The 141237-nt window shown below is 48.6% G+C and overlaps 4 protein-coding genes and 1 long non-coding RNA gene across 10 annotated transcripts in view; 2 read left to right on the forward strand and 3 right to left on the reverse strand.

Annotated features, from left to right (window-relative positions):
- Positions 1 to 6032: 6032 nt before the first annotated feature.
- Positions 6033 to 63473, reverse strand: RYK (receptor like tyrosine kinase). 3 transcript variants are annotated; one of them, XM_080604094.1, is made up of 15 exons: positions 63047 to 63473; positions 46501 to 46622; positions 43444 to 43543; positions 42065 to 42199; positions 39730 to 39786; positions 38242 to 38386; positions 35114 to 35214; positions 32178 to 32303; positions 30158 to 30244; positions 17237 to 17306; positions 15265 to 15397; positions 13891 to 14000; positions 11543 to 11702; positions 7937 to 8073; positions 6033 to 7098 (listed from the first exon to the last, which is right to left on the reverse strand). In XM_080604094.1, exons 1-15 carry the CDS (start codon positions 63345 to 63347, stop codon positions 6987 to 6989), a joined length of 1896 nt encoding a protein of 631 aa, XP_080460220.1. In that variant the 5' UTR covers positions 63348 to 63473; the 3' UTR covers positions 6033 to 6986. The 3 variants fall into 3 exon arrangements, with proteins under 3 accessions (XP_080460220.1, XP_080460219.1, XP_080460221.1); XM_080604093.1 differs by having other exon boundaries at positions 32178 to 32311; positions 35113 to 35214; XM_080604095.1 differs by lacking the exon at positions 63047 to 63473 and adding an exon at positions 49675 to 50039 and having other exon boundaries at positions 32178 to 32311; positions 35113 to 35214.
- An 8694-nt stretch (positions 63474 to 72167) lies between these two features.
- Positions 72168 to 79531, forward strand: LOC308199699. The gene is made up of 2 exons (XR_013954876.1): positions 72168 to 72518; positions 73685 to 79531. It is a non-coding gene; the product is annotated as an uncharacterized lncRNA (long non-coding RNA).
- On the reverse strand, positions 79148 to 86875 carry AMOTL2 (angiomotin like 2). Of its 2 annotated transcripts, none has more exons than XM_080604207.1 (10): positions 86733 to 86875; positions 85437 to 86188; positions 83850 to 84078; positions 82841 to 82985; positions 82501 to 82593; positions 81470 to 81765; positions 81080 to 81372; positions 80732 to 80904; positions 80414 to 80563; positions 79148 to 80234 (listed from the first exon to the last, which is right to left on the reverse strand). In XM_080604207.1, exons 2-10 carry the CDS (start codon positions 86120 to 86122, stop codon positions 80176 to 80178), a joined length of 2124 nt encoding a protein of 707 aa, XP_080460333.1. In that variant the 5' UTR covers positions 86123 to 86188; positions 86733 to 86875; the 3' UTR covers positions 79148 to 80175. The 2 variants fall into 2 exon arrangements, with proteins under 2 accessions (XP_080460333.1, XP_080460332.1); XM_080604206.1 differs by having other exon boundaries at positions 83850 to 84081.
- Positions 86876 to 98788: 11913 nt separating this feature from the next.
- On the forward strand, positions 98789 to 118901 carry SENP2 (SUMO specific peptidase 2). 3 transcript variants are annotated; one of them, XM_080604209.1, is made up of 17 exons: positions 98789 to 98953; positions 101697 to 101752; positions 103165 to 103298; positions 104170 to 104245; positions 104783 to 104861; positions 106011 to 106155; positions 106974 to 107077; positions 108930 to 109024; positions 110026 to 110083; positions 111753 to 111816; positions 112534 to 112683; positions 114094 to 114225; positions 114639 to 114842; positions 114986 to 115065; positions 116602 to 116686; positions 117422 to 117517; positions 118187 to 118901. In XM_080604209.1, exons 1-17 carry the CDS (start codon positions 98832 to 98834, stop codon positions 118247 to 118249), a joined length of 1743 nt encoding a protein of 580 aa, XP_080460335.1. In that variant the 5' UTR covers positions 98789 to 98831; the 3' UTR covers positions 118250 to 118901. The 3 variants fall into 3 exon arrangements, with proteins under 3 accessions (XP_080460335.1, XP_080460337.1, XP_080460336.1); XM_080604210.1 differs by lacking the exon at positions 98789 to 98953 and adding an exon at positions 99072 to 99251 and having other exon boundaries at positions 99315 to 101752; XM_080604211.1 differs by lacking the exon at positions 118187 to 118901 and having other exon boundaries at positions 116602 to 116740.
- A 2585-nt stretch (positions 118902 to 121486) lies between these two features.
- Positions 121487 to 141237, reverse strand: part of IGF2BP2 (insulin like growth factor 2 mRNA binding protein 2) — a 21161-nt gene continuing 1410 nt past the window's right edge. Inside the window, 14 exon segments of the mRNA XM_080604208.1 lie at positions 121487 to 123194; positions 123792 to 123905; positions 123986 to 124117; positions 124284 to 124358; positions 124693 to 124809; positions 124988 to 125056; positions 127374 to 127502; positions 127683 to 127818; positions 128060 to 128182; positions 128412 to 128546; positions 132329 to 132601; positions 134030 to 134093; positions 134520 to 134571; positions 135049 to 135097. Coding sequence (XP_080460334.1) covers positions 123099 to 123194; positions 123792 to 123905; positions 123986 to 124117; positions 124284 to 124358; positions 124693 to 124809; positions 124988 to 125056; positions 127374 to 127502; positions 127683 to 127818; positions 128060 to 128182; positions 128412 to 128546; positions 132329 to 132601; positions 134030 to 134093; positions 134520 to 134571; positions 135049 to 135097 — 1564 coding nt within the window. The 3' untranslated portion in view covers positions 121487 to 123098.

A 141237-nucleotide genomic window follows, 5' to 3' on the forward strand; every position in this document is an offset into this window, starting at 1 on the left:
TTCCTTCTAGAGAATGAATCATCCCCAACATAGCACTTTCCCGTATCTGCGGGCTTCTCTTAGCTCCAAATCAAGACTTAGAGGACAGTTGCATTTAAAGTTTCACCAACTTGGCTCCATCTGGGTTTAGGGGAAGGCCATCTCTGGGGAGCGTTCTGCAGCTTGGGACACAAAGGAAAATGTAAAGGGCTTGAAGAACCAAGAAGTGCTCACAGCAACGATGGCAAGCATTAGACTGAGGGGTTTGGACAGAGGTAGGGAAAAAAACGGAGCTGAGCAGCCCCAAGCAGGACCACCAGGGCCAGGTAAGCTCGACGAGTTATTACACGCTAGCTACATCTGACTTGCGTTCTACACAGGTATTGCATCTCAAGCATGTACAGAAGAGATTCCTGCTTGCTTTCACCCAAGCCTCACAGCAGAAAAGCTCTCAGCACCCAGGCCTTCAGCTACCAGCCTTCCCTGAGTCTGTTCCAGAAGCATCACAAACCCATTGGAGCCACTTTCCTTAGCTACCCCTACCCCTCATCCTTAGAGGGCGATCAGCTTTTGTTGAGCAAGCAAGCCCAGGATATGCACAGAACTTGGTTCAAAGAATAAAAATGCTGAAAATCTTTTTTTTTTTTTGGCAGCTGTTGGACAGCTCCCCAAGGGGAGCCTCAGGCGGCCAGACCTGGCTTTGGGTCTCTCCGACACAAGCTGCGCCACGCCGCGCTCCTGCAGTTCTTCCTGCCAGATCGGGGCAAGTCCCTGTGCCGAGGGGCTGCCCAAATCTAAGGGGGCTCTCGCTGCAGTCTAAAGAAGGTATCTGAGGAGGAAGGGGAATCAAGGAGCTGAGAGAAACGGCACTGATGGCCTCTCCCCACTTGCTAATCAGAGAGGATGGAGCCCACGACAGCTTAGCTCAAACGGAGTGGGCAGAAGTGGCGCATTGAGCCAGAAGCCAACCACCCCTTCACTGCAGAGCTCCCTGGCCAGGAGGTATGCTCCTCCCGGGACACGGGTCTGAGCCACGGTAATTGTCAGCTGCAGGATGAAATGAACCACACCACAGAGGTGCCTCTCTTCCCAGTTACAGTTTCAGCAAGATTAATCTTGTCTCACTAATGAGCCCACGTCTGCAGACTGGGGGATTGCTTGCAGCCAGCGCCAGGGTTCCTGGCTGCAACGTCTTTTGGCTCTGCATGGACTTATGTATGGCACGGGAAGAGTTCCCGAAGGGTTACTCCCCAAGACAACCCAGCTCATCACGTCAAAAGCTGTGGGGATGGCAACACAACAGCAGACAGCGGAAGAGGCTGAGCTGAAACTTAGTAAGGAAAAAAGGGAAGAAGAAAGTACAAGGAAGCGCATCTTGCTTGAGCAGGAGAAAACAAGGTGGAAGCTGAGGCTAGAGATGAGCCTTGTGAGCTGCAAAGGAGGCTGGGAGGGCAGGAGGGGAGGGGACGGGGTTATTTGATGCATCCAGCCTCTCCCACCCCAGGAATGCACGGAAACAGATAGCTGAATCAGAAATACACTTGGGGTAGCTATTTTGTTTAACTTTACATATTTCTTGGGTTTCTCAGTGGAAAATGTTTTGTTTTGGAGCTTTTATAAACCTGACGTGCCTGACTGCCTCGGCTGCCATGCAGCCCTGACTTGCTATCTGGAGCATCAGACTCGGAGGGAAAGCAAGCCTGGAGTCAGGGAGCCACGCGCACTTCTTTACATGACTGGGAACAGTTTCTGTGCCATGAAAGGAAGGAGACCGAACTAACATTATGGCCCTTTCCAGCTTAATGGCAGATGGCTTAAAAGTGAGAGCGCAAGCCAAGGAGCATCCAGCTGGTGCTGTCCCAGTGGGCCTGAACACCACCATTACAAGCCTGGATGTGAGAGCACATAGCGAGCTCTCCCGAGTCCTAGGCCCAGCACACACAGCACCAATCAGGCCCAAAACTGACCAAAACCACCCTGAGTCTTACAATCAAAACTTGCCTTCTACTACAGAGGTACTGCATGGTAATACAAGCCCCTTCGTTGTATCAACAAGCAACATTCAGCAAGTGCTTATCAGCATTAGACACAAGATGCAGCTCTCGAAGCCACTACAAATAAAGCACATTCTCTCCACCCCCAAAATATACCCTCCCTGCAATGCTGCTTCGTTCTGGTATTTGCATGGAGGCACTCCAGAGAGGAGATATGTTCTCTGCATCCTTACCAGGGCAGAGGCAGCAATTACAGAGAGCATCTCCACGTGGAACACACAAGGAGTGGAGGAATGTCCTTATCTGGTCATAACAACACATGCAAGGGCATAAAAGTCTCACTTACCAGCAGCACTGCAGATTTCAGCTGCCTGATTGCTCCTTATCAGGAGCTCTGTGTCTCAGGTGAGCTATCTGGTCTAAACCTCAGGGAGCCTGTCCTTTTCCTTATTTTGATCGATTTCTTCTACTTCTTCCAATGGATTCTCACCGAGATAAAGGCTGGGCTGAACTCACCTTGCATCCTGCAACTCTGAAAGGAGTTCACCTGACAGATTTCTTAACCTGAGTTAACACCACCTTGAATGTGCACACAGATCGCTTGTGCTACAAGTCATGTACAATACTGAAAAAAATACACCATGATTTAGCTAGAAAATACACCAGTTCCCAGAGCACTCACAGCAACGCTTCCATACACATCCTTTACACACATTCACTTTCATTTGTGTCGAGTGAGATTTTTAACACCAGCATTGGTCTTTCTGTGCGGCACAGAGATTTGCCTGCTTTCGAAGGTTAGCATTTCAGAGCTGTCTTTCTTTAGGACCAAATTCCAGATTTGCACCTGGGGCCAAGTATGCAGATTTACCCATGAGGAAAATATGCAGTATAAGATTGCTGCACTCTTTTCATGGACGTCCCCCCTTTTTTTAATCCTGCTTTTCTTCAGAATGATTCATACCCATCAGCTACTGCAGAATTGCTCAAAACTCAGTGCCCTTCTACAGTATCCACAGTCCCAGCAATTTGTCTGCTGAAAAGCACCAGCTGACTCAAGCCCTTTTCCTTGCACGCAGCTTAGAGTACACCACATGTGCGTCTTTTCCAGAGCAAATAGTTGAAAACCTACTCACAAATCCTAGGACAAAGGCTGTCAAGACAAACACTTTGGGGTGGGGTGCTGATTCTGAGTGCCAAACTCAAATAAAAAATAAAATAAACTTCAATAAAACAAGGTCATATCTGGTAGAAACAAGTGGCAACATCTTCACATGCATCTTCTCCCTCTTCTCTTCTGCCATGTCAGCCTCACCCTTCTCTGAAAACCTGCAAACAGTTGTAGTGAGAAAGAGAGGACAATGTGAACATGAAGGCTGGCCAAAACAGACAAGAAGAGTGCTTTGATCCTCTGACGCCCCTCGTTTGAGTTGCATGGAGCAGCCATTCCCTTGGCATTGCTTTCCAGGTCCCTTTCGTATCCCTTCTTTATCACCTCCACAGAGCTCAAATCATTACTGCTGATGAATTGTCTGCTCTCAGCCTTCTCTCCCCATTGTTTTTCCTCCTTACGACTCGATCCCCTCCTTCACTCTGCAGCCCTACTCCATGTGATGTTGCCCCAGCCAGCCCTGTCCCCTGCCCCTGGAGGGAGCCCTGCGATGCCCAGTTCTTCAGGCACCTTCTCCTCTAAGTCACCCAACTTCAAGCTCACCACCTCCTGCCTTTTATCACTCCTTGCCTACTTTCTCTCCCAGCACTGTCCTTATGCCCCAAAAACCTGGAAGTGACCACGTTCCCCCTTTCCTGTAACCACAGCTCCTTTACCTCTCTGACTTACCCACCAGTTGTGTTCCATCTAGCTCCTCCAAGCATCACTCTCATGCCGTTTCCTTTCTGTTCTCCTTAGCCTCTCCTTCAGCTTTTTTCCAAGACAGGAGCGCTACAGATTCTGAAGCTCACCCATCCCACCTGGTTTGCTTATTTTTTGTCCCTAAGCCCACCAAGAGAGCTACTGACAGGTGTCTCTCCCCAGCCCTATAACACCTCCCATACAGTTCCAACATCGGCACTTTGAAATTGCTCTTGCAGAAGTCTCCAGTGACATTATTTCACAAAGAAGCCACAGCAAGCAACTACCATGCTCCAAAGCGTTAGGTAGAGAGAACTCCAAGGCCATCCTGCTCTTTTCCCCAGAAATTCGATTAGCGTTTTCACAGCTGTTCCCTTCTCCTTTAGCTCTTATCTTCTGTCTCTCCCGCACACAAAACATCACCTTCACACTTTGAGTCCAAAGTAGTAGAAGCTACTGACAATATCCTCCTTCGAAGAAGTCTGTATTTTCATCTTCTACCTTAATGCCTTGCTCCTCAGAGCCTGCCTACATGGTCACGTAGCTAAGATGTAACGCATGCAGCAGCAAAGAAAAATGCAACCATGAAAGCTATCTGCAATCTTGGATGCAATAAATGCCTTCACAGCATCTCCTCAAGGTAAAGCAGCTGTGCTATCAGTAAAATGCATACCTTAGCCTTAACTCCTGCAGCAAAGCATGTTTAAATGAAAGGAGAGATTCCAAAAGCGGTAATTGTATCTATACCCTAACACACTGAACACTTTTTGCCTCTGTTGATGTGCACACTCATCAGAGAGAAGCTAAGAAACAGCCTGTTGATGTAGTTTGCCATTCCCCCAGCCAGTGCCAACTGAAGCTCAGCACATCCACAGCCCACCTTGAGACCGCAGCAGGTAGACATCACTTTGGGTACCTGTCAGAGACGAACCAACCCCACACATCTTGTGTGCAACCACTGCAGTGTGCTTAGCAAAGCGTATGCTACCCTATGAAATACAGCGTGCATATCGTCTTCACTTTGAGCTTTTTTCTAATCTCAAAAATAATATTAGATCCATCATAACACAGATCTTAATTCCAGTAATTCTGCCACTGACAGCTTTAACCAAGTCTTCATAAACAAGTATTGACATTGGGTAGCTTTCCTGGATTAGAAATGAACAAGGTCACAGAAAGCCACACAAACAAAACCTCTCTGCTACCCCCAAACCCAGAGAGTCCAAAGCCAACCAAATATAAGCAGTTTCGGTTCACTCAAGCAAACAGAGCCCATCATAACGTGCCCAGACTTGAGTTATATTAAAGCCAGCAGGAAATTTTCCTTCTAGGATAAAGCAAGCCTTGGCTCCAAAGCCGGAGATAAGTAGCACTGGAGCTCAGGCAGAAAAGGTCCTGCATGTTGGGGGACACTCCGTTTCAGTTCAGCAAGGCAAAGGGGAAGCCTGTGAGAATGACAACTGACTGCCCAGAGTTCTGCCTCACGCAATACTAATTAGAAAGGATTAATTGCCTTCAACTAGGTTCAGCTTTCAGAACTCTGGAAAGAACAAAAGCTGCACAACTGCACAACACAGCCAAATCCAGCTGCTCGTACTTGCAGACCAGAGTCTCCTAAAATGCTGCGATCACTATGGAGCCTGTCAGGGCAATGCTCCCCAACATGCAGTTGCACAAACACTCTAGGTGATGGATGCTTTATTCTGACGATGGCATGAGAAAAAGCCAAATTCTTCATGCTTTACATTATGCTAAGGTGCAACCTCATGGTGCAGCCTACAATCACTGTAGAGGATGCATTCTACAATGAATTTGGAGAACTGAAGGTTATTTCATACATAGTTTTATGTGGAATCTGAAAGTTACTGAGGCTCAGCCTAGAGTTGGCAGTGCTAGTTTAACAGATGGACTTGATCTTGGAGGTCTTTTCCAACCTAAATGATTCTGTGATTCAGTCAGTGGATCATTTTCCTGAAAAACCTTCTTCAGTACTCTCAATGTTCAAACTCAAAATAATCTGGGGTGGAATGGATGTTTGGGTTAACGAAGGCAGCAAGACAATATATAAAGTCTCAGGGACTAGTTCTGCAGGGAGGGTGGAAAGCAACGCATCGTGTCTTCAAACCAACTCTACCCCCAATGACAATCGCCAACCTGTACGTTCAATACAGGCAATGTGAGGGACCAAACTTTCACATTAGATGTAATAGAAAAACATTCTTTACTCTGCAAGTGTCTTTACAAATATATATTTATATATTTAAGCCCGTTTCAGGCCATAAAAGCCCATAAAAAAACAACCAGTACCTTTTCAACAAGAGAAACTGTGATCCAGAAGTCTGAGGTGAAAGACTCCCAAGCAAGGGCTGCTTTGGCACTTCTCTGAAGGCCTCTATTTAGCACATAAAACCATCTTAAAAATCACATCAGCCTTTTATCTGCAAGGAGGGGTACCATTTTCAAGCCACACCCCCCCTTTACTACTCTCTGTGTGAGGTAAACTGGAATCACTTTTACATAATCACTTACTGCTTTAAAAAGGGGATATTGCATCCTGAAGACCAGCTTTTCCAAAAAAAACATTCATGAATGGGTTAAAAAAAAGTAAGATGCCGCTTGTGGATCCAACCACAATGTGCTGTTGTCTCAAAATAGAAGAAGTTGATACTAAAAAGCTATTCCAGATACATACAAGTACAAACACTAGAGCTGGTCAGAAAGATTCAGTTTCAACATTTTTAAAAAGCAGGGAGTTTTTTCTGCAATGTGTTTTTTGCATTAATTCCCCCTATCCTCACTTTTCTACCAGTTCCATATACCCTTCAAAAAAAAATCACTTGTCTGTTGTAAGAGTGCAAAGTCCATCCAAACCTTGTGTTCAAGTTCACTATCACTACACTTTAAAAATCCTGCTGGCAAATAAAAAGGTCTCGATTTAACTTAGCAAAAGTGATAATCTAGAAAATATTCAACATCAAGAGGTCTTACAAAAAACTTCAGACTACTAAAGCATTCTAAGGCACAGTGTTTTGGAAGAAGTGCTTTCTCCCTTTAGTGTTGCTTTATACACATCACGTGTGCGAGTCCGAGTGATGCATGGAGCTGCAAATGTATGCCATGCCTTCTTCCCAGTCAGTGAATTGAATCTTTTCCCCGCAGTTTCAGACGTAGGCTCCCAATGCTGCATGGAATTCAGTTAAACATTGCACCAGCTGCTGAAACTTGGGTCTTTCTTCAGGATCTAGGGCCCAACAGCAGGCCATCACAGCAAACCTGGAAGACAAACAGAAGACATGAGAACACACACTTGGCAACCACAGTCCCAAGCCTGAAAATGAAAAACAACACAACATTTGGCACAAGAAAGCCTGCCAACCAGAGGAAGAGAAAAGGAACCCCGCATTTTCTGATACACTGTGCTGAATCACTCCTGCTGCAGACAGACACCTGGAACGATCAATAAACACGCCATGACTAGAGGCACTGTTTTGATTCAGGACACAAGTCAGAGGCAATCCAGGAGGAAGTAATACATAATTCATCGGAAATTGCTGAAGTATTGTAAAAGCATAGCTCAAAGCGCTTCTGTGGTAGGTTTACGGGAAGGGGATTTGGAAGAACATGTGAGGCAGGAGGTGGTGCCTGTGTTCTTGCCTTCTCCCATCCCATTAAGATTATGATTAAACACTGCGAGTGCTGCTATTTGAGCACCACTACACAGAGTGCTTCTCTCTTTAGTCTTGCTGAGAGAACTGAAACTCCCCACAAACCCAGCAGCTCCTTACACTGCAGCCCCACAAATACCAAGTGGAAAACCTCCACCCCCCTTTGGCTCCCTCTTCTCAGCCTGACGATTAACCCCGTCTCACCCACATATCAGAATAAGGAAGAGAGGTGGGTCATGATTAAATGAAACTCAACAACAAAAAATGTTAGCTTGCATTCCTCGAGGCAGATAATTGTGAAGCCACACAAATACTTACACAAGGGTCAGCAAAAACAAACAAACAGGAAAGGGAGAGGCAGACCTGGCTCTTTCATTGATAAGGTTGGCTTAATATGCTGGTTCCAAAAGACACATTTTACCCTTTCTCCAAAGATGCACACTTACAGTTCATCAGGACAGTTGATCGGCTGAGCTATTCTATAGCCATCCTTTAAATAAGCAGCCATCTCAAAGGGGTCAATGTCGACATACGGAGTCTGTCCCAAAGTCATCAGCTCCCACAGTGTTACTCCAAAGGCCCACTGAAAAGAAAAAGCATGCAGCCCACTTAACAAGTCTAAGGAACATTAAAATTTATTTTTATTTATTTTAATAAAAATTGGTTTAATGATTTCATAATATGTTTACCCCTTCAAAAACACTACCCAAAATTTCTCAAAGTCGTCCTATGAAATTCAAAGGTTCAGAAGAATAGAGTGAATGAAACCATTTTTCTAAATCAAAATTCTCTGTATATTTTGAGTATACGCCCAGAAGTAGGACTTCTGAGAAAAACAAAGATTTTATCTAAGTAAACCTGGCAGCTGGATCAGCCTTCAACACATCATTCATCTGACACTCCTTCTAAAAGGAGCTTAAAAAGATGAAAACTCAATTAATCAATACAAGCACAAGCACTGTACAGGTAAAGTGGTTTAACTAGCTGGTATCCGGAGACCAAAGAGACAAAACCAAAAGAGGATGCTGATACTGCACAATGAAGATTCACAGCAGAAGTTACAAGTGCTGCAATCATCATGATTTATTTTAAAAGGGGCAGAACTGCCTTTTCTCTCAGCCTTGAAAGCTTCTTGGTTTTAATCAAAGGTGGCTTTGATTAGGAGCGTTTAAATTAAGGGATGCTGCCAGTGTACATTGAGAAGCTCAGAGCCAGAGAATGGCAGGCACACGGACCTGGCCGGTCTCTGAACAGCTATCTATTAACAGTGCGTGGAGGCAAGGGAGGCAAGGAAAAGGCAGGTAAGAAAAATGCCAATGAACAGGTGGTAGAGCACCTAGAGCATTAGAATAAAAAGCAATTCAAGCAAAACTACTTTGAGAATATAGCTACTTCTAATTCTATAAGGACCTGCATACAGACAGCATAAAAAGATAGAGCTTCATGTCCACCAGAGAGGGGAAAAAACAATTAAAAGTCATCAGGAGTAGTTTTTATATGCTTTAGCTGACTGGTATAACTGTTGGCAGAGGAGGAATACATTAGAAATGTTTCAAGCCAGGAAAACTGTTTTAAAGAAATGCATCCAAAAAGCAAGTTTAGAACACATGCTAATTGCATCTTAGCAGACAACACCTAAATCTCTTGTAACAGATTTCATCGCCGATAAAGCTGCATGCAGTTGGTATTTAGATTTGTTCCAAGTGAACAGACAAAAACATATTACAACATATTTATGAAAAGTATCCAGGTAATTGCAAAAATTATAGTTAGGGCACATATCCCATACCCAGAAAGATCTCCCATTTTGCATGCTACAAAACTCAAACAGCTACGCATATGAAGTACAGAACTACATAGTAGAAGCTGACTTTATGTAATACAAAAGGGAGATGTGTTAAAATACTGTAAGCTGAATTGCACTGAAGTTTTCTAAAATGGTTATGAGACCAAGGTGCCTTCTTCCTAATAAAATTCTATTGGCAGTGCTATATAAACATTCATTTCCAGTCCAGTCTTCATGACCAGCAAATACGTTCGCGTTCCAGATTTCAGAAAGTGAGTAAGAAGAAATCAATGTTTTTATTGATCCCATTTAGTATCATAAAAACATGCCTTTACAGGCAATTTCTATTTCCTGGTCTGTCTTCAAGTTTGGTATAACAAAACCCCACGAGTATAATGAGAACAGAAATATTTCTGGGGCAGAGCTGACTCCTTCCCTTTCTTTCCTTTTTCTTGTTTTTTTTTTTTTTTTTATTTCTATGGCTTGATGTACAAAGACTGTGGCAATGAGGAAAATGCAACCAGATCTTTTCAAAAATTTCCTAAACTAGCACATTTTAAGAAATAGATTACAATCTCTGGATGTAGCCACGCTAAGGAAAGCATCGTTACCAAAGAAAATACCCCCTTAGCAGGAAGAGACAGATCATAAGGGGAAGCGGTTTATCTAATTAGTACTCAAATTACCAAAGGTTGTTCTTCAAGGACATCCTCCTGTGAGCACAAGAACAGCCTGTTTGGATGTGCAGGAAGCTGAGCAAGCACAGTACAAGGCCACCATGGATGCACTGACTGAGCCCAGGCACCGAGGAAGGAAAGAAAGGTGGATGCAGGAGAAGGCTGCCTGAGGAACGCAGCGAGACTGCATGAGCATGCAGGGATGGAGTCTGGAGAACCAAAGCTCATCACGTGTGTGAACACAAGACCACTGGACCAGACGAGATGCATCCAAGGGTGCTGAGGGTGCAGGCTGAAGTCACTGCAATGCTGCTCTCCTCATCTCTGAAAGGCCACGAGAACTGGCGAAGAGGCAACTGGACAAAAGACACCCTCCTCAAGAGGCAGGGCCCAGGGAACTACAGGCCAGGAGCTGGGCGAGCAGCAGCTCCTGTGACAGTCAGGGAGCACAAGACACTAGAAGCCATTTCCACGCACGTGAAGCATAAAGGTGACTGGGAACAGCCAGCACGGCCTTATTGAGGGCAAACTGCCAAACTAAGCTGTCTGCTACTCTGCTGAGAACATAGTGAGAACAGAGAGAGCAACGGACGGATGTTCACCTTGGCTTTAGCAAGGTCACTGACATCATCTTCCATAGCATCCCTACAACCCAAGTGGCAAGATGTTTTCAGTAAAGCAACCGGACTGCTGGACTCAAACTGCTGTGATCAGCAACACGAGTCCAACTAGCAGCTGGTTATAGTGACAGTGCTCAGCAATCAGCACCGTTTCATCTCCAGTAACAACCTGGACTCTGAGGATGCTTCTGGATGATACCAAACTCAGCAGAGTAGCTGGCAGGCTGGAGGTCAGAAGGAAGAACTGGAGAAGTGAACTGAATGTCAACATTCAGGAAAAGCAAATGCAAAGTCCTACCTCTGGGATGGAATAACCCCCTGCAACAGGACAGGCTGGGGCTGGCTGCCTAGGAAGCAGCTTTGCAGGAAAGGATCTTGGGGTCCTCATGAACAAGTTGAATGCATCAGCAGTGTGTCTTTGAAGCAAAAAGCCAGCTGTATTCTGGGCTCTGTTACCATGAATATAGCCAGTAGGTCAAGGGAAACAATTCTTCCCACCTTTTCCCTACCTGCAAAGTACTCTGTTCAACTTGGAGCTTCCACATACAAGAGAAAAACACTGACAATTTCACCTGTTGATCCCAAATTCAAAGCCAACCTCCCAGAGGGGAAAGAGTTTAAGAACCATCGCTATTTCTTAGATCTTCAGTGGACTACAGATCATGTTCATTCAAACAGCAAACGTGCTGATACAGGTTGCTCCCTGAATGTAACCGTCTTTTCTGCTAACACTACCAAGTAGGACAAGGAGCAACGGACAATTCCGCCAGGCGAGAAGTGCCTGCTTGACCTTTAAACTATCTACCCTAAGCAGCAAATGCAGGAAACAGGAGTGCAGTTCTGGATAAATCACTGATCTCTGTTCAGTGCCATAATTCTGTAATTACTGAGAAAGGTTTGGTGGGGGAAAAAAAGTTATCAAAATACATTTACAAAATGTAAGGGGGAAAAAAAACCAACAAAACTTACCACATCACTAGCACTGGAAAATTCATTGTTAACCAGGCTTTCGAGAGCCATCCATCGAACTGGTCTATTTTCGTTATCCCCCAGGCAATGGTAGTCCATAGGAAACAGGTCTCGAGATAGCGCATTGTCTGTAATCTTAACCTGAAGTGCATCGTCAATGCTAATTTAAAAGAACAGAAGTATTTAGCAACCTCAGCACTACAGTTTTACAGAAAATATTTACACTCCACTTTAAGTTTCCAACTCAGGGTTTCATTGGGGAATACTGATCACACTATCAACACAAAGTGTTAGCATTCTTCTTGATCAAGACACTTAATCTGTGGTTATCAAATACTAATTAAAGTATTTATTCTGTGTTAACGGATAAGCACTACAAAATCAGAAATCTTAGATTAAATAAAATACAACATTTACAAATGCAGAAAAGTACAGTTAAAGCAAAGAACTCCCTTAATTATTATTGCTCCCTTGGAGATACACTTTCAGTTGAATTATTTTAGCTATAGTACCTTCGTGGCATTTATGAGCTAAAGACTTCAGCAAAACAAGGTCTAACAGTATCTTGATAAAGCAACTGGTATCATTTGTGACTTAAAACCTCGTCCCTAATCAATATTATTTGCTCTAATAAAATATTTATTTCCACAAACACTGCCTCAGCAAAAGATACTCACTCTGATTGTTGGGCAATAAGAAATTGGAAGCTGGCTAAGGAAAACTTACTTGTAATCAACAAAAAAAAAAGCCTCAAAGTAGCACAGAGGAACCTTTAGTGGGTGTATGTGGAATAAATTTGTCTACTGATTTTTTCCCCCCTCTGGGATATTAATTCATGCTCTTTTAAACTTAAAAGTCAAAATTCAGTGTTCTCAAACATCTGACTTCAGAATATGGGGAAAATGTTAGCTTAAATATTTTGTGACAAGAATAAGAAAATAACATTGCAGTTTTGGTTGTCTTTTTTTAATGGTGTTTGCCATCTTCATTTTTTCAAGTACTTCTTTATTTTGATGAGAAAAAAAATATAAATGCTCAATTTGTGTGCTTGCTGCTTTATTATTCCAGGTACCTTCATATTTTTCCCCATTCCTATGTGCTTTCAGGTCTGTTCATTGACCTCAAAATTTATACCAAGACATTTCCGTATCTTGTCACTCTTAATAGGCACAAATGAAGTTCAGAGAAATTCCTAGAGGATCTGCCTGTGAACAAGTACAAAGGGTACTTTCCAGTGACTACAGAGCCCTGACTTGGGTCATGGACTATGCCCATTCCAACTGGGCCCAAGACACTTCAGTATTTCCCCCCCTTCACAAACCTGCTAAGAACACTGCAATCCTGGCTCCCTTTCCCAAATTAACACAGACCTGATACACTTCATACCAACTCCTCCTTGTCTTTCCCACACAGAGGTACTCCCAGGAATAAACCTTGGAAAAAAGGGAGTAGCAGATGAACAAAGCCCTTCAAGGAATCCTGGCTACTGACCACCTCTTTTTCTGTGTAAAAACCCAAGGCTAGTCCAGTAGTTCTTGTACTGCAGCAGAGATCAGTAGATGTTCAGCTCCTGCCTGCATTTGCCATGGAGAAGAAGCATCAGATGCACTACAAATTGAGTACTATTGCCAGCGCTCAGGATCACAAGTATGGCAACTAAAACGAAGCTGGAATTTGCCCCAGGAGGGCAGCGAGTAAAGTTGGCTAGACTGCTGACCCTTTGCACGGGAATGGCACGAGGCAATTAATCCTCTGCACTGAAATGAGACATTGTCACCAGGTAGTTTCCCTGGAGCACTGCTTATGATTTTTGCTTTCTGTGGTATCACTTTTTCAATACATCTACCAGAGAAAAAAACAATAAGAATTAAGAGTGTCTAAGGAACTGTTTCAAACTGAGCATCCTTACACTGCGTGAAAGATTTTGCTGAGGTGGCATTGTAGCATTGGTTCAAAAGCATGAGGGGTGGCTAGAGGGTAGATGTTCCTGCGTCCTCTGTCCAACAGTACCTGGTAGAAAACCTGTCCACTAGTAAACTGCCAAGATATTCCAAGTTCCTATTAACATTAATGGCTTCCTTTAAGGGACCATTTGAAAAAATAAGGAAAGACAAAAAGCTACTACCGGTCTTTCAGAATTGGATGCTCTGCTCTTTTAAAAAAGAAGCATTCTGGCTCACCCTATATTTAAAAGAAAATTTTTTACTGACAAGAGCACTTGCACAAAACTTAGGAAAAAAAAGTGGTATGTTTTGAAGTAGAGATTGGGTCAGTTAAGGAAAACCTATCTTTGCCCTAGTTAGTGAGGTAACACTGTTTGCAACGACTCTACCCCATCTAGTACTTACACGCAGTTTCTAGCAGCCAGGTCTTTGTGAATGACCTCCCGTCTGGCCAAATAACTCATTCCACAGGCAATCTGAATAGCCATATGTACAAGATCCTGCTGGGAAATTGCCTGCAAGAGCAAAGAAGAGCAATCAATGCAGAACTGCAAGCCCAGTGCCTACTAGGTTAGTATTTTATTTGCATTCTAGTACCCTTTCCCTCTCCCCTAACCTTTAGTAGCTGGTAATTTCTCATTTTCTAGCTGTTTACAGACACTACTATCTGTTCTTTATTTTTTTTTTTTTTAAGAAAAAAACTTTTTCCTCCCGTTTTTTCCTTGACATGGCAGGGGCAAACATTTCCAATTTGCAACTTTCTCACTGTTACACAGCCTTTTCCTGGATTAGTGGTGAACGTAGGCAGATTTTACCTTCTTACCACAGTATTTTCACTTTGTTTCTCTAGAAACCAAATTGTTTTCAAGCAGCAGACACAATTCTCATTGCTGCCTATGGCTGAAAGCTACTATTAAAGGCTGTTGCTCCTTCTACTTTTACAATTTACAGTTCCATGTAAATCAAACCCTTGCATACATCTATAACGCACTTCCTCTTTCATTTCTACAGTATTCCTGAAGCTCCAGTATGTAGGTAGACACTGAAGCTGCAAGACTGTGGTTAAACTAAATACTAAATTAAAAAAATAAGATGCTGACTTCTTTGTTAACTGCTTGTTAATAAGAATAAGAACCACGTATTATTTCAGAAAATTCAAGAGTTTGCTTTAGGTATTTGTATAAAAGTTCCATCTTCAATTAAGCATCTTCAACACCAAACATCCCAGTTTTTGCTAGGTGGGAAGTATGGTCATACCAACTAAGAGGCAACTCCTGTTTGAAATAATATAAACACAGTTTGTCTAAATTCTCGGAAAGGGGTATTAGTGTGCTGCACAGAGATTTATAACCCAGATTAAGCAGCAAAACAAGTGAATCAAAGTTGAAAGATCGTAGCAGCTTATCACAATTTATTGGTTTTGTAAATTAACAGAGGCAGGTAGCCCTTGCCAGTTTCCCCTGTGTAACTTAAATCCACAACCATATACCATTTCCGCTTTTTTTTTTTTTCAGATATGTTGATATACCAGCTACTACCCTGACCAAGAGTTTAACTCAGCTTCATTAGTCTCTGAATAGCTGTGATAAATGCAGCCAAGAATGTTTTCCTTGTATGAATCAAAATAAATACACGCTAAGGAACCTGCCTGTCAATTCTTTCATTGTCAGGACAGGTAAATAACACAACTATTTCTTTTAAGGCACAAACACAGATGACAAACCAAGGCTTCTGAGTAAAAGCTGAACATGCAGGAAGTGACAGATTTTCTGAGTTTACCTGAGGATTGTTGGCCTCCACCAGCTTGCACTGTCGCAAGAATAGTTTAAGGTTCCCCCAGTTCATGTACGGCAGCAGCACCATTGGTTTCTCTCCCTCTTCTATACAGACGTGAGTGATAGGTAGCAGATTCCTGGAAGAGAGCGAAATTCCTAGTTTTATGAAGTTGAAATTTGACAAAGATCTTCTCAATCCCTAAACACGCTAAATGAAAGTAATTCAATGCTAAAGAAAAGCATTAACCTTTGATACAGATCGCAGAGCAAAAGGCCTCCAAATAACTGAGGCAGCAGACATTTGGGGGAGGCAGAGGGTAGAGAACTATTTGAGTATCTTCCCATTAGGAAGGAACCCCCAGACTTTTCACTTATCCAAGAGGGTTGAATTAAGATTTGGTGAATACAGGTTATCATTTGCATGAAGACAAAAAACATTGTGCCTGATCCATTTCAAAATGCCAGAACTGCAACTTTTAGTTTCGAATTAGCTTAACATTAAATTGCACCATAAATGCAGAAGTAATTCAGAGCTTCTACCAGGGGCGTTTCACTCTTCCTGACAGCTCAGATAACCCTCATGCTGCAATGTTTACGAACATCCTCCTGTAGCATCAACATAAAAATTTATAGAAACTTGAAACAACCTCTAGAGTTTCATTTTTCCCTGAAACATTTTCAGATGACTGTATTTTCTATCAGAAACATTTCAATGAGTTCTGATTATTTTTAGAGGGGAACTTTGAAATTCCATGTCCTTGTAAGAAGTGGTCTGGTAGTCAGCTGTTACACCCATGAACTCTGCGTGCCCATTTAAGCTCTACCTTCAACAAACAAACACCCCAGCTTGATAGGTATCATAAAGAAAAGCTTTGGGGACTTTTTTTTAAGAAGTTTGATTTGTAAAAGCAAGGATAACAGCTGATTTTGAATGATGGGAGAAAGGCTGTTTCATTTAGTTTCAGTTTTAATTGTATTTCCTCAAGAAGCTGCTATTGCTCTTTACACAATCCTGTCTTTTAGACAAGGTCTTCACCATAACAATTCTTAGAAAAGCAACTTTTAAATCCACTGTAGAACTAACTGTTCTGCTTGAACTTCCCTTCCCTTATGTTACCAGTGAAAACGATGAACTACCAGCCATGGAACCTGACAGTGACCGTGGGTTTCTTCTTACCAGCATCCTTGCTAGTAACAAAGGTCTTTAAGGGCAATTTCAGCCTTCAATTTAAGCTGCAAAACTGCAAGTAACACAAGCTGTCTGGGGTATTAATTTAAACATATAAGCCATCACCCCCAAAATCATGCCAGTAATTCTCAGGAATAAATCCCATCAGTGACATTACGATGCCATACCAGGGCAACACATGCATGCAAGAGTCCTAAAGAGCAGTGTCCTACATGGATACACAGAAATATCTAGTCACAGGACTCCTCTGTGCCACGTAGAAAATTACAAATAGTACAAGGCAGACTAGTAGATTACCTAAAATGATAATCAACCTGTATATAGACTTCTTCTCCTCATCATTACTAAGATCTCACCACATTTAACAATAGCCTGTGCAAGAAGCAGTACAAGCCAACAGCACCTTTTTCTGTAATAATTGAGAATGAAAGGAATACCTAGCCATGTATTAAAGGAATATCTAACCATCTCTCACTGCTTGGCCTGGAACACCAAACCAAAGACTTTCTCCATTTCCCCCATATACTGGCTACCCTCTGATTTCACTGACTGTGCAGCTCTAAAAGCGTGTCAGGCACTCTTTGCAATAGGAAGCACGCCTGGAACTCTGCATTTTAAAGTCATGCAGAAATCTTTTCAGCTCTTTATGGCTTGAAAAATTTCAAATATATATAAAACGTTGCTCAATTCGTAAACAATTGTTTGGCCTCCTCCCAAAGAGCTTTAAGCACAAGTATTTTTCATCTTGCACAGATACAGTTCAGCTTATAAACACTGAGTAGCTCACCTGTGATGAAGTCCTCTGAGTTTACAGCTTTCAGTCAGCATCATTGTCACCTGCACCTCTGAAGCTTGATCTAATGAAAAAAATAAAAGCTACAGATATAACGTTGGCAACAAACCAATGTATTAATTGAAATTTGGTCCAGATTTGCAAGTCAGCTAAGGTCACTCGAGCACAAACAGAATTTGTTTACCTACATTTTTTAAATGGAGTTTAAAAAAAACACACAAGTAAGCCAAGTTCTAGGGTATATTTCTGCTTAAACAAATGGGGTGAAGCCGAAAAAGGAAAAAAAAACTGCAGGTGCTGACAGAATGTACTCTTGCCACTTCCTGACAGCTTTTGGGCACACACGAACCTCTTGCACCAGGCAGCATGGGTCAAATCCTGTGCCCAGGACCAACACTGCTGGAAACAGGGGAGCTTGCCAGGTGTTTCCCAAAAGCACAGAGGTGCGCAGAGGGCACCAGTTTGCTGCTGAATCACAACACAGGCTTCTGCAGTTTACTTTCATGTTGATAGAGACCATTTATTCCTAGATTCACATATTTAGTGCTCCCTACTTGAAACACTTGACTCTTGGTAACCTCAGAAATGTTTGCAGTTCTCCTCCCAGCCTTTAAAAAACCAAAAGAAATCCCTGCTGCCAGCTGGAACTCGAGCTTCTCTGATAACTCCAGCAACCCACAGCAAGCAGAACATCTTCTGGACAGAAGCACTGGCTGCACCCCTCTTCCCCACAAACATTTTTGTGTTGATTTTTTTGTTTTTGTTTTGTTTTTTCCTGGTGGCAAGAAGCAATAGGCAAGCTTAAGGCAATGTGACTCAGGGCTCACACAAACCCTCCCTCTTCATAGCTGGGTGCACTCTTCTGTCCCTCCTTCATGTTACAACCAGCACTCCTGCAGCAAGCTAGCACAGGAGAGAACCCATCTGAGGCCAATCAGTTCTCCTTGCTGCATTAGAATGAATTTACATACCTCATCTGAGTCAAATAAACATTTTACTGCCCTAGGAGGGGAAATGGAGGTGAGGAGGATAGGGAACAGAACACGCATCCACTCTTCTCCCTTCTTCATGGTCTTGCCCTCCTCCTCATACCAGCTCTGGCACCTTGCTGCACCCTTTCCTAACTGAACTGTAATCTTGCAAAAGAAAAAGCAACTTTTGGCTGAAGGAGAGGTGCACGTGGTCAGTGCAGAAGAGCACAAGGTAGGGAAGGAATGCACAAGGCCCAGAGAGGGAGCGTGGCCTCCCCCTCATGGCAATGGCAAGCTACTAGATGGGCTCTACCTACAACACGCTCGCCTCCAGCTTTTTAGACCTGCTGGAAGCACGGGCAGCTCCAGGCACACCGCAGTCCTTCTGATGAACCTAGGAAGGGTTCATCAAAAGAGAAATCATGTAACTCAAGAACGTGGGAACTGCTGAACATCAGCTGATTGAGAAACTTCACCAGGGGAAGAAAGGATATCCCAAGGCAAACTGCTGCAGAGGCTCTTTTACTACCTCAGCTGGGGAGAAAACAAAAAGGAGGCATGCCTTCCTAAAGGCATCCAGATGCTAAAAAACAAAGAGACTGGGGAATCAACGTTACAAATTCAGATGTAAGTCCTGGGCAGAGGCACTGAACTCTGAGTATGCTTGGAAACCCCTAGGGAGCATCACTGCCCAGCCCCTGCACAGGCTGAAGGACTAAGACCACCAAACCCTGAAACAGCACTCCAAATGCCATGACATTCATGGCTCTGGTGTCTTACGTGATGCATCAAAATGGTGCATCTCCTTTTGTTTGATAACAAATATGCACGGGGGGTAGGGTACGAATAGGTTCTTGCAATAACAGAGGCCTCATGCGAGCATCAAATGTCTCCAGTTTGAACTCCATCAATGCCATGAGAAAGAGAAGGCCCTACGTAGTAGGCAGTGATAGCACCCAGATATATTTGACTTTTATACATGACAAACTTCATCTAAAGGAGACAGACCTCAGGTTTGTAAATGAACAAGAAAAAACAAGACACTTCATTAAAATCAGTTCGTATAGGCACGAATGGCTGAACCATCCAGCTGTTCCACAGGGCAAGAAGCACTGAAAATAAGGCACAAAAGCACGTTACAAGAAGCCAGAGGAACTGCCAGGAGGTTACTAGTATAAAGCTTCAATTTTAAATGCATTAACCACTCACATTCAAACAGACCACAGCTTCTTCATCCCAATGTACAATGAAGTGCTGAAAGATTACCAGGTGCGAGTTTGGGTTGATGAACTTGCTCACACACTCTTTGGCACTGTGCTTGCTTAACTGGTTTGCTTTTAATTACAAGATTCACCACGCAATGATCTGGAGTGCTAAATCAGAGTTTATTTAAAACTGGATTTAAAATCTACAGAACAAGTTAATCTGGTCCAGACAACACACCCATCATCTCTTCATGCTCACACTGTTACAGATGAGCTGTTGTGTCAATGCCTTTCCCTTTCTATCACACAGGGTGTTTGTCACAAGGTCATTGTTACGCTTCAGTGTTTTCTTTCAGCTCAGATAGACTATGCTAGAACTCCCAGCACCCAAAGGATGATTGACTTACATTCAAGTATATACGGAAATCTAAATCTTATCTGGTGAAACAGTCTCAGCATCCACATTGTGTTTTCTTATCAATATTATTTCCTTGTTTTCTGCATGGAAAAAAACTTACACAAAAATCAACCAAAACAACACACGCAGAACAAACAATAGCAGTGCAAGGCTAATCCTCCTCCAACTTAGACCTGTGCCAATTTAGAAGAATACAATTTGATTATTGTGGTTTTACTAGATATAATTCAAAACAGAACATAAGTTATCACTTTGAAAATTGAGCGATTCCAGCCAAAAGGGGTCAAAAATATAAAAATCAGGGTATTGCTATTCCAACAGTTCCCATTGCAATTAAACCTAATTTTATGACCATTTTCTTTAGTTACATGATAAAGAGTGCAATTAAACTCATTTATTTTCATAAAGTAATATTTATTAGATTATAGCCAGATAAGTCTTCATAGATCACGAAGGTGATTTTGGCAATAAAACATCTTGCTGTAGAGGACATCATCATCTGGGCAACCTGACCATCCTGCATTGCAAACCCACGTAAGCAGTCAAGAAACCCCACAGCCTTTCTGGCTTTGATATGAGAAATTCGCAGTCCCTGGGCAGTGCAGGGGCAGCCCTGACCTGTCAGCTCCAGCTCAGTGAGACACAAGTGAGAACACACTAAGGAAAATTCCATAGGTTTCATCTTCCTCCCTGAGCCAAACATTCTGCTGAAACCATACTTCAAATCTCTAAGTGTCACGAACTGTAAGCACACACATTTAAGTATTTTGTTTTTCAATGGTTTTATTTAGTATTTTCTTGTTTCTGTAGCCACGCAAAATAAGACTTGTAGAATGATCTTGTCAAACACACAAGAATGCCCACAAGCTTTTGCGGCTTGTTTTCTTTTTGTATGGGATCTGTGAGGTTATTTGATCTGAATATGGCCACTCATACAGGTAAACAGGAGAGAATGGGGGGAAAAGAAAGGGGAAAACCTCCCACAGGGCCATAAACCTCTCAAATCAGAATAGCCACGACAGGAGGCCGCAGTCTCGCATGCATTAGATTCGTCATCAGGAAACAGTGTTGAGTTGAAGCTGAACAATCCTGGGCAAGGCTTGTTGCACATCATCTTCAAAGCCCTAAAAAAAGCTAAACTTCCCTTTGAGATATTAATGCTATTTGTGATTGGGAATACCTCTGTACTCAGCAATCCATGGAGCTGCGGCCTGATGATAGTGAGCTGAGGTACAGTCAGGACACTGCTGCTCAGCCCTGAGAAAGCATCATCTATTTTCACAAAGCTGTCACACATCAACAGCTGAGTACTTGAATTGCAAACAAAATGGAGATGACATGAGTTAGGACAAATATCTGGGAGACAGCAGTGATTCTAGATGTTCAGTTAGGACAAGAAGGGCCCAATTTTTGTAAGGTGCTCAAAAGCAAGACCAGAAGCGATTTAAGACAGATGATGTAGGTGCCTCCCAGAACTGTGAAGATGATCTTACCCTTGCTGTTACAAGGCAATGACTGGGAAAGTCTACCTTGGGGCACGGAGCAAGAACAGGCTAGGATTTCTGGAAGCTTTGATATGGCTACAAGTTTATCTCACACTATTACGTTATTTGTATACAGCCAGGCACAATGGGGCTCTTGGCACTGCCACTTTCATGTATGAGGCTAATCTCCCCACACAATTCTGGCAAGCGTTTTATGTGCTGAGGCCCCTCCTGGTTCCTGGGGACAGAGCACCTACTTGCTTTTTACCCACTTCCAGGATCCCATCTGCAAAACTGTGCTTTAAATCCTCATTTACCAGCACTGTCAGTCACATGAATCATCATGACACAGCTGACATGTTTACAGGGAGTTTTGCGATGACACAAATTGCACCTATTTGCTTGCTACGAGACTGGGTGCTCCAGCAATGGCAGAGCATCATGCCGTGCGTTCACTGGGTGGTTGTACGTCAGGAAGAGTCGCTCCACACCTCAAATTACCCACCAGAGATGAAAAGCAGCAATTACTTGAATATTGCGCTGGGTTATCTGATTAGCTGGATGGCTTTCAAGAACAACATTTTAGGTCAGATCTTCCAGAATCACAAATTAGCAAATGCTGTATTACAGCTTCAGACTTCAGATCGCACCTCGGTCATTAAAATAAATTACTTCAGAGAGCAGGAAGGTAAAGAAAAAGCACAACGTAACCAAAGGTTTCAAAATTCAAACAAGATATTCCAGAGCCTTTCCATAGCCTACTACAGACAGCAACACACAGCAATTTCTTTCAGCATTCCTATCAGAAGTAGCTCCACAAAGCACAGCAGCTAGGCAATCAAGGCTTCCAGTAAACACGACTCCTGACAGCAGCATCTGAAAAGATACTTTACCTAAAGCTTTTCTCACTTTTGGACCCATCTGTGGTGTCTTATTCCTATGCCAACTTCCATCTGTCTCATTACAAGCTTGCACAGCAGACTTTCCCTAACATCAATGTATTTATACAATCCACTTTATATATGGCTGTTTTCACACGGGTTGTACTACTTCAATTATCTTTCAAATTTGCAGGCTTTGCCAAACATACTGTGACAAAGTCCACTAGCTCAAGTTACTGAAGGGAGAAAAGCACGTGGGCAGGCACAGCGGTCCCACACTGTGTCCATAGAAACTGAGACTAGGAAATTGAAATCCTGACTGTAAATATTCAGCTTGAGGTGAGAAATACTCCTACTATCAACACGTTCTTTTTAATTACTGCTGCTTCTGCAGAACAATTCATCACATAAAATTTCTCCCAAGGCAGAATTCAATCACAGTTCAAAGATTACACACATCTGAATACTGCTTTAACCCTTCTCAGCAAGTCTTTGGTTTTTGAAGAAATTGAACAATCAAAGACTATCCTGAGTTCACCTCTGTTGCGTTGGTAGACATTTTTAGAACTTGCCTTCAATAGGAGAATGAGCTGTTAAAGGAAGTTAGGAGCTATAAATCAAATCAAAATGAATGCAAGTAGTCACAATCCAATCTACTTTTTATAGGGGGAAGAGGACATACACGCACAAACACTGATGCTTTAAAACTTCAGGAGGTCCCAGCAGTGAGTGACAAGTTAAGGTAGATGCCAGCAACATCTGATCTGCCCACCACTGAAGTGAAGGGGTTAAAAAAACCTTTGCTCCTCTTCACAGTTCTCTTACAGGTGCAAGTCTGAGAGAGCTACAGAGCCGTTCAGGTAAGGGCTGTACTTTCACACATCAGCTCTCTGCTTTACAAGGCAACCACTCATCGTACAGACCTCAAATACTCGATGTTAAAACAAACATCCATCCAACAACCCAAGGAGGCCACGGAGTAGGTCACCATGCTTAGTGTTGCTAGAATTCCAACACAGCAGGATTTCTCCTCCGATCTTAATAACAAAGCTATTTCTAATGTTTGTTTCCATGCCACAACCACACATTTATTTTCCAAAGCAAGGCAGTTTACATTTTCAAATTCAAGCCCAATTTTAATGCATTCTGGAAGTGATTCAACACAACGCCACTAAAGTGGGGAATGCTGTTCTGGTTTTCTTACATTACAAATGTACACACAGATTTAAACCATAGAAAAGAGCGGAGCGAAGCATGATTTGGGAGTAGTGTTATTTGCCTACTTAACAGTGGAGGAACCTGGAGGCACAGCAGCATACAGCAACAAGTCAAAGGCTCTTTGCTCAGCAATCCGTTCAAATTAAATCAGAAAGTAAAAAATGAACCTGAAGTAGAACTGGGGAAGGAAGATAACTGCTTTAACGTTTCAGTGTCTGCTGAAAGGGCAGCAGCTAACAAAAGTGAAATACAAATTTACAAAGAGTTAAAACTAGTACTTAAGTGTACTTCGGATTATGAAAGGGCAATCTTTTCCTGCAGAAACATACAAAATAGCAAATATTTAAATTAAGACATTTAAGTGCAGCACTTTTTTTTAAATGTAGATTGTACTCTTTAAGGTCTCTCAGTATACTTTCTTAATGAACTAGGACTGAATAACATACAGTACATTTTTATTTTTTAGTCAACTTCCATGAATTTATTACTTTTCCGTAATTATTTAAATTCATGTATCCTCCCTCTATGATGAAATTTAAGAGAACTTCAAGAAGAAGCAGAACTCCTTTCTTAATTTTTTTTTGTTGTAAACTGTCTTTTAAAGAAGCAGGATCATGCACTCTGATTTTGGGACATTAAGTACTTTTTATTTATTTTCAGAAGATGTTTGTATGTGTGGTAAGGCATTTACAGAATGAACTTAAACTTGTAAATTTTAACAATGTACTGCTTCCGAATGTAAAGTCAATGCAATTTTAAAATGGTACCTTGGGAACCACTGTGTACACTCGAGGTCGTGGTATACAGTACGCCCAATATGACGAAGCAGCTCTTCAACTTTGTTAAGGCAAAGCTTATTAAACATACAACTCATCTAATTATGCCTCTTGCTTTCCCCTGCTTTGCATGGTGTAAATTCTCAGGATCTTTCTTCTGACACTACCTAAATGTACAGAAGTAGTCCTAAAGGTCACCAAGCCAGGCCATAAATAGGCCCCAACAGGCATCACATGAATGAGGGCAGTAAAAGGTCTGTAAGCTATGGACAGTTAAGTCAGACTGGCTTCAACATACAACTTCACAGCTAGGGGGTTCCCCTTGTCTACACCACAGCACAAGCATGCACTGCTGACCTGTTGGACTCATCCTAAAGAAGCCTTGCATCCTACAAACACACTGAAGCCAGCAGTGGTCCTGGGATATACCAGCTGAATACCACTAGGCTCCTCCAAGGCTTCCACTGCAGAATCAAGATCCATACTGAGGATGTGTAGTACACTTTGAGTATCCACTCTTAACTAGTTAACAACACATAAAAACAAAAAACAAACAATAGCATAACATTGGAATTGGCCAGTGCTGCTGAAAAAGTCCTTTAGTGATCTACACTGACATGAACAAAACTCAAAGCTTTGCTGAAGTTAGTAAAATGATGGAGCCTGAAGAGTTAATCTTCACTTATGCTGTGACTTTGTTTCCAGTGCTTTTCATGGGTGGATTGTTTTCAAGCACTCCTTTCTTGTACAAAAGAAAAATTTTAAGTGGTTAGAAAAATGACACAGACGCAGTCAGGTTATCTTGAATAGCAAGATTGGTTGTTTTTAATAAAAATGTACCTTGGCCAGAATGTACTAAATGAGTCAAGGCTCTGCACAGCTCAAATTCACTGCGTGCGTTCCTGGAATAATACAATTCCATTTGTTCCTGAAATATTTTCTCCTTTGAACGAAAAGCACCATTAAACAATGTACTCTTTAAACCAAAATGCAAAACTGTGTGTTTCTATTCTGAGGTACAAGGGTCTAAAGATGCACAAGAAAGGCTATTTTGCACCATTATAAAGGCAAAAGGCAAAAGAGATCTCACAATCGCTGGCAAGAGATGCAATTCCAGCTCTGATAAACTGAGTTGAGTCCAACTGAGACAATTCCCAAAGTTTAGAGTGGTTGGAAACCACCTATCAGAAAGGAAACAAACATTACAACTACGTGAAATAATTCTACTGCAGAGGAAAAAAACACAGTGAGGAAACTAGGTGGCAGTTAAGTCTCTCGTCTCCTCACCAAGAACCTATTCAGGTCCTGTTGATCCATGGATTCTGACATCCCAAATATAGTACAAGCACATGTTCTTGCTCTTACTGCTGACAACACATCCTTAATCTTCATGAATGACCATTTAAAGCAAAAAAGGAAGCGAGTTATCCATAGAGAAAGTCTGAACATGAAAGCAGCTGAAGCTTTCACAATGACGACCAGAAAATTAATGCAGTTAAACCATAAACTAACTAGAAAAGAACAACTAAGTGCAAGGCCAACATGAAGGATCTAGAGAAGGTATGAACAAATGACTTTTTGCCCTGGGCATGCAGTCTTCGTACTCCCAAAGTTATTAGAGCTTCCAGAAAGCTGCCTCTAGTTTTGCCAACCGATACTCATTTTTTCTTTTAAGCTCTCCTTTTTGGCACAGAGCACTCCACATAAGGGAAGACTGCGGCATCCAGACACGCTCTCAAATGTTAGATGATATAGCATTAAAAAAAACACATTATAAATTAGAGTATTTCATGAACATGCAGGTAGAAAGCTTTGTCACTATCCAGGGCATGTTACAACTTTTCTCTGGAGTGTACTACAGTTAAGCGAAAAAGAAATATTTTCTAAAGGATCTGGAGTGAACTTCTGGCACTCAGGGATGAATTTTGCCTTCAGACAATATCCTAGACACAGTGTTGAGATTTCAACAAGTGTCACCAAATCTGTAGTCCTATTACCTTTCAAGCCATGTAACAAGAAGTCACTGAATTACTCAAAAAGCAATTCAATCACTTCACAAATGCTTCAGATGAAAGACCCAAGACACACAAGAGTCCAATTCCAGTGACAAATTCTGTGACGTAAAAGAAATTAGTCAAATAATGCTGAACAAGCAAACACCTACCTATTTGCCTCCTGCACTGATGTTGCAGTACTAAGATCAAACTTGGCCTTTGAAAGTCTGACCTAATAGGTAATTCCCCACTTGAGAACATGGTGAACAACACATTCCTGGAAACTAATCACAGGCACTCTTTGAATGGCCTCTTTCACTTGAAGAGTATCTCAGAACAAAGGTAGGCAGGTCCAGACTTTCTTACTTTTTCTGTATTACCAATTTTCTTAACAGATAGTACTTGTTTTCTTGTCTGAAGCTAAGCTTAGAAAGATCAAGGTTTCTCAACTTCAGGTAGCACTGTTCTGTTTTACAGCAATCCACACCACAAGGCTAGAAGGTGAAAGAAAGGGGAAAAGGCTGCTGCTCTCACTGCCATAACCAGCATTTCTTTGCTTTTTGATCCTTTGGGTAACAGAATCAACGCTGGGGAGAGGTAAGAAAATAGGAAAGATGCAAACTCACAAGGCTGCAAAGATACTCTTTTCTGAACTGAAAACACTCACAGATCTGTTGTCAGATGAGCATGTCTGTCAGAATATTCATCTTCTCCTGGATATGAAATGAGAAAACCAACAGCACATTCTCCTGTCCACATTACTAGGATGTAACCCATCTTGAATGGTTATGGATTTTATAAAGCATTATTAATTGAAGAAGGAATGCAAGAAAGATACTCACTACGACATGCAGCTGCTGTCACATCTGTGGCATGAGCTTTCTTCACAGGTTTTCCCAATGAGAAGTATTCAGAAACCATTACCCAAGTGGCAAAATAACCCCTCGACAACTCCCTTAGTACAGCGGAGGTCTTCTCCTACAAGCCAACATACATTACCACGGCTCAAAGAGGCCTTCCAGGCACCCGTATACTGCTGGTTGGACATTCCTGGACACATCCAGAGGATAAATCACTTAATCCACTAGCTTTCCTACCCTGCACAATGCAAAGTTGCTGCAATTAATACAGCTTGCATTGGTGTCACCTGGTCACAAAGCTACTTGTGTGCCAATATGCTGGTCTTTCACTGGGGTCTGAAGGAACGTATCCAGTGACACAGCAGACAGCTACACCAACTAAGGTCATGTCCACACGAAGTTTGAATACATTAAAGCTTTTTTTTGTAAATTAGACTTACATCATTTCTACTGTTCCTCTATAAGCATTAAGATGAGTCAGTGGGGCAACTTTTAAGCCTTTCCTTGCTGCCAATGCCAAAGAACCCAGCATGAAAATAGGAGACAAAGCTCCATCAGTTTCAGATGTTTCTTAAGGAGAATAGCATAAGAATATTGTAGACGCTAGCCTAGCCATGCTAACAAAATCTTTTCCACTTAACTGGAAGCTCTCTATTATTTTTTCTAAGAATATAAAATTCTAGTTTGGAAGCAAATTTACTTACTCTATTTGCCCTGTTCTGGTGTTCTCCTACCAAAGGGTCGTTGGCAATTCCTGATGTAAAGCTGCAGCAACTACCTTGATGCCTTAAGGTCCGACCCTGATGAGAAGAAAGATCTTTCCTCTCAGGAAGGGTATGGAACTGTTTACTCTTTGTACTTTCTTCACCACAGCACCAGCTAAAAGAATTTCAGTTCGCATTTTTCAGAAAGTCTGACACCCTCCCATACCATTTTTTGGTAATTGAGGGCATTACTGGACTTTATCAACCTGAGAGTGTACTGCTGGGAAGAACAAGATAGCAGTTCCTGCTTTTTGTTCAGATGACTTGGTTCCACAGACAAAGCCTTTTTTCCTTGTTTCTTTTCCATAACCCTCAGGCTCCTTTTTTTGCCTTCAGCAAATGAAGTACTTAAGTTAGTTTAATAGCTCTCATACCCATCTCACTTTTGTGGTCCTGCCTTACTCCTGCGTTTGTGCCAAAACAGAAGTGTGTGTGTGGCCACAGAATGAACTAGATCAAGGAAAAATCAGGTTAATAGAGAATTTGTGCAGTTTTTTTTCCCCTCAAGCAGATCAAATTCCTAACTTAGTACATGACCCAGCTGCACACACAGCTATCACGGCCAGAGTACGAAGAGGAAGCTGCTTAATATTAGCACTGCAAATGCAATGCAGTAAGGAGAAGGGATGTTTATAGTTATTTTCCTAGCAACGTTCTGCTGCCCAAACCAGTATTATTTCACAGGCAAGCATCAGCAGAATCTATTATAAACTTGTCCCTATAGATCCTTTTTAAAGCTGAGAAATTCGCTAACAATTACGTGAATACCGTTAGTCCCTTAAGACCATTCTCCAGTTCACTGCAGCCAGCAAGCAAAAAGGTTAAGGAAAAGCAGGCTATGTACTGTGTCAAAAACACAAGCCATTGCAATAGAGAAACGTGTTTAAGACTAGACCGGAAAGCCCATTTTGGTAAAGCAACTGGACAAGTGGTGATGGAAGGCAGCTAAATTAAGATGTGTTCTTGCAGATGATGTCTTGTCATTTAATTCTATGCCATAGAGAGTAAGCATGCTTGGTAGTGCTGTACAGATGTCACACTGCCCCAGCCCACAACAATTTTAGGTGTCACAGGAGTAGCGTTTGTTGATTCTGCATCTGCGCAGAGAAGAACCAAAGTAACACAGCAAAGGAGATCACAAGTTAAGGTAGTAATTGTGAACGATGCTGCAATTTAGACAGTCTTGTTCTTCACAGAGGAACACGAGACTCATGTGACAAGGGATATATTTTTTTTGAAACTATATAAAAAAAAGCAAAACAACAGCCAGAACTGTTTGGTAGGGAAGGGCACACAGAAAAACAAGAAGAAATTAGCAAAAGTTCCCAAGATACTGGAAAGAAGCATAATTTTCTTTTAATTGAGGATGTTACATTGCTTCTTGCTAAAAATCATTTAAAATGCTTGCCTTTTACAAGGGGAACATTATTTTTGTTATGCCAAAAACAAAGCCAAAGACAACTTCAGTAGTCAGGAGTAGTCAGCTACCACAATCCTGCTAAGCAGTAAGTTCCAAGATCCTCCAAAGGGTGGCATATCTACTTCTGCAGAAGTCCTATCTGGCTTCAGCAGGTAAGAAAAATGCTACAGAATGAAAGTGTACCACCTCAGAGGCACTCCCAAAGAAATAACAGAAATATCTTGTAATTATGAGAGTAACTGGCACTCCAAATCTTAAAATAAAGAATTAAAGACTTTGTGAAATGAAAAACCAACAGCAGTAATATACCCAATGTAAATAACAAACATCCCAGATTAATAGACGGAGAAGACGCTGGACACAATACACAGAACGTAGGTAATACACTTTCCATCTATACTTACCTCATTTCCAAAGCCTACCAATCATGATTTAAATCACTGAACATATTTCTTGAACAAAAATGCTGTATTTGTAAAAATTCCATTCTAAATGATAATTCTCATGCTTTAGCTGCAAAGTTTAAGGCTGACAGAAACCATGCCTTATCTTCTGTACAGCCATCCATGTTCATAAGAGATGTTAGGATGCATAAGGAGTGCCTTTTCAGCAATTGGGAGGCGAGGGGAAGGCTGTAGGTGGAAATAACTGTAAAAATCTTTTTTCCCCTGGCATGGAACAAAGAGAATTACTAAACTAAAGTATCCAAGATGCAGTAACCAAAGGCAGTGGTGAACACACACATTCTTCTTCCATATAAGATTTCTGTTCTCTGTCTGACAACAACATCCAAATTGATTTTGATTTTTAAGCAGCTTCCTTTTGAATTCTTTTTCTTAATTTTTTTTTAAAGATGGATTTGTTACACTCAGCATGTACCACAGTCCAAACAACTGGACACACACACCCTTTATGTAAACATACCTTTAACAGTTTTGACAAAAACTTGTTTCTCTTTACTAGGGTCTTTCTCCTCTATTAGAATTCCATGGAAAATGCGCCCAAATGTGCCTATGAAGAAAAGAAAGTAGTAAGTACTATGCAGTTAAAACACTTTGATAACATTGACAGAATTTAATACTTATTCAGAAAACACTGCCTTAAAACATATCAGCTGTAGCAGATACTTTTGAATAATGGAAGGTAAACCACAATACTTGAATGCCCTATTAAATCAATAGAACTACTGACAATAAATAACCCAACCACAGCTACACCAGCAAGAGTTGGATCCAGAACTGTATGTAGTAGATGCTGAAAGCTTTAGATAATTTGTGAGGAAAATATAAAAAGAAAAGCCAGGAGTGAACCAATGACAGCAACAGAATCCATTTAATTTAAGCATCAGTATTGATGATGGGTCTATTTGTCGCAATTCACAGTCCCCATAAACTGCCTGCACTAAAACTTCCAGCTCCATCCTTCTCTCACACAACTAGTTAGGAATTCTCTGGTCAAAACATTCCTCAGAGACACCATTTTTATTTTATTTTTTTTAAATGTTCACAGAGAAGTACTGGATTCAAACAAACCAGTACACATGGAACAGACTGAAAAAACAGTATCACATTATTCAAATGTTTCACCTCCGCTGGAAGGTTTTTTTTGTTTGTTTTATTTTGGTTTTTCCAGTCTCTAACATTTTTCCATTCACATATTTTAACAAAGACATTGCAGGAAGAAAAGCTACGTTAAACAGCTGGAGTAAGAACAATCCCAGTGTGGTAACACACACAGAATTAATGCTTTATACAGACCGGGTTAGTGACACTTTCTGATCATGTTATTATGATGGCACCAATGTGTGCATCACCTTCAGGCCTCCGTTACATCCCTTTCCCATTAATTTGCCCTGTTTGATTAGGCTGAAAGATCTTCCGTAGGGATTGCCTTAGCCTGGCTGTACATCTCCCAGAATAAAGTATGGCTATCTTCTGGATCCTAAATAGTTTTCAGGGACAGTGCAGTAATTTCTATCATCTACCATGTGACTGCAAACCAACTCTGCGAGATAGCTGTGACACCAACTCAGCTTGTGATTACACTTCCAGTCATCAGATAGCTCCGAACATTACAGCTACAGGCAAGAAACAATATACAGAAGCACAAGACACATCCTTCACCTGCACAAAGCTTACTGCAGAACCATTGGATTGAGAACAACGCTACTTCCTAAAAATGGAAAAGCATTCTCCTGTTGTTTTTCAGAGGGGGATGCAAAGCACTTAGCAGTTCTGCCTATAAGGGATCAGTATCTCAGATCTCTAGCTTTGGAAAATTTGGTTTCTCATCAGGTTACAGGGACACAGACTTGGAAGTTGCAGTGGCAACAACTAGTGGCAAAACCCCTAAATATTGAAGTCTATTTCCTAAATGCAACATCAACAAGAACCTATTATTGCTGCATATGAACACTTCTGATACGAACATTAAACAAGATCAAAAAAGGGTCATCAAATTTTTCATAATATAGCTGTTATATTTGCCTCTGTAGATTAGATGTCCATAGTAGAAGCTGTTAAGTGGAGACTGACTGAATTTAGATGACAGTGGCATTTTTTTCCCCTTAAATGAAGTTATCTGTCAGTTTACAGAAATGAATTTTTGCCACCTACAGCATCAGCGTCAACTGATTACCTCACTCCTTAGCCATCTCACCCTTTCATTTATTTTTCTTTCTTAAAGAACCAGATTATTAAACACAGACAACCTGAATTATTTACTTTGCACAATTAGTCGCTCCCCTGTTCTAACGAATTCTGGAAGCTGCTTCCCCACACCCCACACACCCCAAATACAAACATCATCCATCATTCTTTACCTCCACCAAAGTCATAAAGACCTGAGACATCACCCGTGATTAATTTCAGAAAAATCTAGCTATGAAAAATACATAAATATACCCCATATTGTAACCAACAAGTGTCCCGAGTCCTTTCAATACCTTCTTGGAGCACATCCTTTAGAGTTATCCTCTCCCTGGAGATGGCTATGTCCTTCACTTTAGCTTTTGCTTCCATTAGAGTGACACTTTTAAGATCATTCTTCTCTATCCGTAATGTAGGATAACCTGAGGAGCCAGCAGAGCCAAACAAACCAATATAAATACCCTTATTATAAGACCACAAGCACATTGCTTCACCTCAGCACCACCTACAGGTACAAAGACATGCAAGCAGTGTGTACTTAATGTTACGCAGAGCATTAAACAACAACAAAAAAGCGGGAGAAGCCACGTGAATGTAATAATCTCTGAAGAAAAAAAAAATCACACAAATTCTATACAGTGCCGTGCAACCAAGTCTCTTTATTTATTAACACCAGGTAAATAAAGCTCCTTCTTGCATACTGAAGCTGATTAACACAACATTGCACTTCCCTGCCAGTAGGGAAGTAAAGACTGAGGTTGGAGACTGCTGGAAGACTTGGTGGCAGCAGGAAAACACCTTACCCCAACACTGGAGCAGGAATACAACCAGAAATATCAGTGCCCTCTTCTGGGCATAAGAGGCCTGACTGTTTTTTCATGATTAAGACTATGAATTATTAGAGAAAAAGCCTGAGTGTCACTTTGACAATAAATTTTAAGTTTAAATGTCACTGAATGCAAGGTTAAAATGACTGTGGAAGGTCTAACAGTGATCTTCCTGTCCATTTTCTGCACCCAACCCTTTTGCTTATATTCATTTTCACTGTTCCCTATGTGTCTGGGGGTGTTCCCCCACCCCTAAAAGACAAGGCATTCTGAAGCAGTGCGGATTGAACACACTAAGCAAACAGGCGCCATTACAGCTGTTTCCACACGTATCTGGGTGAGGAGAGTTTAATCATCAATAAGGACCTCGTTTGTAGGCTACCTTGCTTTGTAGTCTTCCGTTTTGCATGAGGCTCATTGATGAGTTTCCAAGAATCATTTTAACTAAACAGTGCCACTTAGAGGGCCAACCTAAAAACCTGAGGTTGATAGCACATCAACAGCATGGTTTCTTCCAAACTATGTGGAAAGGAAATTTTTAATAGATGCATTTCTCTTAATGCTTCTACCATATAAAGTTTCCAGGCAGCTTTCTACAAAGAGAAGATGAACTCAGATGACAAAAATCTCTTGTTTCAGGAGGTAATTCACTCAATTTAGAAGAAAGCCAAGACTTTCCGAAAGCTGCAGGAGTTCAGTCCTAGGTAAACACCTGCTCCCACACCTGGGCAGGAAACAGGAAGACACTAGGGTTGAACAGTAATTGTGATACTCATGCACTGCTCCCTTGTGATTTCGGATGGTTAGTATCACTACTAAGTGCAGTCAGAAGAAAAATGGGAGAGATTTTTGGGTCTTATTAGTTGCTTAAAAAAACAATCAAGCCATTAATCATTGTTTTTAACCTAGCTCCAAAGGATAAACATTAGAATGTATAAAGGATAGACATTGACATTTCTACTTATCAGATTGCTGAAAAAAGACTCTTTGGGTTATTAATACAAAACTCTTGAGCATTAGAGGATAGAGAATCATTGGTGTCAGCAGATGACAACAGAAGCCACTTCCCAAAAAGATCTCAAGGGCCACAGTACAATTTCAGCTTGGCAATTTCTACTCAATTAAAAAAAAAAAAACAGCCAACTGAGATTAACAGAGACTGCTCGCTCCTCCTGCTGGGCCCCCCATTTTTCCCCTCACTTTTTACCATAAACCCTTACCTCACTTCAGGTCTTTTTAAAGTAGGCTCTAGCAGAAATTTGAGCCAATTTAGCCTGGGCTACCTTCAGATCTTTTAAAGCAGGCCCTCTAGCAGTGCTTTGAGCCAATTTAGTCTGGACTAAGTCCTGCTCTCTTTCAGTGTTCAGTCACGCAGACCCATACCCCCCCCAAGCACCAATACCAGCACTCATACAGGTAGGCTATGTGCCAGCTCAAAGAAAGTGCCCAAGTCAACGAAAAGCCAGTCACTCTGCAAAAGCGGTCAGAAGAGATCAGTGTGCATGCACAAGGGACAAGGCAAATGCTCACGGTCAGTCCAGCCTTAGATGAGACTGACCTGCACACCCAGTGCTGCATCAATTCCTCCTTATCTCAGGAAGGTCCCTTCACTAGAACTATGCTATATGGGGTACCTCTCCTCTAGAGATGAGGGACAATAACTGCAGAAGTAAGGACTCGGCAAATAAATATTGTTAGGAATTAGAGTTAGCATAGAACACAGCTCATATCAGTTCATTGCAGAGCATATAAACCACTTCACCCTTCTTTTTAATTAGCTGCTCGCTCTCTATTTCTCTACGGAAATAGTTTTTTTTTCCCCGTATTCTTTCAAGCAAAGCTGTTAAAAAGGAGACATGAATATATAACCCTTGTCAAGTTTTTCTGCCCCATTCTTTTCCTTTGCAAGTTGCAGCAACAGGGCGAAGAGAATAAAATAACCATCAGGAGTTGATGACATCGCTTGCTTTGGTCTCCAGTCAGTAACAAGTGGTCAGGCTAAGGCTATTCGGATCCTTCCTTACTGTTATCTCTGCCAGATCTATCCCAACCCAGCCAGCTTCTTTCCAGCACTAAGAAAGCAGATGCTTCAGACACTGGAGCAGCCTTTCTCACTGACAGATCTACATGCAGGGAGAATATCCCATTGACCCAAAGGCAGTATCACACTCACGTGATGAATCCTGTGTCCCAGATCTTATGGAGTCCTCAATCTTGACTATGACGTGGCTAGATAAAACCACACACCATGAACTCAAAAGAGACAAACTAACAGAGACAGGAGATTTTTCCTGCTCTTCTGTTTCTGTATTTGTGAATACAGTCTCAGTGTGACCCTACCACTAATACTCCAGCTGTGTCCAAGACACTCTTTTGCAAGGCTCTGTAATTAGATTAACACTTACTGGTTACTGGCGTTGCGTTGTTTGGCGTATCAGCTCTCAAGTACTGTGTTGTCTGCGTGGAAGGTTGGGATAAACCTTGGGAGCTACTGCTGTCACTAATGCTGTTTCAAAAACAAAAATAGACATGAACACAACTGCTTGATACTGTAATAAATACAAAATTAATGTATCAAATTAAATACAGAAGATTTTTCAGACTGGACTTTGGACAAATGGCCTTTTTAAAGTTTCTCACTAGCCTACTTTGTCATTCCTCACTCATCACCCGTCTTTCCTCTTCCTACAACAGTCTTACAATGAGATTTTTGGGGGGTAGAAGGACAACAGCTGCACACAGTATTCAACAAACACGCAAACTTAAGATGTAGTTAAATGTTTCTTGCCTTATTCACAAGACAAAATACTACCAAAAAAGTTATTGTATCTGCAACGGACTAAGAACAGGTAAGAAACCCTGCAGGCAAAGGCAGTACCCATTACTATCTCAGTTGGTAAGGCTGGAACAAGCTTCCTGATCTCCCTCGCAAGCACACACAAACATGTCCCCACACACGCTCCTTTCTGAGACTTAAAAACTTCTCCACTACTGCCAACACAGTTAGCAGAACAAAGAACAGATTGCTTTTGGGTATAACTCTCTCTGGCCACATAGTTAACATTTATTTGCTTTTGGGGCTGCTCTTGAGCACTGAGCTAGCAGTGCTAGCTGCCCTTGTAGGATTTTTTGGGCGTATTTGGCGATGCCCTCAAGGCCCACTGTTAAGTTTTTGAAGCAGGACTTCCTTTAAAGAAGCCAATTCCTCCCCATTGTACCATAATCACAGATGCACCTACTAATTTTTGCTGTTGTTAGAAAAGAAACTAATTCTCACAATACAAAATACCTGGCTTACTGAAGATCCAGACCAGCTATAAAACTCAAGATTTTTTTTTAAAGTTATTGCCACACTCATTGTTTTCCAGGCATATGATTCCAGCATATTTTTTAGGACAAGGTTAAAAGCCACAGATGATGGTCTAGCTATTCCACCTTAACTTCCTTTAGTTTTTGAAAGAATATTCTCTGGTGCTGGCAACTTATTACCACTCATTTTAACTTTTTGTGCTATCTTCAAAGCTCCCCATTGTGATTCATGCTCCAGCAAGTCCCCCAGAAGGAAGCATTCTGCCATGGTCACCACATTAAACACCAACACAGAACTTGAGCTTTGTTTTCCTGCTATGGCTTTATCTTCCCTGAAAACTCCTTTTGTAACTTGATCACCTAATAGCTGTACCGATTTCTCTGGCTGGCTTCCTGCTGCAGGCAAGTCTGAAAAAAGAATCATTTGTTTTATGCCTGTTGCAAGTTTGAGAAACAACTTTTTTTGGTTGGCTTTACTCTGGTTTTAGGTTTAACTTGTTTGTCTTTATGATCTTAAATCTTCTCACTTGCACAAAATTTCAGCTTTTTGAAAGATGCCTTCTTGCTTTTAGTAACGCCCATTATCCTGCTGTTAAGCCATGCCAACTTTCCTTGGCACTTTTTCAAGTGCCTTTGATAGGAGGTATGGAAGCATTTGCATTGAACTTTCAATACAATGTTCTCAAATAGCCCATATGCAGCCCATAAACCCAGCTGCGTTTGTAGCTTCTATTTAACAATCATTCTCATTTTTATTTAGTTCTGCCTTTTGAAATTAAGAGCAATAGCAGTGGGGTTTTCATTCTCTTTTGCTCCTGGGACATTGTTAACCCTAATGACATTATCATCGTTGATTCAGAACCTCTTTACAGAGTCATTTTGAGCTTGTTATTTAAAAACAAATCAAAAGTTGTTTATTCTCTCACACATTCCTTGGCTAGCCTTTCCATCAAGCAGCCATTGATCACATCTATTACTAATGCAAGACAGTTTAAATTAAAACACTAAAGCAGTTTCTCAGCCAAGCACTGAAACGTCACTTTGCAGGGTCTTTGCTGGCTCTTGTGCACCCTGCAAAAATCAAGTATGACGGAGTGGAGAGTAATGCTGCTAGACTGAGTCTCTCAAAAATTCTTCGAAGTATATTCACACGCTCTAAATTTAATGCTTTTCCTTTATGAAGCAAAGGAAGCTGCACATCCTTTAACAACTTCTACTGATTAAAAAACCTTAGACAATTTAGGAACAAATGAATTGAGGAAAGCTGACACTAAGAAATAGTCTTCCGGTACTGTTACCACTTAGCACACCAAATCCCCCCCAAAACCAAGTGGTCTGGAAACACAGAAGGAGTAAAGACTGAAAGAAAAACAGGCCAGCATCTGTCTGAGCCAGAGGACAAGCTAGCCTGAGAGACCGTAGGCAGCAACAAAAACCATTCAAGGTTATCTTTTCAACAGTGCTGACCACCTACATTCCCAACTGCATTTTTGAAGTGTTCAGTTTCAAAACCCTTGGCTCCTTAACAGTTGCATCTAATGCAGATTGTTCACATAGCCTCCAAGAGAGCTTCAGTCCACCTGCTTTCCTCTTCAATATTTAACCCCTGCTCAGCAAAACCCCACTCAATACATGAAAAAAGGAAAGGACATGTCAACTGTATTGCCCTTGGGGCTGACATTACAAGTCCTCCTCTCGTGCACGTGCCATTTTGGTTTAACTGGATTGATAACCCATTTGGAAGAGAGACACATTTTCAGTTTTGTAACCAACCACTTGTAATCTCCAAACTTTACCCTAGGGCCAAACTGAACATTGGTAAATCAATTAAAATAGAGAAGGCTGAAGTTCAAGCTCCTGCAGAAGTCAGTGAAAAAACAAATATTCTCAGTGTGCCCAGATATCAATCAAGTTTTCCTTCAATCCTGACAATCGTCAGAGGTCTGATTCTGTCCAAATTTCCCCAGTGGACATCATCCATACAACTATTCTGGCAAAAACCTGACAGCCACAAGCCTCCAGACCATAACCAACAGAGCATCTTCAACTGCTGCTTTTCTGGAGTACAGCACTCACCACAACTCTGCAGAGGCAGTCACTGCTGCAGGCCGACATTGAGAGCAGAAATTGCAAGCCACTACAGAAGACTCATTTGGAGGCCAGAACTCCCACAAGTCTGGGAGTTCTGTCCCAAAAAATGGCCTTGGAAACCTTGAATACATACCTGTCATCCAACTCTATCCTTTTCATACTGTGGAGATGCAAGACAGCTAGTATGATTGCCACCAGGAATATAACAGCACAGCACACGCCTACGCTGATGTAGAACACGCGGGTAGAAGTGGTGGGAGCTGCATTTACAGGATCAACTGAAACACAAAGGTGAAAAGTTACTGAACCCTTCTCAGAAAAAGCAACTAGCGTGCTGACATAGTAGGACAGCAGCACTGTTCCCAGACTAGCCCCAAGTGTCCCCACCACCCAGGTCCAGCAAGAATAGGGAGATGAAGCCAGCACAGAGGCAGACTGCAGTACCCCTCAAATGGGTGGTTCCTGCTGCTGCAAGGCAGGGCACAGGCCAGTGATCACTCAATGCCTCCAATTATTTGCTGGGAAAAAAGGAAGGTTCCTACAGAATGATAAAAGCTGGCCAGCAACCTCCTAAAATGGCCTTGTTGGTGCTGCAGGCCCAGCCCCACACAATCCTTTGACTCTCCTCCATGGCTCCCATGCTGCAAACACAGGAGCACAGTCAAAGCCAGCCTCCAGCTCAGCTAAGCCCAGACACAGCAAGTGGCACCGACTTGCTAGGTGGGGCTGGAAGAGCAGGATTTGCCTATCTGGACAGCAAGGCATATACCTATACAGTAAAATAAAGTGAGATTAGTGCCTAGATGTGCTGGTGGTGCTTGCTCATTGACCAAACATGGCAGAGCACACAAGTTCACCTTCTCCTTCTGATTTTGGGGTATGATGAGTGGTATGTGGATCCCTGAGCCACAACTTAACACAGCCAGCAGGGGCTAGCTAGTTAACCCTCCTTCTCAGAAGGCTCTCAACTGCACAAAGCTTTAGGGCAAAATTCTGCCACTGCACCACGGGTGCAAAACAGTGCAAAGGGACTGGAAGCAGGAGGTGGCAGGTCTTGGCTTGGCTGCTTTATCATCAGGGGGTCCTGAGTAACCCCAGCCACCCGCAGGTTACAATGTGGTGTTGTGGAGAACAACTGCCCTGCAAGAGGCAGTGGGTGGTGAAGGGAAAACCAAGCAACTCTCTGCTGCTTTCAAAAAGCATTTTGGGAGAAGCATTTACATTTTGGGTTCCACAAAGGCTGAGCACAGCCTGTCAATGGTATTTCCAGGTAGAAGTGGAGTGAGAGTAAAGGAAACCACCTAATTCTATTCATTCGATTCTGACAAGTCAAAACAGCAAACCAGACAAGTCCTGAAGTCAAAAAGATAGATCAGAGTCATGTATGGGAAAACAGAGCCCCCAAGACACGATTTTTAAAAAAAGTTGTTACAATAGTAGGAACAGTAGTTCTTCACTAGAATATATTGCCAGCTAAAGTTACCACATAAACCCCAGTAAAATACCAGGTTTAGCAGAAACACCTGGGGAGCGTGTTCATAGGGAAGGCTGTAGAAACAAAGACCATCACAAGTTTTTCATTTGTTCACGCTTTGAGTACCTGGTACACTCAGTTACTTACAGATAGCCTTGCTGCTATTTTTGTCAGATGTTGGAGATTTTACTTCTGGTTCAAGCTCTAAACAGATAAGAAAAAACTGTTAAGTTTGGCACACATTTATTACTAAAGTCCTTCAAAAAAAAGTCAATTGCCTATTTCTTGAAAAACAGATCTGTTTTTCCGAACAGGCAAGTTGGCTTAAGGGCTATGGTTATTTATAGATTTCCATTTTTAAACACCTAACCACTGTATAAATAAAAAAAAGTCACCAGACTTCAAGGCACGTAGGTAAGATATGTCATCACTAACATGCATGCCCACTGAGGCCATGTCTGAACCCACTGGATCTACCTACTTAAACCCTTTGGCTTGTCTGCAAAGTCCAAAGCAGCAGATAGTAGAAAAAGCAGGTGCAGAGTAAGTGTGCATACATACAGTCACAAAAAAAACTCACGGAATTGGTTACTATAGGATACGAAATCATTTATTAATTGAATGTTCGATGAATGCTACTTAGATTCTAACGCAACTCACCCAGGAAGAAGTTAAGAAATGCAGCCCTGAGCACCTTGCCTTCTCATCTGATGCTGGAATCATGAGTGTTTTAAAACTGAAGGATGAAATTTAAATACTCAAAAAAAAGGTAAAAGAATAAAAGCCAAAAGGACAATGCTTGGGTTCTGAGGTGAAAATGGTCCTTTAGGAAGGGGATATGTCTTCATTACACTTACTACTGGTCTCTCTAATATAGGAGGGGCAAACCAAGGGAAAGCAAGCTGTGGAGGTGACTTCAGATGAACCTCACTGAGGTTTCACATGCGTCTGAGGCAGTATCATGGATTTCTGTGACTGCAAAAGCCCAGACGCACTTGCACATCCCCCTTCCTTCTCCTAGCTGCAAAGAGCTCCCGCCTCCCCAGTACAGTCCCCTTCCGACTCCTTGGTGAGCTAGTTCAGCCTGATAAACTTGTCAAAAAGTACATCAAGCAAAAGGAAAAAAGATCTGAGAGTTTTGCTTTTGCTTTTTTTTTTTTTAAACCTTAGGAGGAAGTATTAGGAATGCCTTGAGCAAAACCACTAGCAAGTTCCTGCATATTGTTAACTTAAGCACTAAATTAAATTAGAAATCCCCAGATGCTGTATACCACTCCACATACAACTTTCAAAAAAGCCATTGACATGATTATGAACCCACAGAAACATGATCTTTGTAAGAATTATTTCTGCATAATTTAAGAAGTGGCTCTACTTCCCACACCCTGATGCTGGTGCAGTACCTACGGAAACCCCCTCAACTCACTTAGCAGCTCAGTAAGGTATGAATGCATACACAGTCTACATTTCCCCCACTTACAACATCTGAAAAAGTACCTAAGAAAATATGAACTAAAGGTAAATTTTCTGTCTTAAACAGTATCGGAAAGATCGCCATTTCTACTAGAAAGAGATACACTTTGAATTAAAAATGATTTTGTCATAACATCAGTACAAGGAGCACGGGTATCGGTGTTACGTGGTAAAAAGCCACACATGCTCTTTCATACACATTTTGCAAAAGTGCATCTGTGGACATTCAGACTCCAGGGAAGTTAGGTCTGAAATCTAACTACTGTCCTCAAAGGCTCTACGTAAACTGAACAGTGCTGAGAGAAGCGTGTAAATAGAGGTGGCCATGCTCAAACTCTGCCTGAGGACAGGAAACAGCAGCCATTTTTAAGGAGACTACAGCACTCCAGATTCTCAAAAATAATCTTCTTTTGATGCCTATGAAAATACTTCCAGGAAGCAGCAACAGGAGATAACAACAATTCAAGAATAAATTGTGCTTGCAGATTCTTAAGTCAAAACCCAGGAAAGTCAATCTGGGATTCCTGAAGCCTGTGTTATCAATCTACCTAGATCATTTTGTACTCAAAGTCTGAAAGACTAACATCTGGTCACATTTATTAAGTAGTTAGTTTTAAGTTTATCTCAGTTTATAAATTAGATTTGGGTGTTAATTTTTAGAAAACTTTGAATATTCAGAGTACTGCAGGTTTGAAGAATCTAATTGCTTCCTTCCAAGTAAAACAGAGAAAGTATATATATATATATATATATTTTTTTTGCTATAGATGTGAGAAGATCACTCAGTGCAGCCCAGCACTTAGGGAACTTGTTCATTCATCAGCTTCTGCTTCTACCAACCGTACACATTTTTCTCTGGAAGTCAAAACGTTACTTGGTTTCTTCCTGTCCTCTCCACAATTCACTCTCATGGATTGTTACACTTGTCCTTGGTCATGTATCTTCCCACACCTTTTTCCTATCCTGCTTTAACACTAAAAACCATTGAATATTTGAAACAGTGTCTTACTTTTGTAGCACATTTTCCTCCGTTTGAAATTTAAAACTGTGATGTTTTTGGATGAATTTATTGTCAAGTTGAGCTGCATCAGTATTGTGACCTCAGAGTCAAGTCTGCCAGTGCAGGAGAGTTCGACACGAAACACTGCAAGCATACAACAAACAGGCATTACAATTAAGTTTAAGCACATTTCAGACATCATGGTGAAAGAATATTAAACACATAGGGGTCTTTATAAACGCTGTTTAATGTACATTTTGTAAAAATTTTCTATTAATAAAAAATGCTATTTTAGTGTATGTCTTGTAATTTCTGTAATTTCTGACAACTGTGAAAGCATTAAGTAGTGTAATTTTAAATAAATTTCCTTATGTGAGCCACATTAAAGTTTACACGTTACTAAAATTATAGCTGGAGGTAAATGGAGGTAAACCACTAGCCTTCCCACTAGCTTTGGAGTGCTCACAATATAAAACTGCATTAGAGCAGAAACACAGAAATTTCCATTTCCCTTGCCGCTTTCTCAAACACCGTGAAGGTTAGCTTTTTCTACAACAGTTAAGTTTAAATATTTTGGTCTCTGCAAATCTGACTGGAATCAAAGCTTAAACTAATTGGACAGTATTTACTTTCTAGCTTACATAGCAACATTATTGATGCCAGCAGAGCAGACACAACAAGTCTAATTCCCTAGTCTCTGCCTTCACAAAGAAGTGGTACAAAGCCAAAACATCAAAACATGTATTTTGTTCCCATTTGTGTATCTAACAGAGCACAAGGCAGCGAGGAACCATAACTGAATGATCAAGGAACATCAAGGAGCAATGATCATTTGTGCACTTTCTGAAACAAACACATTTGTTTCTAGTACAAATTCTACAGAGCAGCTAATACATATTCAAAATAGTTTTATTGACTTTAAACTTACCATAAACACTAACACGTTAACAACTTCCACACGTCTTGAAATTATGTCTCTGTAGACTAGCAAAGTTAAAAGCTGTGGTGTTTTTTTTTTTTGAAGTCCATGCAATTGCTAATTATTATTGTTGAAATGAAATTTGTGCGCACATGGATGCATATAAATACATACATATATATACACACACGTGTGCATGTGTCTATAAACACAAAAAATGTGTTTTTATTTCAAGGAAGATCTTCATCCTCCACTACACAACGGGAAAAACATTACTCTCACACTAGCAGCCACAATGTATAATACCCTTTCAGCAATGTCATGACTGTTGCAGAAGACCTGTAAGCTTATAACGTTTAACAGAGAAAGGTTATGGTCTTATGCAACACTACACACACTTTGGAAAAAAACAAGTACCATCAGAAAGCACTAGCAGTACATGTCCGGGGGCGTGGGGTGATCTGTTTACCTGAGAGGGTGCGAGGAACTTCTCCTTGTAAAGAAATGTTGGCCTGGGGCATAGCCATAGCCATGGGATTATCTACCTGAAATCCCAGTTTATACTCAACCTGTAACAACAGTTGGGAGATTGAAAACATGTAAAGAAATCTCTACAGTAGTAAAAAGAAATGCTGCATACCTTTTGATTAGTTTTCTTAATATTAAAAAAGCCTGTTTCTTATTTTTAGAAAATATTGGTGATTTTAAGTGCCCAAATTCAAGGTTTCTTATATGAAGTCTAAATATCAGACTCTTGACGGTTCAAATTAAGAAAGCCAGAAGAAAAGCCACTCTTGAAATAATTTCAAAAATTTTGGTCAGAAATTAAAGCACTGTATTAAAAAATAAATAAATAAAACCACTAACCTCACTCACTGATATTTTTACACTTGCTTGTTCAAAAGGCAATTTGTTAACACCACAGGAATTCAAAAAAATCCCACTCCTTTAGTCAGTTTTATAAACTACACAGCTGAAATTACTTAAAAAACATCTTCAACTGAAGTCAAAATTCTGTTTTCACTTGAAGAAGCTGATTCCACAAATGGTCATTCATTACGCACAGGACCTACTGTAGCTGAGTTACAAGTTCCTGTTGGAAACTCACCCTAACCCTCCAGACTCAGTTGAACTAATTCCATTTGACTTTGCATGTTAGCTTCTTTTTTCCCCTTTCTAAAAGGTCATGGGATACATTTATGTTCGCAAGCTACTGGGAACTAATTTTTCAATCAAGATGCCAACGGTAGGAGCATAACCCAGTTTCTGTACTCCTAGAAATGGCAATATGCCAATCCTAGAACATTTAGCACTGAAGATGTCAAGTGGTGCAATCACAGTAATTGAAGCAGGGCTACCTACACATGCAAAAGATAAAGGCAAGGACATCATCAGGAGGAGTCACAAAGATCCACCAAGGGGGGAACTAAGCTTCTATAATGAAACAAACAGCCAGATGGATGAGCGGGGAGAAGTGGATGTTGTCTTCCTGGAGTTCAGCAAGGTCTTTGACACTGTTCCCCATAAGATTTTCATAGAGAAGCTATTGAAGTATGGCTGTTGAGCAGACAGTGAGGTGCACGGAAAAGTAGCTAAAGGGCCAGGTCCAGAGGGTAATGGTGCAAAATCAAGCTGGAGGCCAGTACTGAGCAGAGTACCCCGAGGGGTCGGCACTGGGGGACTGACCTGGACGATGGGGTAGAGCGCACCCTCTGGTAATTCGCAGATGACACAAAACTGGGGGGAACGGTCACCTCACCAGCAGGCCATGCAGCCATCTGTCCTCGATAGGCTGGAGAGGTGGACTGACAAAAATCTTGGGGAGTTCAACAAGGAGAAATGCAGAGTTCTGCCCCTGGGCAGGAACAACTCCAGAGCTGCTTTCCATCTGGGTGGCTTGCAGAAAAAGACCTGAGGGCCCTGGTGGACACCAAGTTGAACGTAAGTCAGCAACGTGCCTTGCCACCAAGGAGACTAATGGTATTCTTGGCTGCATTAGGCAAAGTATCACCAGCAGTGGTCCTTCTGCTCTACTCAGCATTGCTAAGGCCACACCTGGGGTACCATGTCCAGTTCTGCCCCCCCACACCACCCTCAGGACAAGAAAGACCTGGACATACTGGAGAAAGTCCAACAAAGGGCCACCAAGATGCTGGAGGGACTGGAGCACCTTTCCTATGAGAAGAGGCTGAGAGTGCTGGAACTTCAGCCTAGAGAAAAGGATATTTGGGGAAATCTCACCAATGTATATAGATACCTGAAGAGAGGGTGCAATGAGGACAGAGCCAGGCTCTGTTCAGTGGTGCCCAGTGCCAGGACAACATGCACAAACTGGAACACAAGAAGTTCTGCATAAGCATCGGGAAGCACTTTTGGACTGTGCAGGGGGAACAAATTGCCCAAAGAGGTTGTGAAGTCTCCTCCTTGGAGATCTTCAAAAGGCTTCTGGACATGGTCATGGGCAACCTGCTTTGGCTGGCCCTTATTAATCAGGGGTTGGACCAGATGGACCCCAGAGGTCCCTTCCAATCTCAACCATTCTGTGATTCCGTAAAAAATTTCTATTCAAAACTCACAGATGGGGACAAGGAAACTCAGGGCAGGGACAGCAATGCACGTAGCTCCTAGCTGAAGCTGTTAGTAATGAGGAAACTCCTTCAAAGGTCCTATTCAAACGGCAAGTGACTGAAATGTCTGTGAAAGTGGAATGTGGTATGAAGTAGAAGGGCTGGCTTGCGTTGTATGCAATAACTCTGTGGGCCAAAATTCACATCTTGTAAGAAGTTACACCTCAGAGGAAAGAACACTGGCAGAAGCAGTCTTTAGAAATTGCATTGGTAGAGCTGTTAAACATTACTGGTTTTATCGCAGTCTTTCTTGCTTAAGAGCAAAATAACTATTGCTTGAGTTTAAAAAATGAACAAACGTCTGGCAGAGACTAAATAGATCATTTCATCTACAAAAATAAATTAAGTAACTGAAAATCCTTCAAAATGTAAAAGCATATGCAATCTTATGACAGCTGTTACTGCATGCCCCAGCTATGGTGATTAAGTAAAATGAAAATCCCCTTCCATTTAATTGAGACTCAAATAATAACATACTAGATGCTACTTTTATAGATTCTTCTCATCTCCAAGCATTTGTTTCTGGTAAACTCTAAAATACAAGTGCTCTGCATCTGATTTCCAGAGGCTTTAGTTCATGGCTGCCACTTCTGTGTGTTCAATTCACCACCAGAAGATATTACAGAGCCAGTAGCTTGTCTATCTGTCTATTCTGAAGCAAGAAGTATAACATATTTCAAAAGAAGTGCTTACCCTTTCTAAAAGAAGAGAGGGACAGTTTGGATATAGAGTATTTTAATTTATTGTCTGCAATCACATAATTATTTTAGCTTCTTAGTTCATTTCTTTTGCACTACCAGATGCTATTTTTTGCAAAGAAAAAAAATTCAGTTATAGCAGCAGGTATTCACTAAGTGAATCATGCAGCAAATACTCAAACACAAATTATGCCTGCTTACCTTGGATTTAGCATACCAACTGAAGTGAAGATTGTTGGTCTCGCTGGGTATTAAGAGATTGAAGGACAATGCATAATGATTAACAACATCATTCCTCACATAAGATAACTCTGCATCAAGACCTGTGAAAAGAGCAGAACAAAGAAAGCAGTAAGAGAGCAGGACAGAACCAGCAGCACCACACCACAACAAAGCAGCTCTCAGTACCACCAGCTCCACTCGTTGCTTGGAAGTTTAAGCGCATACTTCCTCAAGTCCATAAATGCAATTGCAGGCTTGGAGATCAGTGCTCACACGTCAGAGTGCTTCAAACTCCTGGGAAAGCAACAATTTCACAGAGATGCCGCAGCCTAATAAACAGGTAGAAGCTGGAATGTGGTGGAAGGAAACAAGACTTTTCACATGATGCATTACCTCCAAAAGAGTCCTTACTCCACAAGGATCATTACAGACCCTCATGAATGAACCTCTGTCTGCTGCTGGGAATCACACGTCCAATTTTGCTCCTATTTACAACTGTGTACCCTCAAAACAAACTGCTTTGGATTATCAGCTCTTTAATTGTAGGTAATTCCTCCCAGAATAGCCCATTTCTTGAGCACCCTCCAAACCACTGAGGCTGACACCCATGCACTATGGAGTCAACTTCAAGGCAATTGCATTGGAAACACAAAGCACGTAATGAGAAATGCCATTTGTACACCAAGTAATACTAATGTTTAATGTCTACCATTTGCTTTCTGAACATTTCAGTAAACCCAGAAAACTGAAAGACCCACAGAGCTATTTACTACAGAACATTAAAGTGCATTTTTTGTAAACAAGATACATAGTCTGATATTAAAAATACTGAAGCTGCCATTATCTTTCACTGCACGTATTCCAAGGACGCAATAAATACAGGGTAGGACTCTATAGCTTGCCCTGGGTGTCATTAGCAATTAGTGGCAAAGCAGCCACTACAAATTAGCCCCATTCCCTTCAGCTTCTTAATTAATTGTCAGCTCCATATTCTCAGGCCAAAACAATACTGCATTTGTCATCAACACCATTTTGTCTCAACTCGAGGCTTCTTCTTCCACTGCTCCCAGTTCAATGCTACCCATGCTCAGCAAAACGTCAACACAGTAAGAGAACACCTGAGCACATCAGACGCAGGTGCACGCCCCAAGCAGGAGCTACGCAGCAGGAACAGAGAGGCTACCACTCCAGCAAGACAGCATTTAAGGCACCCTGAAGTTATTCCAAGAATTTAGGGAAGTACAAAAGGTTGTATGTTTTGGTGGTGGTGGTTTTGTGTGTGTGTTTTTTTTTTTTCTTTCTTAAGAAATAGAACACAAACTGTGTAGACATGCTGCATTTGATGAAAGGGAGAATCAGCTTAAGAGAAGTAATTCTTCCTGTTTCGTGCAAAAACTGAGCACAGATCAGGGCAGAGTGCTAAGTGCTCGCTTGTTCCAGCACTTGATTTAATCCACCTTGCTTTCACAAGACACAGAAATACAGCCAAGACATTCTTCTTCCTTCTTGTTACCGTTAACCACTTTTATTCCCTGCTGGCTCATTAACGTCCTGAAACACGACCAAAACCCAAGGGTATATAACCACAGACGCAGGGCGGGGGGAGAACCCTAGAGACTGGATGTACAAAACACATCCATCGAACAGAGCAATCCGAAGGAGCCACGCTCTCAAACAAGACCCTGAACAGGAAGAGACACGTGATCCTTTATGTGCTGACTATAGCCAGCCTGAGACAGTATTAAGTTATATATATATATATATAAGTAATGGTTAAACCTCACCTCTCCAATTTGTCCATTTTTCCACTCAAGAATTAATGGGAAGTACAAGAGCACATCCACCAGTAAAATACAGAGGAGGGGGGACAAGCACACACCTATCTTGAACCAAAATTAAAACTCTGAAAGAAGAGAAAGAGAACTTTCCAAACAACTGACCCACCTAATTTCAATGTGCGCACATCCCTATAGACAAAATCTGCATCAGATATAGACAACATGGACAGGTGTGTGTGAAAGAGCTCACAACTATCTGATACTTGCTGTTAGATCTGAACATAACAATGGGAAAATTTACGGGCATGAACTGATTAAACAAAGTATTTATATTAAATCCAGTATGTACAAGTTATTCCAATAAATTACAAGGACAAAAGAACTAGCAGGTGAAACAACAATGTGGAACAATGAAATTGCTTTTGGAATAAAACCGCCTTCTCTCGCTGATAAAGGGTCTTGCCAATAATTTGAGGTTCAAGAAAACGATGGTTCAGAACTTGTAACATCATGAAATTTTCAAGGTGACAGTCCCTGATTTAATATAAACCTTGTAGAGAAATTGATTATAGGAAATGAACACGTGCACAGCAATAAAAGCGGCCATTATAAAAATTGGCCTTTATAAAAGTCACGTAAAAGGCTCCTTTAATTGAAGCCAGCAAACAAATACCTCGATGTGCAATGAGATCTAAAGGTGTACAAAACCAAGTTACCCTGCAGCAGATCAATCACATCTTTAAGCTTTAATAGAAGGAGCGTGCTAAAACATTGAGTAATTTCATTATATAGACCACTAGCGTATTAATGCCTGTACTTCCATAAAAACTAGATACTAACAAGTGACGTTGATTACATGAATTTAAAAGCATTATTTAAGAGCAGCATGAGAATCAATGTCAAATTTTATTGCTTCAAAAAATTATGCTCCAATTAAAATGCTGGCACATAAAAATAATTTAAGAGGTTTCCTAGTACAGCTCTTAATTCTTAAACAGAAATCTGCCTGGCTCACTAGACTTCTATGAGCATGGTAAATGCACGCCCAAATGCTGTAACAGATAAATACATATGTGGGAAATGTCCGTGTCTCAGCACTGTATGGTGCATACATATATTTATTTATTTATTTTAACTTTGACACACCACCAATTAAAACACTTTGCCCCACAGCACATCCTTTCCATCAGCAGACTACAGACAGAGCTCAGTGTGCTGTGCATGTCTGATGTGGACGCAGGTTCTCATAAAGCAAGCTCCCACCTCCCTCCCTGGTACGGTTCTCCTTCCAGACTATGCTCCCATCCCTAATTTTTCATCACCCCTCACTCCTCCAGAATCCCAATTTCCTCATGTGCTTTGTCTATATAATTACCTTGACCTTCCAACAGATCATGAATAGAAGAATAGTGGTTGAACTTGCGAGCCAGGAGACAGCAAGGTGCAGCGTCTCGGTGCGAGCAGCCAGCAGGAGGTTGTGCCTGCCCAGGAGGAGCCAGGTGCTGACGCGGCTCCCACCACAGGAAAACTCGCCGCAGTGGTGACAGCCAGGGGGCCGTGCAAACTGCGTGTTCCTGATCCACCGCTTTGCTCCGCCGGTCCCTGAGCTTCCTCTGAGCTGCAGTTCTTGTGCTTGCAGGAACTGGTTTCCCCATACCTACAGAAATTACTCGGCAACGCTGCAGCAGCAGCGGGTACGCTCCACAAGCATTTTAGCCAGTGTAAGGAACAATCTCACTCCACATGAGTTGCACGGGTTCTTTTCTCGCCAAAAAAAGCCACGTGGCACAGCCTGCCAGGCCCCAACCGCCACCCTGTGCGAGGACACCACCGCAAACCCCTTGGGAAAGTTGCTTCCAGTGCTTCTCTTCCTGCAAATTTGGGCTAAGAGGACAACGCTCAGCCTCACTGAGGAGTCAAATAGGTTCAGTTATGTCGAGTACTGGCTGTGAACCACTCCTATGCAGTTCGGATTTTTGTTCTTAGTTATCTACCTACCTTTTTACACATGATGAAACTGTGCTGGCCTCACTACTTAGATTTCCAGCCTGATTAAGTCATACCATTAACTCTCCAGAGCAGCCATTAAAACTGATTTAGGAGTTTGCAGGAAACACTTGAGGCTCCATTACCGTGACAGTTTATTTAATTCAGAATTGCCTTTATTCTGCATTTCACCTTTTTTTAATTCAGACACGCATACTCACATCTACATGCAACATTATTTAAACCTTCAGCAAGCCTAGTTCAGGAAGTAAAGCTGGCAAAAAGCTAATGCAGGTTCAAGACAACAACAAAAACACCACAGGGGAACACTTCTCAGTCAATTTAGCTCCTTGAGTTAGTGAGGATGCTCAGGAGCACCCCAAATGGAGGGCAAGACTGCAGCAACACTAACCTAGAGCTTGTGCTAAAATGTTACTGTGACCTTATCCAGATAGTAAAGGCTTTTCCACCCCCGCCCTCCAAACCATGCGTAGAGCCCACACCTGCAATCTCAATTTTTGATGTTTGCTTTTTTAATGTGTAAGTCTCTTTCAAATACAGTAGCAGCGTAAGACATACTCAGCCTAGGTAGCAGGTTGCTGGGGAAAAGAAAGAAAGAAAGAAAGATTAGTTTTCCAAGTACCTAAGATTTCAATAATGCCTAACAAAGTAATAAGGCTCCACGAAATCATATTGACTGACACCATTTGGAAAAAATAAATGTAATTCTGCCAGATGACAGGCTCCTCCTATGTTAAACTCTCTCTCCACCTTGCATCCTAAGTAAGGCAAATATGCCAGAGCACACAGAACCTCCTGGAACAAGCCCAAATTGGTATGTTTTTTCAATATGCAGTGATAAAAGGAGAAAAAGGCTGCAGAAGAAATAACAGGACGCATTACAAACCGCTAGAGAACACGGGAAGCTCTTCAATAATGATTTTCTAGCCAAAGTAGTAAAACTTAAAGAAAAGGGAGGAGAACTTTATAAAGAAATACCAAAAATTGTTAGGTTACAAACTGCAGGGGAGGAAAGGCAACTTGGCGCGGATGCCTCCGTTGGGTTAAGCAGTACATTGGCCATCGGTGAACAACTTAAAACATCGGCTGCAGTTGTGCTTTGGCAAGCGTCCTTAAACAAGCCCACGTGCACAATACCAAGGGATCTAGCTTCTCATTACTGGGACCTGACTAACCTACACCAGCTCACATGAACTGTAAGACCAATGCTTTGCTTTCATTTCAAGGCAAAACCGGCACCCTTTTACCCAGGCAACCCCTAAATTTCATTATGAACTTCCACAACTTTGTACCCCGCCAGCCTTGGGCACAAGCTTGAAAGAATAAATTAAACTTGAGCACAGACAAAAAGGTGAATTTAAGCAGCACCACAGAGAAAGTGTCATTCTTCTCGCTGTTTAACATAACAAAACATCTGAAGAAGCTCAGAAAGGAAGGGGAGAGGCTGATTTTCCTTCCCAAATGCAAAAGATGCTGGGCAGCCCTTGTGTTCACTACAAAATTGGATCATGTCAGTCTAGCAGCCTAACAAAACACTTCTTTTCAAATGCCCTTGTGCAAAAGCAGTCTAGCTTCAAGTCTTCTTTTTTTTTTTTAAGCACAATATACAAAAGAAGCTTGCCTCTATCAGCATGGGAAAAATTAGACTTTATCCTTATGAAGCAAATCTGTCCTACAACATGCACTAGCAGTAACATGTTTTCCTTATAGAAGGAGCCTATTTAGGCTAAAACCCCAAGCAGCAGACCTCAAATCATCCCAATGCAATTCTGAAATACCCTGTCTAAAACACAAGAGAATTAAAACAAGTGTGCAGTGCAAGAGTTAGGTGGACTGCTGTTAGACTAGAGCTCATAATCATATTGCAACAAGTAGCATCCCAGTAAGAGCAATCTGGTAACAATAGCTGACATAACTGGCCCTCCCAGCTGCCTACCCAGCCCTCCAGTAGACTCCTGTCTGCGTACACAAATGACTGAAATAAATGCCAATTTTCTTAATATGCTAGTCTGTAATTTGTAAGAGTTTCTTCATAAACAGCTAAGAAATCTCTGCAGCGTGATGCAAAGTCACTGCAGCCGTCACAAAGCAAGCCACTCTTGCTCCTGAGTCACAGGCACCGAAATAAACTAATTGAAAAGAGCTGCATGGTGAAACGACTTACTAGCTTTGTGTAAATACTGCATTTCTCCAGAGCTTCACGTGCTCCAGAGAACAATAGCTCATCTCCTGAGGATCTCGTCCAGGTCAGCCCTCTGGCCAGAGCATGGACTTCTGCTCCAGGGTGAACATCCACAGGAGACAAAGAACCTCAGGCTTCAACATCCTTTCACCATCATCCACTGCCCTGGTCCGTGCAACCTACACCTTAGAAACAAAGGTTTTTCCCAGCACTGAGCAATTTACTTTGTTGAGGGAAGGTACTGTATAGTTCTGTCCCCTCCGCCCATCTTCACTCGTTATAGATGCACCCAAAGCTTGAAACACCCGCCTCAGATCCTAAGCCTTGCTGGTGACTTCCACAGAAGGTTCCACAAATACGCGCTGAAAGACTTTTGATATTTTAATATACGAGGCTAAGCACATGAAAACAAGGCTGTAAAATTAAAAATCAGCGCTTGGCTACAGAAACTTCTTTTGTAGGGTAAAAGAGCGCTTTCCCAGAGCAAGCCTTCCTAATTTGAATGTATTTAATTAGTTCCGCTCGGCAATCAACATACACAAGGCTGAAAACACAACTGGAAGTTAAAAAACAAGGAAATCAAATACAAATTCCATATGCATCAATTTCATTTAGAAAACAGTGAACTATTGGAAATGTAACACTAAGCGTCTGAAAATATAAATGGTTCTTACATCCTATTTGCACACAGCCAGCATACCCAACAACAAAAGCAGACTTTCTTTAATAAAACGAGCAACAGATGAAGACCTCCTACTGCATTTTTAGTTCTCCACAATGACACAACCTGCCAGTTATGGCTGCCAGTTGGGAATTTGGGCTGAACTATTTGCTTTTAAACATTGTGCGGGTCACAAGTCTCTGGAAAAGATGACTGATGACCAACATGCCACTAGGAAAACAGTAAAACCTTAACATGAAGATGAGGAAGAAGCGGCTTTTGCTTTCATAACCCAGGTGCTAAAGAAAGTCAAGGGACATGGCGCAGTGGCAAGCTTGGAAGACAAACCACCAGGCAGCAACCTGCCAGTGCTCATCAATACCTTTGCTAACTTTTGCTTAGGAACTTTCCTTCCCTGACTGTTGAATAGCCCTTCCCCTAAGACCTGAGACTTGGGAAAAGAACAAGACAAAAGAACCCCCACGCACACACTTTTTCTTTAAACAGCTTCCCACCTCTGCATAGTTCATTGCCTATGTGCATCTCTGTCTCACCCAAGAGCTCTTTAAACCATTTTTCTAACCTTCAGTCTGTGCTTTGCTAGAAAGGAGCGTCTTCTAACCCAGTACCACACACCTTGAAAAAAAAAAAAGGGTATCAAGGGTATCAAGTGCACAGAAAAGGTCAGAAGTGAAATCACTGCTTGACACATCACTAAAGCATCCCGAAATGGGCAAATTCTTTGTGGAGGTGCTCTACATCAGCTTGCTTGTGTAGCGTGGTGGCTGGTGAGGCTCCAGAATGAAATCCATTCTTATCTGGCCAGAGAACCTCTCCCAGCAGAGGCATACGCCTCACTGCCAACGGCACGATTGCTTTGTAAGCTCACCTCGCTGCGCCTGGCAGGAGCGGAGATTATACAGATTGGTTATTTACACAAAGGGCTGTTTACACCTCTGCAGAGCTAACTTTTCACCAGCAGGAGATGGCAGACAGTAGGCAAGGCTTTCAACCTAAGGAATCATTTAACATAACTTCAAGGCACGACTGCATCCTTGAAAACCAACCAAGACTCCATAGCAGGGGATCTGAGTAGGAAATTTCGCAGCAGCTAGCAAATGGGAAGGAAAACCCTTAGCTGAGAGCTCTCATTAAATCCTGACAAATATTCACTGACAGATCACACACAATGCACCTTCTTGATGCTGTTTTCATCTAATCGATGCAATTCGCCTTATGGATGCTGAATTTGCAAGTTCAACACCACTGGCAAACAACATTTTTCTCACCAAAAGGTATTTGTAGAAGTCACAGAGCAAACCTTCAACAGGAAACTTCCCCACGGAGATGGCACTTGCTGAAGTGAAAGCAAGTTGGACGAGATGATCTCCAAAAGGTGTCTTCCCCACCCCAACCTTTTTATGATCCATAATGAGGTTGGCAATATTCAACTTAATCCACACCAAAAGACGTTGAAGGCTCCTAATGCCCAGCTGCTTACCCTTTTGTTTGTCTCTGAACAATAGCAACAACTCCACCTCGACAGCCCTGTCTGCTTATTCTTCCTTCACTTAGAGAAAAATCTTCATTTTTCTGACAGATAGGCTACAAAGACAGCTGAGAAAAGGGTTAGAAGACCACACTGTCCTTAACTGCGGAAAAACTATTTTAGTAGAATACAAGTAAACTGTTCTGAGAACACTTAAAATGAAATTTGCTCATTTGAAACTTAAAAGGAAAAAAAAAAACCACCACCTCTCAACAAAACCACAAGTGGCTTTGCCAGGTCAGTGCACATGAGTTCTCTGAAGGGTTGAGTCCAAAACAGAGATGCTGAAGAGAAGCATGGCACTGAGATATTTGAAGGCAGGCAAAAGTTGGTTCCAGGAACCTACGTATCTAGTACCCGAAGCAGCTGGCAAGGGTAAGTGGGATGGCTGGGATAAGAATGGTGCAGAGACAGGGCTGGAAGTGACAGAGGGAACTCTGATTTGCTCGGTAAAGTTTGCTTTATGATTCAATTATATACAACTTGATCCTTAGCACACAGTAGCTAGGTACATTTATGAAATGAAAAAGTAACTTATTAGTAATGGCAAGCATCCCAGATATCATCATTGTATCAAGAAGTTCCATGTGTTTAAATTGTTCCTTTTGAATTAGAAGGAAAGTAACCACTGGGACTAGATAACAGAAAGAAAGGTCCCATGCTCATGAACTGCTAGTGTGTGACAGAACGCGCCTTGAAATAAACAGCTTCAAGTGAAATGCTCACGGGTATCACAAACCCTTTAGGACTGTTTTGCTGTAATCCTCCTGGCCGAAAGGTAACCACCTAACCAAGATACGTCATGAGTCATTTGGACTCGTGAGCAGTGTGTGTTTGCAATATTTTGGTGTCACCTACCCACAGAAGCTGTGCCACCTTTTTTTTTTTTTTTCTTTTCATTAGAGTAATCCATCCCCCTGCTGACAGAGTGATCCCAGCAGGACAAGCACTACAGTTGAGCAGTGCTGGCACCTTCTGAGCAGTGCCCCAGCCAGCAGCCACATGAGCACGATGAGCTCAGGAACGAGTACCCAGCTGAGTGTAAGTTACAAAAAGCATAAAACACACACAGAGCCCTCCCTCAATGCATCAGACCTGTTGGCTTCGAGGCTCCTGCTTTAATTCCACGACTGACAGCACTGCCGAAGGGATAAATCAGCCCCTGTGCCTGTTCAGGCACTTGGGAAGGTTTCGACACAACGCCATGACTTGGCTGAAACACCACCAAACTCCACCCAAACCTAGACAGGTCCCTTCACCTCCATGGCGACCTCTCTACTCAGAAGAAAAATTAAAGCGCCACAGCTTTCATTTTATAAGGAATTACTCCACAAGGCCATCAAGTAGCTTCCTAAAGGCCAACACACCTCAGAGGACAAGCACTTTTAGTTTACCAACCTGCTCGAACTCACCGTGCTAGCCCTGGCATCACAGCTGCAGCTTCTCAAGCCGACCAGCAGCAGCCCCAGCGCTTACATTACTGCCCTTATCTTTCCCAAGCAGCATGGTGAAATCAATATACTGGTTAATTTAATTACGGCCATTCAACACCCGGTAAGTGGCAGCGGAATTCTAAAGCATCGCATTAGTTTCATGCTGTTGCTTCTGCTCCCAGATCTCCAGAGCGGTCAGGGCAAATATGTGAGTTATCCGCTTGAAAGAAGGACAAAGGCAGAGCTGGAAGAGGAATAATGCGTTTGAAGCCTCTGCCATCGCGCCCTTTGTACCGCCACAAGGCATTCGCAGGGAGTGTCAGCATTCATTCTTACACGGGATCTGCTGGTGCTGCCGCCATTCAGGAAAAAAAGAAAAAAAAAGCTTCAATTCGTGAGGCACATCTGATTAAATGCACTTCAGCCTCCTTGCCTTCACAGCTGCGTCCCGAGGTACAACTATAAGTGCACACCGCTTTACTAGAGGAACGGCCTCCAGCTCGGGGCCCTTCCACTGCAAGCCAAGCAGCAACACCCCGGTGATCCTCTGGTGCAGGCAGTTTCAGGCAGGAATCAGTCAGCAAGAAATCCTCTCCTGCTAGAGCTCAGAACTACGATACGTGTGGAATTTGACTCATTAATTCAGCTTTTCCAGTATCAAAACACAACTGTGAATACCAGAGGAGGAGGAAACAAAACAACACTTCCCCAAATACCTGACCTGTTAAGGTACCCACATACCAGCGAGCACAGCAGAGCTGGCCGCACAGCTCTGGCTTCCAGGAAAATGCCACCCGGAGATTCTTCACGCCTGCAAGCATGTTCCTTATCCGCTGTACTTCCCTCTGCCCAGCTGGTGTTTAATACTGTCAGTCCCTGCCTTCCTCCCAGCACCATGAGCCCTTCTTGCTGGCTCTTCTCATGCACGAAGGGAGCTCTTTGCCTTCATTTCCTCCCTCTTGTTCCCATTCTGCCCACAGACCAGAGGGAGAAGGAGAGCACGTGCTCAAAGAGGCCGAACAATTCATGGTGAGAAATAAGATGCTGCCAAACAGAACGCAGGTGTAAAGCCACAGGAGCGAGGAATGCAGCTCTGGGATTTTGTTTTCCTGGCAGGCTCAGGCTCCCAAGGCCCCGACACACGAACGTTACAGGAACCACGCACATTTATCACGGGACAGACCTGGGCCTCGCAGGAGCCGAAATGGCTGCTTCCTCCCAGGCTGAGCGCAGACACAGCAACATGGGGAAGCCAAGTCCCAGCTGCCCACGGCGTCCTCCTCGTCAGCTGGTTTGCAGAAGGGCCCGGCACAGGCCTCCAGCATCCTTCAGTTCCAGCACACACACTGGTGTGATCAACCCAGCCTCAGAAACCCACCGCAGCAATCCAGGGTAGATCAATGCAATTAAGACCTGGACTTCCCTCAGCCCATCAGCCCTCGGAATGGCAGCAGAAAAAGGGATTTCCAGGCAGTCCTCACCCAGGCTACAAGCCGCCTCCACGGGCTACTGTAAACTCCTGGAAGCATATTCCTCTGCTGGTTTGTAAACATTACAAACACGGGTTTATACGACTGCACACATCTCTGAAGAAAAAGCCGTCCATACACTATTTGAACTGAGTAAATTAACAGCGAGGTAACAGCACGGAGAAAGGCAGAGGAACTCCAAATGCAGCTTGTTCTCATAAACCTCAGAACAATATTGACATGAACTGTGGTACTCAGTAAATCAGATGGACAAGCATCCAAGCAGACTGGAGGGCTCCAAACCGAAAACAGATTGCTCAACTCCGTGATGCAAGCGACTTGTCCCAACCTGCTGCAGCTCGCCACACACCAGATGTTGCTGCACGCGGCCTCGCACAGCCCCGCCACCCCTCATCCCGCTGGGTTCGAGGGGGCTTGAGAGACGTCCACCTACTGAAAAACCATCCAGTAAGCACCTATCACCTAAGGGGCTTTCCAGGGACAGGTGATAAAATAGTTACCCTAACCCGGTGGATCCGTTCCAGTGGCACACACGAGCACACTTTGAGGCCACCAGCAGCTGCTCAGTGTTTTGTGCACGGCGTCTGTCAGGGCAGAAGCTTGCTTTCCTGCTAGCAGTGTGCACCTGCTGTAAGTTTTTGAGTTCATTTCAAGTGAAAAAATTCCTTTTCGTTTTGCATATACCATGCAAAAATCTACAATTCTTCAGTGGCAAGCACTTAAAAGCTAGAAAATGAAGATTTAAGAACATTTGCCCAGAAGAACCAGATTCTGAGCTACAGGTCACATATCACATGGACACGTGCCTCAGGACCTCAGGGCACTCAGACACCTGCTCTTCAGCAGACAGCTCATCCATTCGGCTGCAATGACAGAGGCACGTTGGTGTGTGGTTTCTGTCCTGAGCGGGTTTCGTGTACAAGCACCTGCATTTTGCCCATCTCACGTGGAAATCTGTGTCAGGTGCTACTACCAAAACTCACTCAGAGCACAACGCCAGCTCAGCGGTGGTGCTCCAGGCTGCGATGCTGCGGCAGGCAGGTGCGAGCAGGCTTTGACCAAGGCTCTGAACCATTTCAAGAATCACAGGAAATGGATACTTTGACTTCCCAATAATTTTAACATCACAGCACATCGATTTTCAGGTCCTTTTCACAACAGGGAGAACTAACCAGGCAAGACACAGCCAAGAGGATCTCCGGTCACTGCAAACACCACGAAGCACTGCTGCCCAAACAGCAACGTTAAGAAACCCACTCCACGTCACTAAATGGAGCCACCTGAGACAGTTCAGCAAAAGGCCACCAAGCTGCTGGAGGGCCTGGAGCCCCTCTGCTGCGAGGAGAGGCTGCGGGAGCTGGGGCAGGAGAGGGCCGGGGGAGCCCACCCGTGCCCATGGGTGCCTGCAGGGAGCTGCCGGCAGGACGGAGCTGGGCTCCTTGCGGTGGTGCCCAGGGACAGGGCAGGGGGCACTGTAACAGATTTTGCATCAGTTTTGCACCTCACTTAACTAGACAGCTGCACGCTGGTTTCAAATGAATTTCTAGAACACATAAGAGAAGTCGCATGTTAATTTAACTCTGTAATTAAGCAAGAGCAAACAGAAAACCAACAGCACACCACACTCAGTATGAATAACCAGAAGAAACTAGGACAAAGAGAATAACTTCGCAAACTCCTTGCAAACGCTGTAGGACTTCTGACTTAAAGATTCTCCTGCAATCCCATTAGCCCCCTCCCTTTAGTACAGCCCCTCATATAAACGCCTTACAATAGCTTTAATTACAGGACCATGCGGTATTTTTTTCCCCACAGGGCTTCAGTCTTGTTAATATTCAGGCTAGACCTGTCTTTAAACAGAACCAGAGCTGTGTTATGAGGAAGACTATCCACAAGACCAATGTCATAGCTGACAGGTTTGCAGCCCACAAATAAAAAATACAGCAGGGACAGAAAGAACGGCCAGGAACTCACAGCTGAAACTCAAGTCCGAGAGAGATGCACCCTGAATGCATTAAATGCTAAATAATGCTGCGTACTTTTAAAAGATCTTATCAATTCCTTAATAATCAGAGCTGGCTACCTATATTAATGGGTACTTTTGACGTTACTTTCTAAATCTTGGTTTGTTATTTGCGAAGCAGGGATACGTGTGCCTTTGTATCACAGACCCTGCAAAAAGGAAGCGATGAAGCACCGCAGCAGACAAATACCACATTCTGATTTCATGGGAGGATTTGAATGGAAGTCACTAAATAAAAGTACAGAGCACCTACTGAATAACTCACCACTGATTTAACACCATCCTCCCTGCGTGTTTAGCACCATGGCCCGGTCACTAGAATAAAGCGCTACAACCACACGGCGCTGTCGTGCATGTAGAGGAAGCTGCTTTGCCAGACTAACAGTATGTTTAGCTTTATGTGCAGATTCACACTAATTGGAAAAAGAGAACTGCCATTGTCCACACAAGCCAACTGCAAAAAGCTACGGGACACCACGCTGGCAGCGCTCGCAGACATCCCTAAGAGGAGTTGTGGTGCTCTGGACGGCTCTCCCCAGCAAGCATCACCCCACGTCACCTCTGTCTCGCACCTCTGGCTGCTGCTGCCACCGCTCAGGCTGTGCCCTGACCCACTGCCATCTCCTCCTACCTCCATCCCACCTGCTGCCGAGCCCCGCCTGGCGGGATCGCCACCCGGCACATGTGAAAACCACAGCTTTTCTTTCCCATAGGCTCACAGTTTGGACGGCTGAGAACAAATTCCATGGGAACGGCAAGAGACATTTCTGACAGAGGGAGCATCTGTCTGCCATATAGCAAGTCCTGCTTTCAGATCATGGGAATGCTGCAGCTTTTTCAAAATACAAATTGATCTCACACAACAAGATGAGCCAGTTTTCACCAGTTTTCATCTGTAAATGTAAAGTTTTGATGATTTCAAAACGATTCATCTTGAGGCAGACACATGGTCAGAATCACATGGAATAACGGTGGAAATCTGGCATAAACGCCCAGGGAAGCAGAAGGCAGTTTTCACTGTAAACCATACCATTTGCGCTTTCTCTGCTTCACAGAAAGAGCAGCCACGAATAATCTTAAGTCAATATTTCTTCACCTTCCATGTAGAAGAGCCACAGTCTCAATAAAAGACACAAAGTGTGTTTCAGTACGGCACGGAACTCTTATTTCTGAGCAGTGGTCCCCAGAGCCAGTACAACCTGGTAAGCAGTGGGGCCAGCAGACCTTACCCCAGCCGCCGAGGACGCTCCAGCTTCGCAGGGAGGATGCGCTCTATCACAGTCTATGGTCAAATCAACATGTTTGCGTGCTTACGTTTGCTCCCGATCAAGTTTGTGATCTAAACAAGCACCCGAGAGACATTAGGAAACATGGAAACACACCACAGGCTGTAGCAACTCTGTGTAACACTTGCGTTTATTAGCACTTCAGAGAGCCTCAGAGTTTTCCCTTCAACCACAGCAAGACGGTAGCAAGAGACTGAGTTTCTTTAGAAACAAAAGATACAAGAAACTAGCTTTTATGTTTATACTCGCAGTTTCAATGAACCTAACAGTTTACTTCGCTAAGCACTGTCATCTTCCTATCTACTGTGACTTGTCCTAGTGTCCACTGAACCACTGGCTTCCTCAAAGAAGCCGTAGGAACTGGAAAACCTCTGCTCACTTGGGCAGCTCACCCATGCCGATCCGAGCATTTTCAACAATAAACTGGATTTGACGTAAACACACTACAGATACTACAGGGCGGAACGTTTTAAAGGAGCAGATTGTTTTGTCTTCAGAAGTGTGAAGAACTGCAACCAATGCATTTGTGTCCCTTTGGGCTTTCTTCTACGTGAGGAATACATGCAGGTACCTGAGATCTGTGCCTAGATGCCCAGCTAGACTACACCTTATCTGCGACAGCTAGTACGTAGGACAGAATACCCCTAAAACGCAATCTGTTCATCAGGATCTATAAACTGATACTTCTTCCAGAACGCTAAAAACCTGTTATTTCCATGGTAGACTCAAGTTTATCCAAGCCTTTGGGGTCACAGAACAGATCATTACATTGCAGATATTTTAAGCAATGTAAAACAGCTACAGACAACTTGAACAGTAAGTGACTTTAGTCGTGTTAGCATGCCCATAAGGGAAACTATGGAGTGCAATATAACTTTAAAAAAAAAATATTCCTTCTTCATGTTATGCTTAATGATGAATAATTACAGTAGTGGACCAATCGAAGCCTGAACAAGTCCATCTACGACACATTTCAGGCACTAGACTTTGGATAGCTCAAACCTTACCATTCAGTATTTCCAAGATTAATTACTTGTTTAGAGACTCAGCTAAACAGCAAGCCTGACTGTTTTATCCTCTATCTGCAACAGAGCATCTGGCAGCAAGCACATGCGATGTAAAAATGATGACAGCAGAATGCTAATCGCCAGAGCAAGCCATAAGGGAAAAAAATGTTTACAGCGTTATTCACCCCCTGGGTCCCCTGACTGCAGTCAGCTACGTGCTTACAGAGCCCAAGTTCACTGGAGATATTTTTATTTTGTCCATTTGATGCAAACGAAGTCATAAGCTGCTGGAAGATTTTGTTTTTCAGCTTACAGAGCCATAGGACACCTACTGAAAAACAAATCTCTGGGGATACCAACATACTTGTTTTGAGACTCCATCCATCAACCCTAAGCAAGCCAAAGCCCACAGAAAACAAATCTTTGTTTAAATCAGAGACTCTCCAAGCACAAAGCTACTACGAAAGCCTTCTGCGGCGGGCCAGATGGGGGACTTCACAAACTGTCTCCAAGTCCTTGCGCAGCAATTGTCAGCCTGCCTAGAAATTAAGATTCCTTTCACACACGCACCCAATTATTGCCAGGTCTCCTCTCTGCCCTCCGAATGTCACTCACCGTGCTAATTAAATCACGGGCCTCGGCTCATCTCCTCCGGGGTCACCCCGCTCCCAGAGCGCATCATCCCCACTCGCTCCAGCCTAGGGAGCCCCCCGCCACCACAGCACAAGAGCCCAGGCCCCTCGCCTCCCCTTTAGAGCCCCCGAGCCCCCCACACAGGCTCATTCCTGGCCGCTCGGGGTCCTGCCCGCACCCCCCAGCTCTCCCGCGGCTCCCCACACCTGGCCAGCCCCACCGCCACCATCCCCTCCTGACCCCCACATCCTCCAGCCCCCTGCATCCTCCCCCAGTCCCCCAAATCTGCCACCCCCACGTCCCACAGCCGCCCCCCCCCAACCCCACAGACCCCTGCCCAGCCCCACGGACCCCCCTATCCCCACCCCACCCCCCGGCCCCCCAGTCCCGGACACCCCCCGCTCCCTTCCCCCTTCCCCTCCAGGCCCCCTGCAGGCTCCGCAGCCCCCCGCCGCCCCGGGCCGGGCCGCACTCACCGATCAGCCGCCGCACCTCCTCCTCGCTCAGGTACAGGCTCAGGCTGGGCCCGGGGCCGGCGGGGGGCCAGGCCGGGGGCCCGGCGCCGTGCGGGCCGGAGCCCAAGCCGGGGCCGAGCTGACCGGCGGCGCCGGCGGGCAGCAGGAGCAGGAGCAGCGGCAGGAGGCGGAGGAGATGGCGGCGCGGGCCCCACCACCACCGCCGCCGCCGCCACCACCACCGGCACGGCCCCGCCGCCGCCGAGAGGGACCGGCCCCGCCGCCCCCCGCCGTGCTCCGGGCCCCGGCGCCCCGGCACCATCTCCACGGGGAGGGAAGAGGAGGAGGAGGACGGGGGCCCCCCCGCCCCGCCGACCCCTCCTCACACGCCGCGGCCGCCAGCCCCCGCCCCGCCGCTCATGGCTGCGCCCGCCCGCAGCCCCGCGCACGCGCGGCCTCCGCCCGGCCGCCTCCTCTCCTCCTCCTCCTCCTCCTCCTCCTCTTTCTTCTCCTCCTCCTCCTCCTCTCTCCCACCCGGCCCAGCCCGGCCCCGCCCCGCCGAGGTGCCCGCTCGGAGGCGCCCTCCTCGAAAGTTTCGGTCTCGGCACCTTTTCCTTCCCCCCCCCCACCCCCTTTTTTTTTTTTTTTGAGGTAGTTTTTCACCTTTGCCCGCTGAGGTGCAGCGTTTTAGTCAGCCGCTCTCTTTGCTGGGTTTACCCCCCGCTTGAGGTGCCCCCTCAAGGAGCTGGGGGTCGGCCTCTTCTCGCAGATAACCAGTGATAGGACCAGAGGGAATGGCCTCAGGTTGTGCCAGGGGAGGTTCAGGTTGGCAATGAGGAGACATTTCTTCTCAGAAAGAGCAGTCAGGCGTTGGGACGGGTTGCCCAGGGAGGTGGTGGCGTCACCGTCCCGGGGGGTGTTCGAGGAAAGGTTGGACGTGGTGCTTGGAGACACGGTTTAGTGGGTGACATTGGTGGTAGGGGGATGGCTGGACCAGATGGTCTTGGAGGGCTATTCCAACCTTAATGATTCTGTGATTCTGTGATTTTAGAACAGCTCAGTTGGAAGGGTCCTGCGGAGATCATCGAGCCCCAGCACCTGACCGCTCAGGGCTGACCAAAAGTTACAGCGTACGGTTAAGGGTGATACCCACATGCCTCTCGGACACTGACAGGCCTGGGGCATCAGCCACCTCGCTAGGAGGCATGTCCAGTGTTTGACCGCCCTCACAAAAAGACTTTTTTCCTAATACCTTGTCTGAACCTCCCCTGGTGCAGCTTTATGCCATCCCCACACATGATAGATTTATTTAGGTTGGAAAAGACCTATCCATCACTGAACACTACAAGTCCATCCCTAAGCTGTGTTCCTAAGTGCCACATCCATGTGTCTCTTAAATACCTCCAGGGATGGCAGCTCCACCGTCTCCCTGGGCAGCCCGTTCCAATGCCCAGCCACTTTTGGGGGGAAGAAATTCTTCCTCACATCCATTCTAAAACTCTCCTGGCCCAACTTTAGGCCATTTCCTAGTGTCCTATCACTTGCCACCTGAGAAATGAGACCGACACCTCTTCACTGCAACTTCCTTTCAGGCAGTTGCCTGTGGAGATCCCCAAGCTGCTTTTAAGGGGCGTAGTGTCAAATAAAAATGTTAAACGACAAAAAATGACATTATCTTGCAGGTCTTTTAAACCTAGGCGATTCCATGATTCTATGAAACCTTGAATCTCCTGTACAGGCATTCCCGACCCTTTCCTCTTCTGTACCAAATTTCAAATGTCATTATTTCCATCACGGCGTGGTGCCACACCGCAACCCAGGATGCCCACCTTTCCTCTGAGAGACGAAACCTGCGTCGCAATCGCTCTGCAACACGGGACATCGGGCCAGGGGGATGCTCTGGTATTCAGATAGGCCGCTGAGGGGTTTAACTCAGCAAGTTTCAGCCCACAGCCATCAGAGTGGAAAATTGTAAAAGAAGCTCTGCACTTACGATGGCTGCGGTGAAGGAGGACTTGTTCACACTTGTTCACGCACTTCCCCACAATAAGCATCACTTAGCAGTGTGAGGCACAAGAAAAGGTGAAAATGGAGTTGAAAATTACATGCAAGAGTTCAGTTGGGTGGATGTGGACCAGCCCGAGTAATGCTGGTGACTGCGAGAGCCCTCCGTGTCACAGCTTCCCCACTGACAATGTCCTCAGCCTCTAAACCCAAAACAACCCCCTTAAACCCGGTGTTTGTATGCAGTTCAGACATGGTCGAAATCTCAGACTCCAGGAATTTCCTAAAGGACCTCACTTAGGGACCCACGGGTAGGCAGGCAACTTGCGGGTCTGAAGTGACCACCCACAAAAGTGAGCATTGTCTTTTGGCTGAGGATTCCCAAACTGAGTTAGAAAAATCATCACAAAAGCATCCACCAAACTAGCACGCTAAATGAACGCAAACTTCCACAGGCTCTTTTTGAGAAATTCAGATAATACAAAATCAGCCTGTTTCAACAACAAACCTCGTTTATTCCCTTAAAATAAAGAATCTGTTGACAGCAGCAATAACAACCCCATGGTTCAGGTTGCTGAGAGCAAAGCACTGTTATGTCCCGATGGCTCGAAGATGAGCAGTGCAGCGCTATCTGTTGTACTTGTGGTATTTTCTCAGGCAGAGCCACCCTTGCCTGGGTTTCAGCGACATGCAACCTGAAATACACCCAGGTCCCAATGAAAATGTTGATGGCCTTTCCCGGTGAGGCGAGCAGGCAGCTTACGTGGCGCTCCCCGGCCATAAAACAGCCTCTGACGGTGCCCAGGCCCATAGGTGACCTCCACATTCACCATGCCCCCGTCCCGCCAGAAAGTGAGGTAGGAAGCATGGCCTCCAAATTACCCTCTGAGGACCTCAAAGGGCAAAAGGTTCTACCTCGGGTCCAGCCTACGTGGAAACCACGTGGCATGGGCTTAGGCATCACATTACCTCGTCACCGTAAGGGACTGAAGCCTTTCTCTGCCCCCTTTCTCCCTGTAGCCATGCAGGATGCACCCAGCCAGCCAGGCCTTATAGCTGATAACCCACGTCTGGGCTGCTGTTCTCCACCAGGAACGTGGGGGCAATGTCCCTGCAGCCATCCTGTCCACGGACATTGTCACTTTACCCTTAGCCTCAGCCATCCCTGCCTTTGATGCGGGGACGTGATATTCAGCAGAAATGTGATATTCAGCAGAAGGGCCCGGGCTAGATTATTTTACTGCATTTCTTTTCAGTGAGTATGCAGCTCGCCTCCTGTAAGTCACTGGCTAATTTGAACGAAAGGTCACCAAAACCACATAAACCAAATGCAAATAAACAAATTCTTAGGATACATCTGCCAGCCTGCACACAGGCGCTTTTAGGGCTAAAGTCCCTGGTGGTGTATCTTTTCTGCTACGCCTGTGAAGCTAATTGCTTACTGAGCCCTGACGTTATAATTAAAATACTGTTTGTCACACTTGAAAGAATAATTAGGGGGTTTACAAGTCAAATGAAGGTTTCATTGATGTCAAGAAATGTATCATTTGAAAAAGGTGAAAAATGTAACTCGCAGGCCAGCACAAATGCTAAAGATCCTCTGTTGATTTGTTTTGGCTGCACAGACTATTTTTGGCAGGATCAAGTTCTCAGTCTTTCAAAACCATTCTGGGTAAGATTATACATTGCAAGAAGATACACACAGACTCTGCATGGAAAGCTGCTCGCAATAGCTGTGAGTTCACAGCGCTCTTACGGAGAAGTTTTGCTTGGCCAGGCGTCGAGATGCATCACGGCTCGTGCTCTGAGCGGGATGGTATCAGCGCTTACCACCACGGTGTCCCAGGAGGCGTGGAAGAGCTGGTATTCATTTCTGGATGCAAAATAAAATTGAGAAAGCAAATAGCTGGCAGTTAGTGGCACTGAGCAGAGTTCGACACACTAGGACTTAGTGGGAGGCGTGTATTTACGGGGGTGCTGGAAGAAAGGAGACAGGGCTTTGGGATCGCCCCATGTCCAGCCTCACTGGCACACACTGCTGTGACAAAGGTGGCTGTCCCCACCTCCTCTTCATGACTGTACGTGACCGTGTAACACTCCTTGTGGAGAACTAGCCACATGGAAACAGACACAGACACTTCTGCCTCTTCCTCCATTTTCATCTTCAGTTTCTCTTCTTCCTGAGTACCAGGTGAGGGCTCGGATGGGGTCCAACCAAACTGCGTGTTGGTCACACAGCCCGAGGAGCAGAAAACATGTGTGTCCCAGCCCAGACGGTTTGCTTCTTCAGCCCAGCATCTGTCTTTCAAGGAGCCAGGTGTCCGAGGGTTTCCAGTTCTCCTCTCCTGTCTGGCAGGAGCAGACTGGGTTCTTACCACTTTTTTCTCCCATATCTCTAAATTTGCCATCCCTTTTCCCACAGCCCAGGGAGGAGAACTGAGGGTGAGGGAATGGTCCAGATATCAAATTATACAGACAGACAGATGGCTTCACCTAGATCAGCAGTCATCCAAGGTAAGAAAGAGCTGAAATTTCAAAGCTAAAATCATGAAGACCCCCCCCAGTTTATTATTATTTTCCCCCTGTCTCATCAACTATAAACAGGGGGCACTAGCTGGGAAGGCTGATGTCCCATTTCTGCAATAGCAGAGACCCAGCACTAAACACAAAGCTAAAAACCCCCAGACATTCAGCCTGCTCCCCTTCACAACATATTTCTATTTTATTATTATTATTTAAATTTCTTGCTGTGAGCATGCAGGTCCATAAAGCTGGCCAGGGTCGGACCATTCAGGCTGGAATATGTATAGAGAGGGAAATGTAGCTCACACGGCTGTTGACTGAAGTGCAGTATACAAGTTCCTAGAAATGTAGCATTTAATGGAAAAAACGTCCTAGGAACATCAAGCTAAGAGCTACTATAGCACTAAACAAGCAGAGGCTGGAGGGAAGCAAAGCATATGAATTCGATTTCAGCTTGTGGTTGGTAAGAGACATGCCTTTCCCTTGTTTGCCTTTTAAGGGGAGCGTTGCACGCCGTGATATTGCTAAATATGAAATAAATTGCTTGTGTTTGGTGGCTGGCCATCTCACCTCTTCCCTCCCTGGGAGACTCGTGGGGGGCTGGCTCGTGTGTCAACCACAGCATTTGCCTTGCCAACAGACATCAGGATTCCTGGCCGTTTTACAAGCATGGGTCGTACAGCAAGGCTCTAATGTCATGCTGTTGTATTTTGTTCTGCACGCACCCAAGTGGTGCTTAATGCTCAGGTGAGAGCTGGTGTCGGGAGAGGATAGAATATGACAAATGATAACATTTTGATGACAAAATTGAGGGAAAATTCATGTGATCGGGTCTCTTATTATCACCCTGCTACTATTCCCAGAATCAAAGTTCAACAATACCACATCCTTTATGGACTGAGCGTAACAGATGGGATCTGGAGCATGGATAACATGCACTGACCGGCCAGGTAGCTCCCCCTGCCCCTGCTGTTAAAACCACCTTGGCACAAATGTCCTGAGCATCACTTGGTGGCAGGGACCTGAGACCGGCTCAACCGTGCTGCACCCAGAGAGCCGTCTGCAGGACAGACGCTTGGGTTTCTGCCTCTTGTTTGGTCTTTTGGTTGCTTATCAGTGCTAATGAACCTTCAAAACATGTCTTTAGGGGCTGTCCTCTATCTCTGCTGAAAAGATGGACCTTGCACCATAGCTCTGCGCGTGGCACCAGATGCAGCACCCTACTTGCACATGCAGTGATCCTCAGAGAGCTCATTCCTCCCTGTGCATTCCCCTTCTCCCTTGGGAAGTCAACTGAACAGCAGTTATAAACTTATGCAGTCACATCTTACAGATCACTTAAATAAGTTTTTCCCTCTGCTCTGGCAGTTTGAGCTGTTTTATGGTTTCTCAGGGTTTTTCAGAGCCCACACACACTACAAGAATGGAGGCAATTAGATCTAGGAGTCACCGTAGCCCACCCTTCTTTTACAAAAGCACAATTGGAGCATTTACCCAGGAAGTGGAAAATATTTATTTAACTTCCTTTCTGCAAAAGTATTAAAAGCCCCATTTTCACTAGGAGAAAAGTCACTGAGCATCAACTGACTCACCCGCTTTCACTGCTCCCAGCCCTGTCCAGAAGAGGTTGTGTAGTTCCTGGATCCATCAAAGCGAGACGCATGAGAGAGCATGACTCTTAAGCTCCTCTCAGTGCTTAGGTTATTGGAGTAACCACACATTCCAGACCATGATGAATGCTAGATGATACTAACAAACTCATTGTCGGCAACAGGATCCTTCCCGCAGCTTCTGGTGGCCTTTGGACCAGAACAGAAGGTGTCCAGACTCACCAGGACCTGCCCATGGGCATGGAGGAGAGCAGTGGTATCAATTTCCTCAGCTGGACACAGGATCCAGTCACTGCTATATCGTGGCCAAACTTCGTATCTGCTTCTATTCCCAGCACTGGGCAATGCTGTTGCACCCTAAGCTTAACTGGACACCTCTTACTTGAGACAGTTACTTTACTTCTGAATAACTGATTCCTGTAGATGATAAGCTCTCTTATAGGCCAAAATGGAGTCAGATCAATTTTAATCATGCTTACATTGCAGGTCCTGTAAGCCAACTATTTTAATAGTTTTTCTGAGTCCTTTTCTTAGGGCTTGGAACATGCTCAACACCAATAAACCGAAAGACTTAGCAGGATGTTTCGCCTCATTAAAATGCTTTGTGCTTTTGACGATTCTGTTCTTTGACTGCTGTGTTTTCATAGATCTTCGTCTTGGAAATGAGGTAAGGGTCAGGAAAGGGCTGGAGAAAGACAACCTTGCCTCCTCTTGTCCAACTGTTCTGGGTGTTTTTGGAGTCCCTGCTGGACCATTCACCTTCCAGCCGCTCACACCATGGGAATTCACGGATACCCAGCATTTGAGTGGTTCACTAGTAGCTTAATGCTTTGGAGAAGCGTAAATGACTATAGCAGGCTCTGGGGATTTGCTATGCGATTTACATTTGCTCTCCTTTCTTGCTTTCAAGGCTGACCGTTTCTCCCAGCCCTGTCTGCTGTGTGGCACGGGATGTCTCGGAGCAGCTTGGGGTGGGGGGCACAGCTTTTCCACCACGCGCTCCTCTGCGATGAGCTCAGCCATGCCGTAGCTGCTCCCTGCTGGCTGCAGTACGGAGAGCTGCACATGTGTGTCGATATCGAGGCAAAAAGGAGTGCTGAACCCAGGGCTGCCTTCCCTGGGAGCCTGGGGCATGCTTCAGGGAAGGAAAATAGATACCTTGCTCCAGCTTGGCCACCTTCATCCCAATTACTTCATCAAGCATCTCAATACCATTGTATTATAATATTTAATACCATCCCTCAATATTGTAATTGTATTATAATGGTATTGAGGTATGGTATTGAGGGATGGTATTATAATAGGATTATATATATATATTATATATACGTATAATATAATATAATAGGAATGAGTTTAAAATACATTTTTCCTTCCTCTGGAGAGGTAGTGAAAATGCTAAATAAAAATACCCCGGTTCTGAGAATTCATATTTATTGCCACAACCCCTGGAATTCAATGAAAGTGCCTTCCTTCACCAAAATAATTTAAGAACCCACTATTTAAAAATACATTTCATGCAATATAATATAGCCAGCATTCCCACATAGATCTCAGAGCTAAAAAACCTTTTAAGGACCCAAAGAGAGTGAGGAAGGATGGTGTAAGCAGGCACTTGCTTAGGCCTGGTCCTGCCCCGTCTCGGACTGCAGCTGTAAGAGGAGAAGTGATCCACAGGGACCTCACACACTCTCACCAGCTCATTTCTCTGCCGGCTAAAACTTCTTCCTCGACGTAGAGCTCTCCCAAAATCCCAGGCCAGGTGTTTGCTGGGCAGCCGCGAGTCACCTAATGGTCGGTGCAAGTGCAGGGAGTTTCTATGCCGGATGTCACCGTCCTCCCCGCAGAGGGGATTTGTCCCATTGTAAGTCGTACCTCGGCGTTTCCCCAGAAAGCCGAAGCCTGACCTTGGGTCTCTTCCACAGGTCCACCTCGGCGTTTTCCATCCTTCAGCTTCCCCGCGGAGCTGCGGGGCACGGCACTGGAGGCAGCATGTGGAGGCTGACCTTTTGGAGGCGTTGTACGGGGTGAAAGCTATGTGGAAAGCTTACACTTGTGCCTCTTGCTTTCAAAATTGTGGTTATTTTGATAATATTGGCATCGCACGTTAACAATCCCTCCTAGAGAGGGCAACAGATTTCCTACCCCTCACTTGCACGTTTTGTTTCCCCCCCGGGCAGCGAGGCCGCCGTCGGGCGCGGAATGAGACCAGCCAGCAAAAACACGTTCCTTAATGAACAAAACACGTTCCTTAATGAATAAAAAAACCCAAAACCAGCCCGAGGCCCGGCGGGTCCCCAGCGGGCGGGGGCCGCTAGATGGCAGTGCCCGCCCGGCCTGCGAGCGAGCGTGGGGCCGGGCCCGGCCGTGCCACGCGTGGGCAGCCCCGGCACCCGAAGGAGGAGCCCCCAGCCCCCCCGTGGGCAGCATGTGCCAGTGCCTGGTCCCCCTCCATGTCCCTAATGCCGTGAGGGAACCCCCTCTGCTTGGGTCTGTGCCCGGTGCCCCCTGCCCTGTCCCTGGGCACCACCGCAAGGAGCCCAGCTCCGTCCTGCCGGCAGCTCCCTGCAGGCACCCATGGGCACGGGTGGGCTCCCCCGGCCCTCCCCTGCTCCAGCCCCAGCTCCCGCAGCCTCTCCTCGCAGCAGAGGGGCTCCAGGCCCTCCAGCAGCTCGCTGGTCTCATCTGGGCTCCCTCCGGTGTGCCCGGGTCTGCCTTGTGCTGGGAGGCCCGGGCCTGGCCCCGGCACCCGGCTGTGGCCTCCCCGGTGCCGAGCAGAGGGGCAGGATGCCCTCGGCCTGCTCTCGGGGCTTCACCTAACTTCTTGGCCTTCTCTGGGACACGGGCACGCTGCTGGCTCACAGCCACCTGGGTGCCCAGCGGGACAACATGGCCAGGCCAGCCGTGCTGCCCTCCTGCCACCCCAGTGGGCTCCTCGCCAGCCTCCCTCCGCTGCTCCCGGAGCCCAGCCCCAGCTTTTCACGAGGCTTCTGAAGGGCCCACGGCCGGTGCCAGGAACCGGGGTTTGAGCAACACACAATAAATATTAGAGTAGCCTGAGCTACGGAGAACTCCTCCGACACCAGTTTCTAAGGATGACCTCATGCATTTCTTGGCCTCTCCAGTCCTTCTCATTACTCTTCTGCATTTTTTCCCCCTGCTATTTTTCTTCCCTCCCAAGAAAACGTTTTGGTTTTCTTTTTTCCTTTTTTTTTTTTTTTCCTTTGCTTACTCCTCCGAAATACGCAGCCATGGCAACCGGCTGGAGGAGCGAATTCCCCGGGTCCGCCCGCCTGTCCTTGGGGTCCAGCGGGGAGCGCATTCCTGCCGTTCCCTGCGGCCAGCACCGCTGCTCGGTAAGCACGCGGGACCGCATGCCCGCCATCCCCTGCCCGGCCCTGCCACGCGCCGCCGGCAGGCACCCCGAGCCCCCTCCTGGACCCAGCGGCACCGTCCCGGGCTGGCATTTTTGGGAGCAGCATTGGGGAGGAATGCAGCCCTTGGCGTCGGGACAGGAGCTGACGTTCCCGGCTCGGGCTGAAGAATGTGGACACGGCGTTCGCTCCCAGCTCGGCCCCAGCGTTCGTTCACCCGGGCGAGGGGGACGCCGGGACCTCGGCCCTCGGTAGCCGGCCGATGGCAGACGCGGGCGTTGTGGTTCCCCCTGCCCCTCCAGCACAGCCAGGAGAAGGGCCGTGGGTGCTATTTATACCCTTTATAGTGTTACACGCCGCTTGGGTTACCACCTGGCATCCCGTGTGTTTGGAGCAGGGTCTTGTGAACCAGAATAGTTTGGGGTTAGCGCAGCAGGTTTGAAATCAGACCCGGCGGAGTTACTCGCCATTCACTTTGCCTGGGTTGAGTGGCTTAAAATAGCAAAACGTAGCTACAGCAATGGTACGGCGTGGCTGAGGCAGAACGAGCCCCACTGATTCACCAGCCCATTGCATCAGCGTTACGACGCCAGGGAAATGCTGCTCATTCCACCGCTCTGCAAGGACGGTGACGCCCCGAGATTGCAGGGAAGCCGAGAAAGTTGGGGAGTTTGGGAAGGATTTGCACTATTCTCATCTCTGAGCCACGGCTTGAATAACTCTCCTGTATTTGAAGAATGTGGGAGGGTTATTCTCAATCCCTGGGAAAAGACGGGTCAGGAATAGATGGACAAGGTGATATGTGGCATCACAAAAAGCCACCCTGTTTGGGGTGGCTCTTTCCGACCTGCCGTCGAGCTGTGTAATGCATCGTGACAACACAGACACATGTTTCACGACCTGAAATAGCCACCCCGGGATAACGCCTTGGTGGCGGTGCTATTTGGGGATGGAGCAGCTCAGGAAAAGCCCCGGCATGTGCCGCGGGGATGGATCCTGCCCTGTCTCCCACCAATATTTGCTGGGGAGGGAAGAGAGCCGCCTGCCAGCTTTCCGGCTTATTTCATTTTCTTAGTATTTCCTCTCTTGGTTCCGTTTTATTATTATTATTATCATTATTCCACTTTTTCTTTTTTTTTTAATAACAGCTGGAAAAAATAATGTGTTGCCATGGCAACACACTCCGAAACTTTTGGTGGCTTCAAGACGTGCCAGGAGTTGCAGGGCGGGCGATCACGGCGCAGGGGGCTCCCCGGAGCTTCCCAAAAATGGGGCAAGCGCCCTGTGGCAGCACAGGGCACCCACCGGCCTGGCCCCCTTCCCTCCGCAGGCACGGCAGCGCTTGCAAATTTGCTCGCGTGTGCCATGGGATCACGAGGCCAGGCGTGGTATTACTTCATGCTGGAGCCGATGCAGAAAGGCAAAAAATAAAATAAAAATTAAAAAGTAAAAAAAAATAAAAAATAAAGCATCGTGCTTTAAGGCTGTAAAAATGTGGGTGGGAATATTTTCCAGTGTATGTCATTTTCCGCCAAAGCCAAAATCCGCGTTTTGCCGCTCGCTGTTGGTGTTTTTGTCCCTGCAAGTTGGTTTTTCTCTAAAGGTGCTGCTGCTCCTTCCTGTCGCCCCACACCGCCAGCATCCCATGCCCCGCGGGAACCTGTGAGGCTCCCACTCCCTGCCCTTTGCTGCGCAGCAGCCGGCAGATAACCGCGACTCCCCTGCCCTGCAGCTGCTCACAAGACAAGTCCTTCTCTCCTTACCTGCCTGTTCACCACCTGCTCGCTGGGTTTTGGTGCAAGAAGAGCCAACAGAGCTCCTCCGAGCACGGAAAAGCAAAGTGCGTTGATCTCAAAGTCCCTTCCAACCCAAACCAGGCTCCGAGCTCACGTCCAGCTGGTGCTCGCCTGTCCCACCTCTTGGCTCAGAAGCACAAGTGTGCCAAAACCCAGCTGGAGCACTGCAGGGAAAGCACGGCACCTCGGCGGTCCTTGGGCGGCACGAGGAGCTCACACAGGGAGGGATGGGATGGGATGGGATGGCATGGCATGGCATGGCATGGGGAGCTCCCAGCCTTTGCTCCTCCGCCGGAGGTGAGGGGAGAGGAGCACGGCTCCTCACAGCTCCGAAGCATCAGCTTGCAATGAAACAGGCTTCAGCTTTTTCAGAGTCAGAAAAGTCGAGGGAAGCGATCCCCCACTATGACCAAGTTCCAGGAGACCTCATACATTCAATTTCAAGCGTCAGTAGTTAAAAATTCCCCTCCCGTCATTCTGCCTGAAGCCAATTACTTTCCCTACATTTCATGCAAAATATTTCTGTAATTTTCCTAAGCATGACAACAGTGAAAAATGCATACTTTCTCTTTGATCGACAAACAAAAATTCTTACACATTTGTGGTTTTGAAGAGTTTTAGCTCTAAAGTGGAAAGGGAAGTGCCATTGCATAGGGACAAGGTGACGCTGTGCAGGGACAAAGCGCTCCCTGAAGCAAAGCCCCCGCGTTGGCGGTGTTTGTGCACATGTTTGTGGGGAGCCCGGCAGCATTTTTCGTGCTTGCTTATGTTGGGACGGGAGGTGGGGTGCAACCAAAATATGCTGAGCCTAACTGGGAAGCCAGGGAAAGAAATTAAAGAAAATTTAAAAAAAAAAAAAGACACTTCTGCATGAGAAAATGTTTGCCTAGAAATTTCCTGAGCAGCGACTCAGTGCTGATGCGAATCCCGAGTCAGGGAAGCGGTGGCTGGGAGCTTCTCCATCCCTGCCCGCTGCTCCTGGCTGGGTCACAGCCGTGCTACCCACAGCCAGACGTCGTCCATCCGTCCCGCCGAGGCTGTTTGTCCAGGCAGCGCTGGCATTGGTGCTGCTCTGCCCTTACAATGCCACCGCTCTGCAAAGCATCTCCAGACACCCCACGCAGATGCCAGCACCTTCTGCATCTCTTACAGGCTGCCAGCCTGGGACCACCACGTCTTTGGGTTGCTTTTGGTTGTTTTCTAGCCTGGAAGTAGCATCCAGGCAGAAAACCATGAATGTCCCCATTTCTCTCAACTTTCTGGACAGGGGCATACATTCCTCCTGCTCGCAGCCCCACAAAGCTCTCAGCCTGTCCTGCTCCACCAAAATCCAGAGACCGAACACAAAGCCCTGCTCCGGCTCTAGTCGAAATGGAAATTTTCCACTTCCATATTTTCAGTGTCACGCTGGAAGATGAGAAGCTTCAGAAAGCAGCCCCTGCCTATTTATCGAAATAAATGAGGAAATAAAAAGGTGTTTTGGGCCAGAGACAACTTCAGCACTGATGGGGGCGGCGGGCATGACGTTTGGCTAAAGGAACATGCATTTCCCTAAAATCATTTCTCGCAACTTTCCCTTCCCTTGCTCTGAGTGTGAGCGCTGCGCAGGGGAGGGATGCCCGAACCCAGGCTGATTTCACGGCCCCTCGTAATGAGGCAGGAGCTTGAAATTATTGTGTGGGAGCTTCTGGCTTCAAACCTGTTCGAAATCCATTCAGGTCTCCCACAGACCTGCTCAGGAAGGTCTCTGAAGGAGACCAAGGAGATCTGACGGCAGAGTCCTCCCTAGGAGAAGCCGCCTCCCCAGGCTGTCCCCTCGCCCCTCGTCCCTCGGCTCCAGCCGTTCTGATGGCTGGGGGGGCACACGTTGCTGTGCCCAGCTCGGCTTTCAAGGAGCGGCTGAGGTTGGGGGCACCCTCGGGTCCCTCTGGTCCCCCCGGGGCTCCCCGCAGCATCCCCATGCGGGCACAAAACTGGGCGCTGAGCTCGCCCGCCGGCCGGGCTGGTCAAGGTCACGGAGGTGGTGGGAAGGAAAGAGGAGGGAAAGCGAGGGGGGAGAGCAAAAAAAAAAAAAAAAGTTGACTCAGAAACCACAGGGAATTTTTTGCCTTTTTAGAATACTGGGAAGAGAAAAAATAGCCACAGTTATTCAAAGCATCCCGGATAATCACAGCCTGTTTACTGTTTGCATGCAAAGATGGCAGGCAGGCAGCGCGGCGCGGGGACGAGGAATGAGGAATTCGCCCGGCTCGCTCCGGCCGCTTCTGCTCGGCCCCGCCAAGCCATCGGCCGCCGTCCCCTTGCAGCAGCACAGGAGGAGGAGGAGGAGGAAGGCCAGGGGCTGGGGAGGAAAGAGAAGCCCCGGGGTCGGGAGGCGCGGGAGCAGGGCAGAGCTGGCGCGGCGAGGAGAGCTTCATTCCTGCCGGCCCCCGGAGCAAGCCGGGACTTGAGATGGAGCCGGTGGCGCGCTTTGCCCGACTGGTTTGCTGAGAAGCTGCAGCGCCTGGCAGCTCGCCCCTGCCCGGCCTTCTCAAATCTTCCCCCAGAAAAACGGGGACTAGCTGGAAGACGGGTGAAATTCCCTTGCTGCCTAATCCTGGTGGGAAGCCGGGGATTTCTCAGCTTTGTAAAGAGGTGTTTTCCATCACGGGGAGGTTGTGGTGAGCTCCTCTTCTCCCTTCCAGTTGTAGCGTTTGGCTCGTGGAAACAGAGAGCAGGGGGAGGAGGAGGAGGGAGCTTCTGGAGAAGGAGGCCAAGCTCCGAGGATGCTCCAAGAACCAAGCTCCAACCTGTGTCTCCAAGGGAGCCTGGAGGAAAGAGGGAAAGCAGCAGATGGGGCTTCAGAGACGCTGCTGGGGAGCAGCATGGGGGGGGATGATGCTCTCCTGGTGGCCATGGGGCTGCAAGGAAATTGGGGGTCACCGCTGAGCCCCTCAGCCATGCCCTGACCCACGCAGAGCCCACGGCCTCGCCGTGCCACAGGAGGGACAGGACCATCCCTGCCCGAGCCGAGCCACCTCCCATTCACCCAGCAGGGAGCTGCTGCCCCGGCACGTGGTGACTGACTCGAAGCCACCGGGGTGATGGTGGTGGCGTTGGGAGCAGAGACCGTGCTGGCCCTTTTCCATCCTTCCAGGGCCATGGACCTGCAGCCTGCAGAAGGTGCCACGTCCGGGCACCAGCACGGCCAGCAGCTTGGTAGACATCTGCAGCCACCCCTCCTCGGGGACACGGGGAGCCAGGGATGCAAGGGGCGAGGCACAGGGATGCAGGGATCAAGGATACAAGGATACAAAGATGCAGGAACCCAGGGATGCAGGGATTGAGGACACAGGGATGCAAGGACACAGAAGCATGGGAGTGCTAGGACTCGGAGGCACAAGGACACGGGTGCAGGAATGCTGGGGCACAAGGACCGCAGACACAGGGATGGGACCAGGAGGTCTGGCTCCCCTGCAGTATTTTGGCTGAGACAGCAAAAGGATCACTGGCAGCCCCGCGGCAGTGACAGGGACACATCCTGGCCTGAGTGGGACACGGCGTGTGATGAAGGCCAGCGGGTGCCAGCGATGCCAGGGAGGAGCTGCGGCTGGGGGCAATGCCGTGGGGACAGAGCCCAGCTCCTGCCCTGGCACTGCCTCCAGGGAAGGGAATCGGAGTTTTCGGAGCCAACCTGCCTGCTGCCTCCTCCCCTCTCTGCAAAATTTGGGAGGCATTTCTCACCGGTGGAGGCTGCTGCAGCAGCATGGGCCCTCAGGCTGGATTTTGGTGGGTCTCAGCTCCTCCTAACTCGTGGCCCCACTGCCTGAGCTGCATCAGACTGTTCCTGCAGCTGGAAAGCAACCCTACCAAAACAAAGCAGCCCCGGCCCTGCTGGCTGCAGCAGCAGAAGCATCCTGCCCCATCCTGCCTCCTTTATAGGTGGGCTTTGGGGCTTTCCTTCCCCTTCCTTTTTTCTTTTGCAGCTCTTGAAAAGCTGCCTGCAAGCAGCCAGACCTGCTGCAAGGCCGACCTGCATCCGGATTTGGGTAAATAAAGCAGCGGGCGTGAGCTGCTGCGGTATGCCAGGAATGCTGCAGCTCTTCCCGAGCGGCCGCTGCAGCCCCTGGGGAGCAGGAGCAGGGGGAGGCAGGGCAGGTACGGCCCAGCTCAGGGCTTCCCATCCCTCTGGGCCTCTCCAACCTGCCCCTAAAGGGATGGAGGCTCCTAAATTTTCAGCCATGCTCCCCCAAAGCCTTGGGCTTGAGGAGCTAAAGCTCCCCAGCACGGCATCTCCAAAGCCGCCGCGCTGAGCACAGCAGTGAGCGAGGCCATGCGGTGGCTACACATCACACCAGGATGGAGACACGCTCACAAGAGGAACGCTGCGGGTAGGAAGGGTGGCTCGGAGCTCGCGTTCAGCATCGCCGTCACACTGGTACCCACCATACTCAGAAGCCACCTTCCAGGGTGGTCCATCTGTGACAGCGGTCAGAAAAAGTTCAAGTGACTGCGGCAAACAAGAGCATCAAGCTGGGGAGCATCATTTTGTGGCTGTGCAAGTCCTAAGGCAGCCCCATCTCGAACACCAGAACTTCTGGCCTTCCAGAAGAGAAGAGTGAGGAGCCGGGCAGCACGGGAAGGGCCGAGAGGTGGCTGCTGAAGCCCTGGAAGAGCTCGGGGACCAGGAAGGGCTTGAAGACCTGGCAGCGAGGAAGTCTCACCAGGAGGAAGAGGAAGGTTGTGGGGCATCACACGGCTGCGTCCTTCACCCCAATCTCCACTTCCCCGGGCGAGCATGGCATCGCATACGAAAAGAACACTGGGGGGGGGGGGTCGAGATTTGTGGGTTTTTATTTATTTTTTTATTAAAATATTGTTATACCAAGTGGAATGCTACAGCAATCTCGGTATAGGGCGGCATAACGAAACAGCCAGGTTTACGTTTAAATACTCCAGATAACTTAAAACGCACAAACAAGAACTCGTCGTCTTTGGCAGGAAAAAAAAGTTCACAGCACGAAATACTTAAAAAGAAATACCAATATTAATATAAAATATATTAAGTTGTGGGTTTTTTTTTCCTCTTTCATATTTTGCTTTGTTTTCCACTTTGTAAACAATGCATGAGAACCAAACGCATTTTTTACGTGTCTGGGAGAGAAAATAAAAAATGCAGTTGTCCAGCAAATGCACACATGTTTGAAGAAGAAAGAAAAATATATATATATGCACGAAGGGCAAGGCTGGGAAGTGTCTGAGTTCTGAGGACCGAGCAGTCAACATTGGCTACGGGCAGAAGCCAGCTGCCAGTAGAGGAGGGGGCCACGGGGCGGTGCGTCCCACCTGGACATGGTGCACGCTTGCTCCACTCTGAGCATTTCATCTCCAGCAGGTTTCTCCTCCACCTTCCATTCCCTCTATTATTGTTTTTTTAGTTTTTGCTTAACCAACACTCCATTCCCTCCCTTCGTGAAAAAAAAAAAAAAGGGATGTGCCCAGGGCTCTCCCAGTAGCTCCTGAGATGGGGATGGAGATGGGAAGGAGTCAACAAGGGAGGGATGGGAAGAAACCCCAGGGGAAGTGGGGAAGGAGGCTGAAATGATAAATACATTTGCTCCCGTCCTACAAAACAGGGGTGTATTTACAGGGGGTCACATCTCCTGGGCCGTCAGGCAGCTGCCACCGGGGCCAGGTGCTCCAGCGTCCCCAGGGACACGCGCAGGGCACATGGTGGGGACAGTGGCCAAGACTGGATGTGGAGGACTGCACTGTCGCCTCTCCTCTTTGGACAGCTCCACCACGGTGACAGCGGCTCTCCCCGGCCACACTGGGGAAGTTGAGGCAGGGAGGCCAGAAGAGCCTTAAATCAAGATCTCCACCATGTCAGACAGGTCTGGGCCTCTGGGGGCGGCCGAGCTCTCTGCAGAGAAATGAGGGGAGAACGTGAGGCCTGGAGAAGCAAGCAGGATTTTCTTCCTGGAGCCAGACTGCTTCAGTTTTAGTGGATTTAGTCTCAGCTCAAAGCCGACAGCCAAGCCCAGCCCCACTCCCTGCACCTCCCGCATCCCTCGGAGCATCCCTGGGGACTGCGGGACTCACCCTGCGAGCCAGCCGGGCACTCTGCGCCCTCGCCCCAGCTCTGCGCCGCCCCGTCTGTCTGCGTGCTGCCATCCTTGCTGCCGCACTTGGCATGAGAGGGTGGGGGGACAGCGGTGGGCACCGCTGGCACTTCATCTGCTGTGGTTTTACCTGCCAGAGGAGACGTCGTTAGGGATTTGTCAGCATGGGAGAAATCCCACCCAACACGCCCCCAAACCTCCCAGCTATGGAGAGCCACTTCCAAAATTGCAAGGGGAAATTTTAGGCTGTTCCTTGCTGGGAAGCAGAGGTGAGGAGGGCTGGGATGCCCTCATTTACCTGCACTGCCCCTGGAGGCGCCCTCTGCAGCGGAGGCGACAAAGACAGATGGCACAGACTTGGCCGGTCGCAGGGAGCCCTGGAGGGCTTTGCTAGGATCCCTCCGCGAGCGCTGCTGCAGGACTTTGATGACGGCGTCCTTCTCCAGGATTTGGGCATGAAGGGCTTTTAACCTGGAGAGGTGAAGAGGCACAAGTTGAGAAGAGGAGGAAGACCATCGGCCAGCGTGATGGAGCCAAAGCCTTGGATGAAGCCTCACTGGGGCCACCTGGCCCACTGGGGATGCTCTGTGACCACACCGCCCAACGAGCAGCTCGTCGGAAAGCAGGCCTGGTGAGGTGGGACTACCTGTTCTCCATCTCCTGGTGCTTGTGGTTGGCCAGCAGGAGGTCCTCATTGAAGCTGCTGTTGGGCGAGTGCCGCGGCGAGTGGCTGATGAGGGTGGTGTCCCGCTGGGCCGCGGCGGTGGCGGCCGCGTCCATGGCGAACTGCCGCATGGTGCACTCCTCCAGGTACTTCTGCTCCCACTTGGTCATGTCAGCCTCCAGGGCCAGGATCTTCTCCTCCTTCTCCCTCAGCTGCTCGGACAGCCTGTGGGCACTCAGCTCGGGCGTCCCCCCGCCTGCGGCGCCCACTTGCCTCTGAAGCAGACAAAAAAAGACCCACAGAGAAGGTGAGGAGATGCCGGGATGGAGGTCGCAGGCGCCTCCTGCCGCATGGTCCCCAGGATGCCCCCACCTGCTGAGCTCGCAGCATCTTCAGTTCCTGCTCCAGGCGGGTGCGGAGGCGCAGCTCGAGCTGCTCCCGCTTCTCACAGGCGGCCTGGAGCTGGCCCAGGGCTGCCTGCAGCCGCTCCACCTTCTCCACGTACGCCCGCTTCTTCCGCAGCTCGGCCTCCGCCTTGGCTGCCCGTGCCTGGGCGCTGCCCAGCGCCTGCTCCAGCAGCTCTGCCCGCCGGCGCTGGTCCTCGTTGGCACTGCGCAGCAGGGAGGCTTCCCGCTCCAGTTTCTCCTTCTCCTGCTGGTGCTCATAGCCTGCAGAAAAACACAGAGCTCAGCCCCGGAGACACAAAGGTGAGGGAGGAAAGAGCATATGGAGGCCCCTAAAAAAGAGGCCGTGCCTATGGTTCTTGACCCAAATGCATGGTGTGAGAAGCCCTTGCCCAGCACGCGTGGTGCGTTGGTGACGGGTGACATCCCAGCAGCACAGACATCAGAGCATGGACATGTCCTGATGGACACGGCCACAAGCACGGACACTAGCTGCATCAGAAAACCTCCTTTTGGCATACTGCAGCCCAAAATTTGAATTGTGACAGAAAAAAAAAACAGTCCTGGCTTGTAGCTAGCCACTACAGGGAAGAGGACACAATTCCTCCCTCGTAACACCAACACCGTCTCTCTGCTGAAATAACACACAGCAGAAATGTAGAGATGGATCTTGCTGTATTCCCCCCCCACCCCCCCAAAAAAAATCCCAGCTTGCTCAGGAGAGAGGAGCAAAGGAAGGGCCAGGCAGGCGCAGGGAGGGAGTGCGGACTTTGTGCTGGAAGAGCCGGCTCGGCAGCAGGAATGCGGAGAATGCAGGTCACCCCGCCGGCCGGCCGGGATTAATGGCTCGAGTCCAGCGCCCGGAGCAGCACAGCTATCCCTGGGGAAGGGCAAAAAGCTCCCACCCGGCCCCCGCCGCCTCCTCCCCCAGCTTAAAGGCTTCTGCACCGAGTCCCTGCCCCAGGGGAGCCAGGTGAAGACGAGCCCCCGGGGACTTACTCTGTGCCAGAAGCTTCGCCACCGTGCCCTGGTTGCTCTCCTGGTTCTCCTGGGTCTTGCTGGCCAGCTGCTTGTTGGCTGATTCCAACCGTTCTGGCACAAAAATGCAAAGAAAAAATCAGATTTAAAATAATTGTCTTGATCGGATGAAGAGGGAGCCCTTGGTGAAAACACCCAGAGTAATGAAACTTCTAAAAAGAAATCTGTCAGGGAAAAGCCAAGGGCTCGGGGCGCCTGCAGAGACAGGGGTGCGGAGGGGCCTGGCCAACCAGAGCCGCCATGGAACTGGGGGACACAAGTGGACCACCCCGATGCTCCTGTGGGTCGCAGCCACCCTCACCTTTCAGGTCTCGGTTGAAGTCCTGCAGCCGCCGCATCTCCCCGTCTCTCTTGGTCCTCATGGCTTTCTCCAGTGCTTCCCGCTTGGAGGACGCCTTCATGAGGTTTTCGTAATCCTCCGAGATGCGCTGGATCTCCGTTTCCAGCTGGGGAGGAGGAAGTGACGGGCGGGGGTGAGATATTTGTGGAATGAGGAAAAGAAAGGCAGATGCTGGCGAAACATCGCCCGGGCTTCTTGACCTGCCCTAAGCTGCCAACGGGACTCAGAAAACCCATGGGAGTGGCAGCGAGGAACCCCCACCACAGCATGTTTTGGGGGAAAAACTCTTTTTTTTTCCCCTGCTTTTAGCTTTGTGGGCACAGAGGGAGTTTTCTCACTGGCCCTAGCATGGACTTGGCTGCGCCGCAGTCCCCCTGCGCTGGCCCAGCCTCTCCCTGTGCCTCCAAGTGTCCATCTGTCCGGCGGGGAACAGCCCTGTCCTTGTGCACAGCCGCACAAAGGGCTTTCTGTGGCAGCCCGAGTGCTACCGGAGGCGCAGAATGGGCTCTCTTCCCCCCTCTTCCCCGCTCAGTGAGGACGAGGAGCTGCCCTGCCACTGAAGCACAGCTGTTTGCAGGGAGAAGCCACCAGAGGGAGGGGGCAGAGATTAAAACACAAAAGGGGGGTGAATTTCCCCAGCAGCTGTTTGCCCCAGGCGGCAAGGAAGCAAATGCACGAGCTCTGCCCCAAAACAGGGGACAAAGCCTCGCTGTGCAGATGAAGCCACACCGGCGGGCGGGGGGGGGGACCCGCTCCCAGCCCAAGCCTGCTGCCCGCAGCACGTCGGGGTGGGAGGTCACTGAGCCGCGTCCCCTCCTCCCAGAGGGATGGAGGTGGGCAAAGCTCTGGGTCGAAGCAGAGGTGGCTCCACCGAGTATCCGCACTCGTTGCTCAAATCCCAAAGAAACGGCAGGGCTGGGATCCCGCATCCCACTCCGACACGCGAACACCGGGGCGGAGGCCGGCTCACCTTCTGGATGCGGCTGGCTTTCTCCGCGCAGCTCTCCAGCTCCCGCCGCAGCTTCTCGTTCTCCCGCAGCAGCCTCTCGTTCTCCCGCAGGACCGCGTCCGCCTGGGCCAGCCGGCTGCCGGCCGAGGCCGCCTGGGCGCTCATCAGGGCCTCCACGCCGGCGGGGCCGAGCGAGCCCAGCGCGCTTGGCATGGGCAGGAACGCCGCGGGGACGGGCGATGGCATCAGCCTGCTGGAAGGAAGGAGCGGGATGCTGAGGGGCTTTGCAGGGACAAAGCACACCAAGCAACTCCAGCACCCTGTGGATTTCTTACAGCCCCCATGTCTTCCTCCTCTAGGTGACCCTTGTGGGAAAACAAAGCTCCTGAAGCACCTGTGGGTGCTGCTTGGGCTCACCAGAGGGACGAAACAGGTGCTGGGTGCCCCCAGGTCTCCCAAAAGGATGAGGGAGGCTCTGAGAGCACCCAGCCTGCCTTCCAGGGCCAGGAAGGGTTTGTGTTCTCACTCAAGCACTCTCAAATGCGAGGCAAATCCCATCTCACAGCGTGGAGCTCGAGCACCTCCACAGCCAGGATTTAAGCACCTGGGACACCTGAGAACTTCAGGACCTGGCCGCTGTGTCAGGAGGGGCTCCAGTCCCACCCTGTGACTGGGGATGATGCAGCTAGGAAAATCCTCGGCAAAGGATGCGCCTTGAAAGCCTGCAGCTCTACCCTTTTTCCTCATTACTTTCTGGGCAAAGCAAGGGCTCCTGGCACGGCTCCTGGCTCAAAGGCTCACCACCAAACTATTAATACCTCCTCATTACAGCGCTCCGAGTTCCTCGACATCCCACAGCCGCCTCGGCCATCCCAAGCCGTGCGACCGCCCCGCCGGAGCCGCCCCGCTGGAGCCCGCATTCCTGCGGGGTGATATAGGAGTGAGGAAGAACAAATGCATCTTCCTCGTGGCTCCCCTTCCCCTCTTTGTTCCCTGGAAGGAGAGCGCTTCCTGCCAGAGATGCTATCGCTCTCAGCCCGGGTAGGTCAGCAAGGCGTGGAGCAGCGTGCGTCCCCCTGCCTATTGCAGTTCCCCTCTTCACCCCGTTTTCCACAGAAGACGATGCTTCCAGCCCTCCCCAAATGCCAGGCGATGCCTGAACCTCTGCGCCCACGGATCTCAAAGTGGAGCTCAAAGTGGAGCTGGGCTTTGCTGAAGGAAGAAGTGCCCAACACTTATCCACGCAACTGGCAGAGCCCCCAGCAGCTCCCCTGTGGCATGGAGGGGAGCCCGGTGCCAGGGCCCGTGGGCATCTCTGGCTGGGGATTGCCGGGTGGCATTTTCCACCCCAGGGAGCACATTTTCCTTCCACGCTGGCCCGTGCCTGTTCCGAATTTAGCCATTTCCTGATCTGGTTCCAGCTCCTGAATTAACCCCAAATCCCTCCCAGAACAGCGGGGTTTTCGTTGCCAGTTGGAGAAAAACGAACCGCGGTCTGGCTACGCCAGGGAAAACTTGGGCAAACGGTGCTGCCCAGCCGCTTTGTGAAGCTGCGGCACCCCTGCACCCCAAAAACAGCATGGCACCCGTGCAGGCTCTGCGGGTTACCTGACTTCGGGGTGCTGGAAGCCGGGACCGTCCCGGGAGCAGGGTCGGGGCAGGTAAGTGCCGGCCGCATCCTGGCTGGGGATGATGTAGGGATACTCCGGGGGGGGGCCCCGCGGCTCCGGCCCCTCGGGGCGCTGCCCTCGCAGGGTGTAGTGCCGGGAGAGCTGGGGGTAGCTGTGGGATGAGCTCATGGGGCTGTGCGCTTTGGCCCCATTCCTCTCCAGCGACATCTGCATCAGACGCTCACTCAGCGACCGCACGTGGCCGTGCTTCAGGTCCTTCAGCGAGTCGTCGGGGCGCCGGGCGCCGCTCTCGGCCCCCCCGGGCTGCTGCCCACCCCGCTGCACCGCGTAGTACTGGGAGTGCGCCTTGGCCTCCTCGTAGCTCGGCAGCTCCTCGCCCTTGTGCTGGGGCTGGCAGAGGCGGTAGCCGCTGTTTTCCGAGTAGAGGTGGTCAGCGTGATGCTCCTGGCCCTGGGGCTCCTGCCTGGTGGACTGCTGCACCATCTGGCTTTCCTCCTGGGTCAGGCTTTCCAGGGAGGAGCGGGGGCTGCCGCCGCTGCCGCCGCGCAGGGCTTGCTGCTGGATGGCCAGCAGCGTGCGGTTCTCCGTCAGGTTCCCATAGCGCAGCTGCTCCTGGATCAGGCGGTGCAGGACCGTCCCGCTCGAGTCCTCCGCCGTCCTCATCTCCGCTGGCAAAGCCGCGCTTCCCTCCGAGGAGCTCGCGTCGGGATCTAGCGGCGAGGTGGGCACCTGCGTGGGGAGACGGGGGGACGTCGGTGGGGAGCTCGGGGACGTCGGTGGGGAGCGAGGGGACGTTGGAGGGGAGCGAGGGGACGTCGGTGGGGAGCGAGGGGACGTCGGTGGGGAGCGAGGGGACGTTGGAGGGGATGTTGGAGGGGAGCGAGGGGACGTCAGTAGGGAGCGAGGGGACATCGGAGGGGAACGAGGGGACGTTGGAGGGGAATGAGAGGATGGTGGAGGGGAGCGAAGGGACGTTGGAGGGGAGTGAGGGGACGTCGGAGGGGAACGAGGGGATGGTGGAGGGGAGCGAGGGGAAGTCGGAGGGGAGCTCGGGGACAGGCAGGGAGGTTGGGGACGTCGGCGGGGAGCTCGGGGACCGTCGGGGAGCTGCTGCTGCCGCCGGGCAGCGGGAGCAGGCCGGCCTGAGCCCCGCCGCTCTCGCCACAGCCCCGAGCTGGGGGCTGCCTGCGGGGCTCCGTCCCGTCCCGGGCGGCCCCCGGGGGGCAAAGGGAAGCCCCCTGCCCGCGGGATCCCGGGGCCGGGCGGCACTTACCGGGGCATGGCGGGAGCGCCGAGGCCGTGCTGCTGCCCGCGGAGCGCGGCCGGTGCCGACTGCGGGCCGGGCCGGGCTCTGCTATGCCCGGAATGCGGGGCCCGCCCCGCCGCCGCCGCCGCCGCCGCCGCCAGGGGGAGCAGCGCCCGCCCCGCCGCCGCCATTTCGGGGCTGCCCCCCTCACACGGCCCGGCTGCCGGGGCTGGGGGTGGGGGACCGAGGGGACGGGGGGGGCACGGCCACGGGCCGGGCCCGGTGCCCGAGGAGGGGTCGGCGGGGGGGAGGCGGCGGCGTGGTGCAGCTGCCGGGCGCTGAGGGGGGGCGGCGGGGCCTGCCCGCCAGCTGGCCCGGCCGCATCAATCTTGGTGTGCGATCAAAGCTGCGGGAGACACGCCATTGTCTCCCAGCCACCCCCAGAAAGGAAAAAATAAATAATAATAAAAAAAAAGAAACACACGCGCGCACACAAAAAGTCCCCGTCGGCCCCATCTGCTCTGCCCTCACGGCCCCCCTCAGCCATCGCCGCCCCCAGCCCCGGGACGGGCGCTGGGTGCTTCTCGTCAGGGGGCGGAAAGGCCGAGGGACGGCGGGGGACGTGGCGACGGAGGGTCACAGCAGGGCTTTGTGGCTTTGGGACGCCAGGGGACGGGGGCTCTGCTCCTTCCCAGCGGGGAACGAAGCCGCTTTGCCCCCACGTGCAGGCCGGCGGCTCCCCAGCACGTCCGCCCGCAGGCCCCGAGACGGCAGATGGCCCGGGGGGCGGCGGGGAGGGGGGCAGCGGAGGGGCAGGTGCAGGGAAAATTGCTAATTAGATACGGGACATTAAGCTCTCTCATTCCGGAGAGAGGGAATTCGGCACCTTCCAAACGCCGAACAAAGCCCGGAGTGGGCCGTCGGGCTCGTCCCCTTCCCATCCTCAAGAGCTTTGTCTGGGGGGACGGAGGGGGACAAGCTGCCGGGGAAGCTCCGCTCGGCCGAAGCCCCGCTGCCAGCCAGCAGCATCCTTCAGCGAGGCACGCGGGAGAGTGACGGATGCGTGCTGCAGAGCCCGAAAAGCAGCCAGTTTTCCCCATGATGCAGGCGCTGGGCTTGTTGTCGGCGGCTCACTGACCAGTTAGAGGGCTGAGCAACATGAGCTTCCAGCCCAGGTCAAGGTGGAGACCACGCTGCGGGTGTGGGGGAGGTCCCCACCCCTGCCAGGACTTCCCGACGGGATGGGGGGACCCAGCGTGGCAGAGGCCCCGGTAGGACCAGAGCCCCCCGGCTGCCTCCCCTGGCTCATCCACCAGCCTTATCTATGCCTGCGTCATCCCGCTTCCCTTCCTATCTCAACACCGCTCTATTTTTGGCAGCAGGAAACCCCTCCTGGGCTGATAACACCACTCTGGAAAGTGATCTGAAGAGGAAAAGCCCTCTGCTCCTCTTTTTCTTTCTGCCACTTGCAGATATGAGAAGCCTCCACCTTTCCATCTTCCCCCGGTACGGGCTGAACAGCAGCTGGCTATTGAACATCAGGGATCGACCCTGTCCCGCAGACCCGCCGGGCTCCCCACACGAACCCTGTGCCCCTCATCGGGGGATGAAGCATGCAGAAAGGTCGAAGGCAGCCCCATAAACCCAGATTTGGCAGTCTTGCAGGGCAGGGAGGCTGAATTGGCAAGGCTGGGGAGCGGGGATGGAGACAGGGATGCCGGGTAGGCAGTGGCGTGCCACATCCTCGGTCAGAGCCAGGATGCTTGTGATTGCTGAGTTCCATCCTGGGGGCTCGACTCTGTTTAGCCATCAGATTATATTCCTGATGTGTTATCTCCTGTGTAACGCTCCCCACCTTTAGGAAAAGCGGGCAGACCAGCAGTTTTTTGGCTGTGGGGAGAAGCGGCCAGGGTTCCCAGCAGCCCCGATCCCAAAACCTGGGGCAGCAGCGGGGAGGAGGTGAGTGCAGGTGCCGGGGCCGCGGGCTCCCTGCATGACACACAGCCCGGCGATGCCAAACCCTGCCACTGACCTCACCGCCCAGCCTTATCGGCGAGGCGTTGGAGCGAGGTGAACGAGCCAAGAAAATGCTCGCGGGATGAGATCACCTCGGCTTTCTTCGCGGCTCCCAGCCGCCGCTCCCGAGCCCGCAAGCCGGGGAGGATGCGCGCGATGGGGAGGAGGTTTGCAGCCAGCAAACTGGTCCTGGAGGGACGGCGACAGCATGTAGGCAGCCAGGTGCAATCCTGGCCACCAAGCCCTGGGATGCTGAAAAATCCCTCCCGCCCCTCTCCCAAGCTCCTGCTTTAAAGCGAGAAGGAAAAATGGGGCTTCAGGAACCACACAAGTGCCCATTTCCCAGTCCCATGCTGTTTCCCAGTGCCAAGATCCGTGCAGGCTTGAGCTGCTGGGGCTGCTGACCCATGGCTTGTGAATAGCTCGGTGGAAGGACCTCAGGGATGTCCCTGGGGACACAACAAGGCACTTGTGTCCTACCTGCCCCTGGGGACATCACCAGCCCATGTCACTATGGGTGGCTCCCTGCATCCTCAGATGCTCGAAGGGTCCCACATTTCACCCCAAAACCTTTCCATTACAGCAGGGACAGGTACAGCAGGTTGCAAACCCAAAGTGCTCACATAGCTGTGAGCCAAGGTGCAGACCCTCCACGACTTTAATTATTCCTGGGATAACAAGTGCCCAGCCTGCGAGCCTCGTGCCAGGGCCTTGCAGAAGGGCAGCATCCCTCGCTGCCCCGTGGGAAAACCAGGCAGCCTCGGTGGGGGCGCAGCTGGAGCGACGTGGGGACCGGGGCTGGTGACGGTGCGGAGGGGCTGACAAGGATGTCCCCACAGACAGCCATCCCCCAAGACTCAGCTCCTACTATGCTGGTGCTCACACGGGCATCTCCCGTCCCTACATCATGGATGAGGTAGGAAATGCGAGGGGTGATGTGCAAATTTTTGGCTAAGCCGTGTGGCCATCACAAAGGGGCCGGTGTCCTTCTCTTCCCCTTCTCCGCATTTTAATCCCCCCCTCCGCCCCATTCTTGAAGTGAGTCATTTCCATTCCTGGATGTTAACTTGTCCTTTTCTGCTCTCGCCAGCAATAATTCGGCCACTTTCTCACCTTTGTGGCATTTTCGCTCTTTCCTGAGAAATGCGGCGCTGTGGGTGCGATTTCCTGCCCGTGGGAGGGACAGCAGGGCGGGGGGGATCAGGACGGAGCAGGGCCGTGGGGTGGCACAAGAGCCAGCTCGTGTCACCTCTGCCTGCCCCGTGGGCTCCAGGTCACCCCCCACGGGAAGGTTTGGCTTCACAGCCGTGCTGTGGAGGGCTCGAGGTGGGAGAAGATTGAGAAGAGGAGGCAGGCGAGACGAGGGAGACAGCAGCCACTGAAGAGCAGCCTGCTGCTAAATTTTCATGCAAATACCAAAGAACAAAACCAGAAAGGAGAAAGACCAGCTGTTCTCCCAGAGCCCCCATCGCCGCCCTCCTCCTCCAACAGGCTGCCTCTCGGGGCAGCTGGGCTGGTCTTTGAGCTAGCAGCAGCTTTTTAACGGCCTGAGAGAGCCCAAAGACCAACCGGGAACAGAATATGGAATAGAAGGTGGGAATGATGGGTGGATGGACGGATGGATCTTCCTTTTTGCCCCATTTAAATGTCACAGAGATAATGTCTTACCAGACCGAAAATTAAATAGCTAAAATCTTCACATTTGCCATTTCTTCAGGGGCCGCAGGGCTACTGGGGGAGAGGGGGAGGTATCTTGATTCAAAGATGTGTCAGGGAAGAGGCACGAGGAGGAGATGCAGCACGGGGAGGTGAGGGATGCTCCAGGGACCACTTTTCAGCAGCACCAGCCCGTGCCCAGCTCGTGCCACCGATGCACACCCAGAGCATCCCTGGGGAAAAAGAAACCCTGGAGACCGGGCTCGGTGGCGTTATTGCCAGCTCTGGCATGCTGACAGGGAGGGTGACACCAAGCTGTCACTGCTGAAAGGCAGCGGATTGCCGGAGGGCTTGTTCCTGAGATGCAGCTCCAGGCATACAGTGTACAGACACAGAGGGTGTGAAATGCCCCGTGACCCTCACGTCACAAATTTTTGAGCCCCTCCTGTGGTGGAGCTGCCAGGAACCTCCTGGAGTTCAAGATGGGGAAGCTCAAAGTCCTGCCCCTGGGGAGGAATGACCAGAGGCACCGGGGCATGCTGTGGGCACCCAGCAGGAGAGCAGATCTGCAGGAAAGGCCCTGGGGGTCCCGGTGGGCACCCAGGTGGCTGTGAGCGAGCAGCGTGCCCGTGTCCCAGAGAAGGCCAAGAAGTTAGGTGAAGCCCCGAGAGCAGGCCGAGGGCATCCTGCCCCTCTGCTCGGCACCGGGGAGGCCACAGCCGGGTGCCGGGGCCAGGCCCGGGCCTCCCAGCACAAGACAGACCCGGGCACACCGGAGGGAGCCCAGATGAGACCAGCGAGCTGCTGGAGGGCCTGGAGCCCCTCTGCTGCGAGGAGAGGCTGCGGGAGCTGGGGCTGGAGCAGGGGAGGGCCGGGGGAGCCCACCCGTGCCCATGGGTGCCTGCAGGGAGCTGCCGGCAGGACGGAGCCGGGCTCCTTGCGGTGGTGCCCAGGGACAGGGCAGGGGGCACCGGGCACAGACCCAAGCAGAGGGGGTTCCCTCTGGACGTCAGGAAGCACTTGGGGACTGTGCGGGTGACAATGAATGAGTGGGAAGGACATGACCTGAAAATGATGGTGAGGGAGAGAAAGGGTCGTTTAGAGAAACACCCTGAAACAGCAGCCCTGTGGCCAGCTGCTGGGAGAAGTGTGGGCAGAAGAGGATGCAAGAGGAGAAGTAGGGCAATAAGAAGGAAAAGAGCGAGAGCGATACCGAACTCAGCTACAATTGGCCCTGAGCACACCAGGCCCTAGAAGACACTCAACGCCTTGAGCTCCAGCACAGTGCAGCAGCGATGCAGGAGTCCCACGGCCAGCTCCAGGAAAGAGTGGTGCCAACACCGAGCTCCGATGTCGGCAGAGCGGCCTTCCAGTGGAGCCGCGTGCTTCAGCTGCGTGCTCGATGATACAATAGAAAACGCCTCTGAAGCCCTGGCCCGCTGGTGCATTTCCTTAGCTCGCTGGAATTTCCGTTTCTTTCTTCCTCTCCCAGGCTCTTACCGAAAAACGGTGTCACCACGCGCGTCCCCTGGGCGGGCTCTGGAGGGAGGCCAGCCTCGTGGTCCCTCTGTCGTGCTCCCTGCGGGCGCCAGGTTCGGCTCGCCCATTTATTAATCACCCAAGGCGACTGCCGATCCAGGGAGAAGATTTACAAGGCGGGCAGGAAGTTCTTGTTTTTACAGGAGTGCCTCAAACACACGCACGCAGTAGGAAAAGCAAACATTCCAGGCATACCGAGGGATCCGCGGGATAAAAATTCCCCAAGCAGCCCGGATTAAGATACTCGCGGCACATGGAAACACTAAAACCCGGACTCAAGGATTTAATTGTCTGATTTAGCAGGCAGCCCCTGAGCCTGCTCCGTGGAACAACCTGAATTGCACGGGAAAAGCCCCTGCGGAGGGACAGGGAGGGGGGCAGCGGAGGTGCCCTTGCTACAGTAAAGGTCAGGGCTGGCCCCCACCGCTCGCCCAGCTCTGTGTGGACACCAGAGCCTTGTGGCAGAGCTCAACGTGAGCTTTCCTACGGGTTCCCTCCTTCGCAGCTGAGGCAGGGGTCACTCCGAATCAGTGCAATGATCCACGCTTGGAGGAGCAGAGGTGGACGCTGCTGTTGCTCTGCCTGCCCGCAGCCCAAGCTGGAGAGCAGCGGTCGTTGCTCCAGGCCAACACACGTTACCTCCCCCAAAGCCCCGTGAAGGTGATCTCAGCCTCACGACACCTCCCACAGATGAATGACACCTCCTGAAGCGTTGTTGGGGTCGGATGAGGGCAGAATCAGGTCCCATGGGTGGCTCCTATGGGATAATCCATCTCCTGGGCTGCTTGCCCAGCTCCACCAGCTGGGCCCCGAGTGCCGCCATCTGACAAACTCAACAGCAGCAATATTTTTTCATGCGTGAGTTTGCAAAGGAACCTAAGAAAGGCAGGAGGCAAACAGCGCTGAAGTCATTTGGTTTCTCTGCAGGAAAAGTAGCCCAAATTATGTGCTTCCCCTTTCTCTTTTGCACTTCCTTTGTCAAAGGATCTGTGCAACAAATTCGAGGTGATGCCCTTAGTCCTGATGACATGTTGGGCAATAACCTGAACTTCCTGAAGGGCTTTGTGTCTCTCTGGGTGAAGAAGAGGAAGAAGGACTGCAGGGCAAGAAAGTGAGAAAGGTCAAGAACCTTTGTTGGCTGGAAATATCCTGGAAGCTGCTGGAAGAGCTGCGGAGGGGAATGATAAGGAAATAAGTCATGAGCTGAAAGGGAGAGTTAAAGACAAGCACAAGTGTAAGGACATCCTAGAATAAAATCCACATTTGCACACTCAGCAAGTCGCCCCCCATGCACAAAGCAGATATGGATTGCCCTGCGTGTTCATCCCAAATTGCAGCCCACCTGTGGGCATGAGCAGGGCCCCGCAAAAGCTTGCCGCTGCTCCCCTCCTGCAGCCCAGCAGGGATGCTCTGCATGATCTGGGTGAATTATTGAGACTTCGCATTCAGCAAATCCTCTGAGCACTTTTGTTCTTTACCTCCTCTCTTTCCTGCCTCCATTCACCACCAGCCAATGGCAGCAGCAGTCCAGGAGACCTTTTGCTGCTGGCGCGCGGTTCGGATGCAAACACTTCCTTCAGAAGTGGATTCTGCCCCAGTAACTGCAGTTGGCTTTAACGCATGGCTCTGCATTTCTTCTGCTGCCGTGTGTGCCTGCATCTGTGCCCTTCTGCTTTGCCCATGGCTTTAACTGGGCTTCCTGATGGTTTTCCCAGCAGGATCCTCCTAACACCAAGCGCAAGCTTGGCCATTCATGTCCGTACAACGCAGCACGTGCTTCTGCACAGGCTCTGTGCTGTGCAGGAGCAGGTTCTGTGGCTGCAGGTGTGAGAAATCGCCATAAAAGCTGCAGTTTCCACAAACGGCTCCCAGTGTACACTCAATCATACCCACAGATTTTACTCAGATCGGTTGTCACTTCTGATTCCGTAAATTCTTGCTCCCAGCCGAGCCCAGGCGGCCGCAGCAGGGCTGGGGCTGAGCCGTCCCCGTGCTACACCACAAGCCAGCTGCATTTAGCAAATTGAACGTGGCATTACAGAGACGTGAGTCATCATCGCTGGTGTTGTTTTCACAGACGCTCATGGCACAGCTCTGCGCCGCAGTGTTTTTGTTTGCCTCTGACCGTAAAAGCGTGACACACGCAGCTCACCCCGTGATAACAACACCTGGCCCACCAGCCACAACCCCGGCTCGTTAGGAAAGGTAAATAAAATCACACCTCGCAGCCGGACAGCCACGACACACACTGCTCGGAAGGCAGTGCTGGGGTGACAGGAGCCCCGTGGTGTCCCCTCCCTGCAGGTCACCGTGCTGTCGGGCTATCTCGGTGCCGTCACCGCCCCCAGGTATTGCCTGGGAGCAGCGTCCTTGCTGGGGACACAAGGGGTGCAGGTGGTGTTGGGGGAATATTGGGGACAAGGGGATTTCCAGAAGGAGGTTGGGAGAGCTGGCCGGGAAACTCTGGGCACTTTTCACCCTGCCTTCCCCTACGCTTAGGCAACGTTAACCACCTTCCCTGAAGGCACGGCGGGATGGGCAGAGAAAGTCCTAAGGCCGCCGCACCGCTGGCACTGGGGCCGCACACTGATCTCCTCGCTCACTGCACAGGCTGGGTTCCGGCTCTCTGGCCTCGGCCGGGAGCGTGGCACCTCGCAGCACGAGCGCTGCCCTTCCATGAGCTGCCTCACCCCAGCAGGACAATGGTGGAGAGCCGAGATCAGATGTAGACCGCTCATCGGTCATCTCTGCCCCCACAACGCGCCGTCACGCACACGAGATTACCCACCCAGACACACCGGGGACGTGGGCACTCGGGTGAATACACCCTGCTGGCTACGATGAGCTACAAACGCGCACTGCTGGACAGAAATGGGCTCAGATTTATTCCTGTCCCGAGCAGGAAACTAGAAGGGATAATACAGAATTAAGCTGTGAAGTTAACCTTCAGCTATGTAAATTATAGGGAATGAAAAATGCAGCCAATGTGAAAGAGTATTATAAATGCACCTTAACTACAGGCACTGCATTATAAAGAGTAATCTTGCTGAGCTGGGGCAGTGGAAAACAGCAAGCAAGTTTCAGCCTCAGAGCTATCTGGGATGAAAAATAAGGTATTTTTCCAACCACATCTGCTGTCACTCACCATCTCACTTGATAGCGACTGTATAAAAAAGGGCTGACCAGCTAAACACACATTAGTCATCAGGTAGCTATGTTGACAAATTGAATCATATTTAGTGGGATTATACCCAAGGCAAAGAATTTGGAAGATTAGCAAACCAAGCAATGTGAAAGCTTTGGCAAGCGCGCATTGCCGAGACTCGTACTGCTGGTTTGGGAGCGCTGTGCTCCAAACCCACGCGCCAAGCCCCTCCTCTTCACGACTCGGAACCAATATTTGCACAAAGTTAAGTGAAAGCATGGGCGCTGACAGCAAGATCGACTGGATGGCTGGGGTTTTATCAGGGTTGTTTTCGTAGGGCACAAGGTCCAGAGCCAAAGGACGGCAACGACGTAGATCGTGGCCACGGAGATCACCTGTGGCTTCAGACCAGGGGTGTGGCAGGGGGAACGAGGAAGCATCTTTTTGGCAAACAGCTTTTTGGTACAGCGCTATGCCACCTCGACATCATCCTGAACACAGGTGAAACAATGATTTTAATGACAGATTTAAGTGTACTACGCTTTATATAGCTAAAATTAGGCATATACCTAAAATTACTATTCATTCCTCTATCCCCCAAATTAACTATTCAGTGGAATTACTCTGTTATCATACCAGTTTGAAACACGCTGCTTTAGCAGCCAGATCCATGAACTACATTGCTTCCACGCTGATGCTGCTCAAAGGTAGGGACTTTGGGTAACACACAACTGATGAGCCTGGATTCTGGAATTACATGCATTTGCTACCGGGATCAGAGATGGGACACGAGTAACCCCTGGGTATTTAAATGGCCAGTAACAGGATTCTGGATGTACATGCATCAAATGCCATAATTCTGAGTCATTACACACCAATGTACTGAGCAAGAAGCTCACAGGCATTGTAAAGAATTAAGTCATGAAGTTAACCATCAGCTTAAATTACAGGGATTGAGAAATGCAACCAAAGTAGAACTGACCTGTAAAGAAACTGCATGTGTTATGATATATGACCTCTTGCAATCTAGCTATTGTTTTATTTGGAAAAACAAAACATGGACGAGAATCAGAGAGCAGTTGAGGGAGGCAGGACATGGAAAGGCTTCCAAATGAAAAGAAGGCAAGAGAGCTGGTATGAAATAGAAACCTGCAGATGCAAGAATGCCCACAGGGAGGGCACCTGCTTCCATCAAATGTGGAGAAGAAAGTCTGCCGGGTCCTGGTGAAGGTAGGGGCGGCACTCAGTGGCTCAGGACAGCCACAACTGTACGCTGAACTTACAAACCTGGCTGATAAAAGTCCTTTGGAAGCCACATCTGTGTGTACTCCTGTGTGTAGCCCCTGTGTACTTCTTCTCAACATTCACACAGTTTGGCTAGCTTGCAAAGTTCAGTATTGAAAAAATATAGGGAAGAAAGAAAAGTTTGCTACGTGTGAGAGAGAAGAAGACAAGTGTATTTTATGCAAGGTGCAACTAGACACCCAACTCCAAGAAGAAAGATTGCTGTCTGGTGGCATTAATTTAATGAGATTCTGTTTGTTTATTCATGTTTTAGAGATCGTGATCATCTTTCTACCAAACACCAGGTAAAAAAGAATTACAACATGAAACTCCACATTAACTGTCCTCATATGTCTGGGACAAAACCTTCAGGCTGTGCAGGTTTATTTGGAGGTTGGATGAGTCCCACAGTCACACCAACCCCGCAGTTATTGACAGGCACTTTTCCAGCACACTCAAAGCCATTAATGCTGACATTTTGTGAAGGATTAAAATCATTGTCCTTGCATTATTCTGGTGAGGATGAGGAAGTGGTGATATCAGGAGGCACAGAGAAGCTTGCTTAAAATAGCAAACAGAATTCCTGAGAAGATTCCCCATGTTTTTCTGGACACTAAGCATTATCCTGCAGAGGGAAAACAGCAGAGGGGGTGGAAATGGCAGCAGGGGTAACCATGCCTTCTGGAGGAATCCTGCAGCCCCGAGGCCGGGTCCAGCTTCCCATGGATGTTTACCTATGCCAGGACCTCACGCCTGCATGGTAGGGATCCCAGGACAGGAGAGAAGCCTCAGCGCCATCCCTGCTCCTAGCACAGCACCTGCAAGGGGTGCAGGACAAGCCGTGCGAGCCCTATGTCTGCCAGTGGGGCAGGGAAGGCCCCTTCCTCATCCTTTTCCCTTCACAAGACTCCTAGTTTGCAGCGTGTTGTCTCATGGCTTCAGTGCCCATGCCTTCTACCTGCACATTTGGCTGTGCACAGTAACGGCAGGCGCAGAGTTAAGCCGAGAAAAACCTCGCACCTTTCCTGCCGCAGGAATGCAAACAAGCTCCCTGCGCCCCCTCCAGCTCTCTGTTGCAGGATTCAGCTAAAACATGAGGGCTGGGAGGAAGGAAAAGCGGCCAAAGCAGCATTTCCCAGCCTCAGGCTCTGCGCAGTGCTGCCGTGCCCTCTGCCGGGCCAGGCTGCCTCTCCGACCACCCTGCCCGAGCCTGCTGCACGCCGCCTCGTGCCCTCCCCATCCTGCCCGTACGCTTGCCTGTGTCCTCGCTACCTGCTGCCACATCCCAGCTCGGTGCCCAGGTCCCTGCCACCTCCTTTGGCCAGAGCCCTGAAATAGAAGCGGAGCAGCAATTAGGTTCCTGGAGTAACGAAGAAGGTCGTTTTAATTAAAACAAGGCTCTGCCATCCCTCCGACTCCCTGCAGGCAGGGAAAGCACATCCCACAGAAGTGCCAGCCCTGCCCTGGGCGCTTGATCGGCCCCAGCTTGCCCTGCAGCTCCATTCTCCTTGCAACACTGACCTCTCAACAGCCAGCGGTCATTTTGGGGCAAAGATGTTTTGTAACAAATAGGCAGCACCACATCAGCCCTTGTCCGGTGTGAAGAAAAAAAAAGCCTGTAACTAATTGATGGCTCTAAAGGTCAAGCACTAGCAGCTCACCTTCCCGGAATTACAGGTGGGCAAGAGCCTGTTTCTGCACACATCACCTGTTTTGTGAAACTGGAAATAAACCCAACAGCCTCTTGAGTGGGCAGCTGTGTTAGGCAAGCCCTCTATTAACCCGAAATGAGACCGCTGTGAGGTGCTGAGCAATGTCCCAAAGAAGAACCTCACCCTGCTCCCACCAGACCAGAGAAGCCCTCTTCACACAAGAAACAAGTCCAAAAGCAGAGATTTCCACCACAGAGGGGAAATGGGCTGAAGTTGCGCCAGGGGAGGTTTAGGTTGGATGTTAGGAAGAACTTCCTTACTGAAAGGGTTGTTAGGCATTGGAATGGGCTGCCCAGGGACGTGGTTGAGTCGCCATCCCTGGAGGTCTTTAAAAGACGTTTAGATGTAGAGCTTAGTGATATGGTTTAGTGGGGGACTTGTTAGCGTTAGGTCAGAGGTTGGACTCGGTGATCTTGGAGGTCTCTTCCAACCTAGATGATTCTGTGAATCGCTGTCGGGACACGTCGGGAGCCGCGGGACAGCGGGCACCAGACCTGCGTTGCTCCAGCGGGGCAGGGCTTGGCAAGCCCGGGGCTCGCCTTCCCGGAGAGGAGGCAGGGGGTGCAGCGCCACCCCCGAAACACTTTTTTCAGCCCGTAGCGGCTGTGAGGAGCCCCTCCCGGCCAGCCGGGCCCGACAGGGAGCTGCCCCTGCCACAAGGCGCGGAGGGCTCAGACCCCTTCCCGCCGGCGGCCGCCCGCCATTTTGTGCCCTCGCGGCGCCCGAGGGCGGCCCCGCGCATGCGCGCAGTTCCGCCGCCGGCGGCCGGGGCCTATGTACCAATGGCTGCTGGCGGCCCTCGGCGCCCTCCTCGCCGCCGCCCGCCGCCCCGCGCCGCCCCCGGCCCCGGCCGCGGCCCTTGCCCCGCCGCCGCCTCGCAAGAGGCCGCTCCGCAGGTCAGCGCGGCCGGAGCGGGCCCTCCTCGGCCGGGCCGCGGGGGTGTGGGGGGAGGAGGGCGGGCTGCGTGCGGGGAGGCTGGGGGGGGGGGGGAGCAAAAGGACCCGCGGGGGTCGTGCGGGTCCCGCGGCTGTGCCCAGCCCCTGCTGAGGGGGGACGGGACGGGACGGGACGTGGGGGCGGCTGGGGACGGTGAGGGACGGAAAGCGGGGCGGAACGCGAGTGAGCCGGCGTCGGGTGGCTGCGGAAGCTGTCCGGCGGAAAGCAGGGCTGCGACTCTGAGGTGTGCGCCGAAAGGCAGCGTGTTCCCTCAGGTGCTCCCCGAAAGGCAGAGGTGTTCCCTCAGGTGCTCCCTGAAAGGCGGAGGTGCTCCCTCAGGTGCTCCCCGAAAGGCGGAGGTGTTCGCTAAAAGGCAAAAGCATTCCCTGAAATATTCGCTGAAACGCAAAAGCATTCCCCGAAATAGTCGCTAAAACGCCAAAGGTGTGCGTTCCCGGAGATACTCGCTAAAACGCCGAAGGTGTTCCCAGCTCCCGCGTGCGAGGCTCTCTGCGGGAAGCCAAGCCCCAGCCCTGGGCCGGGCAGGTGCGCTCTGTTACAACCAGGGCAGCGCGTCCAGCTGGAAGCTCGGCGTGACAGGCTTAGCGGACAAGTCCCAAACCCTCGAGCTCCACCATCTGCAGCCGAAACGGCAGAGAAAGCGGGGAGTTAACACCGAAGCCGCCTTCTCCGTTATTGCTGCCCCTCGGTGTTACCCCGCAGTAGAAAGATGAAAAATTATGGGTACGGGTGGTGAAACCTATGGGGAGAGTCGTTGAAAATTAACTGCTCTTACAGTGCATCGCTGAAGTACAGCGTGCGAATTTTTGGGAGTCAACCTGTGAAAAGCTGAATTTTTACAACTTTAAATTACACGCTGCAGCGAGCTGTCCTGGACACTGGTGCAGGAGGAGGTTTTGCACAGAGCAGAGCCCGAGTGTACGTGAGGGTATGCAGAGGTGCCGAGGGTTTCCGATAGCTTATTTCTTTCCCTGTAGTCGCCAAGGAGGCGAGAAAAACAGTGGGCACGGGTGGGTGCTGTCACCTCCAGGGCATGGAGAAGGACATGAGTGCATCTTTATGTGGAGAGCAGGCTCAAATGACTTCTGCTTTCTGGCCCACTCTTTCAGCCTGTTTCAGATGTTGCTCAACACCCTCTGTACTCACCTGTTTCCCCCAGGCCCTTGGCAAAGCCTCTGGTGTGGTGACACAGCGTAACCTCCTCGTGGGTTGTGCGGTCCTGTTGCAGGCAGGTAGCTGAGCATAGATCTGCCTTTTTTTTTCCCCCGTGCTCCTCCTGTCTTTTGCCCGTTCGTGTTCCCTGGCCTTGCCTACTTCAGGACATCAGCGATTTCCCAGCCTTCTGAATCACCATCAGAGAATTCCTTTTTCCATGTGCTCAAACTAATTCTAAGCATCCATGTGTTTGGTAAAGGAAACAGGACAAAACCACTCTCGTGGGTGCTGGGTGCTCTTCTAAAACTGGAGAAAGATGCGCTTCCATTTGAAACCAGTAACTGTCAGCATAGTAAGGTGTCTAACCTGTGATTGTCTCAGAAGGTAGCCGTGAGGAGGTGGGATTGTGCTTTGTCTCTGCAGAGGACTGATGCTGGAAAGATTTCACTGAAGACCAGCTCAGAATGAAAGTTAGTTCTTGAGAAAAACTGAACAGGAAGACAAATATTTTTGCTTTCTTCAGTTTTACCTTCTGGAATATTAAATATGCTGAGTAAGAATGTATTTTTATAGGAATGCTTTGCATTTAACACCTACCCCGCTATATTTTCTTCCTGAGTTTAGTAGCATAGCAATGACAAATACCCTCTGTATTGTACGAAAGGTGCAGTTAAGGATAAGAACTCATTTTTGTGCTCCTGCTGCAGAAGGAAAACAGTCCAGAAGTGATGCAATCAGCAGGGTTTGGGAGCATAACAGTTGAAAAGAAATTCTTTTATTTGAGAAGGACCACAGCATCTTTCAAAGAACCCTCGCCGTGTGTCAGGGTGTTTTTGGAATCAAAGAAGGAAAAAAAAAAAAAGAAAAAGACACAACCTTTGCTATCTGTTCCCAAAGTTTAAAAAAAAAAAAAAAAAAAGGGCAGCTAGACTTTATCTTTGTATCAACTGATATAATACTTTAACTAACGCTTAGTAAGGAAGGGTGCAGCTAAGAATGATTTAAAGAACTAGTTCACGAGCACTGATTTAGCAGTAAGTTATTTATGTGGGTGTTCACAAGTTGCTTTTCCACCTTTTATTTCCTGTCCTAATTAAACTTTTCTTTCTCTGCAGCTCAGTGTAGTGCACTCAGATGGCTTAGTAATCGTTGGCATGTTGCTTTCCTTGAGGAAAGAGGATATGTAATATATGCAATAAGCTTTACATATTAACTTAAGAATTTTTTGTTGCTAGTGACGGACAGAAAACATGAACTGAATGTGAGAAAGAGGCCTAATGCGCTGTAGGGGGAGGATTAACTTTCTGTGAGTGCTCTGCTGAGTGGGAGCAGTGGGGGGCGTTGGTGAGAGGTGCTGCAGTAGCAGCGGCCGCGTGTTCCTGTCTGAGATGATCCCAGAGATGCTCGGAGGGGAGAGTTTTGGGATATGAAAACAAATTTTGGAAGCGTGGGCCCTGCGAAGGGAACTCAGTCTCTCAGAAGCTCATCTGTACTTGCAAAACACTGTTCTGCGTGTTTTTTCCTCAGCACTCTGCCACCTCTGGAAGATCCTGACCAGACTCGACCAAAAAAGCAAAAATCAGGTATTGCACATTACCGAAGTAATTAATACGCCTGATTTTTCTTAGGTTTCACGTACCTTAGAAAACTCTGGCTTTTGGACTTCAGTGTGACTTCTGAAACTGTGACTTCTCAAGCCGTTCTCTTGGTTGCGACCATCTGTGCAGCCAGTGGCCTGAGGATGTGTTGTGGGGCCGTGATGTTATCTGTGCTGATCGTGGCAGGGTACAGGACTTCTGCTGCCAGCAGGAGATACCCAAGGTCTCTTTGGCTGTGAGCCCATCCACATCAGCAGAGAGCATTTTGCCTCGAAGCTGCGTGCCCCCTCCTGCCTGGATTCGTGATGCTGTACCTCTGTCAGCTCAGAATATCCGTGTTTCTTCCGAGAAACCACTTAGGATCTGGGCTGTGAAGGAAGGTAACTCTAAACTGGCGCAGGCAGAGAAAAGTGGTATTTCTGAGTGATCTGAGTTCAGAAAAAAAAAAAGAAAAAAGTTGAACTGAAACTAGAAGTCGGTTCAGTCTGAATCTGAAAAGTTTGGCACGTGAATGTTTAAAAGATAAATGAGAGCTGAGTAAGGAAGGAGGAAGACGGAGCAGAGGGTTGGCATGGGAGAGGACAGCGGGGACAGAGAAGTTCTCGCTTCAGTGAGACTTTCTTGGACACCCCCTCTGCAGATTTTATGGGTAAAATTACACAGCTGCATGCAGCCATTTCGTTACCTCGATGCCAGCTGCTTGGGTCACGATTTGAGATCAAAGCTTCCCTTTTTCAGTCAGATAAAAGAGGGAGAAATAGATGCTCCTTAGGTTGTGGGACATCTAGCATACACTTTATAGGGAGGCATGGGGCTTCCTACTCACTGCTTGGCCGGCAGTGCTGCCCCTCATTTAATGGTAGGGGCTGCTAAACAGGTGGCATGCTTTTCTGGTACCATTTACTCTCTAACACAGCCCCCTGTTAGGCAGCCCTGGCTTGTTAACCTTTGGAAGTACTGGCTGAGGGGTTGCGTGTCTCTGCTTCTGTGATACCAAAGAGCCTTTGCTAAGTTTGGTTTCTAGACCTCAGCAAACAGCTTCTCTCCAGTAGTCAAGAGCAACACGTAATAAACCGCAATGCTACATGCATGCGTGGAGGGGGTGAGGGAGAGAAATTGCACACTGTGCTGCTTCTCTGGAAAAAGGGAGTGCTCCCAAAAGCAGGGTGTTCTGGTAGACCTGGCTGGCAGAGCTGCAGGTTAGTCGCTGAGCTCGGCTCTGCAGAACTGCCTGTTGAGCCACCTATTACAAAACTCACCACCAGCTCTGTTGGCAGAAAAGCGTGTAACTAGAAATGGGTTCTGCTGCGGTAGGTGTCATTAAGGATTTCTGTTCACGCGAAAACCTGATCTCCCTTTTCAGTTGTGTTCTTATATGGCCTGTCTTTGTTTTTTAGGTTGCGCCGTCTCTGAGCCTACAGAGAAAGTTGAAGAAGTTTCTGCTGTGGCGAAGTTGCCAGCTGAGGCAACAAACGAACACTGGAAAGCTTCAGTCAGCAATGCAGCTCCAATCCCAGAGCCCACAGAAGAGGTTAGAACAGAATTTGAAAGTAGGTAGTTATGATCCTGGGTGAATCTGTGTGAGATGAAAGGAAGGAGCTGCTCTGCCTGATGCATCTTGAAGCTGGGCCTGCCCTGAGCCTGTAAAGCAGTAGGTCCTTCTTTTCCATTTATAGAAGGCAGCTCTTGCTCTTGTGTGCTGGTTTTGCCTTATTCAAGTCGGCAGGCTCTTTTCTAGCACTTGGAACCGGGGAGCTACACTTCTGCTGTCTCCCAGCTATTTCATGGTTGTTCAAATCTATAGTCTGTGTGTTTGCAAGCTGTTACTCTTTTTCTCAAGCTTGTAGTTAGGGAATCAAAATACATCACCTTGCAAGAAAAACTATATAGTTGGTCCAGGTCAACATCATTCTGCTAAATTCATTATCCATGAGAGGAGTCCCGTAGGACACAGGTTCTGTAACAGTGACTCGTTAACAGCTGCACTCCGTCGTTTGGTTCAAAGGTGCGGTGTTACCTTTCTTACTGCCCCACTAAGGTAAGAGAGGAATAGGAAGCTGTCATGTTCTACCTATTTGTTCTTGAGAGAGTCATTAACTCTTACTTTTACAAAATGTATTTTTTAAGGGCTAGACTATTGTTTTTCAGAATGGTTAGGAGCTGACTGAGGAGAACTCGATGTTAGGCTCATGTTGTTTTAGTTGCTGCGTATATGAGTTCGAGTGTTGAAAATCAGCATGCTTGTCAGAGATCCTGCAAATATTTGCATTCTGCTGCAATCTGAACCAGCATATCGTGATCCCTGAGTCATAACGGAGCTGCCTAAATTTCAGGAACATTGTGTTTGCTTGGATTTGTATTCAAGTTATACTCACTGTGATACTTTTGTGTTTTTATTTAAGACTCAGTCCGCTTCGTCTGACCTTTTGTCTAAAAGACCAGCAAGTTCTGCGCTAGAAGTAGAAATGCTACAGATTGGTAAGGCCATCAGGTTACCAACTCATTTCTTTTTCATCCTACATTGTGTGTGTACTCTGTGACTCAGCCCAAGGCTTATGTACAGGTAACAGGCACAATATCTAGGTACCATTAGGAATACTTGAGTATGAGCTTTGCTTCTTCCCTGTATCCTTGCATTGCTTCTGGTTTAGGGCCAGACATTTGACTTGTCATCTCAGCGTTAGTTCAAGAGCTGCCTGGGATGCAGTTCTCTACTTCTGACATGGCCACCGTTAGCTTGCCAGAAATAAATTGTTTAAAACACTAATTTTTAGGTGGTAGATCCCAATAACCCTTTTTTATTTCAGGTTTAGGCTAACAGTAGTTTGTGTGCACAAATTTCTGTAGCTGTGAAGATGGAAATCTGAGATTATTGTTAATAAAGTAACATAATGCAAGTAACGTTATGATGCAAGAGAGAAAAATGAAAAAAAAGTGTTGAAGTTCTTCACTGTAAACTGATAAAACTTCACTTTTTTTTTATAGTTACATTGTTAACTTGTGCTCTCCTCATAGATAAAATGCCTTGTGGAACCAACGCTTGCTTGAATAATGAAACACTATCCCTTTCTCATAAGACAATTCCGTGTTTGAGGTAAAAATCCTTCAGTTTCTTTGACATCGCTTAAAGACTTGCTGTCTTTCACTTTCGTTGTTGAACTTTCTGGGTGTTGTCAAACACTTGTATCTTTGTCCATGTAGTAATAGTTTTCCAAGCTATTCTGGAACTCCAAGCTGCTGTACTGTAGGGAGGTCTCCATTAGCTTTTTTTCCCCAACCAATTTTTAACCTTTTTAAATCAAAAAAGGTTTAAATCAAAAAAAGCAAAGAGAGATGATCTTTCTTCTCTGCACTGCCCTGGTGAGGCCATACCTGGAGTGCTGTGTCCAGGTCTGGGCTCTCCAGCATAAGAAAGACGTGGGCTTAAGGTAGCAAGTCCAGCAGAGGTGATGAAGGGAGTGAAGCATATGAGGAGAGGTGTAGGGAGCAGGGAACATGCAGCCTGGAGAAGGTTCAGAGGAATCTCATCAGTGTGCGTAAACATCTGATGGGAGGGAATGAAGAGGAGCGAGCCGGGCTTTTCTCAGTGTTGCCCACTGACAGGAAAAGCAGGAAATTCCATCTGAACATAAGGAAGCACCTTAAGTCACCGTGAGGGTGACTGAGCACCGGCACAGGATGCCCAGAGAGGCAGTGGAGTCTCTGTCCTTGGACACGCTCAAAACCCAGCTGGGCACGGTCTTGGGCAACCTGCTTTGGGTTGCCTCTGCTTGAGTGGGGAGGTGGATGAGATGATCTCCAGAAGTCCCTGATGACCAGAACAATTCTGTGAGGAAAGCAGCTACACTTCTATGCCAGTGTGCTAGCTTTTGGAAGAGTTGAAGGTTTGATGGTATGTTTAACACGCCTGTGTGGTTCTCGAGTCTTCTGTGTTGACTCAGGGCTTGGACTGCCTTGGAAATGACCCTGAGAATGGGCGCAGCACTTGTGCTGCATCTGAGTGCAGATGGAACAGCAGTGTGTATTCAAAGCAGTTGTTCTGACTTTCTATTTTACTTCTCCATACTTTCCCATTAAGTGGTTGAAGACAGCAGGTCTCCATCTGAAAGTAATAAACATTTCATGTCTGTCTCCATCATCATCAATGCATGTGCTTACAAAACAGTTGGTGGTGGAGCTTGAATCAGAGGTGCTTATCTGAATATTCTCTTGATGCTGTTTCTTTTGCCATTGGTATTTTTAGCACAAGCAGGAATGGCAACCACCACATCAAACCTACTCCAGAAGACACCGTAACACTCAGGCCACCCATTAAGGAGCACACTACGCCAGAGTCTGCGACTTCAGAAGTCGGCAAAATGGGGAGGCCTTTCTGTACTGTGGAAGAGGTGCGTTGCGTGAGAAAGGTGTCTTTTGAAATAACACAACTCAGTAGTGACAGCAAAACTATGACCACACTGAAGTGACAGTTTGTAACATTCACTACAGTGGATATAGTTAATGAAGGAATGCTTCTGAAAAGCAGTGCGTGATGTTTTATTTGCTTTTCTGCGTATCAAGTCTTGTAAGTGGAAGTACTGCCCTGTCACTTAGCATATCATTGTTGCAGAGTTGTTGTACTATTTCTCCTTAACCCGGCTCAACTGCTGTCTTTGCATAGCAGCTTTATAAGGATGATGTAGGCAAAAAAACCCACACACTTGCTGATAATTCTTCCTTGAAGGACAAAGAGGTCCTTCCCTGTCCTTTTCTTCCAATATCTGAAGCAACTATTGGAAAATACGTGATGAACCTAGATTACACAGGAGAAGATCTTAAACTGAACTACTGGAGAAGCAGGCCATGACAAGTGGTGGAATATGATTAAGATACTGTGGAGACTCATAGCACACAGTCATTATGTATATTGACAGGAATGCCTATTAGCCTGAATTCTTATGCAAGAAGTGCAGACCACAGCTAGAGAGAAGAGGCCCACATTTGAGGAAACAGTTGCAGAAGGAATTTTGAGATTGTAGTGGGATGCAAGTTCTTATCGCACGATAGGAAAAAAAATGAAGGTGTAGAAATTCCTGCTAAAATAAACTTGAATTCTGTGCCAGTATTATGAGAACAACCTGTGCAGTCTGCACTAAATTCAGATTACAAGTATTTGCTTCATATGGGGTTCTGATCTCATTTTTTTTTTTCCCCTCTATTCTGCTAGGATGTTCTGAGAGGCGAAAAGGAGAAATACAAGCAGCTCTTGAAACTAGTAAAGGAAAAATATCCTAGAAGCCGCTCTATCTCACAGCCGACAAGCTTCTGCAAGTAATTATAGGAAAAATAAATATTAACTTTTTGGTGGTAATGTTGTAGCTTTTGTACGTGGGGAAGTGGAGGAGAAAATCACGCTTAGGGTTGTGGAGATTGTCCCAGAGCAGGTACTGGAGTAAAGTAATTTTGAAAAGACCACGACACGCTCTTCCATCCCGGCCTTCACCTCCCCCCAGCGAAGCATGAATATTCTGTGAAGGCATATTCTGAAGGTGAAGATTCCTTAGTTGTTAGGGGTTTGTTTCTCTTCTGATACCCCTTCCTTCTATTTCTGTTAAGAAAGGTAGTACCTAGTTCTAGTGCTGGCAGTGTAACTTAGGGTAAAAATCCACAGGAGTGGTTATTTTGTAACACCATTAAAAAGAATTTGTCTTCTTCTCATTCACAATTGTTGACTTCTTCCTTGGTCAGTAGACCTATTTTATCTGAGAATGTGAAATGTAACCTAAACACAGGGAATGCTAGGTCTTTCTCTGCTCCTTCCCACCTCCCCCAGTGCTTCTCGTACAAATTATAGGAAGTTTTCTCTTTGCAGTACACTAAAGTGACAAAATCTTAGTCTTGTGTATGGAACGCCTGTTCTTAAAGCAACCTGCAAGAGGGAACTTGCGTGTAATTCTGATTCATATATACCAACGATGAGTATGCTTGATGTGTCTGTAACTGTACCAAGAGGTTGCATAAAATCAACCACACCAGGAAAAACACGAAGATAATAGAAGCCATTATCTTAGTGGAATAGCTACACTTCAAAGCTGTGCAGAGAGGGACTAATTGTAAAATGCTGATGCGAAAAGGGTGCTAAAATTCCATTGTGCCTTTCTACACAGAAAGACAGTAGGAAATGCCATGTTTTCTTGCACTTTTTTTTAATGCATTGAAATCTAGATTGTTACTGAAGCTTAGAAAAATCCCAATCTCTGGTTGTTCACAGCTAGAAGACACCTAAACGCAAGACTTGAGATCAGAACAGCATGGCCTGTTTAAACATTCTGGTGCATGAAAACAATATGGAAATCAGTATTTTGTATAATTCTAGGTGCGCCATCAGTACCTTTTTAGGGTGGATCAAGATTGTGCTTTTGGCATCTAATCTCCTGATCATTGATTATTGTGGTTTGGCTCATATGTCAGAGCAGACCTGAAGGATGTGAAGCAGATTCCTTTCAGGTGATGCTAAATCAGAGAGCATTCCTCCAGAGTGCATCTTGTGTGCTCCAGCTGCTAAAGAGCATGTAGTCCCTGAGGTCCAAGTAGAGCAGATCCTAAGTAAAATGTCCCAGAAATATATGTTGTGGACACTATTCACAGTGTGAACATAATCTTTATTAAATAGATTGAACAGAGTTGGTCAAGGACTGTTAAAACGAATGCTGTCTTGTCCTGTAAAATACAGTAGCCTCCTCGGGTTAACCCAGATGTTTGTACACTGTGTAAAGATTTATTTTTTTTAAAGTAAAGCTCCTTGTTTGCTGGTGAAGAGGTAAAGGAGTTGATTGTTGTGACTTACTAGTCTCTCTTGAAATTCTTAATTGGCAGAAAATGTGACTCCCATGTCTCCAGTATGTATGAGTTGAAAATAGCCAAGATTTTGAATGTAAACTGCCTCTTAGTGAAAATACCACTGAGGTTTTGTTGTAAAACTAACGCAAGAGACAGGATGACCCTGTTAATGGATTAAACAGACTAATTGTACCTAAAAAAGTTTCTATTGCTTTACCTATGGTCTCCAACTCTAGTGTAGACAGTTATGTATGAATAAACTTTATACTTTCTGATGAATTGGTGTGTACTGATACTATACAGACATTCTGATTCTTCTCTGGTATTTTCTGCTGTACCAAAGCGTTCAGGCTTACTCCAAGGAACCAGTGATGGCTGCAAGTCACCTGGAAGAACAAAAACGTGGAGATGTCTGTCAATATATGACACTAAGAACCAGTGAGTATCCCCCGTGATTCATATCTATTCTGTTTTGCAGCTAGATTTCGAATCAAAATAGGGTGTTTCCTTAGGTCTCAAAGGCATAGTCTACATTAAGAAGAGTTGTCAGTGCTGGTGTATTGTTAAGCTGTGTCTGTGTGTAAGGAAATCTAAATCAGACAGCGTGTTTATGCTACTACAGCTTACATCGGTTCTTAGAATGAAACGAGCTGTCTCTGGAAAGGAAGAGAAAAGAAAAGGCATGGGAAAGCAGGAACAAAACCATGGGTAGTTATTGGCTGAAATGGCTTTGTAAGTGGAAAAGGTTTAAAATTGTACTTCAAAGCCATTACTGTACTAGGGATGTTCGTGGCTGCAGAAGTAACTGCACTAGGCATGGGAAGTTTGTAGTATCTGACCATACCTTCAGCTTGCTGAAGATAGTGAAGGTGACCTTAGTTATCTCCTGCAGAATGGGCTGGTGAAACTAGTTTGCTGACAGGCTATTTTCTTGTATACCAGCAGTGTGTTATAATACTGTGTTTTAATGTGTATATGTTTAATTTTGTTCCAGTTAATTTTTTCATGTTCATTACTTAAGTGGTATTTCATCAGTGCTCCTTTTTACATATCTGACTTCATTATGCAGTCATATGAGTTGTGAAATTTTTTCTGAGCAGGTGCTAGAATTTGGGGAAAGCTTGTTTTGGGGTGAAAAATGACAAGCTATGCTTCTGAGTTTTTTTCAAAAATAAGATAAAGAAAATAACAAACAAACAAAAACAACACTCATTTAGTAAAGGGTGCAGCCCAGGACATAAAACTTAGCAAATCCCTTGCTTCTAGTCTCATACACTTGCTCATGATATTCAGCAGGCCTGTTTGCCAGAGTTTAAACTTCATAACCATGTGGTCATTATTAGAGGCTTTGTCTTATCACTCATGAACTGATAGCCGTGTTCATCTGTTTGTAATTAAAAGCTGACTTCTTGTCTTTCTGTTACTGTTTTTCTGTGCAGACAACAAACGTGCAGACAGCTGCAGCACACACTGGTCTCCAAGAAGCGATATAATCAGGTAGAGTTGCGGTTCTTGCTTGGTTTTGCTGTGTGCGTATCTGTGTCATCCTCTGGTAGTGGCCAGAAGGAGAAAAATCATATTTATCGTCTCAGTGTGGAACGGGAGTAGCTACCTTGTGGCTCTGGAATTGCTTGCAAGCCAGTTGCATCTCAGCTACAGCCTCGCTGTGTGACAAGCAGGGGTTGTGCTGGTGTGGTGTTTGCTGTGCACACCGAGTCCTTTGCTGTGGCAAGCAAGCTATCTGTGACAGTGGTGGCAGTACCAAGTTGTCCTTTTCTTTGCAAGAAATCAGTTTTCACTTGTGTGTTCCTTTCTGCCAAACCATTAATGAACTGCCATTTCATTTTGTCCACTTTGAAACTAGGGTCCTAAAACGCATGAGAATGAGAACTTGTAAAGCCTGGTGGGACTGAGGCAGTTTTTGTGACGTGCAGGATGCCTTTGGTTTGAATATGAGACTAAAAAGGAAGCATGCAGTTGGGTTATCCACCTGCTTGGGAGGGACTTTGACCAGGGGACTTCTGCATTAACCATCTGAGCTGGCAACAGTACGAGTTCAGATGGCTTTGTGTTGTTGAAGGAAACGTGGTATTGGTTGCAATAAGTACACCAAGTGGGAGAGGTTTTTTATGGCAGTCTGATTTGTGTGGCACATGCCTTTTTGCAGTGACCTTCCCTTAAACAAGAGGGGACAAAGTGTAGATGGGAGCAGAAAGATTTAGTTGTGGTAATTCTGTAGCTTGTTCTGTCCCTGTTCTTCTCCCTGCTTTAACCCCTAACGATATATTTAGCTGTGCAGCCCTGTTCCAGTGCTTAAGTTGTCTGTGGTTCCTTTAAGCTCAAGGAGAGAGAGAAGGAAATAAAATAACTGATAGAGCTTGATGGGTTCAAGTAAAGGGAATGTTTTCCTGCCTTTTTTGCAGATATAGCTACTAACTGAAGTCATTGAGCAGGGCTTGCGATATCTACTCTTACCATGATGGTTTGAATGTCTTTAAAGCACAATGAGTGGGAGATACCATTAGAGTCTGTTGTAGGTCTCCCCCCGAACAAGGAGATCTATGGTGACAGTGTAAATTCTTGTTTTCGAAGAAGGGACACACGTGGACAACTCTCATGTCTGTGTATTTGCTCGCTCCTCAGAGTCTGCGTTATTTTAATGATAATCCTCTCCAAATGGGGATAGTCACTCTCATGACTAGTGCATGAAAGGCAAGTAAAAAAATTTTAGCTGTCCCGTTCTTAATTCAGTGTGCTGGTCTTAGTTTCAGTAAGCTAACTATATTTGGCTGCAAGTGTAGTTGCAGACGTTCATGTTATACCTTGCAGAGTAACACCTAGCTTGCAGTATCGATCATCAGTAGAACACAAAGCCCTTTATAGAGGAGGTGCTGGTTGCTTCCCTGTTTTCCAAATAACAGAGCTGGTAAGCAAAAGGAGTCTTGCACATGTCAATGGAAGAAAGTTTGAGAAGCTCCCACTCCTGCTACAAGAGAACATTGCTGGAAGCTGTGGCAATGTCATCTCATGTTCATATATATTAGTGAGGCTCTAGTCTGAATCAGCCTTGAAAAAGCATTCCTTAACCAGAAGATGGATTCTTAAGAATTACGTGGCACAATACTGATACAACCTGCTTCTCTCTTTCTGTCTCTCCTTCTTGCAGATACTACACACCAGCAGAAAATTCTCATGAACAGGGAAGACCAGTGAAACAAGCCAGTTCAGGGGTAAGCTTGTGTTATTCATTATTTCACTTTTTAAGAAAATATGGCTATTTGCAATCCGAAGTTTTTGCACTCTTTCCTTACATATATTATTGAGTGAGTAATGTATTCATCCAAGTTGTTTTTCCCAGGGAAAGCAGGAACATGATTTTATGAATGGTGCTATAACAAAGGGTTTTCTGCTGCCACTAATTTTGTTTCTGGGCTATTAGGAGCATACCACACTATACTGTTTTTATTCTTCCCCTTTTATCTGTCGGTTAAAGCTTCAAAACCATTAGCGCACAAACTTGGTTGACCTACAGTGCTGGACTGCAGTACCTTTAGTCTTCTCCTGTTCTGTGAGATTGGAGTTGCATCTCTTTGGCTTTAGTCTCTGGTCAGGACTGAGACTACAAATAAAACTTTAACGATGAAAGTAAGAAATACTAATCTCAGTCTCAACTTGATACCTACACATAGAGGTTTTGCTGAGCTTCTTAATGCTAGTTCAAGCCAAACTAACTTTCTGGCTCTCTTGCCCCAATTTAATTTTGGGTGTAGCATTATGTTGGTGCACGGTTTGAATGCAGTCATCCGTAAAAAGTAACTTTGGAGTTTCCTGGTTGGATGCGTGTACGAAATACCCTTCAGTTTTATACATGAGCAAGGCATTCTGCCTTACTCCCTAGCAAACAAATTTGTGCTTTCATGCTTGCTTGACTTCCTTTTTTCTAACAGAGGCAGCGTGGAGCTGAAATCTCAGAAGAGGTGTCATTTCGATTGCGTTTGGCACCTGTTTTGTCCAGAAGGCCATCTGCCCTTGATGTGGAAGAAAAGAAATTCCCAAGATCAGAAAAAAGAGTAGAACACTTTTCTCCGCTCACTGAGGTACCTTTCCTGTCAGTCTTGTTCAAAGCAGAAAGCTGTGAAACATAAACAAGTAACTCCATTTTTTTTACAAGTGGTTCTTGAGCTGTTTTTGTAGTCTTAAGAACTTAGATTTAACCAATTACTGAGTGTCTGAAGCTGTGACCTCACAGAGCAAGGGTCAGCAGTAAAGCTGGTTTTAAGGCTTTAATGTGGTCCACACATTCCTTTGGTTGTGTTAACATAAGGGTTCATGGGACTTCTGTGATCAGGACAAAAATTGGTCCAGGTTTAAGAACAGTCTTCTAGAGCAGTGCTGAATGTGCATCTGTTTGCTAACCTGATTTGTAACAGTTGCATTGGCTCTGCCTCCGAACCTGTCATACCACAGCAATAAGAGTGTGCTGTTGCTGATCCAGAGTGTTGCATTGCTTGTGAGGGACCTAAGCATCTAGTGTGTGTCCTCAGAATCCCACACTGGCCGCGTCAGCACACTGTATAACAGTGCACAGGAGTTAACCCTGTTTATCAGGTCATGGTTGTTCCAGTTCCCCTACTTCAATGAATTTTGGCTGCTTTTGTTCTTTGGAGTTGTGGTTCTGCTGATCTAAATGAGCACCTCCTTTTTGGCCAGTTGACAAATGACTAGGAAAGGGCTAGCAAATCTAGAGTTTACAAGCTGTACAGAATGATGCTCAGTATGAGGCAAAATTTGGTTTTGTTTTTGTTTTTTTTTTTTCACTTCGCTAGCCCTGATTCAACCAAGGAGATGCAGATCAGAGATCTTCATACTAACAAGCCTAGCGGTTTATTTGCATCCGTTAAGCAGACTTAGTTGGAAATATCCATGCTACAGCCAATTATATGCACAACCGAGACTCATTGCAGGACTCCAGCGTAGTTACCTCAGTTCCCTTTGAAGCTCCCCACCTGCAAGTTCTTTTAGGCTCCTGACTTACCAGCGTAGGTATGGAGTATGCCTGCTGTAGTTGGCTTAAACCCCAGCGTTGCAAAGGCCGCAGCATCATGCGGGAAAGGCGTTTGCTGTACTGCTGTCTTTCACCTGTTTTTCTGAATTTGCTAGCCAAACTGGTATAGTTTTATACCAGCTTCCTTTGTGAAAACAAACAGAAGCAAATCCAGACTCTAAAGCTCGAAGTCAGGACTCTGAAACAAGAAAAAAAAATACAGTCCTATTGCTAACTTAACAAAAATCTGGTTAAGCCACTGATGCTCTGCTCTGAAACACTATTGCTGTTACCAAGGTCAAGGGCTACTCTGTCATAGAATCACAGAATGGATAGAATTGTAGGTTTGTCACAGAACCACAGAATGTCACCTGAGTCTTACCTGATAGACCTCATTTCAGCTGAAAGCTGCTCACAGGTTGGTGTGCTCACAAGTCCTTTCCCATTTAACTGCTTGTTTCAGGCCATGGAGAGAGAGGTCACTGCTGCGTTTGGCAAAGGCAAGCCAGACGAGATCATGAGCAGTGCCTTCAAACTGAAGGTCACCCGTGAGGACATCCACACACTGAAGAACCTTCACTGGCTAAATGATGAGGTAAAACTAACTGCAGCACGGTGATGTTCTAGTCAGTATATATGTAAAAATACCCCTTCACTGTGTACGGAAGTCGTCTTTTCAAAGTCATTGAGGACCCTCACTGTAGAGCTTAGAAATATCTGTAGAGTCCTTATTTTAGGTATTTATGGGTCCTCTGTTTCTAGAAGCTCCTGTATTTCTTGTATTCTGCAGTTTCCAGGAGTTAGTCTGTGTTATTGGAGTGAGTGGTAGGTGTTACACTGCAGAGGTAAGTCAAGTGCAAAATTCTCAGAATTAAAACTGAAAGCTGACGCTGTGTTTTCTCAGAGAGCTGTGTCCTTAAGGATGGCTAACACAAAAACGTTGCTGTGTTTTTCATTTGGTAAAGCAGTGTCTTATTTTACATCTTGTGTTTATTCTTTATCATATAGATCATTAATTTCTACATGAATCTTCTGGTGGAAAGAAATAAAAAAGAAGGCTACCCAGCAGTCTATGCTTTTAGTACTTTTTTCTATCCCAAACTTATTTCTGGGGGCTACAAAGCAGTAAGAAGATGGACCAGAGGTGTGGATCTCTTCAAGCAGGACCTCATCATAGTCCCCATTCACTTGACAGTGCACTGGGCACTAGTGGTGAGTCAAGCTAGCTTTTTTTTTTTTTTAAATTGAAGAATTAAACAGGGAAGGGAAAAAAGCAAGCAAGAAAAGTCATTTAGGTTTTGTTCTGTCAGCAGCACATGGTCGTGCTGTGTCTCACAGTCACCTTTTAATAACAGGTCATAGACGTCAGAAGGAAGACCATCACGTACTTTGACTCGGTGGCACAAAACGGGGACAAGATTTGTGAAGCATTATTGTAAGTAACTGCTCTGTCAATGCTTTTATGTTGTAAACTCTGAGAAGGTTTTTAGGTTTTTGTATCTGTAACATGACTGGAAATTTTAACTTTTTTGTAGGTCAGGAATACAAATCTTACCAATTGATTTGCTGCAAATTGTAGTTGAATTGTGACATCGGTTACTTACCTAGTCTCACATCGCCCCCTCCATCCAGGGCCTTGGGTGCCTGGGTTCTGCCAGCTTCCCAGTAAATGTGTGGACAAAGGATCACCATCAAATATGTTATAGCCCTGTTGCACAAGTGTACTGACTTTGGCCCAGCTTTACTAATTAGTAACACTGATGAGTGGGAAGAACTGCAGAAACACCTAGCAAACTGAAAGGAAATGCAGTGTCCATGGGAGGCATTACAGACTTCCAAGAGCTTTTTAACTCACTCTTGAGCCCTACTCTTTGCAAACTTTCAAATTACTGCAGCTCTGTGCTGTTAGTGTCCTACGGCATATTCACTCCTACTTGTGTTCAACAATATAAATACTTTTACTGTTTATTGCTTAGCTGTTTCACTCTTCTTCTTGCCTTGGGATGTTTTTTTCCTCCACTTGTAGTGTTCATCCTTTTTACTGTGGTGAGCTGTGTGACATGCTCCTTCTCAAATTTTTTATACCTCTTCTGCTCTGGCTTGGTGTTTTAAACAAAGCCACTGTATTTCCCTCCAGCTTATCCCAGCAGACTGCCCTCGTGCCCTGACTGTGTGTTACTCATATTTCTGACGTTCTCGTTTTGACATGCTCATTCAAGACAGATGTCTTGTAGCAAGCATTTCCAGATGTACTGGCATGACATAAGTCTCAAACGTAGTGGGCACAGTTCTTCATATGTGTAGATTTGGGTTGTAACTGTTGTGTAAGCCAGCATCCTTAGATGTCTTTACCACTGGTGTAGAAGCAGCACAACCCCTTAGTCCAACAGCCTTGTCGATGGAGAGCAGGAGAGCAGCTCGTGGAGCCAAACCAAGTGTTGCATTAGTCCAGTACTCTCCTGAGCAGCAGATAACAGCAGATGCCTGGGAAAGCGTAAGAACAGGCCTGTATAGAGTAGGGCTTTTTTCCTTCCAGAAGCTGGTGGCCTGGGAACTTCCTCAGCCCTCAGGTATTAGCTAAGTAGAGTTGTATTTGTTCTTCCAGAGGCGCACCCAGCATGTGGGGTTTAGGCATACTGTGGAATTAGGATTCCTTGCTTGCTTTTTCTATTCACTTGAGATAACACGTAATTAGCTTTTTTTTTTTTAAACCCCTACTAAGTAGTAAGCTTATGCTTCCATGGAAGTCTCTTGGAATCATTGGTGTCATTCCTGACTAGTAACTGTTAGCTCACAGTCTGTCACTGTGTGATTAAGATTTGGGTTTTTCCTCCAAATGTCTTATATCGGGGCAGTGAAGACCTTCTGACGTTTTATTGTCCTGCCATCCAGCTTCCTGCGATCCTTCACCATCTCCTTTTGTTGGTCTAAAATACAGAGGTGAAGAGTGTTTTTGTTTTGTTTCAAACAGCCAGTACCTGCAAGAAGAAAGCCAGGAAAAACGAAATCTGGAGCTATCATTTTCAGAATGGATTCTTCACAGCATGGAGTCGCATGTATGTGAGAACTACTTGGATTTGAAGTGTGAACCGTAACTCCTCATCATGAAGGTCTTAACTCTTTCTTAATAAGTCTAAGCCTTTAGAGAGCAGCCATAAGCATCTCATGTTCTTCAGGTATCATCTCAGGCTGCAAGTGGACCAGGAAGCCAGGCTGGGATGAAATTTTAGGCAGTGCCTCTCCTTGATGGCTGAATACATTCTATTTTAATTAGTCTACCACGTTACAGTGAATCTGGCTTTGCCTCTCTTTCAGAAGTCAAATTTAAGAATCTTTAACAGTTGTCAGAGAACACGGGCTTCTAAAAGTGGCTTGAGATTTGAGATAATTATTTTCCTTTAGAGTGCAAATTCTGACATGTGACAAAGCAAAGGGTTGAGGTAATGTTTCTCTATATATTAATAGTAAAAAGCAGTATCTAAAGACTCAGTTTAAGAGACAAGACACCGTTGTGCTGGGCACAGTGCAAACCTTGAGACACCTTGCAGGGTGGACTGCTGCTATTCCTTATCAGCCTGCCAAGAATTTGGATTATAACATCCAGGAAAAGGAAGCAGAGGAGAGTAATGTGTTGTGAATTGGGTATATTCCTTGTGTCCAGGAGGAGTAAGTGCCCTTAGGTTCACACGTGTCTGGTTAGCGCATTGGCAGTGCTGGGTAATGCGTGCTACCCCCAAGTTGCTTTTCTTTTAAGATAGAAGAAAATTTTCCACCTTCTTTGCGTTCATTAGGAAATCCCTCAGCAATTGAATGGAAGCGACTGCGGGGTTTTTATATGCAAATACGCAGATTACATCTCCAGAGACAAACCGATGACCTTCACACAGGTGAGCAAAGGTTATAAATGATTCCTGATTTCTTGCACAAATAGAAGAGCTGGGGAAGTTGCACATCTGTTAATTGTGTCTGGGGCAGGGGCAGAGGTTTTGTACCTTTCTCCATTTTGGGGGCGTAGTGCAAGGGCTGGAACTTCAAAGCTGCCTCAGCAGGGTGGAGGTGTGTTCTCGTTCCTTACTTCTGGTGTACTTCAGGGTGGAGATGTGTTCTTCTTCCTTACTCCTGGTATCTGCTTCATAGCCAAACTGATGAAATTCCTCCTGGGCAAGGTACCGCAGCCGATGGGCCTGTAACATCTGGCCTTTGTATCTCTTGGAGAAACGGGTTTAGCCCCATGGCCAGTTAAAATAGTAGTTATTTTCCGATGCAGCGGTCTTTTGTTAAAGAGCTTATAAGCTGTTATTTAGCCAAGTAAATCTGGTTTTATTGGGTTGTTGTGTCTCGTACCCACTTAGGTGCTGTGTGGATTAGACCCGTATTGTACCCAAAGTGGCTGTGTTGACAGTGAATGGTTGGACCAGATGATCTTTGGAGGTCTTTTCCAACCTTTATGATTCTGTGAATGAACTTCACGTGAAAGAATCAGCTGGGTGTTTATACGTATCCTCTGCCTTTTCCTACTGTGATTTTGTATTTAATGGATTTTTTTTTCTTTTCAGAATCACATGCCTTACTTCCGGAGGAAGATGGTGTGGGAAATAATCCATCAGCAGCTGCTGTGAGACATGCACTATTCGAGTAACACTGTGATCACCTTGGGGTGACTAACTCTTATTTTAATTACTTTTGTAATGCCTTATTTGAAAAGGCAGCAGGCACACATTTTCCTCTTTAGGCTATGAAGTAGCGGTTATTTTTTTTCTTGATTTTGGAGACAGTAACTCTCTTTGAAATTAGCTAATGCACCTTGGGTGCAAGTCAGACAGTTTGCTGTGACCTCGCCAGGGGAGCGGTTAAGAACAAAGGCTGTGAACCGCCGTCATTGGGACGGAGGGCTCACACCTTGCAGCACACGTGGCCGCATTATGGACAAATGGGACTCTCGAGTGCGGTGGTAACAGTTGTGTTAGCCCAACTGAACTCCCGCAGGACAATGTGCTTAGCTACTGTTTCTTCAAGGAGAGCTTTCTTCTGTTTCTGGAATATCTATGATCTACTTGATTCCTAAAACTGGATTTGTGATGACCATAGAAAAAAAAAAGTATTTACAATCTTTTGATTTGTAACAAATCCGTAGTGAAGCCCCTGTAGTTGGGGTGGTTTTGTTTTTGTTTTGTCTCTGGGGAATTACCTAATGTGAAGAGAGAGGTATTTATTTCTTTTCTTTATTAAAATAAATATGTAACTTATATAAAGAGCCTTTCTGGAAAGAAACTCTACTTGGTAATGAAATAGTGATTTTTTTTTTTTTCTAACTGAAAAAAGGTTTGAGGTATCAGAGTGGTTTTTGCTTACTTATACGAGGAAGACGACACTATCCAGGATGAGTATCAGAGCACAAAAACCTCTAAGCAAGGGTCATGAAGTCCTGAAGGGGCTGTGAGAATGTCATTCAGTGAGATGAGCAAGCACAACCTCAGTAAGCTCAGTGAGACAAAGCAGCCCGTGCACAACATGGGCTGTCCAGTACTGAATCTGTTTAATGCTAACACAAGTGTCTCCACACAGTACTACCGATTACTGCTGCTGAACGAAAGGTGCTTAGCAGGTGCTGGTGCCGATGTGCTGGGTTCTGGATGGGTCCTGCCAGACGGGTGGTGGTGCTGACACGTGTCACAGCCTTACCGCCCCTCTGCCGCTGGTGCTGCCTCCACACGCCTGCTGAGTCAAGTGGCTGGGTGACTTCTGCTCAGACTTCTTGCAGCCAGGCTGCGCCAGGTTAGTTTAGGTGAGCCGAAGTCGTTTCGCCCTTTCTTTTGTTCCCCCCCCGCCAGCTTACGCTCCAGGGCTGGAGTAAGTTTTGGGGTCTTTCAGTTCCCCATTTACTATTGCAGAGGAAAGGCTGGCATGCGGTTGGCATGCAAACCACTTGTCTGAACGCTGGTATAAATAACCACGTCAGATTGTTTCTGTAACGTTAGATGGCACAGTTACCATAATGTAAAGTGATTCCTGGCTGGTGACGAGGTGTTTCCTCAGCTCCGGGGCAGATGCTGATTTCTGGGACATCCCCTCTGTCCTTGCTCAGCTTTCACGCTGCTGCTACTTGCCAGAGGAGCTGCTCTCCTGGGAGAGCTGCTAAGTTGGTTTATCTGTGTTGTGGGTCAGGAGCTGGATCAGTCTTTGCTTTCAAACTGATTAGCTTAATCCGTCACAAAATCAGAGGAGATCCTCTGAAGAGACAACTATTACAAAGGCAATCTGTTGTGTTTTGTCCTTACATGAGATATTTAATCCTCCCTGGATTCCCTGAGGACTTGGAAGATTTCAGCTGTTGATTAACGTTAGGGCCCAGTAGCCGAATGCTTCAAGTATCCTTTTGTGTTAGCTTCAGCTCCTGACATGTGGCAAACATAATTTTGAGGCTGACCCTGTAGTCTTCTGCGTATGGAAGCAGAAATTTTCTTTGGAAAAAAAGTAACAACAAAACAACCCCCGCAGGACTGGTGGTGGAAGTGCGTGATACGAGCGTGCTTTCCAGGTCCTCCTCGTACGTGCCCCTTAAGGAAGAGGAGGCGCAGACATTAGATGGAAGCAGCAGCGTGGTGCTGGAGGGGCAGGCAGCTGGTGCATTCCCAGTCCCCAGTAAGAACTGCAGAGCACCCCTGAAGGGTGCTGTCAGCCTCATCAGGAGCTGACTGTGCTGGGCACTTAGAAGTAGCTGTGTGTTTGTGGCTGTTGAAAGCCTCGTTCTGTGAGATCATGGAGAAAACCGTATGCGTACCACTAAATACCCCCTCTGTCTGCGAGGTCATCCCATGGGATGTGGACCTTCAGCTGTGGTTTGGTTCCTTATGCCCTTATAAGATGTTCTGAGGACATCCTAGGGTGAGAAATCATCCCTTAAGTCTTTCAGTGCTGACTCGGGAGCACGCCGAAGGCCTGCGCTGCAGCGTGAGTAATGCTGTGCGCTCCCTGGGCAGGGAGGAGGGAGAGGGGGGCTGCTTTGCGTCCTGCTTCGTGCGCTTCTGGTGCTGTCATCTGCCTGCTGACGTGCTCCTTACTCACAGGAAGGAGGCTGGGGGGGCTCAGACAGTGCGTCTGGATCAAACCCGTCCTTTACAGCACTGGTGAGCATGGGTCTGCCCCAGAGCCCATCAGTCACGGCAGGAGCAGTCGTTCCTCGCTGCTGGCTGTCTGGGGCTGGGGGCGTGGGGACAGAGCACTCATTAGAACCGACCAGCTTTGGGTGAGTGTTTCTGCAGCACCAGACTGTAGGCGGAGGGGGGGAACTTTTTGTTCCCTGCACCTTTACAAAGCACGTAGGTATGACAAGGGAGCTACTTTGAGCTGGAGGGAAGGAGCCCGTTCCCTCACTACTGTGTGAGTCAGGTCATTTAATTCTCTTTAGCACCCGCCTCCATGCCCTTGCATTACCACCACCACCCCAGACTAAAAACCAAACACAAAGACCTGTTCTGGGTGTGAAACCTGGCCCATGGTGAGGCTGCAGCCCTGGAGGGGGATGTGGAAGGTTGGGGTTCAACCCAAGCCTCTTGGGTGAACTTCAAGCCGCAAGGCCAGCAATGAAGGTGCTGTGTACTGGGGATGGTGGAGGATGGGACATGGACCCATGAAACCCCCCCCCCCCCCCACTTTAGTCATCAGGGCATCCCTACTGCTGGGTTTAAAACAAAAGATTAAAAAAAAAAAAAGAAAAACACCCTCAAAAAAGCCCTAACCCTCTTGTTCACCCCCTCACCCTTTCCCAGCCAGGGACCTGTCACCCATCCCGCTCTTGGCACAGCCATGACCACCACAGGGCACTGGAAAGAAAGCAACGGAGAGCAAGCTCAGGCTCTTGTTAGCTGGATATATTTTGTTTGTTTGTTGTCGTTGGCTTTTTTCACAGAACACTTTGCAGTAGACAAAAACTGGCATTGCAGTCTGTCAGTACGTCGCTGGCACGGGCTCAGCCTTCAGCACCTTGCCGGGCTCAGGTGGTCGGCCCTGGTCCTTTCTCTCGCTGGTTGGACTTCATTGCTGTTGTTCTTTTATTTTTTTTTTCTTTTACCTTTTTTGTGTTTTTTTTTCTTTTTTTTTTTTTAAACATTTCTCAAGCTTTCTCCGAAGGAACGGCCACTGGCTCTCAGCTAGCAGGAGACTACAGAAGAGCTCTCGGACGTGTGGGCTGGTTTCCTCCTCCCACCTCGCAGCTGACTTGGTCGAGATCATTTTCCAACTCGTTTTTATTACAAAAATAAAAAAATGCTCCAACTATCAGTTTTACAAGGCATACAAAAAATCTCTAAAAGGGAAACACAAGCGCAAGGTGCTGAGGTACGAAAACCTGAGGTAGTTTTTTTGTGTGTGTTTGTGTGTGTGTGTGTGTGTGTATGCATGTTGCATTCTTGTAAAAACTTTTGCTAGGTTCTTTCTTCAAGCCCTGGGCCAACAACGTTTTGTAAATCTTTTCCCCCTTGTTTTTCCCTCCTCTCCCTCCAACACCAAAACTAAAAAAAAGGGGGGATTTATCCCCAAAGAGCCACGGGGGGAGTTTGTTCTCTGCGGGCTGGACCATGGCGCAGGCTGGTTTTTGGGGGAGTGCTAATGTCGAGCACGGCTTTGTCTGGCGGTGATGGAGAGAAAGACGGACAGATGGACAGGGCGGGGGGTCAGAACAGATGCAAAACCCAGTTTTGGACTCTGTGAAGCAAAGAGGAAAGGGCGTGTGAAAGGGAGAGGTTCCTCCTGTAGGAGACGGTATCCCTTCTGTTGGCTCACACAGGCAATCCCCATGGCACTGCTCTTCTCAAAGCCCTTAAGAAATCGTTTTTTTAACACTTGGTTAATTATTTTTGTTCCTGCTGGCAATCCTACAACTCTGCTCTACTGTGCATTAGAGAACCAATGGACTAGCTCCTTTCCTTAAAAGTCTAAAAAAGCCTGCTTTTGCTAAAAACAAACATCCCGTGACCCCTCTGAAATTAAAAAAAAAAAAAAAAATTAAAAAAAAATCTTACAAAAATTAAAAATCGGCGTTAGTTTTGTTATTGATATATTAATTCTAAAATATATTACCCTCACGGGCGCTGCACGCCGGACAGGCTCCTCCACTCACCCGGCCACGCCTGGCCAGAGAACGGTTTGCGAAACGGGTCGTTTTTAGGTAAAAAATAAAAACAATTAAAAAAACAAAACAAAAAAACAAAATCCAAAACCCTCTGCCTATGTTAGTCCAACTAAAGGGATAGCGTCGGGAGTCGAGTCGGGTGGAGGCTGTGGGATGGAGAGAGCCCGCAGCGCCCCGGGGCGAGCGGCCGGGCGCTGCGGCGTTGTCGCCGGTGCGTGGGGAGCCGCAGCCGTCCCCGTGCCCGTCCCCGCGCCTCGGGGTGCTCTTTGGTTTGCTCCCTGCCCGCTGGGTGGCAGGGGTACATTCATCGGGCGGTGCTGGCCGGCACGGCGGGAGCCTCACTTGCTGTGCTGCGAGGCTGGGGCTCCCTGAGCGTGTTTCTGCTCCTGCTGCTTCACCTGCTGGACGATTTCCCTGATCTTGCGCTGTGCAGTCTGGGGAGAAAGCGAGAGGTGGGGGTCAGGAGGGGGGGGTGGGGGGGGGGGGGGGCTCGGGATGGGGACTGCGGCACAGCCACGAGCATCCAAAATGAGCACCTGAAATGAGCGTCCAAAGCCCCGAGCAGCTTAAGGGCACCCTGCACGCCCTCCTGGTCCGAGCAGGTGTTCCCACAACTCAGCCTCTCCCCACTCGTGGCTCTAAATGACGGGCCAGGCGCCTGCTCGGCCCCCCGCTGCAGTTGGGGCAGCGCACACAAGGAGCAGTTTGCTCCTGCGCCTCTCCCGGGGCAGCTGGCGAAGCGGTGCAGCCGGCGACGGCTCCAACAGCTGCGAGCTGAGGCCGGGGCCGTGCCTTTACACTGCGGGTTTTCAACTTGTGCTTCTTCCATGGCGATCCTGAGATGTGTATTTTTAGCTCGATTAAGCCTATCCTTAATTTCAGTGCTAGCACCACTGGGGAGAGCTGCTGAGACACCGTTGGATGCAAGGCAGCCATCAGGAAAAGGGTGCTGACAGAGCCGGGCTTGGGGCGGGCCTCCCGGAGGCCGAAACCAGGCGGGAATATTCACCACGACAAGGGAAAACCCTCACCTGGCTGGCAAAGAAATGCCCGATGATTTTAACGATGACCTCCTCGTTCTCATCTGGGGTTTGGTCTCGTGGCACGATGACTTCTGCGCTCGTTAAGTTCTGCAGCTCGTTCACCTGCAGCAGAAGACAGAGCCCTCGTTTTCGGGGTGGCCGCCCCCAGCGGGGCCCAGCCCCGCCGCCGCGCCCCCACGTACCGTTTTGCCACCTTTGCCTATCACGCGGCCGGCTGCAAAGGAAGGCACCTTGATGTGGGCTTCAAGCTTCACCTCTTCTTTCGGGTTAAAGAAGTTTTCTTCCTTCAGCTTCCCAAATATTCGCCCCTGGGCCTGCGAGAAGGGGGAGCGATGTAAAATGAAGCAAAAGCGGTGGTGCCGAGCGAGGAGCATCCAGCCCGTGGACCCTGCAGGGCTCTGCCCTAACCTGAGGTGCCCAGCACCAAGCCAAGTGCCCCCCCCGCCATCAGGGGGCTGGCAGCACAGCACCCAAGCCCACCTTGAACTGAGCCTCGGGCGGCCCCGTGATGATGACCATCCGCTCGCTGGCGTCGGGACCTTCTGCCGGGGCGATCTGCGAAATGGAGGGGGAGCGGGAGCGTGAGAGGGGCTCACCAAGCCTTTTGTCCCCTTGCTAAGCCATGTGTCCCCTCCAGGGAGGGGAGAACCAGCTCAGCCTCACTTCTGGTGCACATCCATCCATCTGGGGGGGTTAAATGCGTGCTCGGCTGCTGTGCACACGCGCCTGGAGGACACCAGGGTGCTGCAGCATCCCTCCACCCCCCAGGCATGGGGACCCGTGCAGAGAGCCGCGGGGAGGGGGCTCGCCAGCAGCACCACCCTTCTTTCGGGGAACCCCCTTCTCCCCACCTTGTCAGGAGCCGCCCAGGCACAAAACCTCAGCTCACCTTGATGGAGGCGCCGGCGAACCGCGCCAGCTGCTTGATGTGCTGCCCCTTCTTCCCGATGATGGCCCCCACCGCCTGCGTTGGGATGAACAAGTTGACAACCTCCTGCTCCGGGAGCTGGCGGGGAGAGTGAGGGGTTTTCCTTAATTCCTTCGTTTTCCCTTCCCCCACCTCCCAGTGCACCACCCCACGCCCTAAAATCGCCGGTTAGGAATGCCACCCCAAACAGCATCCCTGCCCTGGGGACAGCAGGGAGGGGGCACCCCACAGGGGATGTGGGCACGGGAGGACTTACGGGGTGCTGATGCGGGAAGGCACCGACCGGGGAGGCTCCGTACAGCCCCGAGAGGTACGCCGAGGAGCTCTGCGGGGGGAGAGGGGGCGAGAGTCAATGAGGGCCCTGCTGCACTTTGCACCCTGGTCCCCCCAAGAAAGGGACACGGGGACACCCCTCAGCTCACGAACCGAAGCCGAAACGGTGCTGTGAGCAATGCTGGTGCCTGGTGGAGAAGATTTGGCGAGAACTGAACCCACGACCACTTCCCTTTTCCAGGGTCAGAGGAGAAGAAGCAAAGGCTGGCGCTGACACTGCCCCAACAGCCAGCGGGGGCACAGCCAGGCTGGGACAGGGACAGGGACAAAGCCACGTGTCCCTCCCCGTGCCTCAGGGGCGCTTGCCAGCACCCTGTCCCTTGAGTACCCGAGGCCCAGGCGCAGCTCCTGGCAGTAGGTACAGCTCCTCCCAGCCCCGGATTCGGGCAGGCACAACCCAGCGGACGTGCAAGCCATCTGAACCCAGCTCCCCGGCCCCAGCCCTCCAGTTTAACCTGCCATGACAGGGGCTTCGGCAGCTTGCACCTTGGCCACGGGCATCATCTCCAGCACCAAAGCATCTGCTCCTGCCCAGCCTCACGGGCACGGAGACCTCAGCACCTCCCCAGTCTCCCCCTTTCACCCTGAGCCTCCTTCCCTGTCCCCCACGCTCTGCGCCTCCCCAAACCTCTGGGTTTCAGCTACAGCCCCCACGGCCATCGCTCCGACATGCTAAACCACGGTATTTGGGGGGAAGGAGCCAGCTGGGAGCCTACTTCCTATTTATTTTTTCCTGGCTCCCTGTTTGGGGTGATGTTTTGGGTCAAGGAGCCCACACTGGAGGAGGCTGCCTGAAGGAACCTTGCAGACCCCCCCCCAGCTCACGGAGCAACAAATGACACCGCAATGCTCCGACACGGCTCTTCCCAGAGGCTCTGCTGACGCAGGCAGAGCATCCCTCTCTCCACAGGCACACACAGACAGACTGACCAACAGCCCCACGGACACGACCTGTGCTGAGACACCTCCCCTCCTGCTCTGGAGGTTGAAAGCAGAAAGGGAAGGGGCTCCCTTTGCTTTTAGCCCGTTCCAGTGCTCCTCTGCCCTGAATTTAGCAATGCCCAGGGGAAGGGGACCCCTCTGGGGCCACCACGCATGGCCACAAGCCCCGGGGTCACGCTCATCCGCCTCATCGCACCGCAAGCCCGGCACAGGCTCGGCACTCACCGTTCTCCTCCGACCACTCTGCTGCTGGCGGTGCCAGAAAAAGAAAACAGTACAAGTAAATTAACGTGCGCTGAGGCATCCTCCCTGCATTTCAAGCATCCAAGCAGAAACATTTAGAGAGAAACGGACCACAGAGCTGGGACGGCTTTGCAGGTTTAAGCCCTGTCACTCGGTCACCCTAAGGGTGCTCTGCAGGTGCTGGGGGACAGGAGGACCTTCTCTCTCCATCAGCCAACAGGACTGGTGGCCGCTCCTCTCCTGCCCACCATCCTCGTGGGCTGCCACACGTGCCTGGCGGTGTGTCCCTGCAGCCCTTCCTGTACATGTGGATGTAGGCACCACGTCCCGGGCAGCACGGTGGGGCTGCTCCCCAGCCCTGGCTGCAGAACCACGTCGCAGACCCCCCTCACTACCTCTCCTTCGTAAGACTGCCCCTGCACTTGCAACTTATGAGACTTCTGCGCCACAGAAAGGCCAAAGGGGCCTGGGTCATGTCAAAAAAAGTGAGTTTCTAGCAGTGCATCTGTCTGAAGATAAGCTCTCAGCAGGCAGGACCCCTTGAGCGCTAGAGCATTAAGGCACCAAGCCTTGAGGCACTGCTCGCCCCCTTCCCAGCCACGCTCCGCACACCCGGCGGCGATCCCGCGGGTCCTGCCATGGTTCAGCCCCTCTCCGGCGGCCCAGAGACTGTGCCCGTGGGGCACAACCCAGCCTGCGGCACCCAGGTGTGAGTGCGGGCCAGGACAGGGGAGCACTTCCACCACCCCTCCCTGCCGGCACCAGCGGCCTCCAGCTCCTGCCTCGGCATGCGGAACGCAAGCCAAAAGCAGAGAGCCACCCTCCAGAGGTGGCAAGCCTAAGATACAAGCGAGACCGAGCTCAGCACAACATCAGGACGCAGCCGATCTACCCAGGGAGCTACGTGCAAGGAGGGACAAGCCACGTTCAGTCTGTCTTCTCCACTTGGCTGCTCGGACGAGCACCTTTCCAAAACAGCCGGGGGTTGGAGCACTTGTTCAAGGCTCCCCACGAGATGGCCCCTACAGCCACAGCACCCACCCAAACCCGAGAGCTAGGAGGGTCCAGAGACCACCCTGCTCCCACGAGCAAGTCCCCCGCGCCCCAGATTCTCTTGCACTTACTGCAAATGGGTGGTAAGGGGTGGCCGCAGCAGCACCTCGGGCCCCCGCAGAGGACGGGAGCATGGAAAGCCCTGTCGAGAAGATGCCCAGAGCGCTGAGGTTCAGTCCTGGGATCAGGTTGGCTTGTTGCTAGAGAGGTAAAGACACAGAGAGAAGGGCTGAAGGTTGAGTGGGGTCTTGGGGGTTCTTAGCAAACGCTGTGGCTCCTTCCATGACAGACTGACCCCCCACACCCCCCACAAATTTTTCTGGTTGCCTCAGCAGCAGCTCTGAAGCAGGGGGATGTCGAGGGGCAGGCCGGGGGCTCACATTGACAGCCACAACGTCGTTCTCGTAGGCCTCTCGCAGCTTCTTCATGATCTCCACTTCAGCGTTGGAACACGCTTCTGTGCTGCCCTTCACCGTGATGGTCCGCTCGGGGTTGTAGATGGTTAAATCCTGTAAACTAGCCCACGTGCAGACAAAAGGGAGATGCTGTTACGTTTCTTTTTTCAGGCCAAAATAAAGAAAAACTGCCAAACGAGAGAAGGGCCCCCCACCCCGAGGCAGCAGGACTTCCTCCCCCATGCCACTGCCCGCGGGTGATGGGGACAGGACAGCAGGACGGGCCTGCGCGGCTTGGGCTTGGTGCTGCCCGCAGGGTGGTGGGCAGCAGGGGGAACCACCCGGTGTTCAGCAGGACTTACGGCGAGATGGTGATCTTCGTCCCCGTGTCCTGCTCGATCTTCTTGAGGTTGCGGCCCTCTTTGCCAATCAACCTCCCCACCAGACTGTTGTGAGCTAGGATTTTCAAGGGGATCTCTTCTGCTCTAAAACAGGGGAGAAAGTAAAATCTCAAGGCCCATCCAGTCTGTAGGCCCATCTCCAGCAAGGGGCAGCAGCGACACGGTGGGAGGAACAGAAGAACCATCTGTATTTTCTGAGGTTTTGCTCTCCGAGCTTGCCTGCATGCCACCCGAGCCACCCGAGCTCCTCGACTCCATGGCAACTGACAAGCAAATCCGACGATTTTGTTAAGCCAGCGAATGTCGCACTTACGATTTGGTTTCGTCAGCTTCCTTCTGCATGATATCAAGGATCATGCGACACGCTTCGGAGCACCCCTCGGGCGTTGCGTGGATGGTGATGGGCTTCTCGGCAGCGCCAGCATTCTCCTTCCGATGGATGTCAACCCTACGGTGACACAACCAGCAGAGAGAAGCCCCCTGAGACGCGGCCGTCGTCGCAAGAAGGCTTTTGAGAGCTCATGAGCTCAACTGGCTGTTCACAAACGGGCTCCTTTCAACATCTGCTCAGTCTTTGGGCTGAACCTAGGCCCTGCTGACGTACACCTACTGCCACCCAGAAGCAGCACTTCGCTTGGATCAGGTTTGGCCTACACGTGCCTCTACGGTCTGAGGTCTGCCTGGGGACTGAGGGGTGCCAACCACCATCCAACACCACGACGGGGCAGAACAACTCCTTCACTGGACAAAGCCCTCAGCCACCTGCCCTGTCTTTGACGCCTGTCCCGCTGCAGCAGGAGACCAGGTTCGAGGTCCCCAGAGGTCCCTTCCAACCTCAGCCTCTCCGTGCAGAGCACCCGAGGCTGCTCAGCAGCTGCCACCAGCGCTGCGTGTCCTCCGGGACGGGGACAACTTACCCCTGGCTGTCAGGGCACGGAGTCACACCTGCACACGGACAACAGCGCTCGTACTCACGCCCGTCCCTGTGAGACCAGAAAGTTTTCCCTTGTGCACTGGCCAAGGCCGTGCTCTAGCTGCTCTGCTCCTTCCCTCAGGGGGTGGCAGGAGGGAGGCAGGGGCCTCCAGCTCGCTCTTCACTGCACCCCCGCACCTGGCCAGGGCCCTGAGACAGGGAGAGAGGAAAGCAGGGTAGGAGGCTCTGACACATGAACCACGTGCCTTGAAGGACATGGGTGATGCGTAAGCAATCTTTTCTCCTTCTCCACTGAGCCTTCATCCTGCCGGAGGATGACTCCACGTGGCCATCCTGCCATCAGCTTCGTGGCCGCCACCTTGGGGTCCCCGTCACCGTCGCGGCCGGGGCCGTGCCAGCCCCCATCTTATGGGGAGGTGCTGTACTTGCCCCCAGCCCCACGTGTCCGGCTCCACCACCATGCCCTCTGCCAACGGCCAAGTTCCCGTTATTGTAAGGGGTCCACGTCCTGACCCCACTGCCACTGTGGGTGCTGCTGTGCGAGCAAGGCCGAGGCTGTGGTGCAGTGCCCCCCAGCACAGCACTGGGGTGATGCTGGGTCCTGGTGGGTTTGCAGGGGTCATCTCCTACAGGAGCTCACCGACCACCACGTAGAAACAAGGCGGCTTCATCTACAGGGAGAGGGGGAGCAGCAGGGCAACCCTGAGCAAAGGGGAAAGCCTGTCCCTGCCAGCTCTGAAAGCGACCCCAGGGTGGTCTCATCTAAGCACCGAGGAGGGAAAGGGGAGACAGTCAGACTGCTACGTCGCTCCAGCAGATCTTCTGTGGCGTCAGCTAGAGCAGGAGACCGGTCCTGCTCGCACTGGGCACTGGGGTGCTGGAGGCACCGGTGCTGACTCCACGGCACACAGGGACCAAGCCACGCACTGCCACTTGTGTGTGACACCCTCCAGGATGCTCCCAGCTGCAGAGCTCCATCAGGCTGACTCGGAGGTCCTGGTCCTTCAGAGGCTGATCCTGTGCCCAGTGCCACGGGGACCTCCACTGCCTCCCACAGCCGGGGTGAAAGCAAGCGCACCACGATGTGCCTCCGAGCGGGTCCGTGCCTCGGTCCGGCGGCAGGACCAAGTCAGGCAGCTTCTCAGACCCAGAAGCAGCTGAGGATGGTGGAGACGGGGCACACGGCCATGCCTTGGTACCAAAGAGGGGCTGAGAGCTGCGAATGAGCTGGATGGAGGCTCTGAAATGCCAAGCATCCTGGAGAAGCACAGGGCCAGGCATGGCCACGATTCCTGCTGGCCTGCAAGCCATCCCAACCTGGACGTGTGAGTTCCAGCTCAGTCTGCGGGGAGGAGACGGGGTGCCAGGAAGGGGCTGCTGCATCCAAGCATGCCCTGCCCCAAAGAGCAGGAGGGCTGAGGAGGGCTCCAGGCTTCCCAGCACGTCCCAGTGCTGCTGCGGCACGGCTCCAGTCCGATGGGAGGACAGAGGAGAGGACAGCCGAGGAAGAGGATGGTTGACACCCCAAAACTGAAGGTAGCAGCCTCCCGCGACTGCACGGGCCACGTGCACGAGGTCCCCCCTTGCTCGAGGCTGGAGCAGAAGCGGTGGCCCACCACGGCCCGTGGCCTCCTGGGGCTGGCCTGGACAGGCAAGAGCACAGAGCACAGCCTTCCTCTGCGGCATGGCATCTTCGGGGCGGGCCCGGGAGGACAACCCGTAAGGGTGGAAGGGCTCCGCAGCAGGAGCTGCCCACAGGCAGCAGTGTTTTGGGAGGAACCGCGTCCCCCATCCTCCTCGCCAGGTGCAGGGTGGGAGTCAGGGCTTGCAAAGGAAAGCTTTCCAGTCTCAGGTGGCAAGGGCAAGGGTACGCCCGCTGCCGAACGCACCCGGGGACTCACCTGGAGAAGAAGGGCTGGAGGCCCAGGATGGACCCGAGCGCGGCGCACGTTGCAGCTGGGAGGGCAGCAGGTGCCTCCACAGCTGCGAGGTGGCCGTGCTCCCTGGCGAGCCTGGGCTCCTCACCCTGCGGGGCCACCCCCTTTCCATACGAACCTCTTTTTGCCAACAGGGACCTCTCTAAAACCCAACGCCCGCGAGCTGCTGGAGCAGGGGATGGTGACGAGCAAGGGGAGCAGAGGTTGAGCACTGGGTTCAGCCCAAGGGACACAGGCATGCAAATCTTCAAACATTTCTCTTACCCAGGCTGGAGGTTAACTTTTCGTACCAGAACAGGCAGGCTCGGGCACCGGTCTTTGCCTGCTGCTGGCAGGAGCGAGCACCAGCAAAGAGAGCATCCTCCTGAGCTACGCTGCGCTCTACGCTACTCTGCTCGGCACACCACGGGGCCACGCACGCCGGGAGCCGTACGGCAAGGATCAGTAGTGGTCAGCGTGTGTCAGAGACAGCTGAGCACCAGCTGGGTCCGGAACAAATTCGGCTCAAGTGGATGCACTATTCTGATTTAAGTAATTTCCTCTCAAAGCTTCTCTGAGAAATAGGACGCCCTGGAGGATGTTCTGGTACAGGAGTCCCATGTCCTGTGGGATCACCGGGTTCAGGATGATGAACATGGGAGAAGACAGCTTTGGGTTAAACACAAACACATCTGGGCAGGAACAAAGCGTGCAGGAAAACCATGCAATCAATGTAAACATTGACATGAGAAACATGGAAAACTTCAACAAGACAGTCCTTAAATATCTTTTTTCTTCAAAAATAATAATAAAAAATTAGATAGCAAAAAAGGCTTCAAATTGCTACAAAAAGCCCATTGGTGCTCCCTTTCCCCCGGTGCAACATCTCTAGCCCTTACAGAGCGCTGCAGCATGAGCAAATCCCAAGGGCAAAGAGTGTCACTGCTGCCTCTAGGATCCCCATTTTATCCCCAAATCTGCCCTTTTTCTCCAAAGCCTCGTCCCAAGCTATTTCTGCAGGGCGAGAGCTACGCGAGCCAAGCAACGCTGGCTGACAAGCAGCGAGCACACCCGTTTCGGGGCTGGCTCCGGGGCTCGCAGGATCCAGCCTCTCCTGCTTTGTAAAGCATTAGGCTTTAGAAACCCCATTTCTGGCCATTTTCAGCATGTGTTCCCCCTCCTAAACCCCCAGGCCAGTAAGGATGGGTTTGGGAAATGGGGCTGAGCTGTCTAGACCCCGTGGGCTGCTACCCCATGATGAGGGAAGCTCGCCGCCCTCTCCTGAAGCTACACCCCAAAAATACAACGTTCGCTGACAGCCAAAAGCAAGTGGACCCACAGAGTCCTGTGGAAGGAAACAAAACCATTCGAGGTACTTACTTGGACTGGGTTTGCTTAGTTAGGTTCTTTATGGTCAAGCCCTCCTTTCCTATGATCGCACCAACAAACTGCGTGGGCACCAGCATCCGCAGTGGGAAATCGAGCTGTTTGGGCTGCGAGGAGCCCCCCGGGGAGGAGCCCTGCTCCCTGGAAGAGTGGCCCCCGCGGCGGGATCGCTGGGGGGGCGGAGGGGAGCTCACCTCTTCATCCGGGATGTAGGAAACCTTGAAGGAATAGCTCTCAAGCTGGTGGCCGCTGAGCTTCTCAATTGCTCTGCAAGGCAGGGAGAGGAGGGGAGGGTGAGAGGTCGGTGGCACCCCCAGCGCTTCTCCTCGCAGGGCACCGTCCCTCTCCAGCCCAGCGTCCTCCTTCCCCCCAGGTCCACAGGAGAAGAGAGAAGACAAAGTCCCCCAACTTTGGTCCAACTCAGGTGGGAAATCGCTGCAGTGTTCATCAGCAAAGCCTCGAGGTCAGACCTACCATGCCTTGGGGCATCTGTCTCTGCTGCCATCCTGTAAAGCTACAGCTTTCTGTCCTTGCACTTCTGACTAACTCTTAGTTTGTACGTTTTTCCTCTGCTGGATGCAACAAGTCTTCAGGCACTTCTTTGCATGGTGCCTACACCAGGTTCTTCCATCCTCTTGAAGTTCTTCTTGATGGGTGGCATTTCTTTGCGACTCCTCTATAGGGTCTCCACGCAACACACCAGTGATTTGCCCTCTGCTGCTCTCCACCCCTGCAGACTGGCCACTGACCCCCACCTCCCTCTCGCGTCCCCTAACCAGTTACTGACAAACCCAAATGCCCTCTTCTCCAGGTCAGGGGGGTGTTTTGGAAGCCTTCTGGGAGCTGCTCAGATGGTTTCACTTAGCTCCAGGAAGCAGGAGTTGAGTCTTTGCAAATTTTGGTCTCTAACTTGACTCTGCCCTGTATGACCACCATCTCTCCCACCTCCCTCACCATATTCCACCTCTCCTCCAGCTGCTCGAGCCAGGTGGCCGTACCAGTGACCGACAAAGCACGTTCCCAGTTTAGGTCTGAACTTCCAGTCCAGGAAGATGACTCTGATGGGCTGCTTACCTGACCTGACTCTCCGCTATCTTAGAGTGCTTTGCTCCCCGAAGACAAGGCCACTGGGACCCCAAAGAGGACCTGCAGGCTTGTAGGAAAGATGCAGTCCAAAGGGAATTGCAAATGACACAGCCAAGAGCCCCTTGGGGGCAGGAGGAGACAGCACAGAGGAAGAGGGGACAAGCAGAGGGCTGTGGGGCAGGCAGCCCTTAACACACTTGGAAGCTGAAAGAGCTTGGAAACAACCCCACAAGGGGAAGAGAAAAGTCAAGGAGAAAAATAAAGAACGGTGCGGCCCGGAAAAATGGCCAGGGGAATATAGCTGAACTTCACTGGAGAAATTCGGGTGGTTGGTTGGAAATTTGTCTTGCCTGGAAGGTCCATGGAGAGGGCAGTGGGGCTTGGAGCACCCCAGGTCTACTCTCCCTTGATGCTTCTATGGAGAGTACCACGGTAGCAAGGACAAAATCTGTCCTCAACACGTGGACACACCAGCCCCCACCAGGTCTTTGGAGCAGGAGAAAAAGCAAATGTGGCTGATGTGGACGACAACTGGCCCCGCACAGCACTTCACCATGTTCCCAGGAGAAATCAAAAATACAGACAAAATGGGAAAAAAAAGCCACTTACACTTTTGCTTCTTCTTTCGTCGCATACGTTACGTTGACAACTGCTGTTTCTGTGTCTGTGTTAACTGGGGGAGAAGCAAGGCAGGGAGTGTTAGGGGGCAGGAGGAGATGGCCGTCACCGCTGTTCCCGGACCCCAGTGCCCCACGTTGCGGTGGAGGGCTGACGCAGAGGGTGGGAGCACAACGCCTTTCTCGTGGGGGGGCCCAGCCACTGCCTGCGGTCTGCACTTGTCCCCCACCGTGGACTTGTCTCCACCCCACACAAGGAGCAGCAAAGGAGACGCCCTGCGCTGGGCTGAGGTCGCTACCCAAAGCCTGAGCTGCCAGCAGGTGACTGTTCAGGGAAAACCACTTCAGCCCAGCACAAACCACTGGGACAACCACATTTCACCCTATTAGGTTCTGCTGAGAGTGGCTTTTCCAGCATGGGCTGAGCTGGGGCACGGCACTGGGGCTCTCGGACAGATGAGGACCGTGCGGGACCATCTTACCTTGCTCTACATTCTCCACTGTCCCATACTGGGCTAAGAGGCCATCCAGCACCTGGGGAGAGAGCAGAAAACCAGGCAGGTGAGGCGGGCAGGAGCCCTCTGCCAGCCTGGCTCAAACCCCGCTTCGCCCCCAGGCCTCCCAGTGCGAACCTCGGGCTGTGCCATTTCCAGCAGGGCTCCTCCGCTCTGTGGCTCCTTGCTCCGCTCTGACCCGCGGGGTCCTGCGTGCTCGGAGCCATCCTCAAGCCACCTCCACCCGACTGCAGGACCACCTTCACCCACCCCGCACCCCACCGCCCCGCGATGCCCCTCTGCTCAGAGCATCGAGCCCCGGGCATGCAGGAGATGGAGCCCAGTTCACCCTCCGCCTCCTGACTGGGGATACTGGGAAGGCAACGGAAGGACTCTGTGGAGACCGCGCACCCTGGCAGTGCAAGTTTGTGCTGAGTGATGGAGGAGGTGCGGTGGGGTGCTTTTGGGGTGGCCCAGCATCTGGAGGGGGCAGGAGGGGGAGCGCGGCGCTTCTTACCTCCCACTGCAGGTGGGGGGGGATGTTTCGGATCTGGATCTTTCTGCTCCTGCAAAGACAAAGCCCTGGGTTACGGTCAGGGGAGGGCAGCGACTACCGGAGGCTTTCTGGGAGCGAGAAGGTGAGACCTTGAGAAGGCACCCCGCTTCCCGAGCTGCATGCTGCCGCTCTCCAGCGGTTCCCAGCATCACCTGGTGGCTTTCAGTGGAGAAACCGAAACGCATGTCCGTGGAGGAGGCACCTGGAGGAGAGCGGCGCTTCCAGCCCCGCGTGGTGCCGCCTCGGGGCATCGCCAGGGCCCCCCAGGAGGCAATGGCCACCCAGCGCCTGCCCAGACAACCTGCAGCAAGACGCACTCGGGCAGTTTTGGGACAAAACTCACACACTGCCCATCCCGAGCAGCATTTGCAATCCTTCCTTAGCCAATTTCCTCCGCCAGACTGTTATTTTTTCCCTTTTTGCTGCTATTTTCAGCCAAGAGCAGCTCACGGAGCTGACACACAGCTGCATGACCGCTGAACCTGGTGCCAGGAAGCCAGGCAGGGCAGAGCAGGACCACCTCCTCCAGCAGTGGGGACTGGTTTCCCTGCCAAGCTACCTCCCGGCACACGCTGGTTTTGGGAGCCCATCAGCAGCAGGAGGTCGTGCCCGCTCTGCCCAGCTTTGCCCTTGCTCGAGGAGGACGCGAGGAGGGGAGACGATGCTGCGAAGCGGCAGGGGAACGCATGGACCCTGCCATCCCCCCTGGTTCGCAGCCTCCTCTGAAGGGGGCTCTGCCAGTCAAAAGCAATCAGGCACTGGAAAAAGTGGGGAAGCCAGAGCCAAAGACGTCTCCTGCAGCGCTCCCAAAGCCCACTCCTCCAGCAGCCACGGACCTCTCTGGTCGCAGCTGCCACCAGGGATTTCAGGGCTGGGTGCAGAGCTCGCATGGCAAGGAGCGAGATTCATCTCATCCTGCCCATCCCACCCCATCTCATCTCATTCACCCCATCCCGCTCCACCTGATCTCACTCCACCCATCCAACCTCTCCCATCCTATCCAACCCTACCCATCCTATTCTATCCAACTTTACCTGTCCCATCCTATCCCACCCATCCTACCCCATCCCATCCTATCCCATTCCCCCCTTCCTACCGCATCGCATCCTACCACAATCCACCAATCCCATCCCATCCTACCCCATCTCGTCCTGCCTCATCCCATCCATCCCATCCTACCCCACCCTATCCCATCCCGCCCCATCTCATAGAGTCAAAGAACCACTAGGATTGGAAAAGACCTCCAAGACTTTTCCTTGAACACCCCCAGGGATGGTGACTCTACCACCTCCCTGGCAACCCATGTTCCAGGGTTCCCCTTGTGTCCCAGGCCCTTCACCAGCTTCGTAGCCCTGCTCTGGACACACTCCGGGGCCTCGATGTCCTTCTTGTAGTGAGGGCCCCAAAGCTGACCCCAGCACTCGAGGTGCGGCCTCACCAGAGCAGAGCACAGGGGGACGATCACCTCCCTGGCCCTGCTGGCTGCACTATTCCTGACACAACCAGGATGCCGCTGGCCTTCTTGGCCACCTGGGCACACCGCTGGCTCGTGTTCAGGCGAGCATCCATCAGCACCCCCAGATCCCTTTCCTCTGCACAGCTTTCCAGCCACTCTGCCCCCAGCCTGTAGCGCTGCATGGGGTCGTGGCCAAAGTGCAGGCTCCGGCACTGAGCCGTGTTGATCCAACCCCACCCCACGGAGGAGGCGGTCAGGAGGACCTGGCCCATGGGGGGCCCCCGGCCATGGCAATCCTGCGCTGCTCGCCAACAACCTCACCCGTCCCCTTCTCCTGCCCGTCCTTGTCACCTGCCCACGGCTGGCCCCACACCACCGCGCACACAGCGCCCACTCCAGAAAACGGGACGTGTCTCATGTGGAGCACCCACGGCTGTTGCCCAGGTGGAAAATGGCCCCCGCCCAGTTGAAGCAGCGCTGGGCCATGCGTGGCCGCCCCCGATGACGGACCTGGGAGCCCTGGGGGTGCCACAGGCTAATCTTAGCCCCCCCCCCAGCTCCCAACACCAGAACTAGTGAAGAATCAGCCCCGCTGCGCTGCACCCCACGTTCTGCAGTAAGCTGGTAGGAATTAACACCACCAATAATCACTAATGACGGGGATACAGTTTATGGAAAAACACCTAATTAGCCCCACAAGAGCACATCAGCACAACCCCATCCACAAGCGCGTGGGGCATGGGGCAAGAGACAAAAAAAAAACAACCCCAAGCACCAGCTTCAAGCGTTAAAGAGATGGGAATTTTTATTTTGGGGGTTTTGTCCAAACAAGGATTTTTTTCCATTCACGCCGTGCATTGTTTTACTGCTATAAACCCCATACAGGGGTTTTAGCACCTTCTACCTTGGATCAGTATTTGGGGTAGCTAAAAAAAAGCCCTGTGGCTCCTGCTTCCAATCAAAACCAAATTTCTAGAGAAATGGGAAACAGAGCGGGGGAATCTGCACACCTCCACCTTACAAAATATTTCAGTGCTTGCTCATGAAAACCTCACAATGTCGCTAAAGCATTTAGGAGGTGCGGGGTTTCACAACTCTCTCTTTGCCCCCAGCAACTTTGCTCCACCTGGAAAAATGTCTCCAATGTCCTAGGTGAAAGATTATAATAAAAAATCATATAAAAAAATTACGATGCCACTGAAATTATAAAAACCAGCAGGCGGTACGCAAACTCGCGCCCACCTGAACTGGTTGCATCTGGCGATTTGCAGCTGGACACGAGCACCCCAGACGAAAGCAGCTGATGATTCCCTGCCCCCGCCGGTTTCGTTTTGGGGTCACCTCGACAAATTCTGCGTCCGCCCCAGCTGCCGGGATGGCAGCGGCAGCTCGGCGATGGACGAGCATTAAAGCGCTGCCCCAGTTTTGAGCGGCGGCCGAGAGCACCGCGGGTGCGCCTGCTCCGGGGGCTTTGCCTTGACGCTCTTAAGGAATTAAAATATATTCGTGCTAAAGCCCTGTCCTCCGGCGCGGGAGGGGGGGCAAGGAGGGCACGTGATGAACGCACCCCCGCGACCTGGGGATGTATTAACGATGGGGCTGAATGGGAAACTGCGTCCCATCTGTCACGGCTTTTCAAGATTAAGAGGGGGAAAAGGGGAAAAAAAACAAATGCAAACACCCCTCCGCGTTCCTGCTCTGCACTGGGACGCAAGGGGGGACAACAATTATTCCTCTCCTGTCACCGACAGGCACCCTGCAGCCCACCCCAAATTCCTGGAATACAAATCTCCCCCGAGTTTCCATTGCAGGAATCCGATCCACAAATATCCTGGTTAAAAATGGGGAGCTAAAAAAAATAAAACAAAATACAGAAATAAAAATAAAACTGCTGAACACCCAGTAAACCTCCTTCCCCGGCCGGACTGCGTGTCACCGTGCCGGCTGCACAGTGGGAAGCAGCTCTCCATCGGCCCCCCTGGCTCACCAGCTTATTCCAGGGCATTTTTTTCAACCCTAATCCTGATGCAACCCTGATTTGTGAAACTCCCAGCTCGCTGCCGCTCTGGGTAATGGGTTATTCCTGGGAAATGCTGTTTTTAAAGCTCGTCGAGCGGTGCCAACCCTGGCCACGTGCTGCGCCCCTGGGAAAGGGAACAAGGAAAGTTGCCCCTGGCCACAGCAGCAGCCTCAGCGACGCACTTTCAGTGCTTTGAATTTAATTTTCAACCCGAAGCAAACCACCGCACCATGCCCCAAACATCTCCAGCACGCTCAATGCTATTCACGAGCAAACTAACTGAAAACTGCAGGTTTTTTCCCCGAATTTAAGGCTGGCGACGAACCCACCCGCTCCTGACACGTGTGTATGTGCAAATCATCCGTGCTCGAAGCTTTTCCCGGCAAAGCAACGCGCAGAAGCGTCAGTTTGCACAAGGGTTTTCTGTTTTCTCTCCCCTAAACAAGCATCTGCAATCAACACCGAGCAATAACAACAATAACGAGGGAGGGAGATAACGCCCGCGGAGAGATGGAAGGGCTTGTGCTTGTATTCCATGCAAGGAAGTGGGGGAAAAAAAAAATGGAAAAAAAATTATTCCCTCCCCAGAAAGCGCACCTGAAGTGCTACAGCATGAACGCGATGAAAAAAATAAATAAATTAATAAATTAAATAAAATATAAATGAAGACGATGGAAGGATGAGCGTGAAATGCAACCGGGTGTGGGAATAAAGGGGCGCAAACCCAGCTCGTGGAAAAACACACCTCGCTGGCAAAAACTCTGCCTTCAGCCCAAAGTGCCAGGGAAAACAAGGAGCTCCAAGGCTGACTTCTCACCCCCGAGCTCTGCGCCCCAGGAGTGTCGGACGCGTCCGGACGGTTTTCCAGCGACCCCGCTAAATCCCAGCCGCGACGCCAGCCTTCCCCTCCCCACCTCGAGCCTTTTTGTGATTTAACAGATTTAAGAATAATTCCTGCTGGAACCGGAGAGCTCCAGCAGCTCCCCTAGGAACTCATTTCAAACCGATTATTTTCCAGAAGCATCATTTGAAAATTGTTAAATTGGAAAATTACGGCGGAAGCAGAAAATAAAAGGCACCTCGGCCATGCGGAGCCTGGAAATTTCTCCGCGTGGGAGCCACGAAGCGGGGCTCTGGCACGTCGCTGCTCCTGATTAAACTCATTGCTTTCGGCCAGCACTTGTACACGAGCCCGCACGGGGGGCGCTTGGGCTTTGCTGTTAGCATCGCACAAACAATCCTGATTATTATTATTATTATTATTAATATTATTATTATCTTTTTTTCCCATCAGCGGGATGTTCAGAGGTCGGATGCGCAGCTCTGGACACAAAATACCCCTGAAAATACGGCTCTTTCACCCGGCTTGAGCTAAACAACAACATTCTCTGTTCCCGGTGAATTCAAAACCAACGTTACAAAAAAAAAATATTTTTTTTTTTAAAATTAAATCCACCGATGCACAGCACAGCTTATACAAACACAAAACAATCACAATAATTTCCCATCATGCCTGCAGCAGGGCAAACCCTTCGCACTGCAGCGCAATTACCGATTTTTAACTCGTGAAGCACAAATTCGGGCAAATCCTGCGCTTCCCTCCAGCACCGTGTGTCCTTTTGTGCCTTCGGAGGCTCCTCGAGGAAATCCCTCCCGGCAGGTTCCCGACGCACAGATGCGTTTTTTTCGGGCAGATTTCTTATCAAATCCCCTTCCCGCATTGCATTCAAACCCCACCGCCGTGCAGCAAACACCGAGCATCCCCCGCGCGTCAGTGTTTTGTGCTGAGCACGTATATGCAGAAAACAAACAAACAAAATATTTTTTTATATATATATATATATGTATAAGGCAACAAAAATAAATCACTGCAGATTAATCCCAGGGCAGGGGAAAAACTACAACACAACCACGTGAGCCTCCGCTCCACGCCAAAAATCGCGTTATAAAAATCAAACCTTTAATCTGCCGAGGCGACGGCACGGCCCTGCCGGCCGCGGGCGTTAACGTGAGGCTGGAGTTTTGGTTTTTGGATGTGAGCAAAAGAGACCCGAATCGAGGTGCCGACGAACTGGGGAGCCGGGCTGGGCTAGAAAACTTGGAGAGAGCTGAAAACAGGCTACGGCCAAAGAAATAAGCATTTATTTCTGGGCTGTTTAAATGCCTTTTTGTACTCGGCAGGCAAATTAAGAGCACAGCAGCCCAATGGAGAACGGGGATAAGGGCGAACCCCTGCTTTCCATCGGCCGTCGTGAAGGTCCGACACCCTCAAAACCCCTATTTCTGCCTCTGCCGCTCTCCAGGAGCGGCCGACGGAGCGGCACGAGGCTGCCGGAGGAGATTTAGCTCCGAAACCTCGCGGTGGGGAGGCGGGGGGAGGCTTCGCCTGCTTGGTTGGGAGGTAAAAGCGCGCGTGCTCCCCGCCGAAGGAATCCCGCTGTCAGAACCCGCATCCCACCGCGGCACACGTGATGCCAGGCACGAGCTGCTCCCCACCGAGCCCCCATTACACAACGCGTCCTGTTTGTGTGTGTCCCCCCCCCCAGCACCATGTTGCAAAATTACGTCTCCGGCACCAACCGTGCCCCGAGCCTCCGAATTTCGGGCCACCGGCCCCGCTGTCGCGAGGTGGCGGGGGGCAATGCTGCGGGTCGGGGTGTTCCCCTCTCTTTAT

The sequence above is a fragment of the Anser brachyrhynchus genome, assembly GCF_964034855.1.
Source record: "Anser brachyrhynchus genome assembly, chromosome: 9".
In the NCBI taxonomy this organism is placed as follows: Eukaryota; Metazoa; Chordata; class Aves; order Anseriformes; family Anatidae; genus Anser; species Anser brachyrhynchus.

Excerpts from the sequence above, each read along its gene's own strand:
- SENP2 (XM_080604209.1), top strand. The coding sequence starts at position 98,832 with ATGTACCAATGGCTGCTGGCGGCCCTCGGCGCCCTCCTCGCCGCCGCC. Across the intron at positions 101,753-103,164 it reads ACCAAAAAAGCAAAAATCAG|GTTGCGCCGTCTCTGAGCCT; the intron begins GTATTGCACATT and ends TTTGTTTTTTAG. Across the intron at positions 111,817-112,533 it reads TGAAACAAGCCAGTTCAGGG|AGGCAGCGTGGAGCTGAAAT; the intron begins GTAAGCTTGTGT and ends TTTTTCTAACAG.
- RYK (XM_080604093.1), bottom strand. The coding sequence starts at position 63,347 with ATGGTGCCGGGGCGCCGGGGCCCGGAGCACGGCGGGGGGCGGCGGGGC. Across the intron at positions 39,787-42,064 it reads GAGGAAAATGTGCTACAAAA|AGCTTGAACCAGAAGTAAAA; the intron begins GTAAGACACTGT and ends TTATCTGTTTAG. Across the intron at positions 30,245-32,177 it reads AAAGGATGTGCTCCAAGAAG|GCACATTTGGGCGCATTTTC; the intron begins GTATTGAAAGGA and ends TTTTCTTCATAG.
- AMOTL2 (XM_080604206.1), bottom strand. The coding sequence starts at position 86,122 with ATGAGGACGGCGGAGGACTCGAGCGGGACGGTCCTGCACCGCCTGATC. Across the intron at positions 80,905-81,079 it reads CACCAGGAGATGGAGAACAG|GTTAAAAGCCCTTCATGCCC; the intron begins GTAGTCCCACCT and ends TCACCTCTCCAG. Across the intron at positions 80,235-80,413 it reads GTGCCCGGCTGGCTCGCAGG|AGAGCTCGGCCGCCCCCAGA; the intron begins GTGAGTCCCGCA and ends ATTTCTCTGCAG.